This window comes from Lissotriton helveticus, chromosome 11 (genome assembly GCF_964261635.1).
Source record: "Lissotriton helveticus chromosome 11, aLisHel1.1, whole genome shotgun sequence".
In the NCBI taxonomy this organism is placed as follows: Eukaryota; Metazoa; Chordata; class Amphibia; order Caudata; family Salamandridae; genus Lissotriton; species Lissotriton helveticus.
In genome coordinates, this window is record NC_136072.1 from 241,886,503 (window position 1) to 242,030,681 (window position 144,179).

Sequence of the window (144,179 nt, forward strand, 5' to 3'; positions counted from 1 at the left end):
TTGTTCGTCACAAATGTTTCACATTACCAATATTTCCTATTTCTGCATATTTAGGAGAATGCGCCTGAACTTGAAAGGATGGCTTTAATGTGTCAAATTACTCTTACCAAGTGGATACCACAGTCAATATCTTCTAAGATTGTAAATCTGTTTACGGTGCCTTCTATTCCAGAGGAGATTGTGTTTTGGGCCATTCATCAAATGACAATTCAATACGGTAATTTGAAAAAATGCTATGTTGTTGTCAAACACTGTGCTCTGTGGCAGTCTACCGGATTCTACATTCATTTGAGGTCTGTCCGCAAATAGTTTTATCTGTCTATGGCTCATGTCATCACAACACTCAAATACACAGAGTGGGCTCTGAAGCATGCGGCAACATGTTATTTCAGTTCCCTTACTCCATTGTTCTTTCAGTTCCCTTACTCCATTGCTTGTTTAAAGTATTTCTACATTTTGTACAAAACCCATAACAGTATGGTGAATTTATGCATTTTACAGTGGTGATTGAGAATGGATCAATCACTAGTATTGCATATACAATGCAAATTGAAAGTGAGAAGAAGCCACAGGGTATATTTAAGTTATTTTCTACATATATTTCAAACTGATTGTGGCATTCAGAATAGAGTCCCATGCCCATGCCTTTGCCATTTCAGCCCGCATAGTTAAAATAATTAATTTTTTAAGGAAGTGACAATTAATTGGAAGGAAATACAACAGCACCACTATGTGTTGCAACCCCATGTCATAATGGTAATTCAAATAAGCTCTAAAACGATTACTTTCTGTACAGTGCTAATTAAAGAAACAAGCATCTCCGTGCTTATGCCATCAGAAGACTTCAAAATATGGAACTCTAGCAAGAGACCTTAGAAGTGAATAGTTGAATCTTAAATACAGGTCCACTGACAGCCACTTTTGAAAGATGCAAATGTATTGCTGCTATTTTGGTTATTATGTTCAAATGATACATATTGTTTTAGATTTGTTGAAATTTAGTATTTCACATTGTAGATTCACATTTTAGCACTACATACCAGCACCAGATGTCCCTTACAGGTTTTGTTTCATTATGTCTCTTGAGGAAAAACTGTTAAAAACTGAAACAGCTCTACACCAACCAACTGCTTAACTATTAAGCCTTTATTTGTACAAGGATTTAGAATTTCTGTAAATGCAACAACTCTGCTATAATGCCGAACTCCTTCATCACGTCATAAAAATGTGCGAGTGAATCCTAGGAAAAGACAATGTGAAACGTTCTTTAACGCTTATTGCATTACGTTTTATGTTCTGCTGGGTGGAAAATATACAAAGCCATGCATCAAGATTTTTTTACAATATGTTTCATGACCAACACCACCTTTGCAGCACACTCATCATCTTAAGTTGGTATTAGTCTTTAGTTTAATTAATATTGTTTATCCTATTTTCTCTTACAGGACCGGAAATGGAACCATATCTAGATCTGATTCTCAGAACGTTCTTTCCTGTAATGAAGACTGCTTCTACAATCAACCAGAAATATTGGTTTAGCCTTGGTGTGCACCTGCGCTGGTGGAGCGGTTGGGTTCGGTTTGATGGTTGGGAGAGTGTGGGGAGAGGACACTTTATTAAGTTCACTTTTGTAACATTTCCTGAGAGCACCCTTCATGCAAAGAGATGCAATTTATTATGTCTGATTGGTGCAAAGAATAACAGCCCCTATTCATCCCATTGTTTTCAACAACTGATTACTTATCTGCATTAAACTTTCATTTGTGGCACAAATCAGAACTCAACTGCATCATTGGTCTGCATAATGTGTAACTCCTCTACTTTCTAGTACATTTGCCAATTGAACTGGCATGCTGAGCTGCTGTGTCAAGTTTGCCATGTAATGACTGGAACACGTCTTTAGTCTGTATAGTGCACCTCCGGGAAACACCCTATTCTTTTCAGTAATAAAAAACTAAGGGCTTGATTTAGAGTTTGGTGGACAAGTTGTATCCTATTGTATGTGTAATAAGAGGGACGGGCTATCCCATCACGTTTGTGACGGGATACCCATCTGCCACAGCCTGAATCAGGCCTTATGTTGTGAACTTACCTCCCTAGGAAGTGGAGCATTAAAACCTGTAGATATTGTACATCATTTCCCAGAGGTAATTGTTCACTTCAATGGCACAGACATCTTGTTGCAACCTGTTAAGTAAAGATTTAGACTGGTGCAAATCATGGAGTAAATATATTTTTCCAATTTTTGCCTCTTGAAAAATAGAGAATGCAGGAAGCAAGATTTGCTCCCAACTAAACATTTTCAATATTAGGACAGAAAAAGGAGCAATGTGATTTCACACGTTTTGCTATGCTTAATATAGGAAATTGAATGAATCAGTTGTTATTTAGATGTGAGATTAAAACCAGTGTAGTGTCTTCCTGCCTGATTAGCAGAATAGTGCAAAATCATTACACCACTTTTTTACTCTGGTGATATCTGAATCAGCACTTCTTTGTTAACCACATAAAATGATTCACAAAATTACTGATAAGGAATGCTCGGATGCATCATTGTTAGAAATGGGATCCCTGGCTGGCCAGGGCTTGCGCCAAAGTCAGTCAGAGACCACCACTTCCACGTCAGGGCAAGGGAGTTACACGCCAAGATAACCCCTGCTCACCCCCTTGGTAACGTAGCATGAGCAGTAAGGCTAAACTTGGAGGCAATGTGAGTTAAATGTTTGCTCGGGCACCCAGCAACAACACCCAAGGCCCACCACAAAGGAAACTCCACACAAGGTTATGTATAAAAATAGCCTTTGTATTACACCAAAACACATTAGATAAAAACACACACTTTACAATGTGCCAACAGGCACGGGCAGAATTTACAGGGGATATGTACAAGACAGGGCCACATGGACCACTGTCAGGAATAGGCACTTTTTAGAACTAGCACTTAGAACATAGAATATAAAATCACTGTAGCACAAATCAGAAAATAGAGCAAACAACCAGTAATCACTGGTAACAGGTAAGTACCACCTACGCAACCCTAACCACCTTAGGAGAATGTCACTCAGGGAACCAGGACCTCTCTAGTAACACCTGTACTAAAAAGAACCACCTAAGTATCACAATACATGTAGGGGTATAGGAATCAAAGCATAACACATGATGCATAGACATACATTCAGCGGTGTAAGAACAAGGCACATGACGCATAAAAATACATTCAGAGGTGCAGGGAAGAAAAACACAATTGCGCAAAACTTACATAAGCCACCACCTGTGGCAGTCCCTAGGCCAACTGGTCTTGTTGGGGCTAGGGCGCCCTGTGTCCCAAAGTCAGGGTCCTAAACGGAGCAGCTGCCCACTAAGTGCTGGGTAGCTGTGAATTCTGATGGGGCCAACGCTGGAGCCTTGCAGGCTCTGGCCAACTGGTTGTCCCCTGGGAGCCTCGCTGGGCTCTAAAGCAACAGAATGGCACTCCAGAGCCTCTCAGGGCTCGTAAAACAACTATGCCCCTTTGAGCCTCTCTGGTGCTCTTCAAGGATCGTGCCCAGTGTGGGGGGCAGAGCGGTGGGGTCCCTCACAGGGGACCCCTGAACAACTGGAGAGCCTCTCTTGGCTCTAAGAACAAAGAAAATGCCCCCACGAGCCTCTCTGAGCTCGCAACTTCAAGGAATGCCTCCACGAGCCTCTTGTGGGCTCTAACACAACTGTGGGGCCCTGGAGCCTCGGGGCTCCGAATTACCAATGCCCCCGGAGAGCCTTCGCAGCTCTCAATCAACAAATGCCCAGGAGGAGCCTCCGCGGCTCTAAATTGCAAATGCCCTGCGCCTCTCCGGCTCTTAAACAAGGTGATGCCTCGTCATTGGAGTCCCACTGCGGGGACTCGGACAAGGGATGCCCCGGAGCTCTCCCCCTGCCCGTCCACACTCACCGGGCTCTCAGGCGGAGGCTCCAACGTCGTGCTGCAGCTCCTGTGTGTTGCTGCGATGGTGCGGCTGTGTACGCCTCCGGTGTACGTGACGTACTCCAAGGTACGCTGCAGGCTGGTGCGAGGTGTACTGCCACGGACCACAGCGATACATCTCGAAAAGGGGGGAAAACCAAGGCTGGTGCGATTTTGTACGCCTCAGGCGTACGTTTGTGGCGTACTGGGGCCGCACCCTGGTGCGCGCTTCTGGCGTGCGACGCCTTTGTCCGAGGCGTACCTCTGTCCCCGGGAGCGGATTGGAAGTAGCAAAGTGCGGTGTGGGCAGCCGCGAGCCAGCAATCCAGTCAGGGCAATGCCGGGTGGGCACCGGCTGAGACAGTGCGAACGCGCTCCCAAGCGCTATAAGGAAAATAAAAAAAACGCTCCCAAACGCTAAAGGCAATCAACAGCGCTCCCAGGCGCTTAGAGGAAAATAAATAAAGCGCTTCCAGCCACTTGGAGGTGAAAGTAAAGCGCTCCCAGCGCTAGGGCACAAATAAAGGTCCAGAAAAGTTATTTTAGGCAGGCAGGGGGGCCAGCTCACTGGGCCTCCAGGCAGGGAGGCAGTCCAAGTGGCGGTCCTCTTGGTGCCCAGCAGCGGCAGCAGCCCCCCTCAGATAGGATCCTGGAAGAGAACAACATTTCTGGGGACACAGCCCCTTTTTATACAGTTAAACCCTTTGTCTGTAGGTGCAGGGTGGGGGAGAAACCAGTCGCAGCTGGTTTTGGAGCACTCTTGATGTGCTCAGCCCCTCACTCTATTCACTGGCAGGGTTAGGGACAATAGACGCACCACAGGGGGCAGAGCCAGCATTGTGTGGGGAAAGCCTAGACCTATTCAGGACCCAGGTGCACCCCTCTCTCACATCAGCATGCTAATCTCTCCATTCACCACCGGGGCAGACCCATCCAGACTCTTGGAGCCAGGCTCACCAGCCTGCTCCAGCCAATCACGTGCCAGCACCCTCACTGCACCGCACACCCATGTCTAGAAGTGGCACTTCCACACTAGACACATACACGCCGCATACATCATTGCGCAGTACTCAATCACACGAGTCCGCACATACCAGACTCGAGCCTGCGCACCCCACGCATCAGGAACTACCAGGGACACATACATTCCCCATGCATTCCTATGGGAGGGCAGGCCTATCTCACCACATGCACTCAGAGTGCGCAGGCACTTTCCACTGGGACACAGTGAAAGTGCGCAGAAACCAAAAATCACCATCACCAGGTCACCATTAAAAGCAAAAGTTTAGCGGTGAACCTGCCAGAAGGGCCAGGTCAAACAATCATTTTTTATATTTTTACATACTTTTTTTTATTTTGCCAAGAGGTCAAATATCGTCATACAGTAATAACTTGTGCAAAATCTGATTTCTCCGCTCTTATTTCATAAACAACAAAACTGTACAAACTAAATTGCTTTGTTGCTAATTGAATGTAAAAAGTACTCTGGTGACACATATTCTGCCTTTCCTTCATTTTAGTTCAATACAATGAGTTGCAGTAATGTGGAATTATTACCATATATTGCCTAGAATGCTTCAAAAGTGCAATAGGATGCATGATCGAAATGGGTACCATTACAGTATATTGATTGATTGATAGCTTTATTTCGATATGCGTATATCATAAAAGCATTACACAAGAATATATAAAAACGACATATCATACTCATAGACTGTACAAACATCATAGTAAAAACAGAATAAATAGATAACTTAGTTAAGAAAAGCATTAAATCGATAGGGACAGTCTTTTGAGACGTATCAACCAGGCCCATTTTAAAAATTTAGACACAGCACAAACAATAGGGGGGGCAGTATTAGTCAATAAAATGCGTAGGGCCTCAGAATGCTTGCGAATACCCAACTCGTTGCAGAGGGGTTTAAGCCAAACAGATCTTGGGCGCGCATAATCTGGACAATCAAGGAGAAAGTGCGCATTACAGTATATATGAGAGTCAGAGAATACCTATGTGAATTGAGTCTAATACCTGCTAAAAATCATTTGCTATCAGCAGACGCATTGCACTGTTTTTGCTCAGTATGTCCTATGCACTACCAGACAAGGTGGTACATGTGTAGATTAATGCAACACTTAAGCCTTTAAACTTAACTGTAATTTTTTTATTTTTGTGCAGTCATTGAGATGTTATCAGGCCAGTTTGCTTCCAGTGTAGACACTCCTTTAGTCACACTTTTCTTTGAAGCCTACTCAACCTGTAAGGTATTTCTTCTTGAAACCATCCCCAGTCTCCAGGAGGTGAGTTGGTAAAGTGGGGAAAGAACAGAGTGCAGTGGTTAAGGTTTAGAGCTGTTACATTTTGTGAGATAACTGATGCATACACATTGACTGCCCCTTCCTCTGCCTTTGCATATATACTTCCTTTGATGAAATACAAAAAAATATGAAATTCATTCTCTTGACCCAGACTTGTGATCTCTATTTATGTAGCTGAATAAAATGTGTAAAAACCTTTATTGTACCCGACCAAGTATCAAATTCCTATCAGGTCAGATATATAAAACAAAATCAAAGCTAAACCATGCTATAATACTTAAGTATTAGAGAACAGTAAGTGTAATAAGTATTTTTGAAAATGAAAGTGACGGAATTAGATTCTAGGGCAATTTAATAAAATCGCAGCTGCAGTAGTGTATTTTCTATGTCTACCACAAACTGTCCATGAATAGAACGCAGGGGAAATATATTTTTTAAAAGAGCTGGGGAGAGCGAGAAAATAGAGAGAGTGGGTGGGGAACCCTCATCCAAATAAGACAAGAGCGAAACAAATTCATGGATAACATTTCTATTTTAGATAATCAGTTTTGTCTATTGGAATATTCTGCCAGTGAAACAAACCACTGCCTTTGCATGACATAATCACTTCCTAGTGAACAGATGTCAAGTGCAGCTGCCTCTCCAGGGAACCCTCTACTTCCATATGTGGCTCATCTTTTCTTAGTAGTTAATGTCTAGTGTGTGGAACTGAAAACCTGGTGTAATTTATCTTAACAGGTCTGGGGGCAGGTCATCACCACTCTGGGACATTTGGCCTCCGTTCTGCCAGAGGAGCAACTAGATAAGGAGCTTCCTTGGTTGGTCAATGAAGTTGAAAGGCTCCAGCCCCAGCTGCCTGCTGATATGGCATTTCGTTTGCTCACGGTGAGTGTGACCTTTATTTGCTGTCCATGCTTGCCACTTCAACCAATCCCAAATGATCCACTCATAATCAACACTGTATCCCATAATGAGATATTAGCTGCAATGAAACACTACATTATTGAGAAATGAGGGTTGAATACCGAACTACAGGATTCCATTGGTGAGTTAGTTACACCACAGGTGGAGTTGTGAGATGGTTCAGGCCTCCATCATGTGTACATTGGGCCAACATATTGGCATTCCGCTCCCGACAGTACCAATGTTGTGGGTATCAGAAATTTTGGGATGTAGGAAAAATTTATGATTCCAAGTTTGCCCCTTAGGTACCCCGGAGAAATAGAACCACCACACCAATTCGGACAGTAATTCCCCACTATTTGACACATTCACGCCTGGTAATTATTTCAGTTGTGAGCTGGTGTATTGTTTTGGGAGATGAAGGGATTACAGGGAATATAGTTTTCCAACATTAATTCCAAATACTGAACCAGCTCAATTGTGATTAGTAAACAATCCATGAAGGCAGCCAGAGAAGCAAAATGCACATTTGTATTTGTTACATATGAAATCGGGATTAACCCCTTTAAAGCGTTGTAAATAGACCTCCCCAGTGCTGCGCTGTCCATTGGAACTAGTGCTGAATGGACGTCCAACGGTCGTGCGCAGCACTGGGGAGGTAGTGGCCGTGACGACCGTTGGCCGACGGCAGCAATTAAGGGGTTAATAAAGGAGAGATGTGTACCAAAGCAATTATGCTAGAATGTAAATAAACATCAACAGTGCTGAAATTTGCTTCACCTGTTGTTGTGATACTGGGTAAGTAAAAGTTGGTTATGGAAGTGAAATTGAGCATACTGACGCTCCATCTTGATGCGTTAATCATAACAAAACAGCAGATCTTCAGTCACTAGAGCCCTGACAAAGGTCCCAAGCAGTAATTGGGCTTACTAAAGCCCTAGTGACCTCTTATAACAAACAGTGTGCCATTGCATTTTCTCTAGTCTGAGAGGCTGCTTACACCCTGTGAAATACAAGTAAATTTACAAATGACCTTCACTAAGGAGCCCCATGACTTTGCATTGCACTCCTGGTGACCGAACATACAGGTAAAACAGTGAAGTCTGAAGAGGAGCACTGGAAATGTATCATGTTGGTAATCAATAATGTGTTGGAATTATAGAATACTGCTTTTAGTTGCTATAAAAACAAATATTAGCAAAGGAAAGAGTCCGTAGTTAGAGACGTGCGAACTTTATTAGCTGAAAAAGCAAGAGTGACGTAGACCTTGGTGGACACACTATTAGAATCACTACGTCTCCAATCTGCCAATTTTTATTTCCACAGAACTATTGTTTTTGAGGTTTGATAATTGTAGATTAATGTTGAGGCTCTAAGTGGAACAGTTTCTGCTAGGTCTGAGCACTTACAGTTAAAAGGACAGGATGTTCAAATTTCCTTACAAGTCCTTCTTTTGACAGTCTCCACTTGTAATAAAAAATTGAATACCAGCTACAAACATAAAAACATGACAGAATTTTGTTGTATGGCATATTTACCATATACATAATTTGAGGTTGTTCCCCCAATGAGTCTTACAAGCCTTCATTGCAGGTGATCATTCTCCTCATTAGCATCTGTGTAGCTAAATGTGTTCCTAAAACTGCTTTTCGTCACCCATCTTCTGTGTTGCAGCTCCTGCCTCCACGTTGCCTTTGATTCTCATAAGCAAACACTATCCTTTTAGGATCCTCTGTACTCCCATGGTTCACGGTGTGCAGGGGTGCAAGAGGGAAATTGAGCAATCCTGGTCCACAACTGTTAATAGTGAAACAGATGTAGCGGCGCATACATGGATCCAGGTTTTAGAGGAGCACCCCAATTATGTCTGTATTTTACTATCTAACAGGAAAAAGGGGAAAATGTATTTCCAATAGTGTTCATCCACCTATGCTACATCTAAGTGTGCCCTTTGGCTTGAGGGTGTATTTAGCTGACTTTGGATGAGACTACATTAGTGGAGTGTGGATCACTTGGAGAAGCAGGCAGATAACTAGAGGACCTGTAGGATGAACAGGGAGAAACAGGAGGGTGAAAGGGAGGTCAAACAGAGGAGGAAGACAAGGGAACAAGACTCTCCAAAAAGTTCAGTACAACTGAATGGAGGAAGAGGAGGAGGAGGACCAAGATCACTAGCAGGATTAGGAACACACGGAACTGGATTTCCAAGATAATGAAGAGAAAGCAATAGCAGGAGGACCATGGGAAAAACCTGGAGGATCAGGCAGTCAAAAACCACAGTCGACCAGGATAACTGAGACCCCATGGACATAAGGCCCACATGCCCAAGACAAAGAGGAGGATCAGTAAAACCAGGAGAATAAGTAGAATGAAGTAGACCAGAAGGACCAGAACCAGGAGGCCAAAGAGGAGAAGTACAAGTAGCCACTTTATTAAGCGCCATAGAAGCCAGAAACTAGCTGACTCCAAACCCTTTCGGTGGTATAACAATGAATGTATGCAAGCAAGAATTGCCCTTGGCAATGCTATCAGGGTTGGGGAAATGGGTACTGTCCGTACTGCAAGATATGAATACAAAAAAGCTATCCATAAAGCCAAGTGCCTATGGGATGAGCTTAGATGGCAGGACCTAAAAGAAGCTAGTTTGCAGAATAATACCAAATTATTCTGGAATATCATTAAGTGAGGCAGAGGGGGTCAACCTGATCAGCCCCTAAGCCATGTCTCTCATGAAGGATGGGTTAATTACTTTAGGCCCCAATATGCGCGTAACCCTTTAGATGATCAAATGGAAGAAGTTAGTTATGTTTTTTATACTGATCAGGCTTTTAATGACAAAGAAGTTTTAGCAGCTCTTAGTGCAGTTGCTGGATGTAGAGCGCCAGGACCCGATGGTGACGCTGCGAATGTGTTCCTCTACGAAAAAATACGATGGGGTAGATACATCTTGTTGATGGCAAATGCAACTGCCCAGGGTGCCCGATCCCAGTTTCCTGGAAAGGGGCCGTGATAATTCCAGTATATAAAAAAGGAGATAAAACTCAACCGGGGAATTACAGACCGATCAGCTTGATAGATACGATTCATAAGGTAGTTGGGAGGTTGATCCTGAACAATATCTTAGACTGGATTGAAGAGAATAGTATATTGTCCCCTTTCCAAGAGGGTTTCCGTAAATACACCAGCACCATTGATCAAGTCATTCATTTTATTCTTTTATAGTGGAAGACTGTGACATTGGGCAAGGGCATCCTTTATGCTGCCTTTGTTGATCTACGTTCAGCTTTTGACCTTGTCCCCCGTTCCCGGTTATGAGTGACGTTGAGGGAATTAGGCCTTTCGGACGACATCCTAACCTTCGTAATGAGGCTACACGAGGGCAATCATGCTAGAATCCGCTGAGGAGGGCAGGGTAGAGTCACCACCCAGTTTCCGGTTGAACGAGGGGTACGGCAAGGCTGTGCCATGGCACCAATGTTATTCTCTTTGTATATTAATGGAATAGTGGACCGTTTGTTGCCAGTGAATATAGATGCCCCTTCTCTAGCAGGTGTAAAAATTCTGATTTTAATGTTTGCAGATGACACATTAATTATTTCCAGGACTCCTAATGGCCTCCAGCGAGCTCTATCAATTTTTGAAGATTTTTGTGCTGCTCGAGGCCTGGAAGTTAATGTGTCAAAAATGAAATTAATGGCTTTTAATCCGCATCGAAGTTTTAAGGGGAGGGTTTTTATGAATAAACAACCACTTGAACTGGTCAGGGCTTTTACCTATTTGGGTATACAGTTAGAGAAGAACCTTAAGTGGGACTGCCATATAGATTTAGCAGCCCTGAAACATCGACAAGTTACGGGAGCTTTAAGTCTGGAGTATAAAAGTTCTCTAACAAAACCAATTAGACCAGTCCTCCAAGTTTATGAATCTAAAGCTGTTAGCTCCGCGCTTTATGGCACCGAATTATGGGGGTTTGAGAAAGCAGCTCCTTTAACTCTTTCTGAAAATAAGTTCCTCCGTAGCATTACCAATCTCCCACAAAGCACCCCTCTTAAGCCACTTAGATATGATTTGGGTAGAAAAGCTATTATTGATGTCGCCAAGTTGCGCAGGTTGTGAACGACACCTGAACTCTCATAATATGCCTCAGGTTTTCTGGATATATTAAAATCTGATGCCTTCCACAAAATCGGTTGGTTAAGAGGTGTTAGAAATAGCTTGATTGGCCTGGGAATGAGAATGCTATGGGAGAACCCATTAGAGGCTTCTTTTCCCTCTTAAAACATCCTAAAAGAGAAGTATTGGGAGTGGGCTGCTTTTAATGCTTGGAGTAACTCTGACTCATCTTTTATGGTGGGAATCTTCTTAGAAACAAAACTCACACCCAGATTAGAATCCTATTGGGATAATATCACCAGGCCGAGAGATAGGAAGCTTTACTTCCAACTCAGGGCAGGCTCCTTACCTTTAAAGTCCCTTATGTCCAGGTGGACTCCCACAAGTGATAACATCTGTCCTACCTGTGGGAGTCATAGCGAAACAGTTGCCCACCTGCTTTTTGCCTGTCCCGCCTATGCACTCCCTAGGCGAGTTTGGCTGGCTCCAGTGTGCAAACTACTTTGCACATTTAGAAGCGCCGAATCGGAAAGGCTTATGCGCACCAGCACTTTACCATTTATCACAATAGCGGTAGCCAAATACCTAGGATGGGCGTGGGCTATAAGGCTGAAACCTAAATCTGGGTAATTCTTTGGTGAGCATTAATTTTAACTTCCCTAGCCTGGCCACTGAATGTGATTGAATATTTTAACTGGGTGTAACTTTTATCTCGTCCATTTGCTCTGAGATCTAAGTTTTATGAAACATTTTTAACTATCCTGCCAAGGCATTTTTAACTGTATCTAAATGTTGTTTGTTTTGTGCTTTTATGAGTATACTTCGAATAAAGCTACTTTGGAATGGAATGGAATGGAATGGAATGGAATGGAGAAGAAGGATGTGCAAGTGGAAAGGGAGGATCATCAGGAGGACCAGGACCACCAGAACAAGAAGGAAGAAGATGGGCAGGTCAACATGGAGAACCTACACCACTGTGAAGACCCTACACAGAATGAGGAGGAGGAAGATGGCCATGAGGATGAGTAGAAGGGGAGGTGAGGGTCCAGGACAGCCAAGAAGTTTAGAAACTCCAGGACCACCAGAAGGATTTGGAAAACTTGAACCAACAGGGGACCAATACCATGTCGAAGAACTAGGAAAACTAAGAGGATCAAGACCAGGAAGAATAGGAAAAGGATTTCTAAGAGGACTAGGAAAATAAGGAGGAAAACCAGGAGGAGGGAGACCAGTAAGAGGAAGAAGACTATGAAGAGAAAGCGGAGGCTAGGAGGTCCAGAACAGCAGCCACCACCATGACCACCATGAAAAACCTGAGGGTCAACACCAGGATTGCCTGTAGTAACAGCACCAGAGGACCTTGGAAGAGGACGACCAAGATAAGCTGGACCATGAACATAAGGACAATGAAGATCATGAGGACCAGCAGGACTGGGACCAGAAGAATGAAAAGATTGAAGAACACCAGGGCAAGAGCACCAGAAGAACAACTAGGAGGGACACAGCAATAAGCACCATGGTAAAGATAATCCTTTTAACAGAAGTAGGATCTCTGGAGGATAAGGGCTACTTATGGCCAATGACCAATACCTAGAAGACCAGGACCAAGAATATGTAGATGAAGACCAGGAGGATGATTTTGAGGAAAATATGAGTTGAAAGAAGGGAAAGAAGAATAAGAGGATGATCAAGAGGAAGAGACCTAGAAAAAGGAGAACATGAAAATCAATACGAAGATTAGGAGAACTATGAAAAGGAAGACCTGGTAAACCAGGAGCATGAAGATGAAAACCTATAGGTGGAAGACCAGGAAGAGGAGAATGACCAAGAGGAGTAGAGGGACCAGGGCAACCAGGAAGTCCAGGAGCACTAGGATTACCAGGTCCACCAAGAGGACACAACTATCAAGGGAATCACAACGGGACACGCATCAGGAGAACTAGGGACAGGAAAAGCAAAGGCAGAATGATGATTTGAAAAGGAAAGAGAGATCAACAAAACTGCTGGGTACCATTAAGACCAAGACCAGCAGGAAGACCAGGAGCAGGAAGACCAAGGCCATGAAGGAAGGGAGACTAAGATGGCCAAGAGGATCTAGACAGTGCCATAAGAAGAAGGAGTAGCAGACAACCAATAGAACTAGAACCACCAAGAGAACTAAGACAACCAAGGCAAGGGCCTTCATCAACAGTGGCTAAGAATACATGGCCTACGATGACAAGTGAGTCTAGGCTACATGGGTTAGGGCATGCCCCTGTTAAATGCTGAACAGGTTCTCTTCTGGTTCCTTGATGGACTAAAATCCAACATCTGACTCCAACAGATAACCTCTAGAGAAATCACTATGTGGATCTGAGAGATCTTAAGACACTGTGAGCCAAGAAAACAGAGCAACCAGGAAAGAAAAAAATAGACATAAGCACGGTCACCTGTCAAAATCTATTTGTGGTCATATGTATTTAGAATTAGTACACAAGAGAGCTCATTCACACACCAACTCACTCTTGCATTGAGACAGAATTTACACTTTGAAGTTTGTAATTCACCACTGACCATCATCATTTGCACAAACTGCCCTTTGGCCTCATCTCAATTTTCTTATCTCCTTGCAGACCCTTGAGTTATGCATCAAGGCAGCTGTTACTAAGAGTTGCAGAGCGCTGAATGGAACTGTGCCAACCGTGCTTGCTGTCCTGCATCACCTGGTAAGTATATACATGAGGACAAACAAAGTATTTCAGTGGGAGGCGACAGACATTTCCTGTGTAACATATTGTAACAAATAAAGTTTCTACCTTAATCCAATTTATAGTAGGAGTGTTTTTAAAGGGCAACCTTTGGGAACTCTCTTGCATAAAATATTAAATTATAATCCATAAAAATCCTACATGAACCAATTTGCTTCTAGGATGCAAAGAAAGAAGACAATGGATATAAATATGTCAGTGTTGAGAGTTCCTCTGCAAGAACCCCCCATAAGTCTGCCTCCCGGCAGCTCTGGCTCTGATAATAGGTAACAGAGGAACAGAGTGACAGGGAAAGGGAATGGACCCAGGGGGAACACCAAGGATGGAGACCTGAAAGAAAAAAGCTGTACCCAATAACAATGGTTTAAAACAGAGACATAATACTAACAAAGCTTATCTCGGAGGTTCAATTGTCCAGTTAGACTTTACTACATAACATATACTGGACTCTTCATGACATTCCCAACAACAGTACACCCAATCTTAAATCTATATATTTAATAATAATAAGGCTATATCATATACATTTGATTAATGCCATCAATCAAAGGAAATTCAGTATTTATCCCACTACGGTTCCTAAAGTCAATATGTGCAGAAACTATCCCACAATTTAGTTCAAATAATCCAAATACACAACATTTCTGGAATATCCTTACAATCCAAACTTGAAGCATTCAAGACCTCAGTCCACATATAAGAAGGCCCTCTGAAAACAGGTGCACAACTTGACAGCCATAAGCAAGAAATTCCAAATAGCAAGGCTGGCACGTGGAATCTGGATTGAATGGGAAACAAAAGACAAGCATCTCTGATGAGGACCAAAGTGCGAGAACTGAATGCCGGTAAAGAAAAAAAAATGAAGTGGTACAGCAGAAACAGCGAGTGGCGGTGAGAACAGAAAAAGGCCCTAATGAAGCCACCGACAGAAACACTCACTCCCCACTCTGCTGACTAGAGACCTGGGACGCAAAATGGGCAAAAAGTGAAGCAAAAAAGGCCTGCTCTGAAAAGCATGCAACCCACTATGCTGGCCAGACACTGTAGGACGCAAAAGGGGAACAGCTTTACCGTCCCCAGAGATAAACCAGATGAAGTGTAACAACAGCCTTCGTCTTGATTACGTTGAATAGCCGCCACTAGTGCCAGCTTTGTTAAAAGCATTAAGTACCACTACCTTCTGCAATCTCGCCAGACTTCTGAGTCTACAAACTATCCAAAAACCATAGGAAACTAAGGCATCCATCTTAGAGTGGTAACTGAGAATTTGCACTTCCACCAATATCGGGCACCCTGAATATGCTGTATTCCACACAATTAATTTTTCTGTAGCGTGGTATGGATCATGGCCCCACAAGTCCTGACAAACTCCTATGCTGTCATTCCCCCACTGGAAGTTATTTGCTGTCTGGATGTATGGGATTGGCTTTCAGATAGCCTAGCTTCCATTATTGTTTATTATGGTTTTGTTATTGGCAGATCTGCACACCCTCAAGTGGGGTTTCCGATGAAACAGAAGAGCCACTGAAGTTGTCCACGGCTATTATCCTGTCACTGGGTGAGTTGGTCATAAATGTATGTATGTATATATTTGTGATACTGCAAGTATATATTGGCCTTTACTAGGGATCAGGTCCTCTGTAACATTAATTTCTGTACACTGCCCTGCACGTAACTTGATCGTCTTAAAAGCTACTATTGCTTCAGTATTTATCTCCCCCCCCCCCAGTACATTGGTTGGCTTGCTACTGGAATATGGTGCCCAGTTTACTATATACAGCTATAGTAGTCATGTGAGTACCATGTGCTCGTAAGATCATCATTAAATGTTGCAGACCATTGATAACATACCTCCTGGACATGCGTTGAAGAATGGCCTTGATGAGCTGCTCCCCGGCGTTGAGTTCCTTCTTGCATAATTTTATGTTGTGTTATTTTTCAATTATGTCTATTTTTTCTTTTCACTTTACTCTTGCAGCCCATTCTCACTCTAGTGAGGTCCTTAAATATTTTGAAAGTAGCTTGATGCAGATAGGTGCAGAGTCCCGTGCCACAACATTACAGCTGCTCTGCAAGCTCCTTTCGGAAACTGGTAAGACTGTCAGTGGGTGGGTGGCAGTGTGTGATTTAGGCAGAGAAAATTGTTAAAGGGATATAATGCTTGTAATAGAATCCGGAGCCTTAAGTTGTATTCCCAACTTACTCCCTTACTTGTCCAACATGGTGCAGCTATAAGCAAAATACTTCAATTTTATATTCTTCAGCTACATTAACTGCCAACTTTTCCTGGTAGAGCACTGCAATTTACGAATAATGTCTTGCTTACATCAACTTCAATTATGTGAATCATGGTGAAGAAATAAAGGAGTGCCACTGTTTTCTTTTCGGTTAATTTTTCCAATTGGGGGCCATTAATGGGACAGGGACACTGTGAAAACCGATCCTGACATAGACACTGGACAGGAACAAAAAGGGAAATAAAATATGGAGCAGGCCGACACAGACACGCTCAGTGGTACATGATGACACAGACATGCACGGCGAAACAGGAAGGCATTGATAGCCCCATGGGGCTCACAGTCACAGGCTCACAAACCAAAACTGAAAGACAGGACCCTCAGGGTGGTAATCACAGTTGATAGTGGAAACTTCACTACTTATGTATTAATCTTGATCTTACTAGACAAAGTCAATATCTATGTGTTATGAACATTTGGTGTATGGCTTTATTTAATAGATTCAGAAGGTGCCTTTTATCTGGATGCTGTCCGTCACGTGCTTGAGGATGACAATCGCAAGGTACCATCAAGCTATTATACGTGTGTTAAAGCACTTTCATAATTAGCAACTCAATCTAATTAAAGTTATGCAGTTTTTGCATAGTGCAGTAGTCCTACTTACATGTACTCAGAGCTGTGGTTTGCACACCACAATCTGTTGACTTTCTCCAAGGCAAGTCTTCAGTAGAGGTGTTGGGTCATGCAACCTGCAGCCATTTCTGTCAGTTCAGTGTGTCTTGTGTTCCATTGTCTCCCTGTCCAAGTGGACATATCCCAGTTTTCCTGCCCTAGTCTGTGTCAATGCATTATTTTCAGACCCAATCCCAGAGGTTGCTGATCCCTAATTGTTTAATAAATGTGTGTTAAAAGAAAGTTTGTGTATGCTGTTAACATATTTGGTCTGTATTTCACATTGAGTTGATCTGTAATACCCCTCACTGAGGAGGAGAATGTTGATGATCAAATAAGGGGTTTTGAAGTTCAGAATATTAATATCTCCTCAAATCTTTAACAACCGTGGTGTAAGGTATTTCAAATGTCTCTACCAAGAATAATATTTGGGCTATGTCTCAGCGAAATCTCCCTAAACGTGGATCAATAATACAGGATAATATTCAATGTGCACATTTGAAAAGTCTGATTGTGATATAAAAGATGTATTTTATGTAGAAATTGGAATATATGTGACTTTCTTGATGCCATGTATGTCCACAATGTGTCTGACTTCATTGCCATGGAGAAAGCAAGTAACTCAGTATCAGAATCACCATGTTCAGCATGTTAGCAAGCACAGGACATAGGCACAAAGGAAAATCAACAAAGCTGTTTTCTTTTGATAACGAACAAAAGGCAGTATTGCCATAACGTTGTCTCTATTGGATTCTCTTTGAGAGGTGTATTGAGTTTGTCATTTTTAACCTCAGGGCACGATATAAACCAAGTTATCCTTAGATATTTTTCAGATTAAACCAGGAACATCAGAGACAGGACTCTGCTAGGAATGTTAGAATCACAGAAATCAAGCATGGATGTATTCTTTGGCAGTTGAAGCCATTGTGGCCAGATTGTGCAAATATACAGCGTACAGAACCATGTTAGGGATGTGAATTTTAACTCAATACTGGATACAGGAGACTGTGACTATTTACGGTCTTGAGCCAAAACGACTTCTTGAAAGTGATATGGATCAACCAAACAACAAGGTGTGGAACAATGAACTCTAAGTACTGCAACCCATTTGTTTTCTACTGTCCGTGTTGGGATGTCTGCTCAATCTTACAGGTGGAGTTAGACAGCAGCCATCATTCTTTCCACAGACGACTCTAGTTTTTTTTTAATTCCCTCAGCAGTGGAATCCACAGCCTATTGAATTCTCATTTGCATTTTTGTAATCAATATCAGGTCCTGAGAGCTTTTTTGATTGTTGTAACCTACCTAGGCATATTTTGCAATGTTTTTTTAAAATCTTTTATCAAATTTCAGGCACCTATACAAGGTGTAGCCCACCTGGAATATTTGAATATTCCCTCAATCACACTTCAGTCAGACACTCTGTAAAAACAGTTTAATTAAATTGACTCTAGTTTCATTCTCAGAGTGTCATAATAGCCCTTTTTGCAACATACTTTAAAAGGTTGTATCCATGTACTGGCTTTCCACACATAAAAATGTATATCTGTCTACTCTGTGGACAAAAGGAAGGAGAGATCGATGGTTTTCTCACACTCCCTTGCTACTTTCTCATGGAATGTGTGATTTTCTCCGATTCATACACCAAAAGGGTTTCTCACTAACCATGCTTACCTATATTCTTAATTACAGGTTATTCTTTCCACTTTAAGTTTAATGTCCAGTTTAACAGCCAAAGGTTTTTATGATGTGAACGGAAGAGCTGTGATGGATTATGTGCTTGAAAAAACCAGCCTCCTTATCAAAGGGCAGGTAAGTGGCAGATGTACATATTTGGGTAGGTGAATGTGTTAGGGAACAGCAACAGTAGTCAGTACACAAGAAATAAGTGGACCTTTTAGCCCCCTTGTGCCCCAATGTAGTTACTTTGCCATATAATATACATCGGCAGTGTCACATATTTGCCCCTGGTGGTGGAATATAGACCTCATGTCCCTCTCGTTAGTTCCCATAGTCTCACCTTGACATTCTATGTTCTTCATTTGAGCTTGATGTTCCCTACTTCCACTCCAGTGCGTCTTTCTCCCTCCGTCACTTTTATGGGTGTCCCTTATCCATTTTTCTGCTTACATTTGCACCTGAAATTCAGCAGCTGCCCACCAGTGCCGACACTGTACATGCCTTTTCTTCATGTCTTGTTATTCCAGGGTGCCCATGATGCGAACCAAACCACTCAAGTAAATTTACTTATAGCTTTCACTGCAAGATTCCTTCTTTCAGTACACCCAATCTATGGTTTTTCCATTATTGTGAAAAGTTTAACCTAATGTACCCTTACTACTTTACTTGTGGGGTCTGAGTTAGTGATGTCAAATGCAAGTGGAGTCGTTGTCCCGAAGTTCAACTATTGCAGCTGGTTTGATTCGTACTGTGGCACTTCTGGCAATTTTATAACTTTTATCCTGCTCTTATGTTGTGCAAAATCGGCCACTGTTGTGAACGAGTTTCAGAAAGTGGTCTGATAATATCCTTTAGTTATTCTCTTTCTCCTTCATTGCCCTCCTCTTCCACAGGCCTCATGTATGATTTTGTATTGGGCACTTCTTCTGTTTCTTCTCTTTTTTTGGACCATCTCAAGTCATTTGGGCACTTACACTTTGATCCTATCTCTAGTAGCTGGAGGAAACACCTGTCATCTGACTAGGGGCCAGGAATGGGTGTTGGATCAGTGCTCTTCACCGGTAATTGTGGGGCTGCGGGTGATATGTGGCAGCATGGGCAATGGCAGGTGGCATGGTGTCTGAAAACTGCAGTATTCTTGGCTTTGTCAGTGTCTCTGGGAGAGTAGGCCACAGTGGCTTATGGTCTCACCAATTCCTCCATAACAGCAGAGGTGCCATGACCTTCTTGATCACTGTGAACCAGGTAGGACTTCCTCAAGCTTGGCCAATGCATCCATGTTACAGAGTAGTTGTAAAAATGTAAATTGATACTTGTATAGCACACTACTCACCCGCAAGGGTCTCAAGGCGCTTGTACGAATACCGCTGTGGAACCCATCCTGGCTTTCCCTGTGAGGTGTCCACTCCTGGGCACCCCCAAGGTGGAGGCCAGGCATCCTTAGCGTTGTGGGGGCCGTTGTGGAGATTAAGCAAGCTATTGTCCAGAGTTGCAGAGTGGGACTCCATGATTGGAATAGACACAGAGGCGAGAATTATCAGGTCCGTGGAATTTTGAGCCCAAGACCCGCCAAGGCGGTTAATTGAACCCTGGTCCCAGGCTAGAACTCTGCATCAGGGTCTGCTGCTCTAACCATTGAGCCACACTTCTCCAAGATGCACAACTCAAGTCCATGCTCAGTAATATGTGTGGGGATTGGGCACAACTGATAACGTCTGGTATCCATCTCCTTGGGGCCTGACCATAATCCAGAGTGTCTGCAGTCCATGCTTAGTCTTACTCTTGGGTTCTCATTAAGCTCAACTAATAGATGAGCCAGACACTGTCCATAGTTTTTTTTTTTACCACAGGCCAGAGGCATCATGCCAGGAACAATTCAGATGCCTGTCCTTATGTTGCATCGCATTGTAACAATGGTGCTTGAATACCTAGATCCCATCTTAGTAACCTGATGCACATGTTGACTGGCATGAGTGCAAAGAAATAAGATGCTCAGACACTGTGAGAATGGGACTCACTCCATACACGTCTCAACAGCAGTGCTCCCAGCGAATGCACTGATAAGCTGTGTTTCTCACTGATAATACATTATCTAGTTGGCTCCTTTCTTTTACATACCCCGCTTTATCGTCGAAATGCCTAACAGGGCAAACTACCAAATCCTACACAAAGTAGCACAAACATACTTCAAATCAGTATTTCATATCAATACTGCCTCCCAAAAATGCAGTTCCCGGTTTTGTCTTATTGAGTGTAAGAAGTACCATAATGTAGCACATACTTCCCCATCAAGCAGCAAGGGGAGGGCTCATGGGGCATCACAATATTTGTAGTGAGCAAGAGAGACTACCTTGTGGTGCCAGAGGTGCAATGTCTCAGATGTAGTACCCAGTGCATCAGAACCTTACATATTATAAGTGAGTCCACCGGTATTTTGACTGTATATGAATGCTATACACTTCTGATAGATACATCTGCCGTGTGGATTCCTCACCTTGTGAATATCCCCTTGCGTCAGCAACATTCGGAAATTATTTTTGTAGCCTTGCGCCGACGTGGACTCGGACGTCATAGAGACACGACATCGCTCACGACTCCACTAACGTCACCGACGCCTACAATAGGCCCACGCAGGCGTGATGACATCAGTTCCCTTTTTTCCGCGTCGTCGACGCTAACGGTTTCGGGATACTCTGTAGCTTCTAGTAACTCTGTTACTGTATTTCTTCAATTCTCCTTTCTCTGACCTCTTTGTTCTGTTATTATGTCGACAAAGAAGACAGGTTTTAAACCTTGTAGAGAATGTGGAAAGATGATGTCCGTTACGGACCCACATCAAGACTGTATTTGGTGTCTGAGCTCCGACCACGACGTGGATGGGTGTTCGTCGTGTCAAAAGATGAATCCAAAGGCCCTGCGAGAAAGGGAGTCTAAGCTTCTTGTGGCTAAGCTGAAGGCGATAAGGTTTGAAGATCTTTGAAATCCCACTGAAGAAGTCGAAGTCGAGATCGAGATCGAGGTCTCGGGAGGCGTCGGCTTCCAAGTCTTCATCAGATCATGCTTCGAGGTCTCGTAAGAAGCATAAGAAGAGGAGACATGAATCTCGACGTCATTCGAGTGATAAGTCTGACTCGAGGTCGAAATCACCCAAGAAGATGAAATCGAAAGTAATTCCTCCACAAGTATCGGATCAAGAAGGTGAGGCCTCGCCTTCGGAGTCGCTAATTCATTCTCCGACTCCGGTTCCCGATCCGACTCCAGCTCCATCTCCGGCTCCATCTCCGACTCCAGAAGACGCCGGTGGAGTTCCTGTTGAGGAGGAGGCTTCGACTCCTGTTATTGAAACAGATTCGAATCTACCTCGAGATCGACCTGAGCATCCACCTTTTCCAGCTCCAGGTCAGGACCCTTCGGCGTTTCTCAACGCTATGTATGGTGTTTTCTCGAGGTCATGGTACCCCTCTGGAGCGCCTTTGGGTCCCATGGGTCCAATGGCATTCAATTTGGGTATACCTCATTCCTATGCCCCGGCACCTTTCATGCCGTATATGCCAGCCCCGACCCCGATGTGCAGTATCAGGCTCCCCCGAGGTCGACGCCGATGTCGACGCCGGCTCGACCGAAGTCGACGACTCCAGCACCTGCGTCGCCCGCTCCAAGCAAGTCTATGGTACATCCTTCTAAGCCTTCGGATTCGATTCCGACGTCGGCTCCGGCGCCGTCGGAGTCGACAGTGGATCCGGCTGCACTCCGCGTTAAGCAGAGGTCTAGGAGAGAGGCTCAACGTCTCCTGGAAGAACAGAGGTATTGTGAGTCTCATTCCGACATGGAAGAAGGTGAGCTGGATGAGAATTATTTCAAGGACCTAGCAGAGGCGAGTGGTCTTGAATTTTCTCCAGAGTGGGTTTTACCATCAGGCCCTGATGCACCCTCTAAGGATGTTCAGCCATATCATGTGGTTATGAAAAAGGCAGCGGGACTTTTGGGTTTAACTTTGCCTACTGTCGAATTTAAATCAAATTTACTAACTGAGGTTCTTCATTCTCCCAGCTCTGCTGCGGAGCCTTTACTCCCGTTTAATGATGCTTTGACTGAACCCATTATGGAGGTGTGGAAGAAACCTCTTTCTGCTCCTGCTGTTTCGAAAGGTGTGGCTAGGAGGTATAGAGTAGCTCCTGAAGATCCTGCCTTTTTATCATCTCATCCTTCTCCTGAGAGTTTGGTGATTCAAGCGGCATGTTCAAAGAAGTCGGTTGGTGCTTTTCCACAGGTACCTGGCGACAAAGAAGCTAGAAAGCAGGATCAAGTGGCCAAAAAGACTTTTTCTTCTGCGAGTATGGCATTAAAATCAACAAATGCCACTTGCCTTATGGGAAGGTATGTGCATGCACTTATGGACTCTATGTGTACTTTGATCCCTAAGGTTCCAGAAGACTACAGAAATGACTTTGAGGAAGTTTTATCTGACACTCAAGCGGCAGCTTGTCAAGTCATCCAGAGCGGCCTCGATACTGCGGATTCTGTGGCAAGGATCATGGGCACGGCAGTTGCCACAAGGCGTTCAGCTTGGTTAAAATCATATGATTTTTCTGCTGATGTACAGTCTGCTTTGTTAGATCTGCCTTTTGATGGTGAAGGACTCTTTGGCAAAAAGGCAGATACGGCCTTGGAAAGGTTCATGGATAGCAGGGCGACGGCTAGATCTTTTGGTCTTCAGGTCAGAGGTTCTACGGCCAGGAAATTCAGAGGTTTTGGTCGCTCTTCCTTTTGTACGTTTAGACAAGGTCAGCAGCAGCAACAACAGCAACAGCAGCAGCAAAATACCTTGTATAGGTCATACAGGGGAAAGCAAAGGGCATGTCCTAGAGGGCGTCAAGCCTCTTCCTCCTCCACCTCCTCCAAGCCCCCAGCCACAGAAAAGCAGCCCTAGATCCGCCATTCAGGATCATGTGGGTCCGGTGGGGGGTCGGCTTACCCACTTTCTACGGGATTGGGAATTGGTTACTAGGTGGAGAAGTGTGGCTCAGGGGTTAGAGGCAGCAGACCCGGAAGCTGAGATCGGTCCTGGACCAGGGTTCAATTCCTGCCTCGGCGGGTCTTGGGCTAAAAATTCCACGGACTCGATAATTCTCGCCCCGGTGCCTCCTCGACTCATGGGTTCACACTCTGCGACTCTGGGCAATAGCTTGCTTAATCTCCACAACGGCCCCTCGTGGCGGGATGCCTGACTTTCACCTTGTGGATACCCTGCTATCTCACAGGGGAATACCAGGAAGGGTTCCCTAAGCAAGCGCCGGGAAACCCACTGCGGGTAGCTGTGCGCTATATAAGCTCAACTACATTTACATTTACATTTTACATCAGATCTTTGGGTTCTCAATCTCGTAGAAAATGGGTATGCCCTTCCCTTTCGGGAATTCCCTCCCAATTACCCTCCTTGCCAGGGATATTGCTCAGAGGAACATCTGTTACTCCTTCAGGAGGAAGTTCAAACTCTATTAAGAAAGGGTGCGATAGAGGTGGTCCCAGAGCAGGAAAGGGGTCAGGGATGCTACTCCCGGTATTTTTTGATACCCAAGAAGGATGGCAGGCTTCGTCCAATCCTGGATCTCAGGATCTTGAATTTTTATCTGAAGCAGGAAAAATTCAAGATGCTCACCCTTGCTCAGGTTCTTCAGGCTCTGCTGGAAGAAGACTGGATGGTGTCGCTCGACTTGCAGGATGCGTATTTTCACATCCCAAACCTGAAGTCGCACAAGAAGTATCTCCGTTTTACGGTGGGATCGCAGCACTATCAGTTTGCGGTCCTTCCGTTTGGTCTTACTACTGCGCCTCGAGTCTTCACCAAGGTGATGGCAGTGGTGGCGACGCATCTCAGGAGATCAGGGATTCCTGTATTCCCTTATTTGGATGACTGGCTGATCAAAGCAGAGTCGTCAGAGAGAGTGCTCCATCATCTGCAGGAGGCAACCCAGTTGTTGTACAGGTTGGGTTTTTCGATAAACGTACCCAAGCCTCACCTGGTGCCCTCCAAGCGCAACCTGTTCATAGGTGCTGTACTGGACACTACTGTATGTCGTGCATTCCCTCCCCCTCAAAGGATTCGCGACATACAGGAAATGATTCCTTTATTTTACAATGGAGCGGTCGTTCCAGTCCTGAAGGTCCTTCGCCTGCTCAGTCTGATGGCTTCATGCATTCTGTTGGTCAACCATGCACGCTGGCGCATGAGGGCGCTCCAGTGGTGCCTCCACAGGCAGTGGTATCAGCACAACGGAGATCTCAGGGAGTCAGTGAGGATCTCCAGAGAAGCTGCGGCGGATCTGTCTTGGTGGAGCGTGGAAGGCAACCTGTCTCAGGGGAAGCCTTTTCAGTTGCCTCCTCCGGTGGCCACAGTGATAACGGATGCATCCACTCTAGGGTGGGGTGCTCATCTGGGGGATCTGGAGGTCAAGGGTCTTTGGTCTCCAGAGGAAAGGTTGCTTCACATCAACCTTTTAGAATTGCGGGCGATATGTTTGGCGCTCAAGGCCTTCCTCCCTTCCATTCGCGGTCGTTCGGTCCAGGTCCTTACGGACAACATGACCGCGATGTGGTACATCAACAAACAGGGTGGAGTGGGCTCACAGTGTCTCTGCAGAGAGGCTCTGCGTCTCTGGTCCTGTCTGATGGCAAATCATCTGGCCGGAGTTCTGAACGTTCGTGCAGACAGTCTCAGTCGGCAGTTCTCCGCCGACCACGAGTGGAGGCTTCACCCGGAGGTGGTTCGTCACGTCTTTCGGATGTGGGGGACTCCTCGGGAGGACCTGTTTGCCACTCGCGAGAATGCTTACTGCCTGTCGTTCTGCAGTCTCCAGTTTCCGATGCAGGGAGCCTTGGGGGACACGTTCCAGTTGAGTTGGGGAAATCAACTCCTTTACGCGTTTCCTCCCATACCTTTGATTCCTCGGGTTCTGAGGAAGATTCGCCAAGACCGGGCCCAAGTCATATTGGTCGCCCCGGACTGGCCAAGAAGGGTGTGGTATACAGACCTTCTCCACCTCTCCTCTCACCCGCCGCTCCGTCTCCCTCTTAGGGCAGACCTCTCTCAGATGGAGGGGCAGGTTCTACACCCCCACCTCCAGACATTACACCTTCATGCCTGGAGATTGAATGGGGCAACCTGAATTCCTTTTCCCTCCCGCCTGACGTTGTGGATGTCATCTTATCTGCCAGGCGTGACTCCACTAAGTCTATCTATTCTTATAGATGGTCGAAATGTGTCACGTGGTGTGGGGAAAAGTCTATTGACCCTTTGAGAGCCCATTTATCTGATGTTCTCCAGTTTGCCCTTTCTCTGGCGCAACAGGGACTTGCGGTTGCCACAGTGAAGGGTTACCTTTCAGCGCTGTCGGCATTTCTCTGCTTGCCTGACCAACCTTCTCTTTTTAAATCTCCTGTGGTTTTAAGATTTTTGAGGGGCCTCACAAATAAGTTCCCTCCTACTCCTTTTATTGTGCCTCAGTGGGACTTAAATCTTGGATTGACTTTTTTGATGGGTGCTCCCTTTGAGCCTCTTCACAAATGTCCTTTGAGGCTTTTGACTCTTAAAACAGTCTTCCTCGTTGCAATAACCTCGGCAAGGAGGGTAAGTGAGCTTCAAGCTCTTAGTTACAAGCCCCCTTTCTTGACCATTCATGCCTTCTAAGGAGGAAGAGAGACTGCACCGTTTGGACCCCAAGAGGGCGGTGTCTTTTTACTTGGACAGGTCTAAAGGCTTTCGTTTGGATGACCAGCTCTTCATTGGTTTTGCTGGCTGCAAGAAAGGAAGAGCGGTCCATAAAAGAACCTTGTCAAGATGGATCGTCCTCTGCATTAAGATCTGCTACTCTTTGGCCGGTAAGGTACCACCAGAGGGTATAAGGGCTCATTCTACAAGAGCTAAGTCTTCGTCTTCAGCATTGGCTAGAGGTGTTCCTGTAGAGGATATTTGTAGGGCAGCAACTTGGTCTTCCCTCCACACTTTCGCGAAGTATTACTGCTTGGATTCCGAGGTGAGGAGGGACGGCCACTTTGCGCGCTCTGTCCTCCAGGATTTCCTGGTTTAGAAGAGTGGACACCCTCCTCCGGGAGTGGGGACTGCTGTGGGACTCTATTCACAAGGTGAGGAATCCACACGGCAGATGTATCTATCAGAAGAACAAGTTACTTACCTTCGGTAACGCTTTTTCAGGTAGATACAATATCTGCCTGTGGATTCCTCACTGACCCACCCGCCTCCCCGTTGTCCACTCTTCTATGCCAGAGTTTCTATAATGTATTATTTTATTGTCAAGGGGTTGTTTATTTCAAATGTTTTATTGCATTTGCTTCACACTGTGTGTATTACCTTGATATTTATATGATATTAGTACTGCGTATACTGTGTATATGTCTACTGTCATTGGTCCGTCCGTGTGCCTCGAAGGCACGGAAAAAAGGGCGGAACTGATGTCATCATGCCAGCGTGGGCCTATTGTAGGCGTCGGTGACGTCAGCGGAGTCGCGAGCGATGTCGTGTCTCTATGACGTCCGAATCCACGTCGGCGCGAGGCTACAAAAAGAATTTCCGAATGTTGCTGACGCAAGGGGATATTCACAAGGTGAGGAATCCACAGGCAGATATTGTATCTACCAGAAAAAGCGTTACCGAAGATAAGTAACTTGTTCTTCTCCGCCAAATGACCATATACTTTTATTCTCTGTAGAGCGGAGCATGGGTGCATAACTTCATTTATACATTTTTATTTACATGTTTGCGGCTAGTGGTTTTAATTTCACATTTGAATTTAAGCCAAGACTCTGTGCTTACAACCTTGATTTGAAAATTGTGATGTTTTCACTCTCAAATCTCTTGAACCTCCATGAGGAGAGAAAGCACAGTGAAAATGTTGTGAAAATATATGTTACTTTACTTCTCTTGCTTTTCCACATTTTCACAGGGCGCTAGTCACATGGATCCTGAATCTGATGTTGAAGAAGAGACTATCCACATCCAAATCTCTCAGCTCCTCAATAAAATTGCATTACGCCATAAAAATACTGACGAGGTAAGTGAGAAGGATGTGAAATAAGGTGGGTCAATAAACTAGAAGTGTACAAAATATAAATTGCAGAATGTCCAAAGACTCCTCAATTCCCAGGTTATCTTCATTATCCTCTAACTCACATAATAGCATGTTCGCTGCATGTTTGTATATGGGAAATATGCACATAGTGATCTGAACCATGAATGCATGTTTAAAATGCATTTCTTTTCCACCCAAGTCGTTACCATGATTTGCCTTTGGGAAAGCACTGGACTTTGGAATAGTATTTACTATTCCAACTCCAGTCTGTGCAACTGTAGGGAAAGAGTTGGACTTAAAGTACAACATTAGTCCAACAACGCTTTCCTTCAGGGAAGTGGTTGTATTGGTTTTGCTTGATAAAGGAATGCATTGAAAAGACACATTAGGGGACCTACAGCAATTACGAGTCTTGCAGGGCAATGTGTTGGGATCTTAAATACCTTAAAAACATCTTGTCTTCCTGCCAGAACCTGCCAGAAAGACAGTGGTCCAGTCTTTAATCATGTTGAGACTGTATTACTGCATTGTTCTGTATCTCGGAGTATCACAGACATGATGAAGAAGACGACAGTGGGTGCAGAATATGGCAGCTTGGCTGCTATTTCATCTGCCGTCTCACCATCAGCCCCAGCTCTACCAATGCTGCTCTGGCTTCCCTTAAGGCATTGGGTATATTTCAAAGCCATGTGCTATTGTCACAATATTCTCAATCATAAAGGCCCTAAATATCTTCACCTCTGATCACACCTTATCTTCCTAAAAGAAATCTGAGTTCTGATAGATACATCTGCCGTGTGGATTCCTCACCTTGTGAATATCCCCTTGCGTCAGCAACATTCGGAAATTCTTTTTCGTAGCTTCCCGCCGACGTGGGCTCTGACGTCATAGAGACACGACCTCGCTCGCGGCTCCGCTGACGTCACCGACGCCTACAATAGGCCCACGCCGGCGTGATGACATCAGTTCCCTTTTTTCCGCGTCGTCGACGCTAATGGTTTCGGGATACTCTGTAGCTTAGTATATTGATACTTTATTTCTTTGATTCTCCATTCTCTGTCTTTTTGATCTGTTGTCATGTCGACAAAGAAGACAGGGTTTAAACCTTGTAGAGAATGTGGGAAGATGATGTCCGTTACGGACCCTCACCAAGACTGCATCTGGTGTTTAAGCTCGGATCACGACGTGGATGGATGTTCTTCATGCCAGAAGATGAATCCGAAAGCCCTTCGTGAGAGAGAATCGAAACTTCTTGTGGCCAAGCTTAAAGCAAGTAAAGCTAGAAGATCCTCGAAGCATTCGAAAAAGTCGAGGTCGAGATCCAGGTCGAGGTCTCGAGAGGCGTCGGCCTCGAAGTCTTCATCCGATCACGTTTCCGGTTCTCATAAGAAACATAAGAAAAGGAGACATGGATCCCGTCATCATTCTGGTGATAAATCTAGGTCGAAGTCTCCCAAGAGGATGAAGTCGAAAGTGGTTCCTCAACATGTGTCGGATCAAGAAGGTGAGGCTTCGCCTTCGGAGTCACTAGTCCATTCTCCGACTTCGGTTCCGGATCCGACTCCGGCTCCGTCTCCGGCTCCATCTCCGACTCCGGAGGACGCCGGTGGAGTTCCTATTGAGGAGGAGACTTCGAATCCTGTTGGTGAAACAGATTCAAACCTGCCTCGAGATCAGCCTGAGCATCCACCATTCCCGACTCCAGGTCAGGACCCCTCTGCGTTTTTAAACGCAATGTATGGTGTTTTTTCTAGATCATGGTACCCCTCTGGAGCACCTTCGGGTCCCATGGGTCCTATGGCTTTTAATTTGGGTGTTCCTCACTCATATGCTCCGGCACCCTTTATGCCATATATGCCAGCCCCGACTCCGCTGTGGCAGTACCAAGCTCCACCAAGGTCGACGCCGGTATCGACGCCGGCTCGGCCGAAGTCGACGACTCCGGTTCCGGCGTCACCGACTCCTGTTAATTCTATGGAGCAGCCTTCCAAGCCATCGGATTCGGTTCCGAAGTCGGCTCCGGCGTCGTCGAATTCGGCATTGGATTCGACTGCACTTCGAGTTAAACTGAGGTCTCGAAGAGAAGCTCAACGTCTTCTTGAGGAACAGAGGGTTGATGAATCTTCTTCTGAAGTGGAGGAAGGCGAACTGGATGGGAGTTGCTTTGATGATCTGGCAGAGGCTAGTGGTCTCGAATTTTCTCCAGAGTGGTCTTTACCTTCAGGACCGGATGCCCCTTCCAGGGATGTTCAACCTTATCATGTTGTCATGAAGAAGGCAGCAGGACTTTTGGGTTTGACATTGCCCACTGTTGAATTCAAGTCGAATTTATTGACTGAGGTCCTTCATTCACCAAACTCAGCAGTGGAGCCTTTGCTACCATTTAATGATGCTTTAAAGGACCCCATTATGGAGGTTTGGAAGAAACCGTTCTCTGCTCCTGCGGTTTCGAAAAGTGTAGCTAGGAGGTATAGAGTGGCTCCTGAGGATCCTGCTTTCTTGTCTTCGCATCCTTCCCCTGAGAGTTTGGTAATTCAGGCCGCTTGTTCTAAAAAGTCAATGGGAGCTTTTCCGCAGGTGCCTGGCGACAAAGAAGCCAAGAAACAGGATCAAGTTGCGAAAAAGACTTTTTCTTCGGCTAGTATGGCTTTGAAGTCTTCTAACGCCACCTGCCTTATGGGTAGATACATTCATGCTCTTATGGACTCTATGCGTTCATTGGTCCCTAAGGTTCCTGAGGATAGCAGGAAAGACTTTGAAGAAGCTTTGGCTGATTCTCAAGCGGCAGCTCGTCAGGTCATCCAAAGTGGACTTGATACTACGGATTCCATTGCGAGGATCATGGGCACGGCGGTTGCCACGAGACGTTCAGCCTGGTTGAAGCCGTCTGATTTTTCAACTGATGTGCAGTCTGCTTTATTGGATTTGCCTTTCGATGGTGAGGGGCTCTTTGGAAGGAAAGCAGACGCGGCCTTGGAGAGATTCAAGGACAGCAGAGCAACTGCTAGATCTCTGGGCCTTCAGGTCAGAGGCTCTACGACCAGGAAATTTAGAGGGTTTGGCCGCTCTTCCTTTCGGTCGTACAGACAAGGGCAGCAGCAGCAACAACAGCAGCAGCAGCAGAATACCTTGTATAGGTCATACAGGGGAAAACAGAGGGCGCGTCCTCGAGGGCGTCAAGCCTCTTCCTCCTCCGTCTCCTCCAACCCCCCAGCTTCGGAGAAGCAGCCCTAGATCCGCCATTCAGGATCATGTGGGTCCAGTGGGGGGTCAGTTTACCCATTTTCTACGGGATTGGGAATCGGTTACATCAGATCTTTGGGTTCTCAATCTCGTAGAAAATGGGTATGCCCTTCCCTTTCGGGAATTCCCTCCCAATTACCCTCCTTGCCAGGGGTATTGCTCAGAGGAACATCTGTTACTCCTCCAGGAGGAAGTCCAAACTTTGTTGAGAAAAGGTGCGATAGAGGTAGTTCCAGAGCAGGAAAGGGGTCAGGGATGCTACTCCCGGTATTTCCTGATTCCCTAGAAGGATGGCAGACTTCGTCCAATCCTGGACCTCAGGATCTTGAATTTTTATCTGAAGCAAGAGAAATTCAAGATGCTCACCCTTGCTCAGGTTCTTCAGGCTCTGCTGGAAGAAGACTGGATGGTGTCACTCGACTTGCAGGATGCGTATTTTCATATTCCAATCCTGAAGTCGCACAGGAGGTATCTCCGTTTTACGGTGGGATCGCAGCACTACCAGTTTGCGGTCCTTCCGTTTGGTCTTACTACTGCACCTCGAGTCTTCACCAAGGTGATGGCAGTGGTGGCGGCGCATCTCAGAAGATCGGGGATTCCTGTATTCCCGTATCTGGACGACTGGCTGATCAAAGCAGAGTCGTCAGAGAGAGTGCTCCAACATCTGCAGGAGACAACCCAGTTGTTGTACAGGTTGGGTTTTTCAATAAATGTACCCAAGTCTCACCTGGTGCCCTCCCAGCGCAACCTGTTCATAGGTGCTGTACTGGACACAACTGTATGTCGTGCATTCCCTCCCCCTCAAAGGATTCGTGACATACAGGAAATTATTCCTTTATTTTTCAATGGAGCGGTCGTTCCAGTCCTGAAGGTCCTTCACCTGCTCGGTCTGATGGCTTCATGCATTCTGTTGGTCAACCATGCACGCTGACACATGAGGGCACTCCAGTGGTGCCTCCGCAGGCAGTGGTATCAGCACAACGGAGATCTCAGGGAGTCTGTGAGGATCTCCAGAGAAACTGCAGCGGATCTGTCTTGGTGGGGCGTGGAAGGCAATCTGTCACAGGGAAAGCCTTTTCATCTGCCTCCATCGGTGACCACAGTGATAACGGATGCATCCACTCTAGGGTGGGGTGCTCATCTGGGGGATCTGGAGGTCAAGGGTCTTTGGTCTCCAGAGGAAAGGTTGCTTCACATCAACCTTTTAGAATTGCGGGCGATACGTTTGGCGCTCAAGGCCTTCCTCCCTTCCCTTCGCGGTCAGTCAGTCCAGGTCCTGACGGACAACACGACCTCGATGTGGTACATCAACAAGCAGGGAGGAGTGGGGTCACAGTGTCTCTGCAGAGAGGCTCTGCGTCTCTGGTCCTGGGTTCAGGACCATCAGATTTGTCTGTTGGCGAATCATCTGCCGGAGTGTTGAACGTTCGTGCAGACAGTCTCAGTCGGCAGTTCTCTGCCGACCACGAGTGGAGGCTTCACCCGGATGTGGTTCACGACATCTTTCAGATGTGGGGAACTCCTCGGGTGGACCTGTTCGCCACTTTCGAGAATGCGCACTGCCTGTCATTCTGCAGTCTCCAGTATCCGATGCAAGGAGCCTTGGGGGACGCGTTTCAGTTGAGTTGGAGAGGTCAACTCCTTTACGCGTTTCCCCCCATACCCTTGATTCCTCGGGTTCTGAGGAAGATTCGTCAAGACCGGGCCCAAGTCATATTGGTCGCTCCGGACTGGCCAAGAAGGGTGTGGTATACAGATCTTCTCCACCTCTCCTCTCACCCGCCGCTCCGTCTCCCTCTCAGGGCAGACCTCCTCTCTCAGATGGAGGGGCAGGTTCTACACTCCCACCTCCAGACATTGCACCTTCATGCCTGGAGATTGAACGGGGCAACCTGATTTCCTTTTCTCTCCCACCTGACGTTGTGGATGTCATCTTGTCAGCCAGGCGTGACTCCACTAAGTCCATCTATTCTTATAGATGGTCGAAATTTGTCTCGTGGTGCGGGGAGAAGTCTATAGACCCTTTGAGGGCCCATTTGTCTGATGTGCTCCAGTTTGCCCTTTCTCTGGCGCAACAGGGGCTTGCGGTTGCCACAGTGAAGGGTTACCTTTCAGCACTGTCGGCTTTTATCTGTTTGCCTGACCAGCCCTCTCTTTTTAAATCACCTGTAGTTTTAAGGTTTTTGAAGGGCCTCACAAATAAGTTCCCTCCTACTCCTTTTATTGTGCCTCAGTGGGACTTGAATCTTGTATTGACCTTTTTGATGGGTGCTCCTTTTGAGCCTCTCCACAAATGTCCTATGAGGCTTCTTACCCTTAAAACAGTCTTCCTCGTTGCAATAACCTCGGCAAGGAGGGTTAGTGAGCTTCAAGCTCTTAGTTTCAAGCCCCCTTTCTTGACCATTCATGCTGATCGAATGGTTCTCAGGACCGGGGCTGCTTTTCTGCCTAAGGTGGTAACTCCCTTCCATCTAGGACAGTCCATTACCCTACCTTCCTTTTATCCACCCCCTCACCCTTCTAAGGAGGAAGAGAGACTGCACCGTCTGGACCCTAAGAGGGCGGTGTCCTTTTACTTGGACAGATCCAAGGACTTTCGTTTGGAAGACCAGCTCTTCATTGGGTTTGCTGGCTGCAAGAAAGGAAGAGCGGTCCATAAAAGAACCTTGTCGAGATGGATCGTCCTCTGCATAAAGATCTGCTACTCTTTGGCCGGTAAGGAACCACCAGAGGGTATAAGGGCTCATTCTACAAGGGCTAAGTCTTCTACCTCAGCATTGGCTAGAGGTGTTCCTGTTGTGGATATTTGTAGAGCGGCAACTTGGTCTTCCCTCCACACTTTCGCGAAGCATTACTGCTTGGATTCCGAGGTGAGGAGGGACGGTCATTTTACACGCTCTGTCCTTCAGGATTTCCTGGTTTAGAAGAGTGGACACCCTCCTCCGGGAGTGGGGACTGCTGTGGGACTCTATTCACAAGGTGAGGAATCCACACGGCAGATGTATCTATCAGAAGAACAAGTTACTTACCTTCGGTAACGCTTTTTCTGGTAGATACAATATCTGCCTGTGGATTCCTCACTGACCCACCCGCCTCCCCGTTGTCCACTCTTCTATATCAGAGTTACTGTATTGTAATGTATATATATATTTTGTTGTCAGGGTAATGTTTCAATTGTTTTCTTGCATTTGCTTAACACTGTGTGTTTTGCCTTGACTATTGTGTACTGTGTATACTTTGTATATTTCTACTGTCATTGGTCCGTCCGTGTGCCTCGATGGCACGGAAAAAAGGGCGGAACTGATGTCATCACGCCGGCGTGGGCCTATTGTAGGCGTCGGTGACGTCAGCGGAGCCGCGAGCGAGGTCGTGTCTCTATGACGTCAGAGCCCACGTCGGCGCGAACCTACGAAAAAGAATTTCCGAATGTTGCTGACGCAAGGGGATATTCACAAGGTGAGGAATCCACAGGCAGATAGTGTATCTACCAGAAAAAGCATTACCGAAGGTAAGTAACTTGTTCATCAGCTGATGCCTCTCTTGCATCTATCCCCAGAATCAAAAGTGCTCACATTGGAGGCCATTCCTTCAACTACTTGGCAGGCAAGATGTGGAACTCCCTACCACTTTGGCTTGGGCAAGAAAAAGCTGAAATACGATATCGCAAGAATTTAAAAACATATTTTTTCACGCTAACTTAGATTAGGGGAATTCATATTCTTACTCTGTATAATAGGACTGATACCCCAGTGCTGGGACACGCAGCTGACGCAGCTATGTGCTTTATAAATCTCATTATTATTATTATTATTAGTGGTTTGGACCAAGTTGTTAAGGCACAGCGTGATTTGAGACGCGATGTAAAGTCTGTTTCCTCTGCTGCAGGGATAGAGGTCTGCTGTCCCATGCAGTCCTCATTCCCAGCATTTCCGGCATTCATAGAAGATTGTCGAATCCTACCTCATTTTTTTTTAATGAGGCAGGAGGTTTTCCAAATTATTCTAAATAGCCACTTTGAAACGAGTTTGAATGGCACATCAGTCACATTGCGAAACATAGCTACTCAATCTGCATCTCCTATTTGCTACTTGCCCGATGATACATCAAGCACCAATATTTCATATCAACAGGGTCATTCATTCCCAGCCATAGCTTTGCACACTCTGGCACATTTATAAAGATAGTTCTGTTTTGTGATTGTTATGAGGATAACAGCAGATAATGAGATAATTTACAAAGCAGCTCACATGCAGGGTTTTTGGAGAATAAATGTTGCACTCATTGTCTGCAAGTAATTGCTCGGATATAGAATCACGGATTGTAGCATTGAACAGGGTTGGTGCTACCTCAGTGTAATACCAGCAATCTGTCTTGGACCCCATCAGCAAGCAATGGTATCAGGAAGGGGATAATTCAAATGTAGCCCCATCTCCAGAAGACCCACCAGAAACCCTCACACCGGCTATGACTGTTTATCTGTGGGAATGCAGCCTTATTAAATGCTAATGATACTAATAACACATCCGCTGCTCTTTCTTGCAGGGATTTTGGAAAGAGATTTTGAGCTACATGCTGGAAGATGACTATACTTCATCTGTGCCAGCACTGTGCCAGATGCTACTTGTTGTAGATAAGAAAGCAAGCATCAACTTTCATGAATGTGGTGAGTCTTAAGCATCCTACTCATTGACACAGTTGGATCTACCATTGAAGGTGGTTAATGCTTCCTCCTCCACTCCCCAGATCCCCTCTTACTTTGTCATGATCAGGCATGAGTTGAAGAACCAGTCCATTAGCTCAGGATGTTATGGTTGAGTTACTATAGAATGTGGATGTCAATATTTCAAATAACATTTATTGCTCTCCTTTTAGAGATATATGTGTCTGTGCTGATGTTGCTGCTCGCTGTGAGCCAAGGAATTAACTAATTGCTGTGCCTCAAGCCATTTGGCTGTGCCACGCTGCGTTAATTCCGAAGCACCGGGATGCTTCATATCTACAATGATATAATGGATCCCTTTGCTCTCCCAGTGCTGGTGCATAATTAGCTGCCATGCACCTATGAAGGCACCCTTGTACCATGGTGCAAGAGTGGCTGCGTCACAGGAATTATTGTTTTTGTGCAGTAAGGCATATCTTTGTTTTTATGCAGTTAGGCATACCTTTGTGCACAAAAACAATCACAATAGGTAATTTCCTCTTCCTAAATGTGCTGCAGTATGCAGTATGCGTAGAAAGAGGTAAACAACGAGGAGAAATAAAAAATATTTGTTCTTGTTGCACCTCCCTATACCTCCCCCAGGGGAGGTGTAGCATTCTGACACATTTCCAGGTGTACAATTTCTTGTAAATCTGGAAATGCGGCAGAAGCCTTGGGTGTAGCGCAGGAAATCTCACAGCAAAACCCATGGCACAACTGTTCCACACAAAGTGTTGCGTGTAAAGGGGCCATATTTACAAGGGCATTAAAAGTCACGCAGGGTGGCTTTACCTGTCCTTGTAAATATGGAGCAGCAGGTTGCACTGCTGGTGTGTCTCAAAAAGTGATTCACAGGTGGCACAAGGGGCTTGTAAATAATCCCTATATACTTTTTGAAGTTTGCCAGACATAAAGTTACTTTCCTGTTTGTTTCAGCTCTTAGTCTGGTTAATGCTCCCACCCCCTAAATGCAATGTACTAACTGTCCCAGGTTTCCACACACCATGAGGCTACTCAGGGCTCTAATGCTCCTCTTCAAACCTTGGAGTATTCTTGCTCTCCATAATGTTACTTCTGTCCAGTATGTTGATCATGCCCTGCTGGGTATGGTACCTATTTATGTGTTGTTACTTTTGCCGACCACAACAGGGATGTATTTTATTTCTCCCTGGAGTTACGTTTAGTTATGATATTTGTCTCTGCAATGTTTCTGGTTCAACATTTTGGACTTCAGCTCCATACTAAAATGCTAGATATTGGCCCTCACTTGTAAGCAGGGATGCATGCTTAATGATGGTAAGTGAAAATAAATATTTTGACTGACTCCAAGGTTATGAAGGAGATTCGCATCTGGTGGTGAATACCTGTAATTGCTATAATTCCAGGGTTCCAATTAGCTCTCCCCGTTCAACTTTCCAGTGGATGTGTTGATATAGTGCAAGTGACCTGGACAGATGGTATAATAGTCTATTTATTTGTCACTCATGTTAGGAGTCCTGAGCAGAATCGAACAGGCAAAATATGTGCTCGTTCTTGCTTGCCCCAGGTCGTTAACCTTATTAAAAAATAGATATGCAAGAACATGTTCTGGAGTCCTCTTTTCTTCTGGGGTATCCGCTGTCAGAAAATGGCTCCCATTTTTCCATGGTCCTTCAGGATGTAAAACACGTCCACAGCTCATGACGCATCCTCTCTTATCCCACTGGAGTCTTCTATCCCTCAATGAAAGCTGTAACAGGAACCTGTGCATGGCAGCTTAGGTAGCTCCTCCTCCAGCTTTCATTCCTGACAGCAACCGCTAAGGGAGGGAGGAAGAGAATTGCAGCATAGACTGTCAAGGTACTGTACACCCCTGGGCGTTCCTTAGTGGTAGGGGTGCCTTTGCCAGTATTTGCAGGAATTTCAAAGCATCCTCATGACCGCTAGAGGCTCATTGAAATGCCACCCATCACCCATCATCTTCTTTACAGGTACTACTGGGTGTCTTAAGTGTGTGTGTCAGCCATATGTCTTCCTTTGGCAAGTATTGCTCAGTAATTTATGGATTGAGTATGACATGTCTTCGTTCTTTTGTACCTAAACAGCTAAAGAAATTTCAATACACAGACTCTTCATAAGATTGCTGGTGAGTATCACATTCCACCCCATCATATTCCACCAGATCCCTCTTCCCAAGTTGTTTGCTGCCATTTCTATGCAACCTGCTAATGGAGATCTTAAATTCATCTCAGCTTTTATCCTTTTGAATGTGATGGTTTTATTTCCAGTCAATTGGTTAACAGTACGACATGCTACTTACATTGTACAGAAACAGCCAAAATGTGGTTGGTACTAAGTACTGCGTAGAGAACAAGGTAGCATTTCCAGAAGTTTTAAAGGCTAGAGAATAGGAACTCATGAAAGAATCACTTTCTGAATTCTTTGTTGTGGGTTTTCAGGTAATTTCTTCATATCCTCGCTGGGATGTCGAAAGGGGAACTTCAGTCTTGGCTCTTCTCGAGCGCCTGATTCCTGCAAATTACCCATTTCTAGCAAAACTCCTCAGAATGAAGATCCCCCCGCTGATAACATATTTAGAAGGTGAGACCCCAAAGCATGAACCAGTAAGCACACAATTTAAACAAGTATTAATGGCATTTCAAACAACCATTGACCAATAACACATCCATTAAGTCTGGTGTTGGCTGCTAGCTTTTAGACCGTGTCCACTCATGTTTTTTTCACGGTTTTTATAAACTTGTATTGTGGGTGGTGATGCCAGGTACATACCAAGATAAAAAATACTGTTTTGGTCTCAAAAGGTCACATTCTTATTGTTGTCCCTGGAACTAAATGAAAATAATTTGTGTGTGGATGTGCCCCTTGTGAAAAAGCAGAACGCCATTGTTCACAGTGAAATTAGCCAACGGCAGAATTGGCCCATGATGTATGCTGTGGAGGACAGAAGAGAATGTGAATGATAGGACACATTAGACCAACAGATGAGGAGGTCTGGCTGAAGGCTTGTATAAGTAAGCAAAAAAAGAAATAGTCACAGTCTTTCTTTGTAGCTGGCCGATGCCACACTCCAAACCAAATGAGGCAATAACAGAAGTATCAGGTATCTTCTTGCAAGTTCTGGGTTACTTCCGCATATAACAGAAAGGCAGTTGACACATTGGTTTGCCGAAAAAAATCAGTTTAATACAAAACTTCGGCCATGAAGCGCTTCATCTATCAGACGCAGCCTTGATCACATAAGAATGCGGCATCTTGATTCAGTGTTTTAAAGTACATATGTGCCAAAAAATTCCATAAACATAGAAAAAAATATTTCTTCAGTATATCCAAGGTCAACATTATTTTAGAGCACTACATGTTTTGGCACCTTTTCTTTTATTTCAATTGTGACTTATTGTAACAACTCAGTAGCACCAACTCTTCTAATGACTAAACTTGAAACAAAGACCCCTGGTGGCCTCAATACAGAAGAGATTTTGCACACACATTTATAAACACCAAACGCTCTCTCTGCGTTTGTATTAGAAGTAGGTATTAGTCAGGGTACATGGTAGGTTAGATTAGTCTACTCGGGCATAACATTGTTTGTGTGATGACTAAGGATGAACAGGGTATTTCACAGCAATTAATATGAAAGAAAATGTTAGAACTCTGGTACAACCATATGTTGCAGTTAAAAGTAATGTTTTAAATGTTGCATAATTGAATCCTACTATGTGAGAAGTACACATGGAGCAACATTTAGAAAAGTTGGTGATATTATGTTGTTAATAAATTGATTGATACATATTTCTGAGAGGTTAGACACCCTTGTTTTCTGAAAAACAAGATTTATATTTCAGCCTGTGTAGCAGATGTCATGCGGAAGTGTTTTATTGTGTGAATTAGTCGGGTAGTTCCTACAAATCTATAAAGGATCTCCACGTTTTAGACAACATAAACTAAGGGATTGGTGTCCAGACTGATTCCAGACACCCCCAAAGGATATGTTAGTATGTAGACCAGCTAGCTCACAGTGCCACTATAAGCCCCACAAGCGGTACAAAAGGGGGTGGTGATGGACTGAGCATCTGAATCAATCAAACACTCACACCCAGTCAAAAGATCTGGGTTTAATCCATCACCGTTCTTTAGCCCACTCTGCCACCCCAGTTCAGACATGGCTATATGCAAATCAGTCTGACCCTGTGCCTCATGGGAACAGTCTAGCCCGAACTGCCAAGCCATGTCTTCCCTGGACCGGAAACAAGCTTCCGAGGACCGGTTTCTGGCATTCCAGCCGTCTTCAGCCCGGCTTGCTTGAATCCAGTGGCAAAGTGAGCAAGGGACTCACGTCTGAGCATACCCTGCCACACTTATGGCGGCCAAAAGCGGTACAAAAGGGGGTGGTGATGGACTATAAGCCCCACAACCTTACCAAGGAGAGAATAGTTTCTGGCAACTATCGAACATGAGAACCCTGACCTCTCAGGGATCATGGAAACAGTACAATACTTTTTGCTTGGTCACTTGTGCTCACTTTATCTCAGAGAGATACACAGACTAAATGGTGGGGGCGTTTTCAATAAGTATTTATTGAACCAGAGTCCTTCTAGCATAAAATACATGTGCTGCAATAACCACGAGACAGAAACAGATATAGACGATAACAAGCACCAATAGAGTAAATAAAAAGTAGAATTCTACCATGGTGCTAAAATAGTGAATATATGCAGACATATAAATACATGAAGTTAATAGTGCGTACTCCTACGATGCAAACCCTAACTAGATGTACCTAAGTGTACCTAGCATGTATGTTGGTGTATAGCCAAGAACCTCCTAGAAAAGAGCAAACCCCAATACCTGATGTGAGAAAGCAAAGTACCCCATCTTGGTCTCGAGTGGACAACCCACAAGTAATGTCAGACAACTGCTAACTGGAGTGTCTGCATGCAGGAACTTCAGCGTCTCGTGTCAGCATGTCAGCATAGAATCTTTTTCTCCTCCAGTTTGCCCAGCAAAGATGTGGTATTTATATACCTGAAAGGTGCCATCAGGGGTTCTACCTAGATGTGCCATGGTACTGTGGGCATGTCAGCCAAGGATGACGATAGTGGTGACACTTATACAGAGTTATTATGCACAAGATTGTAATCCTGCTGTGATACTAAGAATCCTCATGCATAATAAATTAGGCTAGTTTTCGAAGAAACCACACAACATTTATGCAGCACCTAACTAGGTAAAAGGTTAGGGCCAGAACTGTTATGTAGAGCAAGGTAGGACAAATGTAGGTAAAAGCTTGTGCGACTACCTAGGACTAAATTGGGGTACATTGGGTATTATAGCAAATTAAGAAGTGTTACAAAATATTTTGGTCTTTGATATATAATAAAGGAGTATTTTTCTATGTGTATGTAATTTTAGAGCACATATGCAATTTTTTACTCTGAACCACAACGGTGATCCCCTATGTGATCAAGGCTTCATCTGACAGCTGAAATGCTTATTGGCAGTAGCTCTGTAATAAACTGATTTTCTGCAAACAAGTGGTGTGGTGCCCTTTCTGTTATATAAGAAAGGAAACAAGAATATATAAACCTAAAATTACAACCAGATATAAGGGGCTAAGAGTGACATAAAGGGCACATGAACAACTAATGACCTTGAACTCAATTCCCAGGACAGGCTGAGCCAACAAACATATTTTGCACACTTTGAATTGTGTGAATCTACTTCTGCTAGTGCTTGGTATGTAAGCACATTGCCTTTGAAATGTTGCTTGCTATTCACTTTTACTTACATATATTTCTTTTTTACCAACTACTATTTCAGCTTCCACGGAAAGAACCTTTGACTTGGCAAAGTGGAAATGCACACTTGTTTCAGTAAGGATGAATTGCTAATTAATGTTACACATGACGCTTGTCTCTTTGTTTTCCATAGCCACTCATTCAGCGTAAATATATGCAGATATTAAATTCACCCCATCATAGTGCTGTTCTGCTATGAGGTTGCAATATTCTCACCATATCCCTATTATTTCTATGGATTATGATCGTTACTATGATGTTGATTATGATTGGGCACAGAGGGGGAGCAGCTGTACTCGGTACATAACATTTCCCTAATATGCAATATTTACCAGAAGCATTAAAAACCTTATTGGCCCAAGTTGACATTCATAAAACTGGAAATTGCATGCTTACGACACCTAGTCCTACATGTATCAGAGTTTATCTGCATGTTTTACCCAGGTAAATTACAGGCTTTACAGTGATCATTGCATTACTCATAAAGCTGACTGTTGTTGCACAGGGCTATAAATGTAGCCCCTTACTGGTAATTGTTTCCTCCGACTCTTTTTTATCCCCCAGGATAGTCACACTAGCACAATGTTCTTCTTTCCCTGGATTGTCACACTATCACTCTTCCCACTGTATTCCACATTATCAGTAAGTTCATATTCTGCAATCGGATTGGCACATGATCCATGCTCCCTATCTTCATTTGAATTGTCACTCTGTCACTGTATGTTTTGCCAGGCCATCACACTCCACTGAGCTTCTATTGTGCTCCTGAGATGCAATTTTATGTTCCTTGTGTTCAGTCTTCACCCTTGTTAACACGAAATTTACATTCTGCCCCCTTGCTGGATACCCAAAATGTTTTTCCATTCTGCTTCTAAGTATGTGATATTGTTGCATAGTCCCAATGAGTTTTTTGTCTGGATGGCTGCACTGTTGCTCTTTTCACAATAATTTGTGGGCAGCATGGTTTTGTTGCATGTGTTTCTGTGTAAATCACGGCCACTGTCAAGGCCTCCTGTTTCTTCTGAGCACTGATATCACACCACACTATTTAAGCATTGCTGTATGTGTTCTCTGGTTCTTCTGTCCAAATATAATTTCGTCATTACAGAGGTTGTTAGCTGAAGTTTGTTTACCCTTATCTTCTCAAAATCACTCCAGACGTCAGCCGTGGATACTGCATTTACGTTTCTATTACTGCATTAAAGTCTCTCACTGTGTTCCTTGCAGTTCCTGGGGACTATCCTAAAACAAGCCCCATACAGAGAATGGCATGTCTCTTTTATGGAAGAACTCACCGAACAGATTGACAGTTTTGCCCATCATGTGAATGAGGAGGTTAGTGCTCTCAAGGGTCAGTATTGAACCATTGGGGAAGTCAATTCAACACAAAGTCGGAGAAGGGTAGAACTGTGTATTCCATCAGTAAAGGTAACTTTTATAATATGGGTACACAGCATTGAGCTTAGCCTGTTGGGAAAATCAGGTATGGTTCTCCCACTCCCAGGAAGGACTGACCTACTAAGAAGCAGATGGAGATGAACTCCCTGAGGTAATCCTTTCCACTTGAATCAATAAAAGCCACAACATTTCTGATAGATACATCTGCCGTGTGGATTCCTCACCTTATGAATATCTCCTTGCGTCAGCAACATTCGGAAATTCTTTTTGTAGCTTCGCGCCGACGTGGACTCGGACGTCACAGAGGCACGGCATCGCTCGCGACTCCGCTGACGTCACCGACGCCTACAATAGGCCCACGCCGGCGTGATGACATCAGTTCCCTTTTTTCCGCGTCGTCGACGCTAACGGTTTTCTGGGATCGTCTGTAGCCTTTATTGTAACTTTGTTACTATCTAAAATTCTAGTATATTTGTCGTCTCGTTTTCATCATGACTTCGAAGAAGACTGGATTTAAAGCTTTCAGAGAATGTAACAGAATAATGTCCATTACGGATCCGCATGAATGCTGTTTGTGGTGTCTGAGTTCCGACCACGACGTCGAAGACTGCCAATCCTGCATGAAGATGACACCAAAGGCCCTCCGAGAGAGAGAAGCAAAACTTCTAGTTGCTAAGTTTAAAGGAGGAAAAGAAAAGAAAAAGTCAAGATCGCGAACTCGTCGTTCGAAGTCGAGATCTCGATCGAGGTCGAGATCGGATTCGTCCTCGGCCCATGCTTCAAGGTCTTCTAGAAAGAAGCATAAAAAGAGAACCCATGAATCCCGACATCGATCGAGGAAGGAGTCGGGTTCCAAGCCGAAGTCACAGGTGAAGCTGGTCGAGAAGGTAGTTTCTTCGGCTTCGGAGGAACACGATGTCGAGGTTGAGGAGTCGCATGCGAACTCACCGAGTTCACCGAAGCAGAAGGCTGTTCCATCTACGGACCCATCCCATCCTTCAGGTCAGGAGGATGAAGGTGAGGAGGAGGAGGTTGGTGAGGGTGGTGCTCAGATGCACGAAGGTCGTTCGACTCCGGTGCACCAGCCTGAGGAAGAGGTCGACGTCGTTTAGACTCCACGCCCTCAAGAGCAACGTGGGGGTTCATACCCTGCCTTTCCGGCTCCAGGTCAAGACCTGACGCATTTCCTGAATGCGATGTTCGGTATCTATTCAAGGGCTATGTATCCCTCTGGGGCTCCTACTGGTCCCATGGGTCCTATGGCATATGGTTTGGGTGTTCCTCATTCCTATGCACCTGCGCCCTTTATGCCTTTTATGCCGGCTTCGGCGCCGCATTGGCATTATCCGACTCCGGCGAGGCCTTCGACACCGAAGCCATCGACGCCGAGATCGATGACTCCGATTCCTTCGACTCCAATTCCATCAACTATGATGCCGAACCCTGAGCGACGTCGTGAGTCTCTTCCTCGTCCGACGTCGAGTCCGACGCCAGCTCCGGCTCCGTCGGAGTCGATTACGGATCCGACGGCTTCGAAATTGAAGATAAGATCTAGGCGTGAAGCCCAAAGATTGATGGATGAGGAGAGATATAGAGAAGAAGATCTAGAGGAAGGCGAGCTTCATGATTCTGAGGACCCTTTTGAGGACCTATCTATAGCTAGTGGCCTTGAACTGTCACCTGAATGGGACCTTGTTTCGATTTCTAATGAACCCTCAAAAGATGTGACACCTTATCATGTGGTGATAAAGAAAGCTGCAACTTTATTGAACATTACTCTACCATCTGCAGAGTTTAAATCTAATCTGCTCACAGAGGTCCTTCACTCTCCTTCTTCAGTGACTGAACCTTTATTGCCTTTTAATGATGCCTTAAAGGAACCAATTTTAGAAATTTGGAAAAATCCTGTATCAGCTCCTGCTGTATCTAGAGCTGTGGCTAGGAGATATAGGGCAGCTCCTGAGGACCCGGAATTTTTAACATCTCATCCTCTACCGGAGAGTTTGGTGGTGCAGGCTGCCTGTTCCAAGAGATCTACAGGTGCGTTTCCGCAGGTTCCAGCGGAAAAGGAGTCTAGAAAGCAGGATCAGGCTGCTAAGAAGGTCTTTTCCTCGGCCAGTATGGCTTTAAAATCCACAAATGCTACCTGCTTAATGGGACGTTATATCCATGCTCTTATGGACACTGTGAAACAATTGGTGCCCAAGATACCTGAAGAGAGTAGGAAAGACTTTCAGGAAGTTATTTCTGATACGCAAGCTGCAGCAAGACAGGTTATCCAAAGTGGTTTGGACACGACTGATTCTGTGGCGAGGATCATGGGTTCTTCTGTTGCGACAAGGAGAGCCGCATTGCTTAAATCTAGTGAGTTTTCCACTGATGTCCAAGCTGCACTGATGGATCTTCCTTTTGATGGGTCTGGATTGTTTGGGAAGAAGGCAGACACTGCATTGGAACGCTTTAAGGATAGCAGAGCAACAGCAAAGTCGTTGGGTCTTCAGACCAGGGGCACTTTTGCAAGACGCTCAAGAGGATTTGGCAGATCTTCTTTTCGAAACTATAAATCGACCCAACAGCAGCCACAGCAGCAGCAGAACACTTTGTACAGAGCTTATAGAGGCAAACAAAGGGCCCGAGCTCGGGGCCGTAATGTTTCCTCCTCTTCCTCCTCTTCCCCATCCCAGCCCCCAGCCACAGCAGCAAAGCAGCCCTAGATCCACCATTCTGGATCATGTGGGCCCAGTGGGGGGCCGGCTTACCCATTTTCTACAAGATTGGGAATTGATAACATCGGATCTTTGGGTTCTCAATCTTGTGGAGAATGGGTATGCACTTCCTTTCCAGGAGTTCCCTCCCAATTACCCTCCTTGCCAAGGTTATTGTTCGGAGGACCACCTGCTTCTCCTGCAGGAAGAAGTCCTGGCTTTATTCCGAAAAGGTGCGATAGAGGTGGTTCCAGAGCAGGAAAGGGGTCAGGGATGCTACTCCGGGTATTTCCTGATCCCCAAGAAGGATGGCAGGTTATGGCCAATCCTGGATCTCAGGATCTTGAATCTTTACCTGAACCAGGAAAAGTTCAAGATGCTCACTCTTGCACAGGTTCTTCAAGCGCTGCTGGAAGAAGATTGGATGGTGTCGATCGACTTGCAAGATGCGTATTTTCATATTCCCATCTTGAAGTCGCACAGAAAGTATCTCCGTTTTACGGTCGGGTCGCAACATTACCAGTTTGCGGTCCTTCCGTTTGGTCTTACTACTGCGCCTCGAGTCTTCACCAAGGTGATGGCGGTGGTGGCAGCACATCTCAGGAGGTCGGGGATACATGTATTCCCGTATATGGACGACTGGTTGATAAAAGCAGAGTCGCCGGAGAAAGTGCTCCATCATCTGCAAGAGACAACTCAGTTGTTACACAGGTTGGGTTTTTCGATAAATGTACTCAAGTCTCACCTGGTGCCCTCAGAGCGGTGCACAAGCGCACACTTTCCAGATTTGCTACTCTCTGGCGGGTAAGGACCCTCCTGAGGGTATTAGAGCACATTCAACTAGGGCAAAGTCTGCAACTTCTGCTTTGTCTAGAGGTGTTCCAGTTGAGGACATTTGCAGAGCGGCGACTTGGGCCTCCCTCCACACTTTTGCAAAGCATTACTGCTTGGATACCGAGGTGAGGAGGGAAGGTCATTTCGCGCGTTCTGTCCTCCAAGATTTCCTGGTATAGCGGAGTGGACACCCTCCTCCAGGAGTGGGGATTGCTGTGGGACTCTATTCACAAGGTGAGGAATCCACACGGCAGATGTATCTATCAGAAGAACAAGTTACTTACCTTCGGTAACGCTTTTTCTGGTAGATACTATATCTGCCTGTGGATTCCTCCCCGACCCACCCGCCTCCCCGTTGTCCACTCTTCTATACCAGTGTTTCTGTTATATATATTTATTTTGTTGTAAAATGTTTTATTGCATTTGCTTCACACTGTGTGTGTTACCTTGATATGGGTACTGCGTATACTGTGTATATGTCTACTGTCAGTGGTCCGTCCGTGTGCCTCGAAGACACGGAAAAAAGGGCGGAACTGATGTCATCACGCCGGCGTGGGCCTATTGTAGGCGTCGGTGACGTCAGCGGAGTCGCGAGCGATGCCGTGCCTCTGTGACGTCCGAGTCCACGTCGGCGCGAAGCTGCAAAAAGAATTTCCGAATGTTGCTGACGCAAGGGGATAATCACAAAGTGAGGAATCCACAGGCAGATATAGTATCTACCAGAAAAAGCGTTACCGAAGGTAAGTAACTTGTTCTTCAGGGCTATACTCATTTCCCTAATGGATCTCCTTTAGCCAATAGGTAGTCTTCATGTTAGAGCCAATCCCGATTCAGGGGATTTGAGGCCATATTCATGCAAAAAGCAGTGGAGGTATTGTTTCTATCAAAAAGCAAAGAAGAAAGGAAGGCGGGCAAAGAAGGGGGAATCTTAAGGATTATTTCTTGGTGCCCTCACACATCACTGAGGATGTAATGCTTCATAGTGGGCTTGCTTCTCATAGGTCCAGCGCTATAATACCCTACGGGCCCCAAGAAGGGTCACTTTAGGGGAGATCTTTTTATTTTTGCTATCTGATGAGAAGTGCTTGTGTAAGGGCATTTTGTATGTGAGGGGTGATGTAAATGTGTACAGTGAAGTAAAGGGAGACTAAAACTATCTAAGAGATACCAAACTGAACTGTAATGTGATGGTTCCCTTGGTAGGATTAAAAAAATATAATTTGGTTGGGGCTAATACAGGGGCGTGATGTACCCAAGTAGACTAAATCTGTGAGTGTGGTCAGGTTTCGATGGCCTAAAAAAGTTCCACAATTATTCGTCAGGACCAAAAATATGGGGGATAGTCCGACCCCACCCCTAAGACATGATATGCTGCTAAGGTATTTCTTTAGAAGAAAATACCTAGTTCAAAATGTTTAGAATTGATCATCTAACCTAGAGAATAAATGAAAAAATAAAGAAAACACTCAGTAAACAAATGTTTTGTATGTTTGGTTCAATGTGTCACCAGCATCGATTTTCCAACTCACTGTATCATAGTGTCTCTAAAGGTAGACATGCGCATGCTATTTTTGGCGCTGACCAGTCACCACAACGTGAAAGAAGTGAAAAACACACAAGTACATATAATATAACAGAATAAGCAAGTGAACATACATGGAACAGACAAAATAAACCAATCTGTGTTCGTGTTACTCAGCGTTTCATAAGTGATTGGTTGTCCTCCATTGTGAGTGACGGGTCTTACCCTTTGGATCAATTAATTATGCCCTATAGGTCAAAAGCAGAGGGTAGTGCTCAGCTGCTGACAGTGGAAAGAGCTATGATAGTCAATAAAAAGAAACAGTAAATCAAGGGGACCCAAATGACTTAGTGTTAAAAGAAAAAGAAAAAGTTTTCAAGAGAAGCAACCATACTCACATGGTTTCTGCACAGAGAGCACAAGAGACCTACCCTCCTCTGCTCACCTGGCCCGAGACTGAGCAGAGGAGAAGACCTGTCATTGAAGGTACGGGCAATTGGAGCGATTGTCCTCAGGTGTGGTGTGGGCAGCAGCTGGAAGGAGTGATGACCTAGTGGACAATGAGGAGAGGAAAGGAGGGGAGGGGCGAGCTTGAGCCAAAAGGAGTGAGCTTCTCACGTGCTGATGTAACAGAGGTATCATGCCTCAGTGGCGCCTGTCTCAGAGTGTGCAGTGGTTAAAGGCTGGGCATCCCAAAGTCATCCGTGGTTTTTGTAAGGTGGCCTCTAAGTAGTAAACTAAGACAGTTGAATGTTTTGTTAATCAAGGGTAATGGTAAGAGAAAAGTATAGTAAACCTAAGTACTCTTGCATATACAGTGATGGAGAGCAAATCAGGTGCACATAACTCCTAGCGATCCCTCATGGTGGAATCTAGGCATATTGGCATCTGTGTTCATGTTGGAAATCTAGGCCACCTCATGTAATAAGTAACACGAGGGGGCCAAGTGGTCTATTCCCAATGGATTAGGATGCTTGGTGAGCACTATTGGGAAATGTCAAATGAGGAGAAGAGGAAAGAGAAGAGGTAGGCTGGAGCCAATAGGAGTAAGCCCCTCATGTGCTTGTGTAGCATCCCTCCGTGGTGAACATCTTGGAGTGTGTAGCGGTCAAATGCAGGCTGACCAAAGTTGTCAATGGTATCAGTAAGGCGGCTTCTGATGGATACATCTGCCAGTGGATTCCTTACCTTGTGAATATCCCCCTGCGTCAGCAACGTTCGGAAAATTCTTTGTAGCTCGCCGGCGTGGACGACGTCACCGGAACGCACGACATCGCGCGCGGCTCCGCTGACGTCACCGACTCCATAATAGGCCTACGCTGGCGTGATGACATCAGTTCCCTTTTTTCCACGTCGTCGACGCTAACGGTTTCGGGGAACCTCTGTAGCTGTTAGTAACTTTGCTACTGTTTTTCTCTGTTTGGTGTCTTCTTGCTTCTTTGTTTCTCACTGAAGATCTCGTCTAAGAAGACCGGGTTCAAGCCATGTGGGGAGTGCGGCAAGATGATGTCAATTACGGACCCGCGCGAGGATTGTATTTGGTGCCTGAGTTCGGACCACGATGTCAAAGGCTGGTCTTCGTGTAAGAAGATGAACCCGAAGGCTCTTCGAGAGAGGGAAGCAAAAATTCTGGTGGCGAAGTTGAAAGGTAGAAAGGAGAAGAAGACTTTGAGATCGCGTTCGAGTAGGGCGAGGTTGAAGTCGAGGTCGAGGTCCCGCACGGTGTCGCCTTCGAGGTCGTCATCTGGTCATGCTTCGAGGTCAAAGAAGAAGAAGCATAAGAAGCGATGGCATGGATCTCGACATCACTCCGGTAAGGACTCGGAGTCGAGACCGAAGTCGCCTAAGAGGAGGCATAGAAAAGATGAGGTGTCTCCTTCACCTGGTGTTCCAGAAGGTGAGGCTTCGCCCTTGGAGTCACCAGTGCGTTCTCCGGCTCTGGTATCGGATCCCTCTCCGGCGCCGTCCCCGGCTCGAGAGGAAGAAGAGGCTCCATTACCTGAGGGCTCGATGACTCCAGTCCATCCGCCTGTGGAAGAGGAGGCGAATCTGGAACCTCCGAGAGAGCATCCTGAGGGTCCTTACCCACCCTTCCCAGCTCCAGGTCAAGACCCTACTTCATTTTTAAACGCAATGTATGGAGTCTACTCGAGAGCTTTGTACCCCTCTGGTGCACCTTCGGAACCCATGGGTCCATTGGCATATAATTTAGTAGTTCCCCACTCCTATGCTCCAGCTCCTTTTATGCCATTTATGCCGGCGCCAGCTCCGCCTTGGCATTTCTTGGCGCCTCCGAGGTCGTCGACGCCGATTCTATCGTCGCCGGCTCCGACTCTGGGCTTCCGGATCCGATCTCGACGCCGGCACCGGCTCCGTCGGAGTCGGTCACGGATCCGACGACGCGACTCTTGAAGGAGAGATCGTGGCGAGAAGCTCAGCGCCCTATAGAGGAGCAAAGATTTAGAGAGGCTGAGGCTGAGGTGGAAGAAGGTGAGCTTCAGGAGGACTATTTTGGTGATTTGAAGGATGCTAGTGGTTTACAGCTTTCCCCTGAATGGGAGCTGTCCTCTGTATCTGATGCCCCTTCAAAGGACGTTGCACCATACCATGTGGTCATCAAAAAAGCTGCGGATCTTTTAAATTTGACTTTGCCTACAGCTGAATACAAGTCTAATCTTTTGACTGAGGTCCTCCATTCCCCATCTTCAGTTGTGAAACCATTGCTTCCTTTTAATGAGGCTTTGACTGAGCCTATATTGGAGGTTTGGAACAGCTCCTGCAGAGGCTAAGGGTGTTGCAAGGAGGTATAGGGTAGCACCTGGTGATCCTGAGTTTCTATCCTCGCATCCTTTGCCTGAAAGTCTGGTTATACAGGCAACCTGTTCGAAGAAGACTGTTGGTGCTTTCCCTCAAGTGCCTGGGGATAAGGAGTCCAAGAAACAGGATCAGACTGCGAAGAAGATTTTCTCTTCGGCAAGTATGGCTCTAAAATCGACCAATGCCACATGTCTCTTGGGGAGATATATACATGCCCTGATGGACTCTGTACGGCAGTTGGCTCCTAAAATTCCTGAGGACAGCAGGAAGGATTTTAATGATGTGTTGGCCGATACACAGGCGGCTGCACGTCAAGTGATTCAAAGTGGTCTTGACACTGCTAATTCAGTTGCTCGCATTATGGGAACTTCTGTTGCCTCTAGAAGGGCTGCCTGGCTGAAGTCATCTGACTTTTCTGCGGACGTTCAGGCAGCCTTGTTGGATTTGCCATTTGATGGTGCTGGACTATTTGGCAAAAAATCTGATGCAGCTTTGTAAAGATTTAAGGACAGTAGGGCTACTGCCAGATCTTTGGGGCTGCAGTCCAGAGGCTCTGCGACTAAGAGGTATAGAGGTTTTGGACGTTCGTCCTTTCGTCCCTACCATCAAACTCAACAGCAGCAGCCACAGCAAAATCCACTATATAAAGCCTACAGGGGCAAACAAAGAGCTCGTCCTCGAGGACGTCAAGCCTCCTCCGCCTCTTCCCAACCCCCTTCACCATCAGCAAAGCAGCCCTAGATCCGCCATTCCGGATCATGCGGGTCCTGTAGGGGATCGGCTTACCCATTTTCAACTTGATAGGGAATCGGTTATATGTGATCTTTGGGTTCTCAATCTTGTAGAGAATGGGTATGCTCTTCCCTTTCGGGAATTTCCTCCAGATTACCCTCCTTGCCAAGGATTTTGCTCAGAGGACCACCTACTTCTCCTGCAGGAGGAAGTCTTGTCACTGTTACGAAAAGGTGCGATAGAGGTGGTTCCGGAGCAGGAAAGGGGTCAGGGATGCTACTCCCGGTATTTCCTGATTCCCAAGAAGGGTGGCAGACTTCGTCCAATCTTGGATCTTAGGATCTTGAACCTTTACCTGAAACAGGAGAAGTTCAAGATGCTCACCCTTGCTCAGGTTCTTCAGGCACTGCTGGAAGAGGACTGAATGGTGTCGATCGACTTGCAGGATGCTTATTTCCATATTCCTATCCTGAAGTCGCACAGAAAGTATCTCCGTTTCACGGTGGGATCGCAACATTACCAGTTTGTGGTCCTTCCGTTTGGTCTTACTACTGCATCTCGAGTTTTCACCAAGTTGATGGCTGTGGTGGCAGCACATCTCAGAGGTCGGGGATACCTGTATTCCCGTATCTGGACGATTGGTTGATCAAAGCAGAATCTCCAGAGACAGTGCTCCATCATCTGCAAGTCACAACTCAGTTGTTGCACAGGTTGGGTTTTTCAATAAATGTACCCAAATCTGACCTGGTGCCCTCCCAGCGCAACCTGTTCATAGGTGCGGTACTGGACACAACTGTATGTCGAGCATTCCCTCCACCTCAAAGGATTCTCGACATACAGGGAATGATTCCTTTTTTTTTACAATGGAGCAGTCGTTCCAGTCCTGAAGGTCCTTCGCCTGCTCGGTCTGATGGCTTCCTGCATTCTGTTGGTCAACCATGCACGTTGGCACATGAGGGCACTCCAGTGGTGTCTCCGCAGGCAGTGATATCAACACAACGGAGATCTCAGGGAGTCTGTGAGGATCTCCAGAGTAGCTGCAGCGGATGTATCTTGGTGGAGCGTGGAAGGCAATCTGTCTCAAGGAAAGCCTTTCCATCTACCTCCATCGGTTGCCACGGTGATAACGGATGCATCCACTCTAGGGTGGGGTGCTCATCTGGGGGATCTGGAGATCAAGGGCCTTTGGTCTCCAGAGGAAAGGTTGCTTCACATTAACCTTCTAGAGTTGCGGGCGATACGTCTAGCACTCAAGGCCTTTCTCCCTTCCCTTCGCGGGTTTTCGGTTCAAGTCCTGACGGACAACACCACCGCGATGTGGTATGTCAACAAACAGGGAGGAGTGGGGTCGCAGTGTCTCTGCAGAGAGGCTCTGCATCTCTGGTCCTGGGTTCAGGACCATCAGATTTGTCTGATGGCAAATCATCTGGCCGGAGTTCTGAACGTGCGTGCAGACAGTCTCAGTCAGCAGTTCTCGTCCGACCATGAGAGGAGGCTTCATCCAGAGGTAGTTTGTCACGTCTTTCGGATGTGAGGAACTCCTCAGGTGGACCTGTTCGCCACTCACGAGAATGCTCACTGCCCGTCATTCTGCAGTCTCCAGTATCTGATGCAGGGAGCTTTGGGGGACGCGTTTCAGTTGAGTTGGGGCTCACAACTCCTTTACGCGTTCCCTCCCATACTCTTGATTCCTCGGGTTCTGAGAAAGATTCGCCAAGACCGGGCCCAAGTCATATTGATCGCCCCGGATTGGCCAAGAAGGGTGTGGTACACATATCTTCTCCACCTCTCCTCGTGCTCTCCGCTCCGTCTCCCTCTCAGTGCAGATCTCCACTCTCAGATGGAGGGGCAGGTTCTACACCCCCACCTCCAGACCATACACCTTCATGCCTGGAGATTGAACGGGGCAACCTGAATTCCTTTTCTCTCCCACATGATGTGGTGGATGTCATTCTATCAGCCAGACGTGACTCCACCAAGTCTATCTATTCTTATAGGTGGTCTCGGTTTGTTTCCTGGTGTGGGGAGAAATCCATCGATCCTTTGAGGGCTGATTTATCAGATATACTTCAATTTGCTCTTTCTTTAGCGCAGCAAGGGTTTGCTGTTGCTACAGTCAAAGGTTATCTTTCGGCTTTGTCGACATTTCTCTGCCTGCCGGATCAGCCGTCCTTATTTAAGTCTCCTGTTGTTTTAAGATTTCTAAAGGGCCTTACGAATAAATTTCCTCCTACTCCCTTTATTGTACCTCAATGGGACTTGAATCTGATGCTTACTTTTCTGATGAGTTCTCCTTTCGAACCTTTGCACAAGTGTCCCTTGAGACTTTTGTCTTTTAAGACGGTCTTCCTGGTTGCTATTACCTCGGCAAGGAGGGTAAGTCAGCTTCAAGCTCTTAGTTTGAAGCCCCCATTCTTGACCATTCATGCTGAACGAATGGTTCTTAGGACCAGGGCTGCTTTTCTGCCTAAGGTGGTAACTTCCTTCCATCTAGGACAGTCTATTACCCTTCCTACCTTCTATCCTCCCCCTCACCCTTCCAAGGAAGAGGAACAGCTTCACCGTCTGGACCTTAAGAGGGCGGTGAGCTTTTATCTTGATAAGACAAAGGACTGTCGAGTGGATGACCAGTTGCTTGTTGGATTTGCTGGCTGTAGAAAAGGAAGAGCTGTGCACAAGCGCACACTTTCGAGATGGATTATTCTATGCCTCAAGATCTGCTACGCCCTGGCTGGTAAGGAACCTCCAGAGGGTATAAGAGCTCACTCTACTACAGTAAAGTCTTCAACATCTGCTTTGTCTAAGGGTGTTCCTGTAGAGGACATTTGTAGAGAGGCAACTTGGGCCTCCCTCCACACTTTCGCGAAGCATTACTGCTTGGATACCGAAGTGAGGAGGGACGGCCACTTTGCGTGTTCTGTCCTTCAGGACTTTCTGGTATAGAGGAGTGGACACCCTCCTCCGGGAGTCGGGACTGCTGTGGGAATCTATTCACAAGGTGAGGAATCCACTGGCAGATGTAGCCATCAGAAGAACAAGTTACTTACCTTTGGTAACGCTTTTTCTGGTGGATACAGTATCTGCCTGTGGATTCCTCACATGCCCACCCGCCTCCCCGTTGTCCACTCTTATATACCTGAATTTCTGGTAATGGTTTTTTAATGTATACATGTTATCCTCAAAGGAAGTGTGTTCTTTACATGATTTACCCTGTTATATTCACACTATGTGTGTTAATTTGACTAGTTTGTACTGTGTATACTGTGTATATATCTATTGTTGTTGGTCCGTCCGTGTGCCTGGAAGGCACGGAAAAAAGGGCGGAACTGATGTCATCACGCTGGCGTAGGCCTATTATGGAGTCGGTAACGTCAGCGGAGCCACACGCGATGTCGTGCGTTTCTGTGACGTCGTCCACGCAGGCGAGCTACAAAGAATTTTCTGAACGTTGCTGACGCAGGGGGATATTCACAAGGTAAGGAATCCACAGGCAGATACTGTATCCACCAGAAAAAGCGTTACCGAAGGTAAGTAACTTGTTCATCTCAAACAGTAGACTAAGACAGTTAAATGGTTTCTTATTGGAGGGTACCACCTCATTGGTATCAACAGAATCATTTGTGTTACTGAAGAAGAGACCAATGTCAAGTTGCAAAATGGTTATCATAAGCACTGCTTAGTGTGGTGTCTGGGACTCCATAGCCGGGCATTCCATATGTGACATGGTGTTGATAGAGATCGTGGGTCACCCGACCAATAATTTCACCATATATTTTTCGGGCCCATAAGATTCAATTCATCATATACATTAATCGGATGACCTCACAATTCTACCATCAGTATCCCTGATTCCTTCCTTCTGGTTCCAATGTACCCGACTTACCATCCACCGTTACGGGTACCTATGATCACGATAGATCAGGGAGCTAGCTGTGAAAGAAAAAGGCAGGCAAATTGCAAAATACCAAATTCATATACTTTACTTTGTATTCATTGAAATGAACACGGACAACTGGGAAGTTTTAAAAGTTTATCTTAGATTTCAGACTCTGCAATCATACAGTTTATAGCAATAAGGCAATCTATAATCAGAATAACGAAGAGTACATAACCATAAAGGAAGAGTATACAGGCAACCATTTAAAATCTATAATGAGGAAACAAGAAATAACCGAAACATGAAATTCAAAGGGTGTATACTAAATGGTAGGAATTATTATGCACGTATCAGATTTTACCATTGGGACATATTTCATGAGTGAGACTCTAGGGTAACCTATATATCTATAGGAAGGGTAGAAAAGTGGAACACGTTATAGTTCTAACGTAATAACTTCAGTTCAGTATTTAGGAAAAATTGTACTACACATTTCATTCATAAACAGTATGGAAAGATTTGTACTCTAAAAGGTAAGGGAACATAGGAACATGCTATGGAAGATATATACTTTGATTCGTCATATAGTAGATTGCGAAAAGCATGGAAAATTTACGTATGCAAAGGTATGTCTTTATTGAAGCAAAGACAGAAAAATAGAAAGGTGCAGTTTCAGAGTTCTTAGCAATATATTTACCTAGAATGGTGTGAAAACCAACCCTGGCCACGGGTCAGTCAAGGACAGGAAAACCCTCAAGGAAGGATACCCCTCAATGGGACAGCAGGTGCAGAATGGACACCCCAGGACAGGACAGGATACCCCAATTAGGATCAGGAAAGGACCACCAGGACACGACCAGCACCCGCAGTTCGAAAGCAACGCCTGCACTCCACCCTCTCTGCAGATATCAGTCAGAACCCCGATTGGGTTAGCGAACCTCCCAGCAAAGTGCTCCGCCAGCACTTAAGGTTTAGTAAAACCTTTGAGTCTATGGTCAAATTTGGACAGAGTGCTCCGCAGCACCACTGTATCAAGTCACCTATTGAGAGCGATGGGTCAGTGACAGGTCAGCTATTCGGACAAGTCGGACAAATTCTATAGCTAAACCTAGGCTAGTTATACTGTTTTCGGGTCAGTGTACCACCCCCAAATGTTGCAAAGTGGCAGAATCCCCAATTTCGATTGGTCCCAAAGTAGGCTAGGTTAACACACCAATCAGAACAGACTATTGTTAGGCTCAATTTACATTTTTGGGTACCGCCTAGCAAGATTGGGGTTCCCATGAGAAGTCGCACTGAATACAATAGGAAGAAATACATTGTTAATAATGTAACAGATTTTCAGCTTCTCTGGCTGGGTGAAGGTGCATCTTCCCAGGCACGTCTTGGCAGCGACTTTCTCTTGGCGCTGTGTCAATGCCACCTCGCTACTTCTGGTCCTGCGCAGTACTGCACTCCAAAATGGACTCCCAAGCACTCAATCACCCCTCCATACCGAGGATACATGGAAAGTAAGCGAAAACAAATTAAAACATAGAAATAAATGAATAAACTACATAACATGATTGTGTACTTATGATTTATCACTATAAAAATATACTATGCGATTATATTTTAGTGCAATACACAATAAAACGAGAGCATCTGCACAAGCTTCACCACGTTAATACGATGATCAGACATCCTAACTGTATTACGCATGCGCACCCTTTCCCTCCAAGACTCCAACTACGTCATGTCACGTGAGTATGACTAGCGCATGCGCAGAAGCAAATTTCAAAGCAGCGGCCATTTTAATAACAAGAGTTATTCGTTTTAGTAAAACACATAGGCAAACGTCTCTAAGATGCACGCATACCCCAAAATAAATGAAATTAGTAGAACGAACAATTTTGGGTTACCTGGTTTTAACGGATTCGAGGTTCATGAATCGAGCAAGTCGCGTAATATGCAAATTCTTGCTCTATCAATCCCCTCTTTGATGATATTTACTATCATCATAAAACTAATGGAACCAGATGCCAACTTTTCAGACTTTGTGCATTTCCATCTCTTCCAACATTCTATTCAATTTCTCTTTCATATCCTTTTCAGGGTGAAAAATGTTCACCTTTTTGTAAATCTTATTATTTAAATCTTCTAATTCAAGCTCATCCACACTCCGTTTCACACCTCTTTTATTCATAGAGTATTTCTTCGTGTGTTTGCGACATTTGCAACAGACAAATATGAGGAGTATGATGAAGCCTATCACTCCAATTGGCATCAGTACCTTAAACAATAAACTTTTACCTAAATTAGCAAACCAATGACCTACATTTGAGAGACCATCAACTAGTCTCTTCCAGGCACTATCAACCTCGAGTGGTTTGAGTTCCTTTTCCAAATTAGTAATGTTTTTCACATATCTTTTGAGCTGTACACTTTTGTCCGGTATGTAAGTGCAACAATGTTGCGCCTTCAGCATCCGGCAGACTCCGCCCTCTTTTGCTAATAAGGTATCAAGCGCAAGTCTGTTCTGCAAAACCATTGATCTGATCGCAACCATTTCGGTATTGACCAATATAAATCCATGAGCTGTGTCAGTAGACAGCACATCCACTATTGTGGATAATTTGCAAATTCTGTGTGTGTTCAGAACCACTCCCACTCCAGGTATCAGTGCGCTAAAAATACTACCCATTATTTCACCTACGCTTTCTCTTTTACTACGCACTAAGCCATTAGTGTTTTCATTGCTTCCAGCAATTTCATTCACATGGTATATTTTCGGGAAGACAATGCCAAAGTAGCAGCTTCCATACCAGTGATCCGGCAATTTGAAATAAGCCTTGTTCCCACATATATAATAAATTCCAGGAAACACAGGTTCTGACCCATTTTTGAAACCCCAACGTCCAATTACCTTATAATTGTGTTCACATTGACTGGAACCAATGAAAATGTTATTATAATAACTAGTCTTTTCGCGGTGAAGACAGAGTTTCCCTTTCCTTTCGAAATCCAGCAACAAGGCAGGACCAGCCCCACCACTTGAGGTGCTCTCCATGTTCTCAGCGCATTTAGGAGTTTTCTGTCTCTTGTCATTAGCCTTTCTTTGGAAATTCTCCCTTCTTTTCTCTGCCATGTTTAGAAATATTTTCTCTTGCTCATGTAATGAACAGGTCAAGTTGTCTCTGTGTGCTTCATTTAAATCTATGGTACCTATAGTCAGAAAGTATTCACCCATATAACGTGTAACGTCACTTTTAGTGTGTACAGGATTCAGATTTCCACGTATAGGGAGTTCAGAAAATATTACGTCTGCGTTAGAGTAGTAGTACTGTAACGGTCCTCTTTTGTAAAATAAGCTTGCTAAAATACTACAGGAAATTCCATAAGTCAAAGGTAGGTGATGATAAGTCACGCCTTCAGCTACAGAAGTAGGTAGCTTCATGCAGACATAGCAGTCTTCTATTGCCATAGTTTCTACGTAATGCACTAACAAATTTGCGAAACATTTAAATTAGTCTGGTTCTTAACTCCGTGGTAATGTAGTCCTTCCTCATCTGATGCTTCTAAGTCTCGTTTTGTCTGTCTAAGTGCTTTTTCACGTCTTTCTACACTTCGTGTTGTCAGTTCTTCAGTGTCAGTAGTCTCAGTCTGTGTAGAGTTAATGTCAGTATTCTTGCTCACCATAAAAGGAATGAAAACGGTTAGTCCTATCCATATTATTACCACTATAGCTATACTACATATACATACTTTGCAGCATGTTTTGCAACAACTGCGTTTAGGCCTTCCATTCACGTTTGAATCAGACATTTTCGTTCAGAAGAAGTTTCTCAACCCCTCTTTGTTACTTTACACAGGTAGCTTACTCTGCGTAATTTCAGGTGAGTTCGTCTTCTTCGGCAGATAGATCAGCAATCTGTTCCTCGTCACTTTCGTCAGTTATATCAAGATCCTCAAACTCTTCCAAAATTAGGTATGTCCATTCAGGATTTTGGTATTTTTCGTTCAGCCTTTTTATTCGATCACTCCTTCTTTTGGAGCCTTCTCCAGCTTGCCCTGAAATTCGTGGACTTTTCCTTTTTTCTGCAAGTTTTTCGTCCACTGTTTTTATTCTCAGTCTCAACTTCTTAATAAATCCTGGTTCAATATTTTTCTTTTTCTTTAGTCTTTTAGCTGGCACTGCTATTTGGCTTTCTTCTAATATTCTTTTGTTTTCGTTTACTTGTGGTACTTCTGCTTCTGTCTCTTCCCTTCCTGTCTGACTAGTCCCAGGTCTTGTATCTATTTCTTCTGCCTGGTTACTAAGCTGGCCTGGTTCAGGAGAATTTTGGGTTTGGTTATCAAATGTCTCTGTTTCTGTGTCCTGAACACGTTCTTCTAGTACTATCTGATCCTGTTCTTTTTTTTTTTGTTTAAAAGGAAGTTTATTTCAAAAAAAGATTGCAACCAGAAAACGTACATTATTATCAAAATACAAAATAAACAGCAATCCAATATATAATAATAAAGCACAAGATATAGAAGGGGAAAAGGAAGGGAAAAGAAAGAAAAATAGAGGGATGAAAGACAAAAAGAAGAAAAAGGTAAAGAAAGAAAAGGGATGGGGCAGGAAAACAATAACAGTTCATTATGCAAGATGCCTAAAATATATCTAAAGAGATAAACGTTGCTAAATAAAATTCTTTAACTGTAAACAATGAGAAAATGCTTATATAATACAATTAAATATTAGTATAGAAACACAACTACATCATGGTGGTTTAGGGACTTCCTCACAGCAGGATTATGTAAGGAACGGGAAGAAGCAGAAACATCAAGAAAATTAGTAATTGGTATCCATAAGAGGTCACGTTTAATAGCAAGAGATAAGGGGGAGACATAAGCTCTATCCAATCTGTGGTTGTAGCAAACACCATACCACCACGCTTGAAAAGAGACGTTTGATGTATCCTTCCAGGATTTAGTGATCTGTTGAAAAGCCACTGCCAAGAGCAGGTCAATAATAGAAGTATTAATGGGCAAAGAGGACCAAACTTCAGACAAGCTACCTAGGAAAATGTGAGTGATGGAAAAGGGAAAATGTGTAGAAAAAATTGAATTAATCTGTTGCCATACTTTAGACCAAAAGAGATGAATAAGTGGGCAAGTGAAAAGCATATGTTTGAGATCAGCACAAGGAGAGGAGCAGGACCAACACGTGGAGGGGAGAGAGGAGTCCATAGCGTGTAATCGGGCAGGAGTGATCAGGAGTCTGTTATAAATAAAAAATAAGGTCTGAGTAGTATTAGCTGCTCTAGAAGATTTTCTTATTTTATTCCAAATGTCATGCCATAACGAAATAGAAAAAGTATCAGCCAAATCAGATTCCCAATCAAGTTCCGTCTTGGATTTATCTCTATCAAGAGGAAAATCATGGATTTTTTTATAAATTTGCGAAGCCGAAGGAGAAGACAAAAGGAAAGGAAGAGTAAGAGAAGAGGATACAGGAGGAGAAGAAGAAGTAGGAAAAGAGTTATAAGACGTTTGGAGAGCCACGCGCTAAAAATGATACTTATGAAGAAAGGAAGAAGGAAGAGCAAAAAGAGATTGAAGGGATGAGAAAGAAAGGCAAAGGCCATCATGAAAGAATTGATGAACCCAAAAAAGACCACGAGAATACCAATCTTTCCAGAAGAACGTTCTGTTATGAATTTTAACAGAAGGGTTATACCATATGGGCGAAGATAAACATTTAGCGCGATCGTCAAGACCAGTGAGGAAAAAGGGTAAGAAGAGTTTCCTAGCAAGTTTAAGAATAGGAAGAGACATCTTAGATGGAACGCGAGAAAGAGAAATAAATTCTTTGAAGGTAAAAGGATGGAAGAAGGAGGATTCAAGTGTGACCCATATCGGAGGTGAGGAAAAACCTGATACCGCGTCTAATAAAAAAGGAGTTGAATGAGAAAGAAAAAATGAAGAGTGGTAGGACGCGAAATCCGGAAAGTTAACTCCACCTAGAAACTTGGGACGTTTAAGTTTGGTAAAAGATATCCTAGCTTTTTTATGTTGCCATAGAAATTTTGAAAGGACAGAGTAAATGTTTTTGAAACAGGACTTAGGAAGGTTAACCGGAAGGTTAGAAAGAAAAAATAAAATTACCGGAACCAACATCATTTTAATAGAGTCTAATCTGCCCCACCAGGATAAAAATAAGGGATGCCATCTAGTCGTGGAGGCTGTTAGATTATCAATTAAGTTTTTAATGTTTAAAGCCACTGTATCTTTAATAGATGGGGTAAATTCAAGACCTAAATATTTGATTTTATTGGGACTCCAATGGAAGGACGAAAGTAAAAAATCAGCATGGAAACAATATTTATTAAGAGGGAGAATTTCACATTTGTCAACATTAAGTTTATAACCAGAGACTGATACATAAGAAGAGACTTCGGATAAAAAAGCCGGAATAGATGTGTGAGGATGAGATATAAACAAAAGAATATCGTCTGCATAAGCAGATAGTTTTAATTGAGTGTCTCCATATGGAAATCCAGAAATATCGCTATTTAATCTAATTTTTGACAAAAACGGTTCCAAAGCAAGGATAAAAAGTAAAGGAGAAAGAGGGCAACCTTGACGAACACCACGGAAAAGGGGGAAAGAAGGAGATACAAGACCGTTAGCAAAAATAAAAGACCTAGGAAAGGAATATAATAGGGAGATGTAAGATATGAATTTAGGGCCAAACCCAAACCAAGAGAGAGTAGAAAGCATAAAGGACCAATTGACTCTATCGAAAGCTTTCTCTGCATCCAATGCAATTGCAGCTATAATAATAATAATCCACATTTGTATAGCGCACAATCACCCGTTAGGGTCTCTAGGCGCTGGGGGCCGTCGGGAAGATTAAGCAAGCTATTGCCCAGAGTCGCATGGTGCTGGGCTAACCTGCCGCCGGAGCCGGGGATCGAACCGTGATCCCCAGATTCCAGCGTCAGTCGCCCTGGCCGCGGCGCCACACCTCTCCCCCAGCTAAGGAGTGTTTGAAAGTGGGGGACCTACTAAGAACGTTAAAGAAAAGACGGGTATTATCCGAGAGAACGCGTCCCTTGATGAAACCACATTGTTCTGAACCGATCAGGAGTGGAAGAATTTTATCTAAACGAAGAGCTAAAATCTTAGCAAATATTTTGTAATCTAAATTAATTAATGAAATAGGCCTATAATTTTTACAGAGAGTACGATCCTTGTTATCCTTAGGAAGGAGACAAATAAGAGCTTCTTGGAAAGTACCTTCAGATTTCTGAGAGGATATAAAAAAGCTGAATAAATGGTGTAGTTTGGGAACAAGAAAAGAGGAAAAATGAGAATAAAATTCTATAGAGAACCCATCGGGACCTGGTGCTTTACCTTTTTTGAGGACATGAATGGCATCCAAAATATCTTTGGGAAGGATATCCTTATCTAAAGAGGAAAAATCAACATCGGTCAGTTGAGGACGAGGAATAGAGGATAAGTAGTGATCAATATCGGAGGGTACAGGAGGAGATTCTGGAGTATAAAGATTTTGGTAAAAAGCAGAGAATTCATTTAAAATGTCCTCATCCTTATGAACTACAGTATTAGAGGAAGAAACAATCGAATCGATCTTCGTTCGCTCTTTTTTGATTTTAAGGTAGTTGGCAAGAATATTGCCAGCCTTGTTTTGGGCAGAGTAAAATTTTGCGCTAGACTTAAGTAAAAACAGGTTGGCTGAGTTGGTAGTTAATTTATTAAAGGAAAGTTTAGCTTTAATGAGTTGGGTAAGGACTGATTGAGATTTGGTGGAATGATAAGAAAGTTCCAAGTGTTTAATCTGAGAGGTTAAAGAAGATAAAGATTGGTGTGCAAGGCGACGTTTCTTGGCAACATAAGAAATAATAAAATCCCTAGAAGCAGCTTTAAAGGTGTCCCAAATTAATTGAGGAGAAGAGTGTGGTGTTTCATTCTCTGCAAAAAAGCGTGGTGCAAAATCAAGGAAAGCAGAAGTAAAGGATGTATCTAAAAGAAGGGCATTATTAAAACGCCATCTTCGAGTTCCTTTAACTGGAGGGAGTAAATCAAGACCTAATGAGACAGGGGCATGGTCGGAAATTAGGATAGACCCAATGTCAGAGTGAGTGATATGTTGAGTGAGATTCTTAGAAATAAAGAGATAATCAATACGTGATTGGGAGGAGTGGACAGGTGAGAAATATGTATACTCTAGTAAGGTGGGATTGGACAGTCTCCAGGAATCAACAAGGGACCTTTGGGAAATAGTGGACGTGAATTGAGTATGAACCTGAGAAGGGGAGAAACGAGACGCGGACTTCCTATCAAGAAATGGGTCTACAACCATATTACAATCTCCTCCAAGAATAAAGTAGTCATCATTATAATTCATAGAGGATTGAAGGATGGAGGGCCAAAATAATTTATCAGGAACAGTGGGGGCATATAAGTTGAAAACGGTTAAAGGAATTTTATTGACCAATAACGAAACCACCACCCATCTACCCTCCGTATCAGTATCTTGAGAAAGAAGTTGAATCTTTAGACGCTTATGACATAAAATTGCGACCCCGTTACGCTTCCCCGAACCTGGGGAGGCATAAACATGACCTACCCAGTTCCGGCGTAATTTAGAAATTTCAACATCTTTACTATGAATCTCCTGCAATAAAGCTATATCAGCCTTCAAATGTGCTAAATGCGAAAGAACCCGTTGTCTCTTAATTGGGGACCCCAAACCTTTGACATTCCATGAGATTACATTAATAGACATTGAAACTTATCAGCAAAATTGAATAACATAATATTTAGCAACATGAGCATGAGTAACCAGCATAACTTACAACTTAACCGCAAGGCAGCAAAATGAGCAAAAAACAAAGGAGTATAGATCAGAAAAGTGAAGGACAATGAAGGAAGAAAATGAGTACAGAAAAGAAGAGGGTGGAAATAGAAGAAAAAGGAAAAGAGTAAAAAAGATAAAAGAAAAAGAGAAGAAAGAGAAAAAAGAGAAAAGAGAGTGAAAGGGGAAAAAAGCGAGTAAAGGAAAAGGAAGGGTATAGAAGAAAAATAAGAGAAAAACGTTGTATGAAAAACATACCACTGGGAAATAGAAAAAATAGGGATGGTGAAGCCACATGAGGGAGATGGAGCGAAGAACGTGAAAACTCCACGACGAGACGACAGAGAAGGAGACAACCTCAGGAACAACGCCATAGGTGAAAAAACAATTTGGGACCATATACGAAACCACCTAGAAGGGGAGAGAAAAAGGAGGGAAAAAACTTGAGGAACAAGGGAAAACATACAACAAAACTTACAAAAGAAACACAAGCAGAGCTACAACCTCCAAAAAGGTGAAGAATTACGTCAGACAATTAATATCAACAAAAATGAAAGACAAAAATCAGCAAAATAAGGAGACATTACAAGAAACAAAAGGGGAGCGAAGAAGATAAAAAATGTTGGAGAAAAATCATGTTAAAAAGGTATCAGACTTCATGGTTGAGGAATGTCCATGGAATCCACTCTGCAGCTATTCAGGAACCGTTGCAGAAGAGCAGGGTCTTCGTAAGTGGTAGTTTTATTGTTATAGGTCACTTTGAAAAGGCAAGGATGGAATAAACCGTATCTCGCATTCAAACTGCGCAACGCCGGCCTCATATCCAGGAATTTCTTACGCCGATCCGCTGTAGCCTTAGCGTAATCTTGAGCAAAAAATAGAGTAGAGCCATTCCAGATGATTTTCCCTCGTTGTTTAGCAGCTTGCAACACACGGAGTAGATCAGTATATTCAAGAAAGTACAAAATAACTCCCCTAGCTTTAGGAGAGGAGGCTGAAGACGATGTACTTGGACCAAGACGATGTGCTCGCTGAATATTCAGAACGGGAGAATCAGGTAGGCCAAGAAGTGTTGGCAAAAAGGTTTGAAAAAAGGAAATCGGTGTGGGGCCCTCCAAACCCTCTACTAGGCCATAAATGCGTAGGTTGTTACGCCTATTACGGTTTTCTAACTGTTCAACCTGTTGTTTAAGTAATGTAATCTCTTTAGACATGGGTGAAATCTGGTCCGTAAGGCCTTGAATAAGCTCAACACGATTTTCCAACACTCCAACTTTCTGTTCAGTGACGGACCAGTTGGACTCTAGGTTAAGCAAACGCAGATTAGTTTCCTCCATGTGAGGCTTGAGGGCACGCAGTTCTTCAAGAATGAGGTCTGAGGAAGCCAAAGAGGATGATACAGGAGGTGGAGAAGGAGGATTCACCTTGACTCGTTTGCCTGGTAGAGAGGAGGAATTAGGTACAGTAAGGGGCGCTTTAGTGTTTTGCTTAGTGGTCAAGCGGGACACCGAAGACGCAGACCCCTTAGAAGTAACAGAGTCCGTGAGGGAATCCTCTGGAGAGTCTTGTAAGGCATTAAAAGGATTAAAATCCTCCAAAGTTGTTTCCTTTAGCCGAGAAGACCCATTGCGATTAGTGCATGCCGTAGCCATTATCAAGGTGAGAGGAAAACCACTGCGTAAGCGATAGAAATCTGTGCGCCAAAGAAAACCAACTGGTGAAGATAAAAAGAAAATCTGCAAAGTCTGTCTCAGAAAACACCCATGAAAGCCAGCAATACTCAAAAATGGCAAAGGCGAGGTAAAGAGAAGAAAAAACCAACCTTATGGCCGAAAAGTAGAGGGTCCGCTGAGGAGTTGTGAGGAAAAAGCATCAAAAGCGGGAAAAACGCGGACGCGCCGAAAAACAAAATGGCGGCCGCAACGCTGCTGAGGAGAGCGGCAGCGAAAAACATCAAAATGAAGGGGAACTGCTTACAGAAAGCGGTCGTCGTGGCAGCAGGACAGGCAGCATCCTGTCCGACTTCGGAAAAGACCAAATTCCGGGTCCGAAGGTAGAAATGAAGTCCTGGAAGCAGCTCGGACTTCTACGTCCCGGCGGAGCTCCCGTGAGTCGCGGCCATCTCGAAAGGCTCCTAAGCCACGCCCCCATCTGATCCTGTTCAAGCACTTCGATCCCTTGATTTTCTTCTGCTTGAACTTTTGGGCTAGCTCTAGTCTGTCCCTTTTCAATTTCAGGAGTTTGTGGAGGTGTATCGATCACCTGCTCTGTCCCTGTCTGACCTTCCTCTTCGTCCTCAGATTTGACGTGAATCTCAATAATCTGGGGGTCTTCGCCTGTACCTAACTCGTCCTCTCTATTCCACTCTCTATCTTCGTAGGTTCTGATTGGGTCTTCAGTAAGGTCTATTATTGGTATCAAATCATCTTGACTGGTGCTCGGTTGTTCGTCTTCAGCTACTTCAGGACCAACGTCTGCAGACCCCTTTTCTTTGTCTGGAATCACCTTCTTGGTATGGCTGGCATGGATCCACTTAGGAACGCCTGCACATATCACCGCTGTCGTGGTCACCAGAATGATTTGGCGTTTTTCTCCCCACCTCGGTGCAAGGCAACTCGAACGAGTATGTTTCTTGATTCTGACCCAGTCACCAGGGACCAATTTGTGAACTGGAGTCATTGGATTGGCGACGGCGTCTTCCCCAATCTGGCGAGAGATAGAACGCACTTGGTCACCTAGTTGTTTGCAGTACTCAAGTACCAAATCATCAGAAATGCTTAACAGTTTGTATCCTGGTACCCATGCTTGTCTCATCACTCATCCCATCAGGATCTCATGGGGGCTCAGGCCTGTTTTTCGGTCTGGAATACTTCTGAGTCCCATCAGAACAAGAGGTAAGGCATTTACCCAGTTCATGCCAGTAGAGTCACTCATTTTTGCTAATCTCGTTTTAATCGTGCCATTTATTTGTTCCACTACTCCAGAAGCCTCTGGACGATATGCACAGTGCAGCTTTTGTGTGATCCCGAATGCTTTACAGAGCTGATCGATTACTTCATTCTGAAAATGTTTTCCTCTATCTGATTCAATAGTGACTGGAACCCCGAACCTAGGTATCAATTCTTTCAGCAACAGTTTGGCTACAGTCATGGCATCACTCTGTTTGGCAGGGTAGGCTTCCACCCATTTGGAAAACAGACAGACAATGACAAGGACATATCTTTTTCCCTCACAACGAGGCATGGTGATGAAATCAATCTGTACTCTCACAAAGGGACCCCCTGATTTTCCAATTTTCCCCAGTTCAACTACTGTTCTTTTGCCAGCGTTGAACTGCGGACATGTCAAGCACCTCTGGCAGAGTGACTCTGCCACCTTCCTGAACTTCGGGTTATACCATGTCTGTTGGAAAACCAGAACCATGGCGTCCCTACCAACGTGTGAATTCCCATGTATCAATCTCGCCATAGAGGAGAGCAGGTGTCTAGGTAACACAGGCATACCATCTGGGCCCACAACGACACCATCCTCTCTCCTTGGTCGACAACCAAGTTCCTTTCACTTTTCTTTCTCTTCCCAGGGCACAGCATGCTGCCATTCTCTCACTTCATCCCAGGTAGGCACTTCTTCAAACACCATAAGTTGGCAGCTGTTTCCAGTCCCTCCCAGTTTAATATTTATTGACATGCGGTCTTTAGCACATTGTTTGGCCACTTCATCAGCGAAATGATTTCCCAAAGATACAGCGTCAAGGCCCTTCTTATGGGCAACACATTTGACCACTGCTAATTCTTTTGGTAATTGGATTGCCTCTAATAAATCTTGTACAACCCTTCCATTCCGAATAGGGGTACCTGATGAAGTCAGGAATTCTCTTTGTAGCCATAATTGGCCAAAGTCATGCACAACCCCATAACAGTACTGACTGTCAGTATACACTGTTATTCTTTTGTCCTTCCCCAATTTGCAGGCTCTTATTAGAGCTACCAATTCGGCTACTTGTGCAGACTTTATTCCAAATAAACATGATGCTTCTTTAATGCCGTCCAAAGCGACCACAGCATAAGCGGCACTTAGGCCCACTAGTTCGTGTCTCATGCATGAGCCATCTACAAACCACTCCTCATCATGTACAGGCAAAGGTGTTTCTTTAATGTCTGGGCGGGGTTTTGTACTGCACTCTGTCAGGTCAATGCAGTCATGCTCGTTCTCTCCCTCATCTTCTACAATCATGGAATCAGGGAGCAAGGTGGCTGGGTTCAAGATATTACACCGAGTAATGACTACATTTGCAGCACCCACGAGAATCCTCTCGTATCTAGTCAGCGGACTAGGGGTGAGATACTGTGTCTTAGTTCGGGTCAGTAAAATTACAACTGCATGTGGAACATATACAGTTACAGGATGTCCCATCACAATGGATTCACTCTGTTCTAGACTTGTGCAAGTTGCAGCTACTGCTTTCAGACATCCAGGTAATCCAGCAGCCACTGGATCCAAAGTGGCAGAGAAATATGCCACGGGGCGCTTAGTTAGGCCATGCTCTTGAGTTAGAACTGACAATGCACAATTATCTCGAGTGTCACAGAACAGGGCAAACTCTTTGGAATAGTCAGGCATCCCTAAAGCAGGGGCCGTACACAGGCAATCTCGCAATTTAGTAAATGCTGTTAAGCTTTCATCATCCCATTCCACTGGGTCTTTTGCTCCTTTCTTTGTCATATTTATCAAAGGCTTTGCCAGGACTGCAAATCCCACAATCCATTGTCTGCAGTATCCTACCACCCCAAGGAACATTCTGATCTCTTTCTGAGTACGGGGTAATTGCATCTTTTGAATAATTCTGACTCTCTCGGAGGTGACTTTTCTGATGCCTTTTTCTATCTGGTGCCCCACATATTTCACTGACTTTGTACAGAACTGTAATTTTTCAGGGGCCACTTTATGTCCCTTTTCGCCTAGGTGATTCAGCAAGGCAATGGTGTCAATCACACAATCTTTGTGACTTTTAGACGCCACAAAGAGGTCGTATATGTATTGCACTAATACAGACTTTCCAGGTAAAACTAATGTTTCAAGGTACTTTTTCAAGATCTGATTAAAGATAGAGGGGCTTTCTGTGTACCCTTGAGGGACACGATTCCAAACATACACGTGACTGTTGAAAGCAAATGAGAAAATAAACTTGCTGTCTGGATGCAATGGGATCGAAAAGAATGCGTGACATAGGTCTATCACAGTGAACCATTCAGCATCCCAGGGAATCTGATACAGGATCACTGCTGGGTTTGGGACAATGGGACAACAAGGAACCACAATTTTGTTTACCTTTCTCAGGTCCTGCACTACTCTGTACTTACCACTAGGTTTCTTGATTCCAATAATGGGAGAGTTACATGGGCTACTCATTACTTCCTGTATGATGTTGGCTTCCAGCAACTTCTGTATTTCAATAGCAACCCCTGCGCTCACCTCTGCACTCATTTTGTATGGTTTAGTATTAGGGTAAACTGCATTTTCTTTCATGGTTATTTGTATGGGGTCTACATGTGCCATTAATCCTACATCCTTTCCAGTAAAGTCCCATACCTCTGGTTTCACTGTCTGTTGGAGTTCTTCAGGTAAATCTTGTATAGTCATTCGTTTAATCTCTGAGTCAGGTCTGATTAACATTAACTTGTAGATGCCATCTTCGTCTGGGGTCTGAATTTCAACGCCTTTTGGTGTGCAAAAGATGGTACAGCCAGCCTAAACATCAGCACGTCACCCCCCTCCTCCGTAGTTTGCATTGGCTTCCTGTCTCCAAACGCTGCACCTTCAAGCTGGCATGTTCAGCCTTCAAGGCCCTTTCGGACACAGCCCCCGCGTTCATTTCCTCCGTCTTGACTCGTCATATTCCCTCTAGAGCTCTCCGCTCAGCATCTCTCAACCTCCTTGTGGCCCCCAGATTCAAACGGAAAAAGCATGGTGGTTTGAGCTTCTCGGTTCTGGCCCCTTCTACTTGGAACTCTCTGCCACCCTCACTTCGCCTATGCCCCCACTATGACACTTTCCGCAGACTACTGAAAACTCTGCTCTTCCAATCTGCGTACCAATAATTCCTTCGCCCGGGTCACCGCTATTGTCATTGAGCGCCATGAAACCGCTGGTGAAAGTGCGCTATATAAATAATTTTAACGTAAAACGTAACGTAACGTAACAAATCACGTCCCAGTAAGTTTACAGGACTGGTATCACAAACGACAAATCTGTGCATTTCTTTAAAATTCCCTATTGTGATCTCCATGGGCTCGGTAACGGGAGTACTAATTAGTTGATTAGATACACCCACTACTTGGATTGCTTCTCCCGAGAGGGGTAGGTTTGGAACGTACGCTGTTCTCACAGTAGAACGGGTAGCACCAGTGTCCAATAGGAAGGTGACATCATTTCCATCAACCTTTCCTTCAATGTATGGCCCTGACTGGTCTACCGGCAAGGAGGCGCCAAGTACACACTCCTTGTCCTCCCCTCTCAGGCCCCGTCAGTACTGGTCATCACAGAAAAAAGTGTCATTTAACAAACACTGCGAAGTTGCTGCATTTCTGTTCTCATTGCCTCCCCAGATTTCTATGTCGTCACCCTGCGGTGATTTCCCTTTAATATTTGGTTTTGGCGCTCGGGGCACTTGGATTGTTTTTACCTGCTGCTGGTTCTTTCTTGCCTTTTCATTCTGCGTCTGTGAAATCAAACCAGGGGATTGGGTATTATCATGTTGCAAATATGGACACTCGTCTCGCCAATGTCCAATTTCCCCGCACTGATGGCAGGGGAATTTCTTTTTAGCTTCTTCTCTGCTCATTTTTACTTTGGGCTTTCCCCCACCCCCAGGGCCTTGATTTTGGGTGTTCTTACTGATTTTACTTAATTGCTTTTCCTGCTGTTCTACGAGCTTTACTTGTGCCCACATCACCTTCTCCTTCAACGCCTTTCGCTTTTCTGCCATCTCATCCTCACAGTACTTTGCGTACCGGAGGACCTCATCCATTTTCTTTGACTGCCAACAAATTTTATTATCTTTGATCCACTGGCAAATTTCGGGTCTTAAACCGTTTACAAACCTGTAAATGAAGTGGGTCATGTCCTTCATCTCGATGTTATCTATACCACTGTATGTCTTAAATACCTGTAGTAATCTTTCATAAAAAGAATGTACAGTCTCATCCCTTTCCTGCGTGGTTCTATCTATCTTGGTCCAATCTGTTTCTTTTGCAGGCACTTTTAGTTTCAGATGTTGGATTACTTGTTCATATTTTTTCATTACTTCAATAGAAGGTTCCCCTGTTTTGGAGTCCCTCGGGTATTCCTCACTAGGCCAAGCTATGGCAATTTTACACTCGATCCATAAATCCACAGGGACCACAATGTCAAAGAACCCATCCAGGTCCTTCCACAGGCATTTCTGTACCTTTAAAAATCTTTCCACTTGCCTGTACCAATCCACAGGCTTCTCTCGTAATTTTGGGAAATCATTGATAAAGGACACAATATCCTGTCTGGACCAAGGAACATGCACATATTTTCCACCTGGCACTTCTCGCATAGGACACAACTGCTCTGGTTTGTCAGTTTCCCTTAAAACAAATTCAGGAGTTACTTGTTTGGATCTAGCCTCATCTTTCTTCCTGGCCCATCTGGCTTTCCACCTTTCCACATCTCCCCATTTCTGCAACACGGTCAATAATTCTTTGACCTGTGCCTTTTTCCCAGACACATTTAGGTTATCTAAATCTTTGTCCGAGAAATCTGCTCTATACGGTTTCTGCAAGGGTTTCGATTTTGAGATGTCTATTCCCATACTAGCAGCAGTGTCTGTTAATTTTTCATGAAATACTCGGACATTTCGGGTGAGACTTTTACAAATAAACAGCAGCTCTTCTTCAGAGTAAGTATTTAGTCTGTCTAATCCTACATTTCCGGCCAATAGTTCTTCTATTTCTATCCTTAGTTTGCAGAGATCTAAAGGTTTCGACTGAGGAACTTGTTTTTCGAATTCTCGACTCCATATCTCAATTTCTTAAGGAGTCACTACTGTGACACTCTTAGTACCTGAAGCTGATTCCATTTGAATCTCTCTCGTATTAAAAGGATTATGTCTTTTCTGCATCCTCTTTCCGGTGTCCCTAATGGGCAAATCCATTAATGAAACTTCAGACTCACATTCACTTGTTAGATCATCTACAATTAAGGGCTCTGGTCTCGGCTGGGCTATACCCGGGGTAATAACTGGAGTTTTTGGACTCCCATGTCGGTCCCCATACAATGGAACCACAGGTCCAATAGTAACCGGGATGGTTAAGGACTCAGGACTTGTATTTAGCTGGGATATTTTCTGAATTATTTCAGCTCTCTGTTTAGCTAGAGCATCTCGTGCCCTGTCCTCCAATATCCTTTCGACTGAATTGTCATGTAATATCTGTGGGGTTAAAGTTGGAGCATAACTCGGGGCAGTGGGATGTGTCTCTCTCGGTCCCTCACCATAATTAGGTTTTGGAAATAAACTTCCCGTGCTTAAGGATCTTGGTTCTTCTTCATAAAGAGGATTTAAAATCGGCATTCCTGAACTTAATGGTCTTTCCTCACCTTCATAGGGAAGTCTAGCGCAAGAACCCCTTTCTCGCGAGTATCTTGCCTCCGCACTAGTGGGTCTTTTTGGATAAATATCTCTGGGATCTATGGGTCCTAGGCTTTCAGTATAGGGAGGTATATGACAACCCCCTCCTACACTTACAGATCTGGCCTCTTCCTGAGGCGGAGGTCTTCGAGAATTATCCCCTTCACTAGAAGGTCGGTGTCCTTCATTATAAGGAGGCGGACTTCTCATACACATGTCATCTAACAATTCATCATCCGACTCTCCAATGGGCACCCAATGTTTACATTTTTCTGTTCCCCCGGGAGGACCACCCGCTGGCATCATTGGAAACAGTCCCTCAACAATCATATTCTGTCTCCACTGTTTCATCTTTTTGTCTCGGATTTCTTGTTTCAATTTTGGATAAAATTTTGTTAATCCTTTATCCATTCGGGGCTTATCCCTTTCGAAAGCCTCGATTTCCCATTCCTCTAGTGCTTCATACTGCGTTAGTCTAGGTCTGGGATGTAAGTCATTCATTCGGGTTCTCAAATTAAATAGAATCCTGCCGTTAAATGTACCTTCTAACGGAAAAGCCAATACTCCGTCATCTTTCGTGTATTCCGCCCAGTTTTCCAACCATACACACGAGTGGTACCCTTTATCAAACATCATAAAAGATGCGGGAGTATTTGGTGGCGGAATGACAACACCTTCTCGAGTCCTAATTGGTTTGTCCTTTTTGAAATAATTTTTCACCTTATTTACAAGGGATATTTTTCTCTTATTTCCGTACATAATGTCGGTGTTATGTCCTTTCCACTGATCGTTCTCAAACCCTAAATGCCTTGGATCTGGTCTAGTATGCGGTCTGTACGTATGCCACATATAATTTCCTTCGAGCAACTCTTTGTTTACAAAATCACTTCCAATCTAAACGTTTCTCTTATAGTCCGTGCGACCAATGAAATGCACAAATTCAAATATTCTCGACCAATGGATGCGCGGCCTTTTCGCGAGACAGTTCTCACGCTTCGGCACTCACCCCTCCTTTACAATTTCAGCTCCGCTACACACCCGCTGCGTCTACCAATCCCAGCGCGGCACGGAGTGACGTCAGAGCAGCTTCGCAACTGACCCCCTCCTTCACAAGGTAACGGCAACTAAATTTCTCTCTAAAAGTGCTTGTGCTTTGTTATTTAACAACGAATACACATTCGCCACTGTACTCAAGTGTCTAGACAGAATAGTTTTTGTTTCACTGCAAGTAAACTACTTCCATTTACTTTTCACACGCTACGGATAGATCTCTTCCGCCTATCCTTCACTCTAGCATTAGGGAACCTGTTACTTCCTCAGACTCATCCGCTTTCTGGGATATTTGCTAAGTCTAAAGTTTCACCCGCGAACCCCTTTGCTATCACACAAGCTCCGACGAACCTGCTACTCCTTCCAATGTGACCCTAAATAGGTTGTATCACGCTAGAAGTTTTGCCAGTGATCTCGTTGCTTAACAGTTATTCAAACATGCATTCGAAAAAAAAACCCTAGTTAGTGCTTCCAGTTCTACCTAACCTGCACCAACTTTCCTTAGAGTCAGTGACCTCACAACGAGTGGATTCTATTCACCACTCGCTATTCAATTCCCCGGGGATTCCCAACAAAACATTTAACAGTAACTTACAATTGTGTTAATACATATATCAGTACAATAATAAAAAAACAGTTTAAAACATTTCATAATTTTTCAAAGCAAAAACATTTCATGCGAGTGATCAGTTCACCTGAATGGCTTCACTTTTCATAGCAGCAAAAACACGAAAAAAAAAAAACTTTTTAGCAGCCTCCAACTTATCTAGCTTAACTAGTCCTACCTAACTTTAACTAGTCCCTAACCATTTCTTCTGCTACCAGAAAAAAACTGATAGAGATCGTGGGTCACCCGACCAATAATTTCACCATATATTTTTCGGCCCATAAGATTCAATTCATCATATACATTAATCGGATGACCTCACAATTCTACCATCAGTATCCCTGATTCCTTCCTACTGGTTCCAATGTACCCGACTTACCATCCACCGTTACGGGTACCTATGATCACGATAGATCAGGGAGCTAGCTGTGAAAGAAAAAGGCAGGCAAATTGCAAAATACCAAATTCATATACTTTACTTTGTATTCATTGAAATGACCACGGACAACTGGGAAGTTTTAAAAGTTTATATTAGATTTCAGACTCTGCAATCATACAGTTTATAGCAATAAGGCAATCTATAATCAGAATAACGAAGAGTACATAACCATAAAGGAAGAGTATACAGGCAACCATTTAAAATCTATAATGAGGAAACAAGAAATAACCGAAACATGAAATTCAAAGGGTGTATACTAAATGGTAGGAATTATTATGCACGTATCAGATTTTACCATTGGGACATATTTCATGAGTGAGACTCTAGGGTAACCTATATATCTATAGGAAGGGTAGAAAAGTGGAACACGTTATAGTTCTAACGTAATAACTTCAGTTCAGTATTTAGGAAAAATTGTACTACACATTTAATTCATAAACAGTATGGAAAGATTTGTACTCTAAAAGGTAAGGGAACATAGGAACATGCTATGGAAGATATATACTTTGATTCGTCATATAGTAGATTGCGAAAAGCATGGAAAATTTACGTATGCAAAGGTATGTCTTTATTGAAGCAAAGACAGAAAAATAGAAAGGTGCAGTTTCAGAGTTCTTAGCAATATATTTACCTAGAATGGTGTGAAAACCAACCCTGGCCACGGGTCAGTCAAGGACAGGAAAACCCTCAAGGAAGGATACCCCTCAATGGGACAGCAGGTGCAGAATGGACACCCCAGGACAGGACAGGATACCCCAATTAGGATCAGGACAGGACCACCAGGACACGACCAGCACCCGCAGTTCGGAAGCAACGCCTGCGCTCCACCCTCTCTGCAGATATCAGTCAGAACCCCGATTGGGTTAGCGAACCTCCCAGCAAAGTGCTCCGCCAGCACTTAAGGTTTAGTAAAACCTTTGAGTCTATGGTCAAATTCGGACAGAGTGCTCCGCAGCACCACTGTATCAAGTCACCTATTGAGAGCGATGGGTCAGTGACAGGTCAGCTATTCGGACAAGTCGGACAAATTCTATAGCAAACCTAGGCTAGTTATACTGTTTTCGGGTCAGTGTACCACCCACAAATGTTGCAAAGTGTCAGAATCCCCAATTTCGATTGGTCCCAAAGTAGGCTAGGTTAACACACCAATCAGAACAGACTATTGTAAGGCTCAATTTACATTTTTGGGTACCGCCTAGCAAGATTGGGGTTCCCATGAGAAGTCGCACTGAATACAATAGGAAGAAATACATTGTTAATAATGTAACAGATTTTCAGCTTCTCTGGCTGGGTGAAGGTGCATCTTCCCAGGCACGTCTTGGCAGCGACTTTCTCTTGGCGCTGTGTCAATGCCACCTCGCTACTTCTGGTCCTGCGCAGTACTGCACTCCAAAATGGACTCCCAAGCACCCCATCACCCCTCCATACAGAGGATACATGGAAAGTAAGCGAAAACAAATTAAAACATAGAAATAAATGAATAAACTACATAACATGATTGTGTACTTATGATTTATCACTATAAAAATATACTATGCGATTATATTTTAGTGCAATACACAATAACACGAGAGCATCTGCACAAGCTTCACCACGTTAATACGATGATCAGCCATCCTAACTGTATTACGCATGCGCACCCTTTCCCTCCAAGACTCCAACTACGTCATGTCACGTGAGTATGACTAACGCATGCGCAGAAGCAAATTTCAAAGCAGCGGCCATTTTAATAACGAGAGTTATTCGTTTTAGTAAAACACATAGGCAAGCGTCTCTAAGATGCACGCATACCCCAAAATAAATGAAATTAGTAGAACAAACAATTTTGGGTTACCTGGTTATAACGGATTCGAGGTTCATGAATCGAGCAAGTCGCGTAATATGCAAATTCTTGCTCTATCAGTGTCAATGGTGATATGGTATATCAGGTCCCATGTATGAAGAAAATGTCAATCCAGCCATAGCAAGAGAGTATCTGATTTCACAGGGGACTGAATTACACCTTCCACTAGAGGATTTCATCTTTCAAACCTTTGTTGTTGGTGGAGAGGCATAAAATCCACCCTTGCTCCATTCTGAAAAGGTTTAAAGGGCTCCATGAATTAATAGCTTCCAAAATTATATGCCGGAGGTCATCTGGAGAGTAGTTGGAGTTGGAAAAGTGATGGCACATTTTTGTAGTGCTGTGTCTGCAGCATATGTTGCTCCAGTGCTCCATTATTCTTGGTTCAATAGCGCTCGTGGTCATTCCCGCGTAATGAAGGCCACAAAGGCAGGTGATCAGGTAAACACAGTTTTTTGTACTGTAGTTACTGTGACTTTTCTGTTTCCAGGCGATTTGGGGACCCAACCTGACCTTTTAGGAATGTTTAGTCAGTGGGCATACCCCGTAGGACCCACAGGGATAGTGCCCAGTGACAGGTGGTAAGGCCCACAAGGTGTTCTGCATGTGGGACTGTTGAATATGAGGTCTGGTGTTTACCAGGAGGTCCTTCAGTTTCTGGGTACACTTTAAAGCGAATCATGGCTCAGGAATCTCAAGGGGCCCAGTGCGTCATCACTCCTTACCACGGTCGCATGCACCCCACCCAAGGACAATCACTACAATTACCTGCACCTTAAAAGATGGGTCTTCTCCCCTGCTCAGTCTCAATCCAGATGAAAAGAGGATGGTAGGTCTCCTGCGCTCTCTGCACAGAAACCACATGAGTATGATTGCATCTCTTGAAAACTCTCTGTTTTTCTTTTTTTTCTCACCCCAAGGCAATTTGGGTCCCCTTGACTTGCTGTTTCTTTATGTTGACTATCATTGTTCTTTCCACAGTTAGCAGCTGAGTGCTACACTCTGCTTTTGACCTATGGGTCACTGATCCAAAGGGTAAGACCCTTCACTCACTCCTGAGGACAACTTGTGATACACTGTGTAACATCAACACAGATTGGTTTCATGTTGTCTGTTACCTGTATGTCCACTTGCCTGTTCTGTTATATTGCATGTACTAGTGTGTTTTTTACTTCCTTCACATTGTGGCGACTGATCAGCCATAACAATAGCATGCACATACAGTGTCCCGGAAAAGCGATCCTGGAGACACATTGGCCCATACATGCAAAACATTTGTTTACTGTGTACTTTCTTCATTTTCTCATTTTTTTTCTAAGTTGGCCGATCAATTTTAAACCTTTTGAACAAAGGTATTTTCTTTTAGGGGATTACCTACACTTTATATCACATCTTAGATGTGGGGTAGGGTTAGCTCTCCCTTTTTAGGTCCTGAAGAAGTGGTACAGATACTTTTTGGGCCAACAGGCAAGAAACACGTTGACCTGACCACATTCACAGATTTAGGCTACTTGGATACATTACCTCCCTGTAGTCGCCCGTACCAAATTATGTTTTTTTTAAACCTGCCAAGGAAACCATCAGTTTAAAGTCCAGTTGAATACCTCTTTTTAGTCTCTCTTCATTTCACTATACAATTCACTCAACCTCACACATTCAAAACGCCCTCACACTGGCACTTTCATCAGGTGGCAAAAATAAAAATATCTCTGCTAAAGCAACCCTTCCTGGGGCCCATAGGGCATTGCATTGCTAGCCCTATGAAGAACACCCTTGATGATGAGACATTACATGCTCATGGATTTGTGAAGGCACCAAGAAAAAATCCTTAGGATTCCCCTTTCTTTGTCCGCTTTTCTTTCTACTTTGCTTTCTGAAAGGAGCAGTATTTCCACTGGTTTCTACATTAGCACTTTCAGAGCCTAGGTACTGAACCTTCATTGGCTCACATTACCCCTCACTTCCTTGTTTTGAGTCATATTCAGGGCCATATACAAATCTCTACAATGTCCAGAAAATATAACTATACTATACATAAGATAACAAATATTTCACTCAACTTATTAAGTGCTATTTGAAAGTGGGAGACAAATATGTGTGGAGAGTGAATCAAAGATGAATACTCCAATATAAGTAAGACTTTCATAGAGTGAGCAGGAGATGCTGTTTATTCTTAACTCAGACTGTCTTTAATTCACTCCCATATTAGGGTTTTATTTTCCAGTGCCTTGGTAAGTGCATGGCCAGCTGTGATGATACTGCACTGATCTTACCCTTCCTTCGAAGCATGTTCGAATCTACTAGGTTCATCGCTACGCCTCACCATGCAGTAAGTATCAAGTGCATTTCTTACAATTATCATAGATTTATTTCCCTAGGGTATTTCACCCTGTACGACCACAACAAAAACAAGTTGAGAAGGTAGTCATATGGGGCTGTTGAGCATCTGAATGTACATTGTGTAGGTTTGTAACTTCATTCATAGAGCTTGGTGGTAAATTATTGATGACCGGTGAAACATTCCTCACTCAGTACTTCCACTCACCCAAAAGTGTGATTTTGTACTCCGTGCATAGCCAAATTATTTTAGAGGGAAACCCCTCTACAGAGTAGATGAGGACTAAGTTAGCAGAAACTAAGTTTAGAGCTCCTTTTTACATGTGACTAATAATGCATTTCATCAGGGATAGTTAGGAGCCTCTTTAGGTGATCTCTCTTGATAGAAGCCAGTGTTTGAACAAGATAAATCAAGTTTATTCAATGTAGCAGATAAAGCGGTGAAAGACATAAAGCTATGTGAAGGCTTTGAAATGACTCTCTCAGAAAGGCCTTCAAAATAGACAACTGTAGACATGAGGAAGAAAGGATAAGCACCCCTTCAAAAGAAATCACACTCCTTTGTTGTAAAGAAGGCTTGTGTATTGAACTGTCCTTGCAGTTCCTTTATGTGAAATACCAGAGAGAACAAAGTGACAGAAAACAAATAGTGAGGAAACTCTCATCTTATTGTCCAAAGATGCTTTTTAAGTAGCATGGTAAAGGCCCTCCAGCATAGCTGAGTAAAGGTATCCTTAAATCATGCTTTCAGGCCACTGAATATATTTGCTTTACTAGTTGACAATCATTCACCAATACCAGCTGTAAACACTGAATGTGAAATCAAGAACCAGCTTTATCCTTTCTTTCTAATATGAAATCTCTTGTACTAAATGTCTGTGGTTAATGTCTATTGTCTCCCTGAGGCTGTGAGTTGTCTTTCCCTATTTGCAGGGCATAGTAATTGGTTTCCAAACATGTGCCAAGGTTCATCCTTTTGCATGCCGGCAGGTACTTGAAGCGTACAAGGGTTGTCTTTCTGATATTGAGCTGGTAAGAACCATGCATTTCTTTCTGTCTCATATTTCAAACTTTCCTCAGCAGCGGCGGTTCACATTTATTAAATGTATTTTACAATTAGATAAAAGTTTACGAGAAAGAAAAGCTAAAATATGTCTAAAGACGTAGGCAGTCTACAATTCCAAAAACAAAAATGTATCAAATAAATGGCCAGTGCAGCTTCCATTCCTAATGTGTATATAACATTTGTTGAAGAAATGTAGAAATTTGTTTTAGTAAATTTATTTTGAAGGGGCTTATGATACCAAATGCAACAATCTCTTAAATTTACCATAAAAACAAGTCATTCAACCTTTACTTTCTCCTTTGATTTACTCATGACTTCAGAAGTAATAGAGCACCAACGGAAATGCCACCCTCCAAGACAACTTACATTTAGGAATGTGGGTGTTCAATACAAGACCGGGTCTAAGACCAGGCCCTGGACTCAAGGGGGTAGTGGTACTCGATATCAAACAACAGGCCTGGGTAAAGGCTGGGCTCTGTATCTACAGAATACAGTTACATTGAGGAAAGGTATGCGGTTGAGTCCATATTCTATAGCACACAGCTTATTGTGTTCTAAACTCCTACTGAAACGGTGACTGGCCCGGGCCAGAAGGCAACCGGCACCAGCACTGGTGTGTTGTGTTACAGGGCTACCTCTCCTGTCTGAGGATGGGCCTTCATGAGGCCAACGTGAACAACCCACCCTGACACATGGGTAAGGCAGTGTGATTGCGTTGTAGGGGCAGAGAACCACACATATCCCCTATGCTTAGGACAAGGCCAGGGAGGATCATTGTATTTGGGGGCTGGGTGACACTGAGGCCAGGGTTGATTTAGGCAGCCGGGTAAGGCAATATTCACTGGATCATTGGTTTTGCAGGGCATTTTCTTCGTGGCCTTCCTGCCGCCTTTGAGGTTGTGTGTGTGTGTGTGTGTGTGAATAAGAGTTAGGGTAAGGGTGATGGTACACATTAAAGTTAGGTGTGGAGTTAATGTAAGCATAAAGGATAGAGATTGACTTCAGGTTGCATATATTGTGCCAGTTACGGAACAGTTCTTGTTTAATGTTAGTCTTAGGGATAACTGTATGGCTAGAGATGAAGTATGGGCATGATACAGGGTTAGGGTAAAGAATATTGTTAAGCATACTTTGCTGGAATGAACTAGGTTCAGGTCTATGAAAAGTAGTGGGTATATTATCCTCCTAGTGTTCGGGGGTTTGGGTTTCGGTTATAGTACATATTAGTAATGGGCAAGTGATAGTGATAGCATTATGGTTAGGCATAGGATTTTGGATTTGTGTACCTTACAACAAGAATAAAATCCTATAAAATAATTTTCAGATACTTATACAGCATTAACATTTGAAATATCAGTTTCTCACTTTTCTTTTTGTATTTTTTTCCTCAATATTTAATTTCTAAATTTTAACCTAAATACCACTGGCAGGGGACAAGTGTCTTTTGAGCAGACAGGTGCATGAGGTAGTGCTGCCTAAAAGTTCTTTGACACCATAATTCAACTTTGAGTGAATAATTTATGTTGCCTGCGCCACCACAATTGTCTAGCACAGAAAAAGAATTGTGTTTAAACTTTATCATAACCAACAGCCATTGCACATCCCTCACTTATTTCACAGTACATTGCGTACCAGGGCAAGTGGAAGCTGCAATCCAATAAAAGCGCCAATAGCTATGACAAAAAATGTGTTTGTTAAGGCATGAAACCTATGAGCTGCACCCTTTAAATGAAATAAAAATAAGCTGTATAAGTTTATAAATGATATTAAGTGTGATGGATCGATATCTGAAATGTAGGTTTTCGTTTGAAGTTTAGCAGTGCCCAGAAGCTGCATGAAGTGGTCACTAAATGGATGAAATTACTTTTTTTGACAGGTTAAAGCTCCGCTTTCTGGCAAAGCTCTTAACTTACAAAAGTGGTTACTTCATAGGTCTTTGCTCTAGACAGCGCGTGTGTGCTGCTCTAACCAGCCTGCCCATCGGCTTCCCTTTAGCTGCCCCAATCGTCACTCCATTCGTCCATGGCATGAATACATCATGCCCCTTCCTGTATTGAACCCCCCCTGAAAGCACCAGCCAATTACGTATGTGTTAACACAGTGGCCATTTTAGGTACTCAATTTGGGAATACTTTTTCCATTGGTTAGAACTACTGTGCACAGTGGTTACAGGCGCACTCTCTCGTTGATCTTGGAAATGCTTTTTTTGTTAATTGTTATCTTGTGCTTTTATCGCAACACATTATTGGCTCAGGTTTGTTTTCCGTTTGTGGCGTTTCCATTGTTCAGCAGGTGCCCCTTTATGGCCGCTGCTTCATTGATCTAAGGGGTATCGCAAAGATATTTGAATTTTAACAGCACAATGCCTGTCATGTAAAAAGCTGTTTTTCTGTAGTGAAAGCATAATTCTGACAATGCCCAATGCTGTGTTGGCTAAAATACCGCTTCTAAATTGTGAAAATCAAATAAGAGAGCTCAGTCAGATCACATTGGAATCAAGCCTGCCTATAGAACCTGGCAGTAAGATCATAGATGGGACCAAGCAAGATGTGAAAACATGGGGTACACGCTGCATAGGGCTGCAGTCTTCTCTGCAGGTTTCGTTCCCACCCAGCAGAAACATTCAGTTTACTCGTATACTTTCTTTCTGCTCTCCTCCTTCTGACTCTACGCACATGTTCATGTTCAACAGCCTGAACACCGTAATAATAATAATAATGATGTATGTTTTCATTTATAGCTCATGTAACTGCATTTTTGTAGTTTCATAGCATTGCCGCACGTCTTACAGATAATGTTTTTAACAACCCAGGCACAAATAGATATCACATAGGCCGAGGGCTTTAAGTGGGCTGGGTCTTGCTGGTGCACCAGCAGTTCTAAAAAGCAAGTGCTGGGACGGGTCCTTAACGGGGTCTCCATTTTTGCCCGCACCCTCCAGGCAGAAACCTCCGTTTTGCCTGATTCCTCTTTTTTGCTGGAATGTCTGCTCTGATCCCGCTGCTTAAGGGAAGTTCCTTGCTACAGGGAAGCATGGGTCTTTTACCATTGCAACATACTCTGCAGAACAGCAATAAAATGCAGAGTACATTATTACAGTGTTCACTACAAATGACATTAACTGTCATTGTCCTCTACTAGGGAAGGTTTCTGCCCTTCATGTGCTTGTATACTTCTGCTCTTAAGGCAACGATTATGCTTGCATGCTGTTGTTGCACAAAAGGACATATGACTAGCCAGGCCACACCAAGGTCACGTTATGCTTTTTTCTTTCTTTTTTTTCTGGCAGTTTATATAGTGTAAACTTGGCCCTAGGGCACTAAAGGGCTTTACATGTAAACCATATATTTTTACATGACAACTGTTCTGCAGGAAGAAATGCTTTGAGTGTGTAATCGAGGTATTGAAGCATATATTTTGTTAAACACCAAGTTCGTTAAAAATAAGTTGTGCAGGAAAAAAAGTTTTGAGAGAAAGGCAAGGGCTTTACTTGGATATCCTGCGTTAAACTCAGGAAAAACAGAAGATGGCATATTTAAACTAACCTTTTCAAATCCTCCCTTTGATAACCAGCCCCATTGAGAGAGAAAAGACTTAAAAGGAAACAAATTATTTGAAAAGGGCATGGAAATGTTCACCCTCAGATATAGCCAATGGAAATACACACCATTGACAAAGCTGACAACCTGGGCTTGTTGTATCAGCCATGTAACTTGCTGTATTATATATCTGGGTGCAATGACAGCAGCTCCAAAATACTAGTGGGGAGGCACACTATACAGGAGCACATATTTTTAGCTTACATGTTTTAAGCCACATCCGTAATCTTCTTGCCACGCCCCTTTGAGGGACCCATCAGTTTTTTCATACCATTTGAAGCCCTGCATAGGCCTTTCATCGTAGGCCAGGGTTTATTTAATGAAGCATGCTACAAACAGTAACTTGCTACAATTAATTTTTTTTCTTTCTGAGCATGATGAGCTGCCAACTGTGGTAGATTTCTATGTTTATGGTAATTCAGCATTAGTGGTATCATGTTGGAAATTTGTATAACACGCCCTGGCAGCCGGTGCTGCCGCAAATTGCTGGAATCTTTTTTTCAATTCTTTTGAGGCTAGTCTTGTTCATTATTCTATGATTCTAACTCCTGTGGCCTTGCACCCCTCACACTGCAGTGGAATTGAAAGTGTGAGCATTTAATTGTCCCTTTCCACCGCCCACCTGGGCTCTGCAGGTAGGGCCTTTTCCCACAAAGTGTGGCCCGCACTGAAGTGGCCATCCACTCCGTGCACTGCCTGGTCAATAAAACATGAACATTGCCTATTTTTCTCAGAAAGTAAATGTAGGTCAAACGGTTAGTATGTGTATGGAAATGAGTGGCAAACTGTAAGGTACTACACAATAAACATTTTGGTAACTGTCAAAGTCATTTTACACTCATTATCTGATCCAATGAAACCTTTTACATATGTTTCTGTTATTATATTGATTATACCGTAATTGCATGTACATGTGATTTTTCTAGGATTACCTTTGTGGGCATTCTTCCAAGGGCAGGATGACATATTGAACATTTAGTGACACCCATATTTTCTGCATCTACAAATCTGTCAACTGCCCCCACACCGTGGTCAAAACACGCACAGCCATTTTGTTTGTCGGGAATGCTGCTACCACCAATTCATAAACTACAATGTCTGCTTGCTCATTCAATCTTGCTCTCTGTCTTAGGGATAACTGTATGGCTAGAGATGAAGTATGGGCATGATACAGGGTTAGGGTAAAGAATATTGTTAAGCATACTTTGCTGGAATGAACTAGGTTCAGGTCTATGAAAAGTAGTGGGTATATTATCCTCCTAGTGTTCGGGGGTTTGGGTTTCGGTTATAGTACATATTAGTAATGGGCAAGTGATAGTGATAGCATTATGGTTAGGCATAGGATTTTGGATTTGTGTACCTTACAACAAGAATAAAATCCTATAAAATAATTTTCAGATACTTATACAGCATTAACATTTGAAATATCAGTTTCTCACTTTTCTTTTTGTATTTTTTTCCTCAATATTTAATTTCTAAATTTTAACCTAAATACCACTGGCAGGGGACAAGTGTCTTTTGAGCAGACAGGTGCATGAGGTAGTGCTGCCTAAAAGTTCTTTGACACCATAATTCAACTTTGAGTGAATAATTTATGTTGCCTGCGCCACCACAATTGTCTAGCACAGAAAAAGAATTGTGTTTAAACTTTATCATAACCAACAGCCATTGCACATCCCTCACTTATTTCACAGTACATTGCGTACCAGGGCAAGTGGAAGCTGCAATCCAATAAAAGCGCCAATAGCTATGACAAAAAATGTGTTTGTTAAGGCATGAAACCTATGAGCTGCACCCTTTAAATGAAATAAAAATAAGCTGTATAAGTTTATAAATGATATTAAGTGTGATGGATCGATATCTGAAATGTAGGTTTTCGTTTGAAGTTTAGCAGTGCCCAGAAGCTGCATGAAGTGGTCACTAAATGGATGAAATTACTTTTTTTGACAGGTTAAAGCTCCGCTTTCTGGCAAAGCTCTTAACTTACAAAAGTGGTTACTTCATAGGTCTTTGCTCTAGACAGCGCGTGTGTGCTGCTCTAACCAGCCTGCCCATCGGCTTCCCTTTAGCTGCCCCAATCGTCACTCCATTCGTCCATGGCATGAATACATCATGCCCCTTCCTGTATTGAACCCCCCCTGAAAGCACCAGCCAATTACTTATGTGTTAACACAGTGGCCATTTTAGGTACTCAATTTGGGAATACTTTTTCCATTGGTTAGAACTACTGTGCACAGTGGTTACAGGCGCACTCTCTCGTTGATCTTGGAAATGCTTGTTTTGTTAATTGTTATCTTGTGCTTTTATCGCAACACATTATTGGCTCAGGTTTGTTTTCCGTTTGTGGCGTTTCCATTGTTCAGCAGGTGCCCCTTTATGGCCGCTGCTTCATTGATCTAAGGGGTATCGCAAAGATATTTGAATTTTAACAGCACAATGCCTGTCATGTAAAAAGCTGTTTTTCTGTAGTGAAAGCATAATTCTGACAATGCCCAATGCTGTGTTGGCTAAAACACCGCTTCTAAATTGTGAAAATCAAATAAGAGCGCTCAGTCAGATCACATTGGAATCAAGCCTGCCTATAGAACCTGGCAGTAAGATCATAGATGGGACCAAGCAAGATGTGAAAACATGGGGTACACGCTGCATAGGGCTGCAGTCTTCTCTGCAGGTTTCGTTCCCACCCAGCAGAAACATTCAGTTTACTCGTATACTTTCTTTCTGCTCTCCTCCTTCTGACTCTACGCACATGTTCATGTTCAACAGCCTGAACACCGTAATAATAATAATAATGATGTATGTTTTCATTTATAGCTCATGTAACTGCATTTTTGTAGTTTCATAGCATTGCCGCACGTCTTACAGATAATGTTTTTAACAACCCAGGCACAAATAGATATCACATAGGCCGAGGGCTTTAAGTGGGCTGGGTCTTGCTGGTGCACCAGCAGTTCTAAAAAGCAAGTGCTGGGACGGGTCCTTAACGGGGTCTCCATTTTTGCCCGCACCCTCCAGGCAGAAACCTCCGTTTTGCCTGATTCCTCTTTTTTGCTGGAATGTCTGCTCTGATCCCGCTGCTTAAGGGAAGTTCCTTGCTACAGGGAAGCATGGGTCTTTTACCATTGCAACATACTCTGCAGAACAGCAATAAAATGCAGAGTACATTATTACAGTGTTCACTACAAATGACATTAACTGTCATTGTCCTCTACTAGGGAAGGTTTCTGCCCTTCATGTGCTTGTATACTTCTGCTCTTAAGGCAACGATTATGCTTGCATGCTGTTGTTGCACAAAAGGACATATGACTAGCCAGGCCACACCAAGGTCACATTATGCTTTTTTCTTTCTTTTTTTTCTGGCAGTTTATATAGTGTAAACTTGGCCCTAGGGCACTAAAGGGCTTTACATGTAAACCATATATTTTTACATGACAACTGTTCTGCAGGAAGAAATGCTTTGAGTGTGTAATCGAGGTATTGAAGCATATATTTTGTTAAACACCAAGTTCGTTAAAAATAAGTTGTGCAGGAAAAAAAGTTTTGAGAGAAAGGCAAGGGCTTTACTTGGATATCCTGCGTTAAACTCAGGAAAAACAGAAGATGGCATATTTAAACTAACCTTTTCAAATCCTCCCTTTGATAACCAGCCCCATTGAGAGGGAAAAGACTTAAAAGGAAACAAATTATTTGAAAAGGGCATGGAAATGTTCACCCTCAGATATAGCCAATGGAAATACACACCATTGACAAAGCTGACAACCTGGGCTTGTTGTATCAGCCATGTAACTTGCTGTATTATATATCTGGGTGCAATGACAGCAGCTCCAAAATACTAGTGGGGAGGCACACTTTACAGGAGCACATATTTTTAGCTTACATGTTTTAAGCCACATCCGTAATCTTCTTGCCACGCCCCTTTGAGGGACCCATCAGTTTTTTCATACCATTTGAAGCCCTGCATAGGCCTTTCATCGTAGGCCAGGGTTTATTTAATGAAGCATGCTACAAACAGTAACTTGCTACAATTCATTTTTTTTCTTTCTGAGCATGATGAGCTGCCAACTGTGGTAGATTTCTATGTTTATGGTAATTCAGCATTAGTGGTATCATGTTGGAAATTTGTATAACACGCCCTGGCAGCCGGTGCTGCCGCAAATTGCTGGAATCTTTTTTTCAATTCTTTTGAGGCTAGTCTTGTTCATTATTCTATGATTCTAACTCCTGTGGCCTTGCACCCCTCACACTGCAGTGGAATTGAAAGTGTGAGCATTTAATTGTCCCTTTCCACCGCCCACCTGGGCTCTGCAGGTAGGGCCTTTTCCCACAAAGTGTGGCCCGCACTGAAGTGGTCATCCACTCCGTGCACTGCCTGGTCAATAAAACATGAACATTGCCTATTTTTCTCAGAAAGTAAATGTAGGTCAAACGGTTAGTATGTGTATGGAAATGAGTGGCAAACTGTAAGGTACTACACAATAAACATTTTGGTAACTGTCAAAGTCATTTTACACTCATTATCTGATCCAATGAAACCTTTTACATATGTTTCTGTTATTATATTGATTATACCGTAATTGCATGTACATGTGATTTTTCTAGGATTACCTTTGTGGGCATTCTTTCAAGGGCAGGATGACATATTGAACATTTAGTGACACCCATATTTTCTGCATCTACAAATCTGTCAACTGCCCCCACACCGTGGTCAAAACACGCACAGCCATTTTGTTTGTCGGGAATGCTGCTACCACCAATTCATAAACTACAATGTCTGCTTGCTCATTCAATCTTGCTCTCTGTCTCACTCTGAGAACACGGAAGAGAGCACATATGCACTTGTACAGGCAAAGCATTGCAGCACTATTTGGTATCTCTCTGATGGTAAACCACGCAGCTGGATAAAGTCATGTTTTTTAGGCCTCACCTCTAGACGGAGCATATGGGCTGTCTCAAACCGAGACATGCTGAATCTACTGGATGGGCTTTAGCCTGCCCATGGGCTTCCCATTTGCTGCCACCATCATCACTCTTCAGTTATATCCACATATTCCAGAGCACACCATGCCACATATTTCCTCTACACAGCTTCACACCATGCCATACAATTCCACCACAAACAATTCCAATCTAACACATCACTCACTCCCTTGCACTATCATCAACCCTGTCATCACTTCCCTACACACCCACTGCCTCTCTCATCTCTCCCTCAGACTCCCAGTACCCCCTCTCATCTTACAATACCGCTGATCTCTCCCATCCCTCCCTCACGCTCCCTGTCTTCTCTCTATACTGCCTGCTCACATCAGCTACCTTCCTGTACCTCCTCACGCTCTTCACTGGTCCACCTCTCGCCTTCCCCCCTATTATTGGTGCCCCTTCCACTTGTACCTCTATCTCTCTCTCTCTCTTACTCTCTCTCACTGCTCTCTCTCGCTCTCTCATGTACTCTTCCCACCTCTCTCATACGGTTCACTTGAGTTCTCAAGCACAGTTTCCATACCATGCCTTTTCACAAATTTCTGTCCCTCAAACCCACACTCTCCTCTTATTCTTTAAGTGTTTTACTTTCCTGCATACATATGTGCCCCCACTTTATGCATCTATGGCCTCCTCTTCCCTTCTTTCTCACATACACTTTCTGCTCCTCTATCTCAAATTTCTGTCCCTCAAACCCACACTCTCCTCGTATTCTTCAGGTGTTTTCCGCATACACATGTGCTCCCTTTTATGCATCTGTGGCCTGCTCTCCCCTTCTTTCTCACATACTCTTTCTGCTCTTCTATCTCAAATTCAATCTCCATTTCCTGCACAAACTACCTATCCCTCTCTATCATCCATTTCTATCTATTTTGTGCAGCTCTTACCCCTATCTATTCACAATGCACCGCAATTCCACTACACAAACACACCACACACTTCCACCCCACACAATTTCAAAACTAACAACTTGAATACAACCGACATAATTCCACTGGACACCACATACATCCACTACACTCCAAACCAAAAAATATAAGTAAAAGACATTGTCATTTACGTCTATAGCTCTAACCCGTGCAAATTCGAGACCTATTGTACAATCATGCAAGCTAATATATGTGAAGGTCTCTGCTCATTAGCTGGGGGTATGACAATGGTGATTAAGATGATCAGTGGCTAACAAAAGCAAGACAATGAAAGGCTCAGATTTGATGAATAGTTGAGAGAAATGCAACAGCACCAAAAAAGAGGGATAAAAAGTGTCTTAGAATATGTCAGTCACAACAGCAGTCCCAGCTCTAGCTAGTTACTCTAACACTTTACACTGGTATTGCATGTATGTATGCATAGATATTTCTATAATCTGAACTTCAGAAATATTGGAGTGTTGATAGATGGGCCGCCCATCAAATAATGAACTCCATTTGGGCAGCGCAGTGGAAGCATGTACTCCACTGACCTGGTAGCCATACAGCTCACCGTATTGAGGGATTTCTGACAGCCTGAAAATCCCATGATAGGTTGTAGGACTTCAGTCAATAATATTAAAAAGTTGGGGAAAAGTCCAGCTGGCACAACTGCAGGGTCAGCTTTGACAGCGAAGTGAACAGATTGGTTGAGTTTCATTGCTGCAATTTCACCCGGGTTCAAGAGCAGTTATTGCGCAAGAGGAAATTCTTTTTGAGTTTTCCTGTAGCTGTATAGTAATTTCTTTATTTTTTGAAAATTCTTTTTATTCAGTTTTCAACACATTTAAGATCACACTACTGTATCACTGCATAGCACTCCATCCCATGCCCCCCTTGCACAACATCCCATTTAGATCTGGAATACCATGAAGTAGACGTCAGTTAAGTCAATGGAATGGCTGGAAAGGCTAAAATGGCTGGAATAGTGGGCAGAAGAAACTCCCCATACAGCCAAAACCCTGGTGCTTACCCGGTAAAGGGAGTCTGCTTAAGTTTCGTGGCTGGGTCCCCCCGGTCCCCAAAGATCCAGTCATTAAACGCCAGCAGCTGAGCTGAGCTGCCCAGTATTATAGTCTGATGTCTACTGCCCCTAGTCCGCCATCACAAAGGATTGAATGCACTCCTTATGAGAGATTCATGGCACCGGTCCTCCTTACTTGTAGCTATTGATGTTGAACTGTAGGGTTGTAAACCAATGGGTAAGGATTTTCTGGAGGTAGTGTGGCAAAACATACAACAGCTGTGGCAATGCCACCATTTTGAAGAGGGCTATACAACCTCATCATGGAAGGAAGCAACAGTGGTCTCAATCTTTAAAGAAAGGTGCAAAACGTGACCTGGCATGCCAAAGGCCCATTTAGTTGATAGATGCCACAGATAAGGTTTTGGGCAGAGTCCTCCTTGCATGCTTGAAAGTTTGAGCATCAGAAAATGGGATTCTGTCCAATACTCAATATGGTTTTAGGAGAGGGCGGGGTACAACTGAACAATATCTTAATTTATCTTTAATCATTAATAAGCACAGAAGGTCCTTGAAGAGTTCTATCCATCTGGCCTTCATGGACCTATCTGGTGCTTTTGACACTGTCAACCGAGATAAATTATGGGCTATGTTGGAAGGTATGGGTGTGGAAAAAGCGTTAGTAACCCTACTCCCCAGTCGTCACTCCGGTACCACAGTCATAGTAAGATATGAGGAGACTAGGACACGCCCCCTCCGGGTGGCCACGCCCACTTTTACTCAAAATCCTTTAAAAGCGCGCTCTGACCACTAGAGCTGCACTTTGCCCTAATCTCCTGAGGCGGAAAGCCGGGAGCGACGCTTGCTACTAAAAATTGTATTTTATTCTAAAATCTGTGTGAATTCTTGTATTTTAACGCACTCTGCCCCCCTCCCCCTGCACTTACCTGTGTCACTGGAAACAGCGGATCTGAACGCTGTCTGGCACAGGACTCACTCGCTCGCCGCCATCGCCGGCCACGAGGAGACTAGGACACGCCCCCTCCGGGTACCCGCGCCCACTTTTACTCAAAATCCTTTAAAAGCGCGCTCTGACCACTAGAGCTGCACTTTGCCCTAATCTCCTGAGGCGGAAAGCCGGGAGCGACGCTTGCTACTAAAAATTGTATTTTATTCTAAAATCTGTGTGAATTCTTGTATTTTAACGCACTCTGCCCCCCTCCCCCTGCACTTACCTGTGTCACTGGAAACAGCGGATCTGAACGCTGTCTGGCACAGGACTCACTCGCTCGCCGCCATCGCCGGCCACGAGGAGACTAGGACACGCCCCCTCCGGGTGGCCACGCCCACCTCAACCACTCTCCCTTTTGTGCGCATAAATAATGTGTCAGGTCAGGGAGCGCAGCGGACGGGCGCAGCGGGCGCGCCGTCAGCGCGCCAAAGGCGCGCCAAAGGCAAGCCCGTCTGGGCCCGTCCGGGCCCAGACGGACCTAGGCCTAGGGACTCTGCCAAACTGCACTCATGACCGTGTGGTGTACTCTGGAGAGGCGCTCCGCGCACTCCAACCTCAGAAAGACCTTGCTTGCTACCACACGCACATTGAGGGCACACCCTTCTCCAACTGTGCGCACTGCAATCCGACCCCCCGGAGCTCAACTAAATCCGAACTAAAACTTGGACTCCTTAATTGCCGCTCCCTTCCCAAACATGCCCTTGAAACCAACCTGCTAATACAAGATCTGGATCTTGACCTACTTTTTTTAACTGAGACATGGCTATCAGATAGCTCCGATTCAGACATCGTATCGGCCCTCCCCACTGGGTACCTCTGCCAAGCCTTACATAGACCAAAAGGGAGGGGAGGGGGGGTTGCCATAATCTTCAGGGACAAATATACCTGTAGAACTTCCAACGCCTATATTGAGGACTGCGAGAGTTGTCAGTTCTCCCTCCAAACCTCCCCAGCTCACTCTATGTCAGGGCTCTTAATTTATCGCCCCCCAGGTCCCCCCGGCAATTTCATCAACGCCGTCGTTGAGTCAGTGTCACAACTAGCATCTGCAACCTCCAACTTTCTCATGTTAGGTGACCTAAACCTCCATTTCATGGACCCTTCGGACCGGACAGCCTCCGACCTTCGGCTAGACCTGATGTCACTCGATATCCGATTGGTTAACAACGAGCCTACCCATGAGAAGGGACACCTACTGGATACCCTCTTTACAAACGTAGCAACTATCACCACTAAACCACCCATGCCCCTCCCATGGACGGACCATTTTCTGGTCCCTATCGCCTGGGAAATTCCCACCATGAACCTCCCTACCACTAAAATTCAGGTAACCGACCGACGGTGGCATAAACTTACACCGGGGGAATGGGCCACCGTCCTTGCAGAATCCACCCCCGAGCTCTCGACCGACCCTATTACAGCCGATAAGCAGCTGGAGGAGTGGATTACCGGCTCCCTAGACACACTTCTCCCTAAAACAGTGACCTTTAAACATCCCAAACGAATACCAGCGGCTCCATGGTACACCCCAGAACTTAAAGCTCTGTGCCAAGAGTGTAAGAGAACAGAACGCTCTTGGAGGAGAAATAAATCGAAGAGCGACAAAGATAGCTACTCGACCTCCCTTCTAACCTACAAAACCGCTATACGAAAAACCAAAAGCGCGTTTTTTAAGGAAAGAATAGAGAAAGCGGGATGCTCTAGTAAGGAATCTTATGTCATCCTTAAAGAGCTTTTAAAAACCCCAGAACAGGGACCAAGACAACCCACAGATCCCAAAGCTGATCAGGAAAAATGCCAACAATTGGCTAACTTCTTTCATAAAAAGGTCCAAACAATTCTTGACTCAATCCCCCTTACGAAGTCATGTGATGAAAACGATCCCCCATACCTCTCAACACCTACTTGTCTCTCCTCTTGGGGGCAAGTCACAACGGAGGAGGTAGGAAACACGTTGAATTCCATAAAGAGTGGATCTCCCAGGGACCCCGCCCCTTTCCGGATTCTTAAGGAAGTAGCTCCCACGATCACCCCCCCCTGACACACCTGATCAATGCCTCACTCCAACAGGGAGTTGTACCCCCGAGCTGGAAGAAGGCCGTCGTAAAAGCCTTACTCAAGAAACCCTCCCTCGACCCCGAAAACTTGGCCAACTACAGGCCTATTTCCCTACTCCCGGGAGTAAGTAAGATCGCTGAAAAGTTGGTCAACAGGAAACTCTCCCAGTTTTTGGAGAGTAACAACAAATTAAAGAGCTCACAGACGGGCTTTCGTCCAGGTCAGGGCACTGACATCGCCCTCCTGGCCGCGGTTGAGGAAGCCAGAACATTGCTTGACGACGGAGGATCAGTGGCAGTGATCCTCCTCGACCTCAGCGCGGCATTCGATACCGTCAACCACCAACTCCTCATCAAAAGACTCAAGAGAGTAGGGGTGGAAGGCTCTGCCCTTTCTTGGATCTCATCCTTCCTAGATCAACGGACCTATCAGATCTGGGAAAAGAACGCCCGCTCCTCCGAAATTCCCCTCCAATGTGGCATGCCTCAGGGCTCCTCCCTGAGCCCCACTCTATTTAATATCTATATGTCCACATTGGAGGAGGTTATCACCCCTTTCGGAGTGAGCGTCGTCAGCTACGCCGACGACACACAACTAGTGGTGTCTCTATCCCATCCCAGACAACAATCAGCAGACTTATTTAACTGCCTTTCACAGGTCCATCTCTGGATGAACAACTCAGCCCTAAAATTAAATGGGACAAAAACCGAAGTTTTACTCCTCGGTCCAAAAGGGCTCACACTCTCCCCGAACATCTGGCCAGCCTGTATGGGCCCCCCCCCTGACCCGAAAGTAGAGGTAAAAAGCCTAGGGGTATGGCTCGACTCGGACCTCTCATTCACTGTGCAGGCAAACAAAGTAGCCGGGACTTGCTTTGGGCTCCTGAAATCACTAAGGAAAGTCCTGCCCCTTTTGCCCTTTAACTCCCAAAAATTGCTTATTCAAGGCTTGATAATCTCAAGGCTTGACTATAGTAATGTGATCTACCTAGGTGCCCCTGAGGCGACCCTCACCAAGCTTCAAAGAATCCAGAATACTGCGGCCCGGATTATCACAAATACCCCTGCCAGAACCTCCGCCAAACCTGCCCTCAAACTCCTCCACTGGCTTCCCATAAGGGAGCGGGTCAAATTCAAGGCCTTGTGTCTAGCCCACAAACTACTTCAAAAGCAAGGTCCCCCCGCTCTCAGTAAACTTATCACACCCTATAGACCCACGAGATCTCTCCGGTCGGACACAGAAAACCTCATCACCACCCCCAGATTTAAGAAAACCCGCTCAGGCGGAAGACGCTTTTCAGTCCAAACCGCACGTCTTTGGAACTCGCTCCCCCGCGACCTGAGACTAGAAACACGGTATCTTCACTTCAGGAAGCGGCTTAAAACTCATCTTTTTCCCCAATGATTCACGCCCACTCTAAACATTGACCCCCTGCCCCCCCCTTTCCTTTTTTAACCGTCCTGAACTGGCCCAAACCAAAGAGATAGGGTGCCTAGCGCTGGGATACCTTATGGTGACTATGCACTCTACAAAAATAAATAATAATAATAATAATAATAATATGGCAGTAAAGGTGAAAAAACACATACTTAGATGCCTGTCAGGTTTTAGCACATTACACAGAAAAGGTCAGTAACTTCTCATACTTGGGCAATCTTTTTAGCAAACTGTTGAGATGGGAACCTCTTTTAACCATAAGAGCACAGCAGACAAGTAGGGTGATGGATGCACTATTCCGTTTTGCTCCTAAATTGGGGACAACTTTTTGTCTTTATTGCATTGTCCCTAGGGAGCTGGGGGTCTTGTCCTTTTTCCTGTTTGAAAATTAATAAAATATTTAAACCATACATTGGGGCACAAGCCTGTGAAGGAACTAATTACCCTTTATAGCCAAATGTCTCTCTATTGCCAGGTATGGTGCTGGGGTTGGGGCTACGCTTAAAACCAACAGTTTGTAGGAATCGAAAATAAATTCATGAAAAGATTACTGATGCTCACAAAAAGTGTTCCTACCTCTTTTGCCATACAGAACTTAACTAGAATTTATGGAAGACCTTATAGGCAGTGCCCCTTTTCTTCTATAGGCCAAGATAGGGACCTCTGACGATTTAATATTTTCATGTGATGTTATTAAAGATTCCCAAAAATCAGACAATGTTTTAAAGGTTCCATGGTTTTAATATTTAGAGAGCATTTACCATGAGATTGGTCTGGAATACATTTTTGAAAACCCTGAAGGAATTCCCCTAAATGTCAAAGGAGTTTTCAAGGAGGCATACTGTTCCAGGGGCAATAGGCTTATTAGTTACCAACATGACAATATTGGAGTCCCCTGTTTGCTTCCTGCCCCTGCACAATGTTATCTATTTATTTCTACTAAGTTCCAGTTCTGATTTTATCTAACCAGGTTCTATTTATGCACTGTGAACTTTGTTGCCGGCATTTCTCGCCAAGGAGGGTGGTCAAACAAGGTTATGCTCTGCCCATGTGATAATGTCTCAGTTTAAAGAACTATGGGCTTTGTATTATTTTGCACATTGTATAAATCAGAGAGAACTAGATTTCTGCTCCCATTACTAAGAAATACTCACTCTTGCTCGTATTGATGGTTTTAACTTCTTATCGTCTTTGGCTACGGCTGAAATCTGTATTGCAGTAGCTAATTACATAAGAGACTCCATTGCGATCAGATAGCCTTAGGGGTAAAATCTGTACAGAGATTTTACCTTTTTATGATGAATTGTGTATGTATTGTATTTTAATCATATTAATTTGTAAATCTTTTCATGGTTCTCTGAGCTGAAATAAAGTTATTCTTGACTTGACTGGCTCTATACTCCATCATGATCGGGGGGAGATCTATCTCACCATATTTCCCTTAATTGTGCGTGTCAACGGGGTCATATTCCTGTCCCAGCTTTCCTATGGGTCTCATGTGCTAGAAATTAGGTTTCTGGTTGGCAAAAGAATGCAGCCTGTCCAAGCAGAAGCGGTAATCCTAGTCAGGGTAAGCTAGATCCACACTAAAAGATAACCTGTGTTCACCCTCTGGTAGCTTGGCACAGAGCAGTGAGGCTTATATAAAGAGGCAAAGTGTAAAGTGTTTGTGCAACACACAGAAACAGAAAGAATACCCCACAAAAAGACTCCATACAGGTTTAGAAATACTAACACTATTATAAACATAACAAGACCAAAATGACAAAAATCCAATGTATAGAAGTTGAGATATTAAATGTTAAAGGAATACATGCAGTGAAGAGCTTAGAAGCAAGTAGCATTAAAAAAGTTACTTTACATCGTGCTGGACCGGGTCAAAGTCAACGTTCAGACTGACCGCGTGGAAGGGCAGGCCATCTACAGGACCCATGCAGGACCAAGTGATCAAAGTACCTTTCCTGGTCACAAACAGTGAGATGGGTCGATCTGTTCCACGTAGTGATGGCAATGTGTCAGTTCGGAAGATGGGTGCCTGAGTCGAGATGTGTTGAGTGATGTGCCTCACCAGATTCTGCCATACAGTTGAGGGGATGCCTCGATCTCACCAAGCTGCAGTGGCGGAGATGCGCTGTCCGATGCATTAATCTCTAGAGGCAAAGTGCTGGTTCAAATGTGATGTGGCAATTAAACTCCAGCAACAGTGTTGATCGCCGGTTCTATTACACACAGAGAGGAGATGCGCCAAATTCCATGTTGCAAGTATCTGGGCCACTTCCAGTAAGCTTCAAACAACGAAAGAGTGTAAATCAATAAATGTATAGAAGCACACAAGGAGAGAAGATGCATATGCAAGTCTTATTAGATTTGTATAGGAAGCCCTCACTCACCACCCTGGTTGGTGACATGCTTCATCATCGGGCCCACCGGGAGAAGCCGAATGCCTCCCCGGTGTGCTACAATGCCATGATTACTGCGGAGCTGGTTAGTTGTGAAGATTATGTAAATGTGAAAAGGGTTTAAAAATGTCCAGATTGTGTCTCACATAAAAACTTAATTCTGTGGCCAATCTGACATATTAAAAGCAATGTGTTTAGGAAACTACCAAGTTAATTGTTTGGCTATTTCCACTTAAAGTGGGGTCAACATGTTTCTGCCCTTGATGTGTGATTTACTGGGCATTCGTCAGGACCATGGGGAGTGTACCTCAGCGGTATGGGCACGCTAAGGCCCACCCTGACCAGAGGACATGAAAGTTAAAAATCAGTGTAAAAAAAGGTGCAAAATGAACAAACCAACAAGTTGTGGGAAAATTACCTCATAATCAGAGGAACCTGTATAGTTTGAAAAATAAAAGATCCACACCCCATAGGTCTCGGGTGGGGGGTGTAGGTGAAAATGGCACACCGCCCGCAACACCTGGCACCCGTTCGATACCTGCATGTAGCCTCTAACCGGACCACTTCCAATAAGTTCAGGCACAGGAGCAGGGGTAAGGACTTTGATATCCCTGAGTCTCAAGCAACAGGAGGCAAGCCACAAGCACCTGGAGATCACTTGGCGGTAAGGCAGAGTCAAGCTCTCCTTCAGCAGAGTCCGAGAGCAGCAGACAGCAGGGTAATGCAAGATAGAAGCAGGCCTTTCAAGCTTGCAGTCTAAAAATGAGTCATTTGAGCACCACAACAGTCCTTCTGATAGATTCAGTTCAAGATCTAGAAGTGTCTGATTTTCGGGGTGGGGGTCAAAGACCCAGTACCTCTACCCAAAAGTCCCTTTGATGTGAGGGTGTGACTTCAAAGCAGCCCTCTGAAGTGCATAGGTTCTCCTTTCAACTCAGTCCTGTCCATCAGGGATATTCTGTCCTTTTTGTGAGGCAGGACACTGACTATTCAAGTGACATGTTAGACCCTCCCTTCCACCCCGCCCAAGCAAGGCCATCAGAATGCAGATATATTTAGATGGGTACTCAGATCCATCTATCCTTTATATGTTGTGGCGGTCTTGCGGGAATGCACAAAGTGTAGCTGTCACCCTCCCCAGACGTACATTAGAGACGGGCTGTCCCGCACAAAAAGCAGTACGTGCAATGTCTACTTTCTAATAGTGCTGTATATATATAGAGCCTAAAAAGAGCCCGTTTGACTAGGGCCTGTGCAATGAGTCTTGCATGAGACGTAGTATTGTGACCGAACTCAACCCTAAAGTACCCAACTTTTCCCCCAACAACCCTCTAATCAACACTAGGAACAACATACAATACAACATAGTACTCTATCAAAATAAAGTAATCACCATAGTCTTGTGTAGCAGGGAGTGATTTGCCCCAAGAAAGCCCCTCTTTACAGATGCAATGTGTCTCTTCTTTGTCAGCGAATGAGAATAAACTTGTAGCTCTTCATGGAAGAAATGAAGGAAAGGGACCAAACTCCTCCTCTATACCACTGAATAACATCTCATCATCCACTGGTAGCGTCCCCTCCCCCATGATCACAAGAGCTCTCTGAGGAGGATGCCCTATGTCTGTCCTCCAGTTGTGACCACAGTTGGCCTCCTATCAGTCTGCTGAGTTTCCTCCTAGAGTGGGATGGTTGACCCCCTTCGGCCTCCCAAATTGTCATTGGCTCCTTAGTTGATATGGGCAGTATTTCCTCTCCGCCGCTCAGTCCCAGAGCTCTTCCGGACTCTTAAACGAAATGGTTCTCCACTGATACATTAATTTCAGTTTGGCAGGGTACATCAGCATATATTGAATGTCCTTAGCCCTGACTTTTCACTTAACCTCTAAGAAAGATGTAAGAAGGAGCTGCACTTTACCTGCGTAATCGGGGGAGAGCGTAACCATAGAGTCGGTGCAATGGACGTTGTTGTGCCTGCCGCAGGATATAGTCTGTCCATAAGGTACAGTATACGGATGGTAATGCCTCTAGGCGGTCTCCCTGGCTGTGGCCTTATGGCCAGTGCCCTGTGTGCCCTTTCCAGAATGAAGTAGGAGGATAGCTCACAATCCATGATGCAGGTTCTGAAGTATTCTGTGGGGAATTTCTCTCATGTTGCCCACCCCCTCTTTTCTACTCTGGGCCACCAAATTAGCTGGGCTGTCACAAGCCCATGGGGGTGATTAAAATGAAAGGTGGTCCCTACCACTCCCCTCCCATGTGGCTGTATCCTCTCCCTTGCGAGTCAAGAGTCAATGCAGAGGTAGAGGTAAGTCGCTGCAGTGAGATTGCAACTCCAGGTTGAGTCTGTTGGCGGCATGTCCATCTTCCGGCAGGTCGTTGTTTGCCTAATAAGTTTCTCTCATTCCCGACTCCCTACTTGGGCTTAGGTTGGCCAAAGAGGACAAGTGTAGCGGGCACCACATGGATGTTTGTATCCAAGAAAAGGTTGCCCCATAGTTGGCTCAACCAGGCTGCAGTTTCAGTCCTAGCCATGTGTGGTGACCAGTCCATCTCCTCCACTCTAAGGTGCCCGTTACATTGTTACGGGCCACCACCTGGAAGTGAAAGCAGCAATGTGCCACACCTCAGCCACGCGCCTGTCTTCTCTCCCTCTCACGCTCCAGGAGTCGATGCAGAGAGCGTTTGCCACTGTGGGTTCACAGCTCCAGTGGTGTTTCCTCTGGCAGGCCCATCTACAGGTAGGCCGTATGCACACCCAGGCCGTCGATCGCAGAAATTGGCCCTCTCATCCAGGGCTCCCTGGATAGGTTTGGGTGGGACAAAGGGGGTGATTATAGGGCCACTGCACTGGTGCCTGCAACTGAAAATAGGTCACCTAAGGTTCGGATTCAGCAAGGTTCTAGAAGCTGGCATGTAGCTTGCTCAAAATGCGGCTACCATCTTAGGCTGCTTAGCCATGCCCCCCAGTAATTTCTTTCTTGGTTTCTTTACAATGTAGTGGAGGTGAGTGATCTGTCAATGGTAGGCAAGCCCTTTGGGAGCCAGGATGGTATTTATCAGATAAGGTAGAAACTGGATTGTTTAGAAAGAGCCATACAAGATTTCTTAGGTAAAGAGCAGAGTGAGCACTTATGGTAGCAGCACACGTATACACTGCCAAATCACTATTGTTCACTGTTACTGCATCTTTGATCCATTACTCACAAAAGCAATATTTCACTCACACATATGTTCTGCTTTTATGTGATGAGTACAAGGTGCTAAGGATGTGAAATGCCAAAATAGGAGTGAACATAGTATGCTGTTTCTTGTACATATGTTTTTTATTTGCTTGAGGTGTGCAGCCTTTCATGACTTTCATCTTCAAGACTCATGACAGTCTACATTTGTTTACAACGGTCTTGGTAATGCTGATCTTTTTTATTATATTTTCAGGATCCAGACAATCTGCTTGAAGAAGTACCACCACCAGAATACAGGGATGACTTCCACATCCCCAACTTTTCACCTGAGAAACATGTGAGTTTTCTTTAAAATACAATCCCATCATGTTCATGTGCCTTCTCTCTCAAATTATGTTTCTTCCATACCATCTTCACAAACAAAGTACATCCACATGATATCACACGAATAACTTCCCATGGAAACTATATTCCATTCTCAGAAACACAAGGAATTCTTTACGTTATTAACAAGGAGTGAATGGTGTAGCAACTCAATCCGTCTCTCATCCACTGGTACCCTTAGAGAGCTAGAGCTGATTTCTTAACTTCAAAGCTGGTTTTAGTGCACAGTGTAAATGTACAGAGGTGGAATTTATCTCCTGAAGGAAAAAGAGATTATTTAAAACAATTACCCTTCTGACTACTAGTCTAACCTCTTCTGCGAAACAAAATACACTGGGGTTGATCCAATTTGTGGGCGAGCAAGGATCTATGGGCTAAAAATTCCCTTTCACAATAGGAGCAAATTTAGCTTTTTCTATCCTCACTTCTAGACTAGACAAAGAATTTGGCTGGCCTTGGCTTTAATCAATGGAGAAAAAAGCTCCTATTCCTTGGGGTCAACCATTTACTGGCAATGCCCACAATTTGCGTTTTTTGCGAAAAATAAGTCAACTGTTATACATGTTGTCATGTCTAAATAGCCTTCTTGTTTCCATTCTCTCAATCTACCAGCTTGAGGACATGATCAAAATGATGAAAAGCACTCTCAGGTTGTGCGAGTTCATACTTTCTAAGTAGGGTGAGGTAAGATTTTGATGCTTTTTTCCTGTCAATGTGAGTGAAAGTGTGAGTACTATCAGACTAAAAGGATCACACAACAAACCATCACTTATCGATGGGGGTCACTGGAATGTAATGTAAATGTAGGGTGGATTTGTAGAGAGCTGCTTGTCACCCGTGAGGGTCTCCAGGCACTTCTTCCATACAATAATGGTTTTTCTATACTTGCCAAACAATCCACCCTATGCTACATAGTTTACAATTTTTTTTACAAATAAATGTTTTGCTAGTTTAGAAGAATCAAAAATTATACATGGTGTTGCTCTGTGGCAAAGGTTAACTACTCACCTGAATTTATCACCCATGTGTTATACTGGTACTAGAGAGGCAAAACATTTTGTGAGAACAGCATTAATATTTGATAAAACAGCAAAATAGTATTGTCACAGAATGTACTACATTATGCTGCATAATTTGCACTGTGTTCCATAATTTGGCCTTCCTATGTGTCTCATGAATAACAATATTGTGGGACACTAATTCATTGATAAAAAAAATCAAGAGACAAAATATCAAAAGGTAAGTATGTAAAGATTTTCTGTACCTAATTCAACATATGTGTACTAAAATACATATACATATATCTTTATTTATTTGGAGTTAAGAATGGCAAATGTATATGTCCCTTTGTGCATTTACCCTTTAATATTTTGTCCCTCGATATTTTGTCCACAGTATTACTGTGCCACGATATTCTTGTACTAGACGTTCAAGAGTACAATCGGCCCTTCTTAGTCTCATAATTCCAGAACCACTTATAATATATGGCCTTTGGTTACTGTTTTAAATTACGTTACAGTTATGAGGGTTGAAAAGGAACGAAATACATAGGTTTTCAAGAGCCTAGGGAAATATGTAACCAACAATGGAACTAGCGAGACTGAGCGATCACATCCCATTGGTGCTGGAGGAGAGATTTCAGGGTAGGGTTGTCCAAAGCACTCATCATCATAAAAGAAACACCTCTATTTTGGGGAAGATTGGGTGTAAAACCTTTTAGAAGAGAACTACTTTACCAATTCAAAGATTCATCATGTGAGAATAGAGCCATCAAGAGCTTGGCTGTAATTCCGCTATGGATGCTTTGTGATTGCACAGAAGAGCAAAATAATTCCGCAAATGTGGTACAGATGCAAAGGGGGGGGGGCCCATGAGTAAGCATCGTTATCTGCCCCCTTGAGTCCGCCCAACACTGTCATGGAAACATGGACCGTGTGACCTCTAGTTGGCAGTCACGACCGCCCAATTATGATGCAACCACACATGGTGCGGTCACATACTTACATTTCCCTATGGGAGCATGTGTTGTGGCTATAAATCAGCTGTAGCACAAGCTCCCATAGAGAAATGGGAGGCTGTGTTCCTCCCTGCACCACGTGGCAGGCACCTCAAGGTGCCTGCCACACAGTGCTGGGATCAACGTGCCCCATTGGACCCCAACCGGAGGCCGCAACAGAAGGGGCCCTGCTAGAGGCCCCCAAACACGCTTTCCAACAGGCTTTCCATGTCGGATGTCGGCATGGAATGTCTGCCCCGGAAACCGTGCATCATAATTAAGTCTCACGATTTTATGGTATTTATTATTTGAACATTTCCGTCTGTATTTGTCCATATTTATTTTTTGGCCAGCTTATTGGTATTTATCCATATTTAATTTGTGTTGTTTAAATAGATGAGGTGATAACTCGTGTATTTCTGGATTTATTTAACAGATAAATGTGGACTCATACTTAAATGCCTGTCAGGTTTTAGCACATTACACAGTAAAAAATATAAACATAATAAACCCACATTAAAGAAATAGTGTAATAACACATATACATGTTGAGATATGCAGTAATTTAAGGACATATCATTGAGTTTTGTAGCTCCCCTTGCTGTCATTATGTACAGCTACTGGCCTGAAAGTGATTAATCTCAGCATGATGAATCACTCAAAAGAAGCTAAATTATCTGTATTTTTCCACTTTCAAAAATAAATACAGACAGGGGAGACAGTGTTTTCTGTCTGTGTTTATCTGTGAAAATCAGACAAAGCGGAAATCAGGGAACCCTAATCATAATATGACGGTATAAAAATGCGTCCATATGAATTACGGGCCAGACTCCGACAGGCCGACGGCTCCTTGAGCCTGTTGGAAGCCAGCTGGAATGACTGGCCAGTTTCATTTACGACAACCAAAATTGTAGTTAGGGTGTCAATAGTGAAACCAACCATCTCGGTCGGAAAGCTTCCATTTCGACCGAGATCGTAATCGACCCCTAGGACTGACATTTATCTGGCCTGTTTCACATTGTTAAAAATAATCTGTATGATTCCAAAACAACAGGGTGTGACACTGGAGAAGACAAGAGGCACCTGCTGGAGTACAATATTGTATGGCAGCACATTTTTATAAACTGCCTTACCTCTTGTCGTGTTTGAAGAGTCACAATCTCTTCAGTGCTGACTCCCCAGTCACCTTGGTTAACGTTATTCAAATTCTTTGCAAGCCAAAGTTGAACACAGAGCAAAATATATTTTATGAGCTCCTGGTGCCTCCATTGCTTTCTGGACTGTGAGGATGGGCAATTGCCTACTTGACCTATCTGACCTTGTACTTTTCAACTTTCAGGTTTCAGCCTACTTACCATTTCTTTGGCCTTTGATTCGACCACAGCGACTGATACCACTGACAAAATGTATTGAGGATCCCTAACCATCTCCCTTTCTCATAAACATTCATTGCTGAAACACAATATCCCACCAGAGGACATCCAGAGAACCATTAGAAATCATTGAACAGTAAAGCTACACCAGCCATAGAGAAACATGAAGATTTGACTTTTGTGATTTGGCGAAGGACGCCAACCGCATCTCAGGAGTATGGCTGAGGATCACTTCGAATGATAACAAAGTACTACTTCCCCTGGTCTGGTGCTCCTACATCAAATCATTCACCAATATCATCCATGACATGTTAGTTCATAATAACTTGAGCAATATTAAGCAGTTGTTCAATAGTCACTGTACAGCTATGGTGAATTTTAAATTGCTTACTATTTGTAATGTAAATCTTACTGTTTAACATGTTTGTATTGAAAATGCTCTTGTGCAAACTCTCAGAATGTGAACATTGTACATTATTTTATGTAATTTAATTTAATGTAAGGGCCCTTGGCAGTAAATAGAAATGTTTTAAAAATTAAATCACTCTTGTCTTTAATGATGACTCTCATATATTCTTGGCTACATGACTGGCATAATCCTTCAAGACAGAGTTTCAAAACTAAGTATTTGTGGGGCATGTTGCATCACAATGCGTCACTCTTGAAAAATCACTCTCAGCAATGTTTTTCTATGCAGAATTTAGGATTTGGATGGAACATGCTTCTTCAATCACATTCAAAAGTTTGAAACACAGAGACCCACTGGTCTTTGTCTATTAGTTCGCTTGGCTCAGATCTGTGCAAGGGAAGCAATATGAAAAAAAAACAATTCTGTTCATTAGACTAATTTGTAGGCCTGGGCGGTAAACTCTGCTACTCTTGAGGAGTTTGTGGACTTTTTCTAACTCTGCATTCCGCATGGACCGCAGAGCTTCTAAAAACTCAGCATATTGGTGTGCAGCAGATTCTTTCCTCTCTCATGGCTCACCAATATTGAGTTAGCAAGAGCGAGCTAGGAAAATCCAATGCTAGACTATCTCCCGGCGAGATTTCTCATTGCGAGGGGTCGCGGTAGGTCATTACTGCTCATGTTGAGAAACCTGCCACTTGTATTGAGGAAGCTGCCACTCGAGTAGAACATCTCAAGTGGCAGAAGGAAGCTGCACCCTTTTGAGCTAAAAATCAGCAGTGCAACTTACCTCACTCCATCGCTTGCGGAACTCTGTGGAGAGTTTTTTGGCCACTCCGCAAACTCTGGCCAGGCCTACTACTTTGTCCCTTGTTTACGAAAACTCTTATGCCAGCCATTAAGAATCTAGGAAACTGCATTTACACAAACCACTATAAAAATAAATTCCATGTTGATCACATTTAGGAATCTTCTTTGGCTATTTTCAACGATCATCGTAATTTGGGGTGTTCAATGGACAAACAGAATCTTACTGTTTAAACATACATCTTTCTTAAAGAAATACATAAAGGACAAAATTAAAAAAAGTGAATCTGTGCACAAGCCCCTAACTTGCATGAGAACTTTACCCCAAATAATTTTTTCTACTCCTGACTCATTCTAAGAAGGAAGATATATACTTCAGGGTCACATGACTTCTATGTCACAGGTCAGAGACGAGATAATTAGAAAACAAACCCCTGCCACTGTGTGTCTCAAAATGTCCTTTGTGAGAGATAATTTGCTTGTTGTTTAGCAAAAGTGGGAGGGATGGGATCAGATAAGCAGGATGAGGTGTGGTGCTTTTTATGGAAGGCTTAATACTGCAATCTCTGGAGGGATTTCTTTCCTCATGATGCCCCTTATTACTTCGTCTTTACTTGATACATGAAAACTCATGTCATATGGTATAGTGCCTCACTAAAGGCCTTTACTAACTGACTCTTGGGGTACAAGTCTTGAAGGCCTAAGGAGATTTGATTGTGTGAAAATTGTCATAACAATATGATAGTGCTACTTTTATTCACTTAATCTCCCTGTGCCTTAAAAAATTAATGTGTCCCTCTGTAATGCAACTGGTGTTCATGTGAGGAGTTCTGATACCTTTGGGTCAAGTGTGCCCTATATAAAACTGAAAAGAAAGTGCTTCACCCAACAACAGGTTGCCAGGCTCACTCACCAAACAATGGGTTTTCATGCCGTTCAAATAGGAAACAGCCATAACCAGGCGAAAGTACAATATAACCCTTTCTCTCCTAAGGAGAGGGAGAAAGGCTTTCTAGAGAACTGGGACCAGTACTTGTCCAAAGGACATCCCATCTGATGAGGTAGAGGCCATTCTTGGGTCGTAAAAAGGAGTGCAGGTGGTTTTACATAGCTTTGCTGATCTGACAACAATGGTAGGCTTGAATTCACTAACAAAATATATTTCGTATTTTTATTCTTTTATCCCAAATTTATTGTGACATTGTTAGTACTGATCTTGTTGAGATGACTGTTGTAATACTTAGATAATACTAGAGGATAGGATTTAATAAAAACCCATTATATTAATTATCTATTGCCTGTATAATGAATTGAGTAGACACAATTGGGGTAGGTACATCATGGTTCCTCCAACTACTCTGTTAGGTGTGCTCACAAATGGGCTTTCTTCTAATGTGTATGGTCCTCGGGGACGGGTATGAGATGACTGTGTGCTTTCCCTTACCTGCAGTAAAGCACACATATTCCTACAGCTCTGGAAACTAGCAAAACCTAGCCAGGTGTGCCTTTAGAAAGGAGTGATATGAACCAGTGGTACCCTATATTGGCCAGTTAACTGGTTGCTCCAAATTTCAAATTTGAGTGACATACTAATGTGTTTGGAAGACCCGTGTGTACTTATAAATCTTCCATAGAATCAAGTCCCCTTATCCCTTAGGGCTTTTTAAGTGTAACAGATACAAAAGAAACCTGAGATAAGAACCAGTACCTGAATGTTACTAAATTGTGGCTGATGAAGTAAATATTCCACAGAAATGCATCCTGTGGTTACTATCTACTTGAATAACAAACAAGAATCTAGGAGGTCTATAAGCCAAGTATACTGGCCAAACGGGCATGTATTACACTATGTCAGTGGGTGCTACAGTCACCGTGAAACAAATTCTAAGGGGCGAAGAAAAAGAGCGAGAAACACGTATGCAGGAAACACGAACTGTAATATCTAGAACTCACTCAAAAACTGGTCAACAAAATCCAGAACATCTTATTTATGGATAACCATCAAACAAACCAAGTGATCAGTCCTATCATTTGGTCGTCCACGCTGTGACCTGGCAGGTCCTTTGATCATCTAGACCCCATGCCACACAGTAAGTTTGAGGTTCCGTGACAATTTTAAGTGATGTTTTCGACTCGCACGAATATGGTCGAGTCTGGTATCTAAGAACCGCAAATGACGAGTTTAGTAAGTGTGCGCAGTTTCGCTGTGCTAACTTAAACCGTTCGTTTGATATGTGGGTTTTTCATCTGTACCCACGGGTTCCATCTTAGATACGGCATCCATTTTGTCTCTTGCCCTCAAGTAGCCAGCGAACGGACACTGTCCGCTTTGTCACCCTGGGACTCTCAGGATATTTGTGGAAGACACATGTACTTTGTAAATATCTTTTACGATGAGGGGGATGATACTGTAAGGCAGATGGCCCCGCTCGAGGCTCATCTTGCCGTCCGGTTTATTGTCTCAGCCGTGCATCTCATTAGGCACGTCCCTTTGATGCCTGTATCTCGTGTTTCCCGATACCTCCCCTTTTACACTCTTTTCAATCCCCCACTGTCTCCATCTTCCTCTGCACCTGTCCTTGTCCCTATTTCGATCTGTTTTACTGCCGATTAGAATTCACTAATGTTGGGAAGATGGGTTTTTACAGTTGGGAACCGCCAAATGTTTCCGCACTTATGTTCCGGACCTTATGTGAACCAAAGTGACCAAAGCGACCCCTCTGGGGGATAATTATGGGAACCAGGTTGTAAACTTTTGTGTACCATGTTGTCCTATGAGTTAATTTTGTATAAAAGGAGCGATCCACAGAACCAATTTGAAGCAGTCTCCCCAAGTTGCACGTGTTGTACTTGTCGTGACTTCTGTGTTCCCTGCAGTAATAAACCTTGAATCTTTGACGCCGAAGGAAGTGTCCCGTGTCTCTGTAGTTTGTGCGCCGAAACAGGTATCCCATGAAGGTTATAGGTGTTGTTCCCTGGCACCGCTGGTACTGTAAAAAGTCCAGTCCTTCAGTTGGCGCCCAACGTGGGGCGACTTCAGCGGTACCGGTCCAAAGCCTGATGATCGTGAGGAACTTCGTGTGAAATCTCCGAGGGAAGGTGCACCCCGCTTCATCGATCCTGTTATCGAAATAAGTGGCCCGAAGTTTTTCCCTGCGAAGATTCCCGCCTCCTGACGGCTGCGACGGACCGATGCCCTGACTGTCGACCTGTCTTCGACGCCCGGCGTAGACCTTATGTACAAGCGAGACGATAGACGGGCCTTCCTGGTGACGCCATTGAAGTTCTGAGTTAAGTATTTGTGGGTCGCTCCCAGTCCTTAGTAGTGGTTCTAGCTTTTGAAAGCTTTGTTGTTAGCCTTTAAGGCTTTGTGGTAATAGCTCACTGAGCTTTGTAATAGCCTTCTCAGGCTTTGTGGTTAGCTCTCCGAGCTTTGTGATAGCCTTAAGGCTTTGTTGTATTGCATGGTTCCATTGCATTTGTGGTTCTTAGTATTGGTTCTTAGTATTATTTGACAGTTGCAATTGCCAAAAACCGAGGGTTTTTGACTTACACGAAGTTTCATTGCTTCGGTAATCCTTGAAGTTTGATACTAGGTTAGTGTGCACGATGCCTAGCCATAGTAATTTGTTTCGTATTTTCAAATGTTGCGCAATGGATTCCCGGTTGGAGGACTCGTGTCCGATACCTCCAGTTGGAACTCCGATACATGATCTATATAGTCGACATGGGGTGGGTCCTATAATCTATAATGATTACTGGGTCCGCTATACAAAGAAAGACGGTGACCTTAGATGGCCACCACACGGAACTTTTGAACTTTCGATTTTAGATAATCTTGAGGCTAAATTATTTTTAAAGAAAGCTAGGCCAGCTATGTTTGATTCCTTTCGGATATGGCGTAAAGAGGCCAAGCAGAAAGAAATCAAACAACTTAAAAAGGATAAAAAGCAAGAGTTTGTTCCGATAATGCAAGCTATAAAAGAACATAGACAAGACAAAGAAGAAAAAGATATGGAAATCGCTACTAGATTGCATCACATGAAAATAGATAAATGTTACCCAGTTTTACCGAATAATCTAGAAAAGAAAGAAGAAGATTTGAAGGAGGATTCCTTGTTATCATACTTGATGAAATCACCACCTCCTTATGTACAGGGTGCTACTGCTCCTGTAGCTCCTCCTATAGCTCCTCCTGTTGTTCCTCTTGTTGCTCCAGCGGCTGCGGGCCAGCCCGCTGTTAACCCTACGTTTGTTCCACCACCTGTTCTTGTTTCTACTGCTCCTGTACCTGTACCTTCGCAGACTGTTGTTTCTGCTACTCCGACTATCTTGTCCGTTCCTACTATGCCTTCCTTCACCTCCAGTGTTGTTGCCCCTGTTTTTCTTTCCCCTTCTGTTCGTAAGCGTGTTCCTAACTCTGTTGCTACCCTTTATTCACCTCTTTCTGGTCCGTTATTTTCGTCTGATTCATCTGAAACTCCTCAGAGACGGAGTCAGATCCCTAGTGGTAGGGAGAAAGAGACGTTAGTAACAATGGCACATAGGTGGATAAGACATCCTGCTAATTACACTCCACGTGTAGTCTTTGATACGTTTTCTCAGTTTAATGAGCCTACGCAGAGATTCGTATTTGAGGAGATGTGTAACTTTTTGAGGGAAGAATGGTACAATAATGATGTAGATGATGTACCGTCCGACATAATTGAACTTCAAAGTCACTTTTCAAACGGTATGATTATAGGAGACGATGTACGACGTGCAGTGGAACGCTTATTAGCATTCAGATCCACAGCACATTCTCGGGTGACATTAGATGATACCACTGAGAACTGGAAAGCGGTTCCTGGTCAGTATCCCATGAGAGAAGTTCCGCCACTGTGGGTGCCTGGTGATCCTAATGCGAACCCTGTGGTGCTACCGCATTTTCGAAGGGTGTGGATACATCTTCCATGGAAACGATCGGAAGTTTTGCAAGTGAAGCAATCCTTACCCGATCCGCGTAAAAATCCGGCTGGTTATTATAAGGAGTTATCACAACTAATAGAAGCTTCTATTATGAATATTGCCGACATCGACATGTTTGGCAATGTTGTACCGCAACCAGTTTGGGCTAAAATTCGTCAAGCCGATCACGCAGTTGAATTAGGGGGTGATTGGGTTGCACTGCTAGCAGCTGATGCATTACAAGTCGGTGGGGCCAAGCCTGAACAGCTGATTTTGGACTTGCCGCAGAAAATCATTACGCTCATGAAAACTCTCATGCCAGCGATGAAGGTGAACTGGGATAAGTTATCAGCTTGTAAGCAAAAGAAAGACGAGAGTGTCTCAGATTTCTTTACAAGGTTTGAGGAAGCGTTTGTCGACCACAGCGGCCAGGAAATGGGCGCTGAGGGAGGCCAGCGGTTATTCGTTGACAAATTCGTGTCAAATTTGCTGCCTGAACTAAGCAACAAATTGAAGAATTCAGAGAGTGCGTGGGCAGTTTCAACCCCTGCGCAAATACTAGCAACGGCTCAGTATTATGAGAATAGGGAAAAGGAAGAAAGTGATCGTGTAGAAAAGAAAACAAAAGAACTCAAAACAAAGGTTTTGTTGCAGCAAGCATACCCTCCACGATCAAACCAAAATGATTCGCAACAGCCGTATCGACCACGAGCACAGCCCGATAGGACACAGCCGCGCTCTGACAACTTTGATTCCAGATCTTCACTTGGGTATAATCAGTGCGCATATTGTAGGAAAGAGGGACACCTAAAATATGATTGTCTTGCTTTACGGGACCGTCTGAATGGTGTGTCGACACGAGGAAATCGTGGCGGTGGTCCCCAACCGGCACCACGTGGTAGAGGTCGTGGTTCATCCCACAATCAGAGTGATCGTTATCAAAATCAATCAGACGCAAATAATTGTTTTGACCAGCGAAATGCGGGGTCAGTTCGATCTGCACAGTATAATGTGGATGACTATTACGTAGGGCACGAGACTGTTGTAAATGACCATTACTAGGACAGCCAACGACAAAGAGAGGGAGTAGTGTCAGTTCCGGTCGATCAGAGTGGGCCTTACGTTGCAGTGGCTACATCAGGTGTAGTTGAGCCTTTTCTGTTAGACACTGGTGCGACGAAAAGTTCCATCATGCATTCAAAACTCCCTGGCGCACCTTTGTCTGGCTTAACAAATGTTTCCGTCGGATTCTCTGGCGCCCCTGTTAGTAACCCAGTCTCTAACCCTTTGCCTCTTATGATTGGACCTCGTGAGCTAACCGCTCCACTGATTCTCTCTACAGGTTGTGGTGAAAATCTTTTGGGCCTGGATTTGTTGAAACGATTATATGCAACATTGTATTGTTCCCCCGAAGGAGTGGAACTTACATTGGGACGGAGAGTGATCTCTCCGATGTATTTATCGGTTGATAAATTCCCACCGGAATTGAGTTCCCTCCCTGCGTCTTTATGGGCCACAGGTCCCAATGACGTGGGCCTGTTAGACATTCCACCCTATGTGATTCAATTGAAACAAAATGCGCGATTACCGCGTTTACCTCAATATCGTATTTCTCTTGAGGGCGAACGAGCGCTGTTAGCAATCGTTCATGATCTCATTGGAAAAGGTGTTGTTGAAGAAACTCGTGGAAACGTGTGTAATAGCCCTGTATTGCCAATTCTGAAACGAACTGACCCAACTAAACCTCCTGTGTATCGCTTTGTTATAGATTTGAGAGAGGTAAACAAAATAGTGGTTCCACAATTTCCCGTGGTCCCTGACATTACGGCTTTACTAACAATGATTCCGGCATCTGCCTCCTGGTTCACAGTGATCGATTTAAAAAATGCTTTCTTTAGCATCCCGATTGCAGAGGAAAGCAGAGACCTATTCGGATTTTCATTAGGAGGTCGCAGTTTTAGGCTAAAACGCGCTCCACAGGGCTACTGTGAGAGTCCGTCAATCTACAGCCAAGCACTTAAAGGTCAGCTTGATGCCTTTGTATTACCTAAAGGTGCAGCTTTGATTCAATACGTTGATGATCTTTTAGTGGCAGCTGATACAGAAGCTATTTGCAAAACGGCTACAGTATTATTGTTGTACTATCTACATGACTTACACCACAAGGTATCGCCTTCAAAGCTACAGTATTGTTGTCAAGAAGTTACCTATCTAGGTCACTTATTGTCAAAAGAAGGGAGAAGGTTGACCCCAGAGAGAATTGCAGCGATTTCCCGAATGACTGTGCCAAAAACCCAAAGAGATGTTCGTGCCTTTTTAGGTATAACGTCCTATTGCAGACAATGGATTCCAAATTTTTCATTGTTGGCGAAACCATTGATAGCCCTTACGTGCAAGGATGTTTCATCCCCATTGCCTTGGACTGAAGAGTGTCAGAAAAGTTTTTCTGAATTATGTGATGCGTTGTGTTCGGCTCCTGTGTTGGGCACTCCTGACTACAGTAAGCCGTTTTCACTATACGTTCACGAGAGGGACGGTTGCGCGTTGAGTGTTTTGACACAACCTTTTGGTGGTAAGCAACGCCCATGTGCCTATTTTTCTTCGACTTTAGACCCAGTAGCAAGAGCCTTGCCAAGTTGCTTAAGGGCAACAGCGGCAGCTGCGGCGTCCATTCGACAGTCCGCAGGTCTAGTCATGGATAATATGCTCACGGTAATGGTTCCGCATGCAGTCGACACTCTATTGAACCGAACGAAAACTCAACATCTGACGAGCGCAAGATTGTCTGGATATGAGTTGACGTTGCTGGCCAGTCATATACGGATAAAACGGTGTAATGTGTTGAATCCAGCAACATTGCTGCCGATCGACACAGAATCAAGTGATGAAGCAGTACATGACTGCTATCTCAAAACTGAAGAGGAAACTAAGGGTCGCATTGACCTAAAAGATACTCCATTGACAGATCCCGATGGTACTTTGTATGTGGATGGTTCTTGTTTCAAGTTACCGAATGGTGATGTGACAACTGCATATGCTGTAGTTACATTGAGAACGATTGTGGAAAGCGCAAGGTTAAGTCAGAATTCGGCTCAGGCTGCTGAGTTAATTGCTTTGACGAGAGCGTGTGTGTTGTCTAAAGATAAACGGGTGAATGTGTTTACAGATAGCCAGTATGCGTTTGGTGTGGCACATAGTTTTGGACGACTGTGGAGAGAGAGAGGATTCCTTACGTCACATGGTACGAAGATTCAACATGGCCAGCTTGTAAATGATCTTTTGGATGCACTTACGTTGCCTAAGCAAGTGGCAATTGTTAAATGTAGTGCGCATCGTAAGGTGACGGATGATGTTGGTCGTGGTAATGCGTTTGCGGATGAGACTGCTAAGGAGACTGCCCGGAACCTTAGCACTCGAATGTATGTGACGAGTTCGGTTAGGTGGCCTGCAGAATCAAGTATGTGTGAGAACACTATCGAGAGTGTGAAAGCAATTCAGAATGAGGCCACCGAGACTGAAAAGGCGAAGTGGAAAGAAAGTACGGGAAAGTTGGATGCGAATGGTTGTTGGACTGACTTATCGGAACGGAAAAGATGGATGTTGCCTGATGCGTATGTGCTGGCTATTGTGACTATGACACATGGGTTAGCACATATTAGCGCGAAAGGTATCTGTAAATTGCTGTTTCCTGTGTGGAAGAATGATGGTATTACGAAATGTGCTGAACGCTTGGTTAAGAATTGTATGGTGTGTTTGATGCACAATCCTGGTAAGGGCACTCCCACTCCACCTGGCCATTTTGCCCCTCCTGCGTACCCTTTCGAAGTTATCCAGTTGGACTTTATCCACATGGAGAGATGTAATAATTTGAAGTATGTGCTGGTTGTGGTGTGTGCATTTTCTAGGTGGATTGAGGCCTACCCCCTTAAGGATAATACGGCTTTTTCCACGGCAAAAATTTTACTCAAAGAGTATTTTTCCCGCTACGGAATGCCTCGGGTTGTGTGGTCAGACAACGGAAGTGAGTTTGTTGGGAGCGTGATGAAGAGTGTGTGTCGCGGGTTAGGGATTGTACAGAAATTTCATAGTGCCAATCATCCTCAGTCAGCCGGTTTGGTTGAAGGGTACAATGGCACCCTTAAACTAAAACTAGCAAAGATTCAGGCTACGACAGGTCTTTCGTGGCCTGACGCTTTACCCTTAGCATTACTGTCAACAAGGGCAACTGTACACTCCCGAGTAGGGCTCAGTCCCTATGAAATAGTGTTCGGTCGCCCTGCCAATGTTTGGGGGGTCCCTAGACCGGGTGCCTTTTGTGATCTTGAGTATCCAATGTTGATCGATTATCTTTATGACTTGACTGCTAAACTGAGGTTAATTCACCAACAGGTTCACGAAGCATTGCCAACGCAGACGGAGGGTCCAGGCCACCAGCTCCAGCCCGGAGATTGGGTGGTAACGCGGAATTTTTCGCGCAAGAACAATTTGGATCCCAGGTTCACTGGACCCTATCAGGTCCTCCTTGCCACGAGAACTGCAGTTCGTCTCGAGGGGCGGAAAAATTGGGTGCATGCCACCCATACCAAGAAAGTCCCCATTCCGTTGCCAGCAGACTCGTGGGTAAGGAAAGGCATTGCATCAACTGAAACCGAAGGATTGCCGGCGTTTGTACCTTTCAGCGACGCACAACCTGTCGGAGAATCCTCAGTGCAGCAAAAAGGCATTATTGAACACTTGACATCAGAAGACTCAAGACCAGAACATTTAGCTGATCAACAGGGCGTTGTCCCTTCAACGGATCTTTTGTTTAACGAACAGACACGTCCTGGGAAAACCCGATATTTTTTGAGATCCAGCACTAAAGACTAATAAAAAACCTGTTCTGTCCGTTTTCCATGATCAGTTTGAACACTCATACTATTGTAATTATTTTGTATATATTCATTGAGCTTCGTTCCTTACACTTTTTGTTTCCACAGCTGAGAGACATTTTTTTATATATATATATTTGTGAAATAAAGGCCGTAGGGCCGCGCGTGTACTTCCTCCTGGTTAGTAGGTCTTGACGCTAGGTTAAAGACCGTCGATTTCTGGGAACTCCTAGGAATTGACTATTGCTACACAGAACGAAGTGCGTCAAGAAACGTTGCGGACGGTCATAGGGAATGGCATTTTCAAAGCTGATGGACTTGGAAAGAGCTCAAGCACAAAGATTCAAGCTGCAGCAACTCAGTCGTACCAAATGTTTTGTGTTCCAAATATTCGTACTGTTTGTGACTGTTTCTGCGTTATTGGCGGGTGGAGTATATTACACGATGTCTTACTTCTTGCCCTCTATCATACCTACTCCTACCCCTGACTTTAAACTCACCTCCACTGTTTCTCCTCATTCTTTTCACATTTTACCTGAACACGAGCAGGCTAGACGTGCAGAATTCCGCAACAATTCCTTTATTCAGCTCCTTCATCAGCATCAGTTAGTGGTTAACACTACTAATTGTTGGGTGTGTGGGTTGATGCCACATACTACGAATAAGGGAATTCCATATCTGGTGTTACCGTATAGCTCCCAAGGGTCTGCTCGAGCATTTCAAACAATGTTTCGAAGCGCACTGGGTTTCCACCCCATTCGAGAACCACGTTCCCCCTACCCTGGTCCTACCTCGTACCAAAAATCTTTGTCTATAGCAATAGAGGATTTAGATAGCGATATCTATGATCCCTCGCTTATCCCTGAAGAAGAGGTACAAGCCTATAGGGTCCTAAGTAGAGGCGAATATAGTGTGTTCACTGGTGAAAAACAGCTTAAAAGCTCGCCTCCGATATGGGTCGTACCCCACATTGGTAATTTTTGTTTAATAGGTCGCGGCCGTAGATTGAAAGCCCGACTTGGAGAGAGTGCTTGCACTGAAAATTATATTTTGCCAATGGTCTCGTCCCCTGTATTTTTGGCTGCCAAGGGTACATACTTTATTTGTCATGATCGTGCGTATGCATGGTTGCCCTCTGACTTCATGGGCTCATGTTTTATCGCAAACTTGTTGCCTCCGACGTTTACTGTAGATGCAGATTATCACAAAACTAGAGTTGTGAGAGGCGTAATTAGCGAAGAGGATACTGCCGGTCAAGAGGCAGGAGACTTTTTCAAGGGTTTCCTCCCATTTTGGGGACCTATGGTTAATAGTAGGAACCTAAGACAGTTGACTCGAGTGGTAGAATCGACAGCTAATATTACTGCCAGTGCCCTTGGTAATATCACCACAGAACTTCAGGCGGATAGACTTATGACGTTACAAAACCGTATGGTTTTAGATGTGATCTTAGCAGATCGAGGTGGGGTATGTAAGGTGATCCATTCGAGCTGCTGTATTTTCATTCCTGATAACGCTCCGACTGTCTATCAAGCCATCTCGAAGTTGCATAAGATCTCCGAATCAATACACGTGGATGTAGGGGATTGGACGCTACTTGGATGGTTTTGGGGCCTGATGTCGACTTGGGGTTGGAAAATTCTGACGATCATTGGAGTCGTTGTAGCGTTCCTGTTCACGTGTTGCCTTTGCGTGCAGTGCGGTCCTGCCTTATGTGGCCTCTGTGCTACAACGTGTATAAGACAGCCACCTGTTACCAAAGGGTCTCAATTGGACAGAGCTATGCTACAGCAACATCTCGAGGGTCTGATGAATATCGAATATGATTCCGACTAGTGCTTGCCTACTTGAGGGCAAAAGGAGCGTCTGAGGTTCCGTGACAATTTTAAGTGATGTTTTCGACTCGCACGAATATGGTCGAGTCTGGTATCTAAGAACCGCAAATGACGAGTTTAGTAAGTGTGCGCAGTTTCGCTGTGCTAACTTAAACCGTTCGTTTGATATGTGGGTTTTTCATCTGTACCCACGGGTTCCATCTTAGATACGGCATCCATTTTGTCTCTTGCCCTCAAGTAGCCAGCGAACGGACACTGTCCGCTTTGTCACCCTGGGACTCTCAGGATATTTGTGGAAGACACATGTACTATGTAAATATCTTTTACGATGAGGGGGATGATACTGTAAGGCAGATGGCCCCGCTCGAGGCTCATCTTGCCGTCCGGTTTATTGTCTCAGCCGTGCATCTCATTAGGCACGTCCCTTTGATGCCTGTATCTCGTGTTTCCCGATACCTCCCCTTTTACACTCTTTTCAATCCCCCACTGTCTCCATCTTCCTCTGCACCTGTCCTTGTCCCTATTTCGATCTGTTTTACTGCCGATTAGAATTCACTAATGTTGGGAAGATGGGTTTTTACAGTTGGGAACCGCCAAATGTTTCCGCACTTATGTTCCGGACCTTATGTGAACCAAAGTGACCAAAGCGACCCCTCTGGGGGATAATTATGGGAACCAGGTTGTAAACTTTTGTGTACCATGTTGTCCTATGAGTTAATTTTGTATAAAAGGAGCGATCCACAGAACCAATTTGAAGCAGTCTCCCCAAGTTGCACGTGTTGTACTTGTCGTGACTTCTGTGTTCCCTGCAGTAATAAACCTTGAATCTTTGACGCCGAAGGAAGTGTCCCGTGTCTCTGTAGTTTGTGCGCCGAAACAGGTATCCCATGAAGGTTATAGGTGTTGTTCCCTGGCACCGCTGGTACTGTAAAAAGTCCAGTCCTTCAAGTTGTTGGTACTGGATCAGGTCCACAGTCAGCTATGAACCACCAATTGTTGGCCAGTTTATGATGGTTGAAGAAAAGTGGTGAAAACACAGTGCAACATACCAAAAAATGTGGTGAATATAAATTAGGGTGATATGTCTAAACAGACTCTTTAATGGGAACAAGGCACACCCCCTAATTAAAAAACAGGAACAGCGCAAACGACAGTATGGAACAAATGACTGTCGCAATTAGGGCCAACATGTTTCTGCCTACCGGGCAAAAAGTCCCTTGGCTTTCATCAGGGCCACTGCTCTTAAATAGTTGCTACTGTTATGAATGTGTGAAACCAATAATAAGCCCACCTAATAAGTGAAAAGGGTATATATAATAGTTGTAGGAACGATACAACCTGTACCTACAGTTATGTACTCATCCTCCTTGTCAATGGATACTCAACGTGATCTAAGAAAAACATATATATATTACTCATATTAGTGCCAAAATCTTACATGATTAACAAACACAGGTGCTCTCATCGTCTCTTATATATGTTAAAATAGTTATAATTTTTGCTCACCCAGAATGACAAGGGACTGGACCTCACCTCACCTGGACCGTGCTCAGGTATACGAGGCCCCGCACTGTGGATCAAATAAATACGAACAGGGGAAGGCATCAAAACTCCACTCTATGTAGAATCTAACGGTGCCTATCTACATTCCCTGCTGGATTCATCATATTTGTCCACAACTAAACTCAATGACAGAGCAAACCCCAATATCTGGTTAGTACCCCATAGACTAGCATTACAAAAATGTCTGTCTTTCATCTCGACAGTACATACTACATCTTAAATCAACATAGTTGTCTCGCTCAAAGGTAGTGAAAACTACTGTTATATTCACTCCTTTGATCTAAAAATGGTTCTTCAGTCCAAATCATCCTATTATAATCATCAAAGTTAATTAGCCACTCATGTAACAGCTATAATAACTAGCCATCTAGCCTGCTCACTCACCTCTCCGTCTGTGCCACCAAACTGTCCTGAGGCTTGGGGGAGGCACCGATCCGGAGGAGGTGTACGTATAAATGCTGTTGCATCAAAGGGGACTACTTTTCCTTTGTGTTGCTCTGTCCCATAAAGGCTCGTTTTATTCAGCCTCTTTTTTCAGTGGTGCAGTACCCCCCAACACACAAACTAGGGTATCATTGTTAGTTAGATAATCTCATTTGGATGCCACAGCGCCCTGGCACCTTTCGATACTCAAAAACGGACGCACAGAACCTTCCGCGGAACTACAGAATGACATCATCGCGGCCATGTCTGTAGTTCCGGAGGCGCGCGTGCTCTGAAGAGTGCCGATATTCATAAAGTCGGGAGGAGCAGTTTATATTGACGTGTTCGATTGTTCTTCATTAGAACACATGTTTTGTGTTTCTACTCATACCATGCGGCTCGAAGTAAAAGGAAATACAAATTTTGAAACAGGAACTCAAACTACAAAATGACCACAGATCGGCCATCTTAGTAGTTCCAGTAATATGCGGTAATACTTAATAGATGTTATCTCTAATGGAAATATATTACCAGAACCCCTAGTGTGTTAAACCCTAGCCCAATCATAACTGGCCCTACTCCAAGAGTGTACCCAACTGTCTAGCAACCTCATTACAGTCATAGTTTCGGGCACTCGGGTAGAATCTCAATATGTTTGTGGGTGTTAAGAAAGAGAGACCGGGGCAGGGTGTGTACCTGAATGGAAGCAGCTTGGACATCTCAGGTAAATGTCTACATTATTATCACTCACCATGAGATGTCTTGAGGTTTGTAAACTCAGTATATGGTAGACTCAGGTCTGTTCAAGTACTGTCTACAGTAATGTAAAGGGGAATTATAGAGCATTCCATGGTATCAGATCGTTGAGTCCAGTTGTATCAGAAGAAAGCCTAAAAATCCATTTTTGCTCTCTCAGGAAGAGGTATTTAGAGACATAGTTCACATGGGAAGGTATGAAGGGCTTCTCCAAGACCGTCCATACAAAATCTGATTCCCCATGTTGTTTCTCTAGGAAATGTCTGGTTAATCGCGTCATAGATTTCTTACAGCGAAACGAGCTCTTATGCTCTAGCATGCGCATTCGCACCTTACGGGTAGTCATTCCTACATACTGAGATAAACACGGGCAGGTCAACAAGTAAATAAGGTTGTCACTATTACAGTTAGTAAAGTGAGTTTGTGACCAAGGCCTGTCCGTGCCTATATCTATCTCAGTAGAGTGTTTCGTTTGTGGGCAGACTGAACAGTTACCACAAGGATGGTGCCCAACTGCAGGTGGTAAATCCCACAGGGTGCCCAGAATTCTCCTCGGTGTCTCTTTGGGGCGCGTGTGTACTAAACGATCCCTAATGCTATTTGATCTTTTGAAAGCGAATACTGGCAGTGCAATCTTATCATTGCCATGGTTAAGGATACGCCAGTGCTTCCTGGTGATTTTCTGCAGACTATTGCTTCTTGTGTTGAAGGTACTCACAAAAGTTAGTTTTTCGGTGGGAATTTTAGGAACTGGTGGTTCTAGGAGCGTCTCCCAATTGTTGTTGTACGCTCGCTTAAGAGACCGCTTGATAAGTGGTCGCGGGTAATGTCGCTCCACTAATTGTGAAGACAAATTCCTGGCATGAGTCTTGAAGTCCTCCACCCTAGAACAGTTCCTCCGGACACGGAGGAACTGGCCGTATGGTAAATTGTCCCTAAGGGATTTGGGGTGGTGACTATCGTACAGGAGTAACGAGTTTCTTGCCATCTGCTTCCTATATAGCTCGCTCTGCAGGCCTGTTGGTGTCGCATAGATGGAGAGATCCAGAAAGGACAGTCTCTCTTTGTGCGCCTCAAAAGTGAATCTGAGTAATTGATTCCTACCATTCAACCAGAGATGGAATTCACTCACGGATTCAAGACTCCCTCTCCACACTACCAACACATCATCGATATAGCGTTTCCACCATTTTATCGATGATCGAAATGGGTTGGTAGGTGCGAGTACGTGCTGTTGCTCGAAATGGTGCACGTACAAATTAGCTAGGCTCGGCGCGAAAACGCTGCCCATGCTCGTTCCAGAGGTCTGTAGATATATAGTGTCCTCGAAATGAAAGTAATTATCTTTCATGGCCAGTGTAGCCAGAGCCATAATGAAGGCTATCGGTGTAATGGTTTCGCAGATATTATCCCCCAGGATGGATGTAACAACTTCAAGAGTTTCATCCTGGGGGATGGAGGTATATAAAGACTCAACATCGAAAGAGACCAATAGGTCTCTTTCAGGGTCAAAATCGATTTCCGGAAGTACCCTCAACACATCCTTTGTGTCCTGGAGGTAGTTAGGCATCTTCTGCACGATGGGCCTTAGGAAAAGATCCACAAAGGTTGAGAGAGGTTCCAGGCCTGAACCTAACGGGAAACTCTGTTATCAAAAAAGACCCCTCGTTAGGAGTGATCCATCCTTCCGCTAGTGCTTCTTCTACCAAGCATTTAATCCGTTTCATTAAACCCTCAGTAGGATCTTCCTGTAGGGGCAAATATGCATGCCTATCACCCAATTGTCTTAAACATTCCGATCGATAATCAGCAGTGTTTAAACTGACTATCGACCCGCATTTGTCGGCAGGCTTTATTGTTATTAGCTGGTCAGCCGACAAACTTTTCAAAGCCTTCTGCTCTTGTCCTGACAAATTCTTAAAGGACCTATCTTGTGTCTTCCATAGTTTTGAGACTTCATCGCCTACCGCTTTCTCAAAAGCTAGAACCTGTGGGGGAACTGTATGTGCAGGTGGTTGGAATTTAGATTTTACCTTCAGCCCCGTGTTCACTTCATGTGCACCCTCTAGGTCATCAGATTTATTCTTGAAAAAATAGTGGAGTTTCAGTTTCCTATAGAATTGGCTCAATTCACATTGAAGCATGAAAGTGTCTCCGTTGTTAGTCATTACAAAGCCCAGGCCCTTATTGAGTACTTGTTCCTCCAATGGGGTCAAAACCTTTGTAGAAAGATTCACTACGAGGGTAGATTTGCCGATGTCCCCGCTTTCTGGATATTTTTGGCTGTCTGACTCCGGGTCCCCGAATGGGGGCCTGTTTGGTCTTCCCACTGGACCCTTGGTTGTTGTGAAGTCCGGCGCCTGCCCCTGGTCCTGCGTGTGCCAAACCCTAAAAAAGGCTGTGTGCTTGAATGCATTAGGAAACCCTTGGAAATGTCCCGGTGGTGGTGGGTACACCTGTTGTTGTGGTGGTGGATATCCCCAGGGTGTGGGTGGCCACCATTGTTGAAAGTGGCTGGGTGGTTGGTTCCCATATGAAAATCCTCTATTGCCTCGCCCGTGCCCCCTCTGTTGGAATTGCGGTGGATTAGTGTTGTCCGAGTCGCTACCATCTGAACTGGAGCCTGAATAATTTGACCCGAACCGTTTGCCATTATTCCTAAACACAGGGGGGGTATAACTGTCACTTGTGTAGGGATACACCCGCTCATGCTTGAACTTAGAAAGGTCCTTTTTAAACTTGTCAAGCTGTAGAATTATATCCTTGAATTCTGTCATGTTTTTATTAGATTGGTCCTGTTGTCTCTTGAATAACGTAGGTGTGATTGTAGCTCTAATTGAAGCTTCTAGGACCTGGATCTCTACTAGGATGGTGTCAGCTATTCTCTTCGCTGTGCTGATAATAAGGATTAGCCAGTCTCTCGTACACCTCCAGGCTATCAAAGACCAATCCTTGAGAAAGGCTTTGTCCTGCAAGAACAGGCGTTGTACGTTAGCAACAATCAAGCCTGCAGGTGCACAGCTGGCCCTCAAGTATTCAGCCATGGCTATCCCGTGTACTAAAGTATGGGAGTGTGACTTCTTCAGAACTAAGACCGTAGTCCAGTCTTCACCTGGAACACTAGTAGTCGCTGGTACTGATTCAAGCATGCTAAGCATGCTGTCCAGTATGGACTGGTACATGGAATCATCATAGGCTAAGCCACTTATTTCTGCCATGATGTAGATCAGGAGTTCAAACTGAATAGTATGCGCTGAAAGATATACGAGTACAACCAATATCAAAGGGGACTGCTCAAATCCACTGAATCTGTCTCAATCACAAGTTCGGAAGCACCGTAACTATGAGGACTAATCAAAAAAGTATAGATTTAAAATCCTTCAATGCTCCAAGAATGCCCGTCTGGGCTTTGTCCAACAGCTCCGTGTATCACATTTCAATTTGAGTAACCAGATTTAAAGTCCACCCAATGTATTTTGGGCTACAGGCCCTTCGTCAGGGGTAGCTGGAAATTTAGAACAACCCATCAGGAACCATGTATAAATTGTTAGACTCTTCAAATTAATGTAAAATGTTATGCATATTGTACTCAAACATATATTTTATCAAAATATGTGTGCCTATTATCAATTACTTAAAATTGAAAATTAGTGAAAAATTACCCATGCTGTTCATATATGCATATGTGCCTTTACACCGCAAAATGAATAAAGCACCAAAAAGTGAATGAAACAAAAAGTGAATAAACCCTGTGTTAAAATCAAACACTATTTATAAAAAACCTAACCCAAACACCCAGCTCAAGAATTCTATGAACGTTGTTTTTAGTCATCTCTGACTCAGCCTTACAACCTTCAGTGGAGCTGCTTGTTAAATAGTACATGCCTGTAACGCATTGAAAGAATAACCTTTGGGCCACAAGCGCAGAACGGACCACAGTCAACTCTCAAGCTGTGTGAAAAAGGCTGCTTTATTGAAAACAGGTGCATCCTACAAAAAACATAACCTTGGCCTTTGCCTCCCAAAACTAAACCTCTCTATACATGCTTCATCTACGTATCCCCCCTCGACCACCCCTAAGGTTTCCACTCCCTTCTCCTGTCTTTGCAACTATTTAGCAACCCCAACTCAGTCAATAACGGTTGTCCCTTTAAACCCTGTAACCTCTTCTCTACCTGTCAAAAGATCCACCTAACTAAGTATCTCCTATCCTACTCTTATTACCTGCTCCTGGAGTAACTTGTTCCCAACTATAAAGTGAACTGTAAAATTGAACAGAACTAGCTTCCAGACGCCATGAACCTGCTTCAAGTGACAACCAATTACAATGCATTTTCACTCCCCCGATGTACCTGTACTCAACAAATTCGGCCATTTTACCTTCTAAAGGGTCGGTAGGAGGGGATCGGAAACTGTCCCTAACTGCCGGCTGCCATGTCACCTTACAAAATGGTAACACAGCCTCTAACATTTCCAGCTAAAACACCCAAGCACATAGCCCAAGTGCAGCCCATAGAGAGACCAATTTGTCGCAGGCTGCACCAATGGCCCAAAAACCCTTGGGGTGCGAACCTCCCCAAAGCCCCATTGGGCCACATGCCCAGAATGGACCACAATCAAATCTCAAGATGTGTGAAAAAGGACACTTTATTGAAAACAGGTGCATCTTACAAAAAACATAACCTTGTCCTATGCCCCACAATACTAAACCCCGCTATAAATCTTTCATCTACATATCCTCCACCCCCACCCCTAAAGTTTCCCTGCCCTTCTCCTTTCTTTGCAACTATTTAACAACCCCAACTCAGTCAATAACTGGTGACCCTTTAAATCCTGTAACATCTTCTCTACCTGTCTAAATATCTACCTAACTAAGTATCTCCTGTCCTACCCTTCTTAACTGCTCCTGGAGTAACCTGTTCGCAAACATAAAGTGAACAGGAAAACTGTACAGAACCAGCTACCAGACGCCACTCAGAAACAGTCCCTATAACTTTCCTGCCAACCCCCCCGCCCACCATCACCTAGGCTATTCTTGGGTATCTTTGTATGTATAGTGCTTTGTCTAAAACTTCCTTTATTTGTATATCAGGTAAATCTCCGTCCCGTAGTGAGACAAATGAACGCCATCAACCCTGAAAAAGTACACTGCAGCATATCTTAGTTCTGGTTGTTCCACGCTACTGAAACCTGACTCACCACAAAAGACCCTCATGTCCCTGTTTATCTTCCTCCTGGCTTTATCAATGGCGGCACCCTCCATTGTCTTCCAGGGATGAATTCAGTCCAAACGACAAAGCATCCCGACCACTGCTGCCTAATCTCCCTGAAGTCCCTTTTCATTTGCTTTAGTAGGGCCAAACCCTTGCAAACCACTAAATCATTCTCCCCGAAATTAATTATTAGAACATTCGGACATCAATTTATTCAAACTGGGATTGAGCTTGTGCCAGCGCAAACCCCCTTTCCCATGCCAACTTATTTTAAACAAGGCAGGTTCCAATCCTAAATTAACACCTTTCCCTTTTTGAAGCTAGTGTCTCTCTGCCAACTTGACGAATGAATGCCCGACTATGCAAATGGATAGCACCTCCGACTCTGGCCCTGCTACTGCACCTGAAAAGACACATGTCCATGTTTGTAATACGTACCCCCCATCGAACGGGACATATCAAAGCCTCTTCATTGGCCCCTAGTAATACTGTCTTCTACACACCCCTTTGGTCCATCTTCGAGTGCGTGAGGAGGATCATGACCGCTTCACTCCGTGTACTTCCCTCAATGAAGGCCTGCAATCCATTTCCTCCCCAACAACTCTGATACTCTGAATGCTCTGAAATACAGCCATTACATTAAGGCAGCAAATAAATCTGCTTCCTGTAAGCTAATGCATATCCTGGGTAGCTCCTCTATCATCCTGCCTAATAATGCTTTTGACACCGGCATCCTGGCCCGCTTTCCTTTCCCTGCTTGCCTGGCCCCACCTTCCAGCATACACTTTCCTAATTCACCTGCCAAAGGGGCATATCCCCACCACAACTTGTCCATGAGTGCTATCCCCGCTAGCTTGGCAGCAACAGTGAACTTCACCAAACCCCTATCAGAGACATAATCAAATGTATAACATCCTCCTCTCCGGCCCAAGTCCCTGTCCTCCTCCTTGCCCCTCCTGCTATAAAGGCCTGCCAGATCCTGGCCATATGCCTGTCTCGTAGAAACTCCTAATGACCCTACCACCAGTTGCAGTATCCTTTGTCTCCTACGGACCACATCCCCTCAGGCACCAGCGTCTTCTGAAACTCCCTCTCCGTGGCCAGTCCATGGAACCTCCCCCACTGCGAACGAGACAAAGCATCTGCAATGTCATTGTCCACTCCCGGGATGTGCTTCGGCCGCAACTGTATATCACACTTCAGACAACTTAGAATGAATACTCTCATCAACTTCAGGACCTGCTCATCTCTTGCTGACTGCTTGTTGACCACCTGCACCACTGCCGTGTTAACCACCCTGAAAATGACCTTTCTATGCGCTAGGCTGTGCATCCACACTGTGACCGCTATGACTAAAGGAAACATCTCCAAGAAAGCAATACTTCTGCCCCCATTATTCCATTGTTGCGGGCGTACCTCTGGGCACCACCTGCCCTGCCAGTACATCCCAAACCGGCATGCTCTTACAGCGTCGGAAAATATATGCACGTCCCATTCGCACTCCTCTGGAGCGGACATGGGAATCCCACTGAATTCTTCTAAGAACTTGCCTCACATGTGTAAATCCTCCTTCATCCCTGCGGACAGTCACATGTGATGGTGTTGCAACATGAGTCCCGCTAATGACCTGCTCAATCTCCTGCAAAATGCCCTTCCTGACCTAACTACCCTGCATGCAACGTTCAGATGCCCTAGCAGCACCTGTACCATCCTCACCATCCCTTTTGTCTTGGCCAACATGTCATCAATAAACAATCTCACATGCATTTTCTTATCCGCCGGCAACCTCGCTTCCATGGCCACCGAATCCAACTCAATACCTATAAATGACAACACCGTGCTTGGACCCTGCGTCTGCTCTGGTGCCAGGAGCACACCTAGTGCCCCATTGAGCTCTTGGAAATATGCCAACTGTTGCCGACAGTCCAACGAACCAGGCCATCTCACCAGGAAGAAGTCATCAAGGTAGTGTGTCACCGTCTCTTTGCCCGTTTTCCAAGGGAAGACCCATTGCAAGAAGGAACTAAACTTCTCGAACAAGGCACATGATATTGAACAGCACATGAGAAACTCCTTATCCACCAAGATGTTCCCATCCACTTGGATGCCCAGCAGCTGAAAATCCTCTGGGTATACTGACATCAGATGGAAGGCAGCCTTAATGTCACCTTTTGGCTTCTAGGCACTCCTGCCAACGTGCTCCATTAGGTCCCTCGATTTGTCCCCTGATGAATAGGAAACTAATGTCAGGTCCTCGATATGAAATCATTCACTAACCCTCCCTGTGGCCATAACAATTTCTGAATCAACCAATACTAGCCTGGTTCTTTCTTTGGCGCCACTACCACCGGAGAAATAATCAAATCCGTTATCGGGCTAACAGCGAATGAGCCCTCCATGCGCCCTGCTTCAACTTCCTTTTTTAATTTTCCCCAAACCACTGATGTATGAGCCACTACTGACTTCAGATTCTCTGCCTATCTTGCTGTCCGAGGGGCCTCATACCCCAATTTAAAACCTTCCCTGAAAACCTTACTCAGTAACTAGGCATCCTGCTCCCGTGAGTAGAATGTCAGCCAGGCATCCACGCAGTCATTCTTAATGGATGTATGAGCATTTGCCCATGTAACCCTGCGCCCCTCTTCCTCCCCTGCCTCTCAGCCCCCTGTTGTCCCTGCTGTCTACTATAAGCATTCTGTTGTTGGAAACCTTGCCCCCCTTGCTGCCCCCTTCCTGCATATCCTGCCCAGAAGCATTGCACCAATGGGTGCCTTCCTGCGCATTTTGAGCATTCATGACAAAATCTATAATATACCCGCGTACAGGCTCCTTTATTGTAATCCCAACATACCCCCCGACCCCCCCACCTCCTTCAGTGTGTATCCTACCCCTTCCCTGGTGGGGCGATTTTGAAAAGGGCAGTAAACTAAATGTAGCCCACTGGCCGTATACGTTGTCTTCCCAAAGTTGACTGCCCCCATCATCTGGTGATACAATACCTTCCCAATTTGCCTCGGGATCCCAAACTAGTCTGGCTCGGAACTCTTTGTAGTAGTGCGACCATGCATTAACTGTGCCCTCCTAACCACGTCCATGTATTTAAACAAGGACACACACCTGTCTGGGTATTTCTCGCAATATACACTAGCGAAAATCAGAAAATCTGCTGTCCAGTTTTCTATGGTTCTCTTTCAATCTCTCTTTGGGCTGCAATTCCCTATGCAGGAGCTTCAACATATCCACATATTCTCCCTTCCAAATATTTTCTTTTGTGGCTAACATGATGTATGCTCCCAAACGCAATCAGACCTCTTTGCTCTCTTTGGCCCCCATCGCTTGGCTTTTTCCTCCATCTGTTTTGCCATCTACTGTGTCATCCATCTTTGTCACTGCTGTCTGAGCGTTCCCGCCTACCTTCCTTGTCTTTCCACTAGACCCTGTCTCCCCATCTGTCTTCCGCCCTTCTGTACCTACTCCTGTGTCCTGCACACATTGTCCTTTGCGCAGATTGATCTCCCCGTCCTCCCCTCATGCATCAGTTCCCGTGGACACCTTCCATCTTGGACTAACTACCCAGCCTTTTCCCCACTTTCTTAACAGGCTTCAAGGTTGTCATCCTCACTGGATCCCGCTGCCTAACCATTCCTGCTGAGGGTTGAGTTGCATGAGGCTTGGCCAGGACAACCGCTTCCTGCTCTGTGTCCTGCAACACACTAGGCACAAAATGACTTGTCCCCTCCTTTCTTCATCTATCTCCCCCTCCTCTATGCTATCTTCTTCAGAATCCAATGGTATTTCTTCCCATAGCCCCCATCTTGCTCTATTTGCTCCCCCAAATGTGCCTCTGCACAGTCGCATACGCTGAATAAATTCCTCCAAATTGTGTTCCACATGTGGCAGGAGCTTTCGCTGCCGTTCTGCCTCCTCTTGCTGTCCCTGCATTGACCATGTCACCGCGGAGCTAGAGGCCGCATCGGCCCAACCGGGCTGTCACCCCAACGTGACCATATCAAACCTCCACTTATCACTGAGTCTGTAGTCCCTGGCCGTGGTCCGGCTGGCCTTCCAAGACCCTGCCATCGCTTCCACTTGGTACTGCGGAGCAGCATCTGGCTCACCCGAGGTGTGTGCCTCTCTCACCCATTGATCCTACAATGAAATGGCAAGGTCCGGTGGGCTGGGTTTAGTACCCCTATACGTCCCTATCTCCCATTGGGCCGGGCACAACTGCTAATACCCCCTGGACCTGTACTGCTCTTCAGGTAACTGTCAGTGCCCTCTCACACCCCTGCCCCCCCCCAAACCGTCTGCCTAAGACCTCCTCTACTCGTTCCCGCAGAGTACCCCCTCGTGTTTGCCTGGGGCCCCTACTTTTGACCCATACGCTCATATAACCTTACCAGAAACTCTTGATTTCACTCTGCCTCACTACCATAAAACTAAACGGTAGATCTCAACGTTTGGAAACTGTGATCGAAAACTGTCCCTAACTGCTGGCTGCAGTGTCAGCTTACAAAATGGTAACACAGCCCCTAATATGTCTGACCTAAAACCCAAGCCCGAAGCCCAAATGCAGCCCAAACAGAGCACATTTGGGCCCGGGCTGCACCCATGGCAAAAAAAATAACAAGGGTGTGAGCCTCCCTACTGGACAGACACCCCCCCAAAGCCCCATTGTGAACACCGCATGTGCAACCTTTTCAAACTTGCCGTGCAACTATCCTAACGTGTGAGAACCATGTGACTTAAGTAATCATTCTTAAACTAACTTAGAAATAATAGATCTGCTTATGAAAACAAAATGAAAATAAATCATGCTGTTTACACCAACAAAGAAGTAATGCAAATCAAGCAATAAACCAAAACAAATTTGTGATAAACACATCAAGGAATAAACCGAAACAATTTTGTGAAAAACACATTTTTGTTTTTCAATAAAACACAATGTTTGTTATCTTAATATGGCTGCTTGGTTATCTCAAATAGCCTCTGAGAGGGTGCTTTTTCCTTTAAAACATATGGGGTGCAAACATTGTTCATAGGTGAAAGGTGAGAGGTGGATCCTCTGGGTTCTTTTTGGGAAGAAGGAGATGAACCATCTGAGCGCGTCCCCTTAGATGCCGGTATGTTAGATCCTTTCGATCAGAGTGTGGTGGGATATGGTGTAGAAGGCTGCTGAGAGGTCGAGGAGGATCAAAGCAGCTGTTTCTCCATAGTTGAGGAGGGTTTGTATGTCATCAGTGCTTGCAATTGTGCTGTGATTGCTGCAGAAGCCAGATTGGGAGGAGTTGAGTAGCAGGTGTGTCAAGAGTTGATTGTGGATAATCCTTTCCAGTACCTTCACTGGGAATGGGATGGGAGAGATTGTCCAGAGGTTTCTGAGTTTGCTGGGGTCAGCGGAGGGTTTTTTGAGTAGTGGTCTGACATCTGCATGTTTCCAGGTGTCGGGAAATGTTGCAGAAGTGATAGAGGTATTGAGTAAGATGGTGAGTTCCTGGTTAAACCTTTGGTTTATGAGGTTGAAGGTTTGGTGCAGGCATGGATCTGTAGGAGCTCCTGAGTGGATGGATTTCATGGTGGAGGTGGTGTCATGGGTTGAGAGGATATTCCAGATGGTCAGTGTGTGGTTTGTGTCAGTTACGGTGGTGTTGTATCTGTCAAGGAAGTCCATAGGTGTGGTTGGGGTTTTAAGTTCCTGTATAAGGTTGCGATCTTGTCAATGAAGAAGTGGTCGAGGTTGTTGCACAGCTCCTGTGATGGTGTGATGTTGTTTTTGCTGGCAGACAGTTAAGAGAATTCCTTAATAATGTTGAAAGATTCCTTGGTGTTGTTGATGCTGGTTTCCATGTGTGCGGCAAGAGCTGTCTCCTTTGTTGCCCCCAGCAGGTGGTGGTAGAGGTTGAGGGAGGGCTTGAAGGCTGCCCGGTCCGAGGTGTCCTTGAACCATCTTCTTTCCAACTGTTTGCGGTCTCATTTCACTGTCCTGACTTCTTGGATGTACCATCTGGCCTTTTTGGAGGATTTTCTCTGGATGTTGCTCTTGAGGGGGATGATTCTGTCTGTGGAATTTGTGATCCATGCATTAAAGTTTTTCACTCACTGTGCGAGGTTGGTGTCGGTAGTAAGCTTGGAGGTGTTGAGGGCATTTGCACAGCGGGTCTCAGAGATTTTGTTCTACCTCCAGTGGGTGGTGTTGGTCATCTTGGGCGTGATGGTGCGGGGGCTGGAGATGCTGAAGTGGATGATGGAGTGAGCGGTCCATGTGAATTCTATGACATGGCTGTATTTGATACGGTTGCTGAAGGTGAAAATTGGGTCCAGTGTGTGTAGGGTGGTGGACAATCTGGGTCAATCTGAGGCTGCTCATATTTCGGGGGGTGGTGTTTTTGTCATTGGAGTCATGGAAATTTAGGTCGCCGAAGAAGAGGGGTTCTTATACAGGGCATGTAACCCAAGCTATATGCGTTAAGGAATACAGAAAGCATAATCAAACCCATCGAAAGGCGTCGACGCATTATTGTACATAATCCAAGGAAAAATCTGGACCTGCAGATACGAAAATGAGTGTATGCAGGCCAGGTTTCTAAACTGTCCCATAGGATATGTTCCTTTGAAAGACAAAGTTTACTGAGATTAGGATTAAGATATACACCCGCGACTTGTTTTACACAAGAGGTGGTACGTGTTGGCGAGTGTCATTGGGGTGTGCTCTTATTAACGACAAGTAACACTCCACAATTCGATTACGCTGTATTCCCTTGATGTGTATGCCACTAGAGGCAGTACTTTTTGGCGAGCCTTTACGAAATTCTGCCATGTAAAGATACCTTTGGAGAGACTCTGTAGAGCCTGGCGGGTCATTATCGACTGGCTTATTACTGCTGTTTTTATGGATTCTCATTTCCATAGTGTAAAGAGCACTTTTTTATTCCCTTCGCCAGAGCGGTGCTCCAAGTACCTGAGCTGAAGCCAGGTGAGGTGGGGCTATTCCTTCCTGCCACAAAGGTGAGTGAGCAGGATAATGAGACGGCAAAATTACATTGTCTGTTGCGGCTGGCAGTGTATCAGCTAACAAATGAATTTGAACTAATCACATGATTCATGCACATGGTAACGATGGACTAATTGTGCCTTGTCTGTCTTTCTTTTTTATGTATCTGGTCTTCCAATTTGGACTCTTGCACTAAAAGTCAGGAAGATGGTAACAGATCACGTTAAAGGTGATATTATTTCTTTTTATCATTAGCAGTAGCATTAATGGTCCTGAAGAAGCAGCAGGAGACCACCTGGCTCCGTTTGTCTGCAGAAACATGTCGACCTAAGATACTTTTTAGTAGTTATTTGTTACACTACTACTAGCACTGTTTTTATTGACTTGGGATCGAAGGGGTACAGAATAAATGGTTTTTTTCCCCTGTCACTACCCAATCTTTCCTCATGGTTCACTGATTCACTTTCACTCTTTTCTTTGGCACTGCTACTCAGTCATCTACAGATACTTTTACCTTCCCTTTTCATCCACTAATGATATGTTTGGTATAGATTAGGCTTACAACACCTGCCAATCTATTGTGGGTACTTGACCTTCTAAGCGTGAGGGTCCCCAGATGATGAAGGGCGGTCTCGTTAGTTGACTGATGGGAACTCGTACATTTGGATGAAGTTCCACAGGCAAGATTTCACTTTCTGCCTTTGTCTATATCAAGGTTCACATACAGATACATATGCCTTTATCACCCCTTCCCTACTTCGCCACTTAGGTGTGGTTGGGCTCTCTGGTATTTCTATCTCAGATCGCGCCCGTCTATTGCTTACGTGAGTTGACATCGCGTCCCACCCAGAAGACACACCGAGCTGGCACCTGCCCCCACATCTTCTGTGCGCTCCTATGAATGTAGAAGAGATATAGAAAGGAATCACAGAATACTTTACACTCAACGCAATCCCCAAAACCTTCCTCTACACACTCTGGGATGGGTTCAAAGCTACTATTAGGGACACAATCATGTCCATAGCCATTGCACAGGGTACGGGTCGCGGCTGATAAGAGTCAAACCTATCGGCAGAGATTAAGCAACTGGAACACTTATATAAAACTGCCCCTCCCGCTGGACCATCTGGCAGCTGGCTATCCTACGTAACCAGCTACCCACTCCCCTGATCGGCAAGGCGGAGCGAGCATGCCTAGCCCTCAAACAGCAATAATACAAGGGGGGAGACAAGGTGGGCAGACTCTTGGCCCGCAGACTGTGTCATATATAGGCCAAAACACACATTGCAAAGATTCAAGTAGGTGACACAGGGTGGGCTATAGCTGAGAGGAATACACTGGAAGCCTTCCAGGTTTATTACCAACAGTTTCATGGCCAGGACGACCCCTCCGCGGAGCAGCTTCATTCATACCTAGCTGACTGTGAGTGGGACCGCTTGCACCCGCAATACACTGCCCTTTTAGATGAACCGATCTCTTCCGACGAATGACGTGCTGTGGTCTGGGCCCTTCCCCATAGCAAAACATTTGTTCCTATTTTATCGCCTCTTTCTACCCCCCTTCCAGGACCACTTGCTGAGATTCTTCTACTCCTTCACAGAGGTCATGGGCCTCACTTCCACAACGGTAGCCACGGAGATATCGCTCATACTTAAAGCAGGGAACGACCCGACGTTATGCACCTCTTATCATCCCATAGCACTACTCAATACTGATGCTAAACTTTTCACCAAAATATTGGTTACACGACTGGAACTATACCTACCGGCCTAATATACCCAGATCAAGTGGGCTTCAATCGCCATTGACAGGGGCAGTGCTCACCGCAAAGCACACCTGGTAGAAAAATCGCATTGATATGACATCCCGGCGTGCCTTCTCACGTTTGATGTGGAGAAGGCCTTCAACGGGGTGAAAGAGTCTTATTGATACGCAGTGCTTAATAATATAGGGCTGGGAAATAATGGCCTCATACGTGGCACCAGTAGCTAGTGTCCGTGTTAATGGGCGAACTACGGGACCTATATCCCTTCGGCGAGGTAAGCAGCAGGGGTGCCAACTATCACCTTTACTGTTCGCCCTGGCGGTTGAACCCCTTGCTACCAAAATTCATGATGCAGACACAGTGGAATGCATATCTTTTGGCGGCAAAACACATAAAATAAGCTTGTTCGCGGATGATGTCCAGCTTACACTGACGGAACCTGAGACACCTCTGCCATGGGTTGTGGAGTGCCTGCATGCATAGGGGGCTGTGTCTGGTTTTAAGATCAATATGGCCAAGTCGTCCGTGTTTAATCTTACTATCCCGGCCTAGATGTGCTAACTGCATCATGGCTCACTTTCAGAGGTGGAAGACCCTTCATATCTCCTGGCTAGGGCATATCAATGCCATAAAAATGAATGTACTGCCAAGGGACCAATACCTATTTCAAACATTGCCGACGTCAATCCCGCAGGATGATATACTGCACCTGCAAAGGGACGCCCACACTTTTATATGGAGTGGGAAACAACCCCGAATAGCTCACTCCTTGCTGATGCTGCCACAAGACAGGGGTAGCTTAGCTTGCCCCAACCTTCAGCAATATCATTGGGCGTCCCACCTGCGATATATCTCGGAAGGGGTGGTACAGCACAGCGAGCACTGGTTCCATACAGACCACACAGTCGCATTCAGGGCTCTGTGGGACCTTGCTTGGTTGCCCAAACATGCCCAGTCATGCAGTGCGTATGCTGCCACGCCGCCCAAGACAGTACTAGAGATCTGGGACCAAGTGGCTCTAAAGTAAGGACTAACTACCTTTCCATCCCCTAATCCCCGCAATCCAGCCTTCTCTCTGGGACTATCACCCCTTTCCTTCTACAGCTGGAGTGAAGGGGATTGTCGTACACTTCAGGAACTCTTTATTGGGGACACCATGAAGTCGTTTGACAAATGAAGAGCAGAATTCAAACTCCCTCCCCCCGAAAATCTGAAAATAAACAAAACTGAAAAAGAACTGCTATTTTAATCAAAAACAAAACTGAAAAAGAACTGCTATTTTAATCAAAACGTGCTTTTTAAGAAGAAAAGCCGGATGGAATGCCTTGAAGCAAATTAGCTTAACATGCATTGGCACATTGCAACAAGGTACCAAAGAGGGTAGGAACAGAGACAATGCAAATAAGAAGGGGTAGGGAGAAAGAAGACTATGGAAAAAGTGAAACATTGTACCAGAGGGTATATGGAATTGGGAGAAATGAAACAGAAGAATGAAAGAGTTAAATAAATTAAAAAGAGTGGGTGTTTTCAAATATAATTTTTTTAACATACTGAAACTAGGCTGCAAAGGTTTAACAAAATAAATTACCATAGAAGAAAGAAGATAATGAAATCTTTGTAGTGGTCCTCACATATTTGTATTTTAGACTTGTAGAGCGCCTTATCACCCGGGGTCTCTAAGCGCTTGACAGGCGAGTGAATACTGGCAGTAGGAGAACGGACTAGATGTTACCCCATGCCTCTTGGAAAAGCACAGTTTTTAGCTTTTTCCTAAAAGGCAGGAGTCTGGTTTCTTTGCGCAGATTTTCAGGCAGTTGGTTCCAGGCTTTAGGCATTGTGTGGGAAAATGTCCGACCACCAATAGTGGATCGTTTGATCCTAGGACAGATCAATAGAGCGGCGTTGGCTGAGCGTAAGTTCCTGTTGGGGGCATATGGGACAAGGCGTTTTTTGATGTACTTCGGGGCTTGCCCATATAAGGCTTTCTGCGTAATGCATAGGCCTTTGAAGTTGGCTCGCTGGTTTACTGGCAACCAGTGTAGCTCCCGAAGAAGAGGGGTGGCTGGTGTCCTTCTTGGTTTATTGTAAATAAGTCTGGCCGCGTCATTCATGACGATCTGAAGTCTCTTGGTAAGTTTTTTCGGGATGCCGAAATACATGGCATTGCCATAATCCAATCGGGCCAGAACTAAGGCTGACACTGCTCTTCTGAGGGTGCCTGCCTTTAAGATGGGAGCTAGCTTGCGCAGTTGTCTCAGGAGGCCTACACAGGTGCCCACCACCGCCGAGACCTGGGCTGACATAGTGAGATTTGTGTCGATGATTATGCCCAGGCTTTTTACTGCTGTTGCCGGTATTGGGGGTTTACCTAATTCTGAGGGCCAAAGGAGGTCGCACCAGGGGCTGGATGAAGTTGTGATAGGAAGAACCTCCGTCTTATCCGGGTTGATTTTTAAAAAGTTTGCCGTCATCCAATTGACGGTAAATTTTAGAATATTCTTCAGTTTTTGATCAGCCATAGGGGAATTGCCTATCTGAATGATGATCTGGGTGTCGTCAGCATAATTATATATATTACAGTCCATCAGATTCAGCGACATATCACACCCAACAGTTCCAAAGTTGAACAATCTGATGCAAAACTAGTTTTTTCAGTTCATCAGTGCGCTTTCGAATTAGTTGAACACATTCTCCATTCCTCTAGGAAATGCTGGAAAGTTGAGTTTTACGCTTGCAGGAATATACGGATCTCCTGTTTGTAGCTTGACCAGAAACATCTTCAAGGGACCCAGAAACTCAATGCACATTACATTTCTGCATAGCACTTACTTCTCCTCTCCCTCCCCGCTAGCTTCACAAACTGGGTTACAAAACGTTTAGCACCTCTTGCTCTCATTACCCAGCTGACTTTGTACATGTAGTCTGGATTTGAAAAGTTCTGAGGATGTCTTAGATCAAACTGCTGAAACTACAAATTGACGGAGATTGTTATTCCTTGAGCTTCCTGGTGTGCTGAGTCCACAGAGGAAATGTAACATGGAACTTAAAACTATATCTTTGGTTACTGGATAATATTTGTCAAGAACTGGATAGAAAATGCTACTAAACAACACAAAGAAAATTGACAAGCATGACCATGTTAAACTGCATCACTTGAATATTCCATAAAGTTGTTTTTAGTTCAAATTTCAATTCCTGTGCAGTACAATAATTATGAAGCGGCTCGCAGTTCGCCAACAACTGAGCCTTTCCCTCCAGCCATTTACCCACATTTCAGTGTGAACAAAGTGTTCTTCTGCCTGATGAGATCACACGTCTTGCATTTAGAATACCCTGCTCATCAAGCAAGATATTCCTGATTACCAGAGACGAACTGCACCCAGAATAAAAAAATTATGTATGCAATAACACAAGATCTATACTTTACATTTTCTTCTCTAACATGTATAGCCATGAATTCAACCACAAACACATGGGAAGGCTTTATTTAATAAACTGTGTCGTGCCCACTTCAGATTGCTTCATCTTGTCACTTGGGAGTCACAGTACAATATACTCAATAAGTCCCTTACCACCGCCCCCAAATGCGGACTTCAAGCATGCATCCAATAACGACATTAAAAACCGCAAGCACCTGAAGTGCTCAAGGGATGAAAAAAATCTAAGTTAAAATTCGATTTACCTTCTTTTCTAACACCCCACGGCCTGCCCAACATAAACTCCATTTTTTAAGGATGAACAGCCCAGTTGTTGATGGCTAAATCTCTGAAGCGGACACTCGTACCATCTGGATGAGCAAAATAGCATAACATGAACCAAATATTGACTGTACCGTTCTTGGTAGGCAGAAATAAATGCCCATTCACCATAAAAATAATGAATCCTTCAAGTTTTTTTTTTTTTTTTTTAAGAATAAATAAATTCACTTTATATATTAAAACAAAAACATGGAATGCACAAAGTATGGCCTACATAAGACAGTTTTAATTTCAAAGTATCTACACTGCATACAGAATACGATATATCCACATAAAACATGAATTTACATTTCATTGAATAAGTAGCTCCACTACTGCATGTCAACCTTTATTGCATTATACAAATGGTGCTTTTCAAGGCACTGTGGCAATGAATAAAAAACTTGGAATGACCTGTGAAGACACTTGGAATGACTTGTATGAAAGAGGCAATGGAACGAGTCACGAGATCGTGGACAGAGTCAGTCTGGGACAAGCTGTAATGCAGGATTACGTGTATAAACCAGGTTGGATACCAAACATCTTGAATAACAGTTCGTTACTTTTCACAGGAGAAAGGAAACATCTTTACAATCTGCTGCTTCACATGCCCATCCGGATACTTTGAATGATCTGGAAAATTGCTGTAAGGGAAAAAACAGACAAGCATTAGCCCACAAAGTAACATATTTTATGAATATCTGTGCCATTCCGGTTTCGACCAAAGCTCTTCTAAAAAAGAATAAAGTTTAAATAAAGTTAGATAAACACAATCCTTACACTTTAATTATAAGCCAATAATAAACAAGTTCAACGACGAAAACATACATAAATTCAAAAAATATTTTAGGACCACATATTTCTTGTGGTTAAATACATTTGTGATACAGCTGACCCCATGCACCACGGGAAACGCCACTACAACGCGGCCGTTTCCACGAAAACCTTTACCACGCATGCATTACAACGCATGCGTGGTAACAACGAGAGGCTTTACCACGCATACCTTTATTACGAAATACGTAGTAAAGATGTGTGGTAAAAAAAAAAAAAGGGGGTTTGGGGGGTCTCCCCTTAAAACTAAAAAAGCGTGGGATTAAAAAGGGGGTTTCCCCCCAAAAACTAAAAAAGCGTGGGATTAAAAAGGGGGTTTGGGGGGGTCTCCCCCCAAAAACTAAAAAAGCGTGGGATTAAAAAAGGGGGTGGGGGGTCTCCCTCCCCCAAAAAAACCCAAACTAACCTGCAGTGCCGAAGATCAAGCAATCAGCGTCATTAGAGAGGAAACGGAAATAAACTTCCGCTTCCTCTTTACGACGTACGACCAACGTAATCAACAAAGATGGAGGGAGACAGTTAAAAAGGTAAGGGAAAATGTAATTAAAAAAAAAATTTAAGGGTTAAGAGCAGGGGTAATTAAAAGGAGTGGAGGCTGGGGGGCGTGTAAGGGGAGAGGTATAACCTTTAACAAGAATATGCCCTCACCATGCATAAATTAACAACAAAAAACGTTGTTAATCTATGCGTGGTAAAGGAATATTAGTGGTAAAGGTTATACGTAGAAAACAAATTCCGTTGTAACACATGCTTGGTAAAGGCATGCGTTGCAACGGAATTCGTTGTAACAACATACAACCATGCACCACTAGCGTTACAACATGCTACATAAGTACTTGTACTTTTCTGTGGCAAACGCAATTGTCTTTTAGCAAAAAGACTCGAATAAGAAACTCCAAACTTTTGATAACATACTTGTTTGTGATGAAATCTTCAGATGTACACCACCCGCATACTTTTCCGATCATATGTATTTTTGTTCCATGACCTTGAGAATCTCTAAACCCACTGAAGATAATCCATCTTTCAATTGACAGGGCCTTGTACTGCTGAAAGGGGGCTTCGTTAAACGTGTAAAACCAACCATACAGGAAAAACACTGCCCTTTCTACACAATCTGTTAGTGTGGTGGCAGAGGATTACCCGCTTTTTTTTTTACACTGGCGAGCCAAATTAACAAAATGGGTAAGTTAGTTAACAAGTACAGTAAATTACTTCTTCCTACAAGTTGGTGAACCTTGGGAAATCTACGTTGTTTCACATTTTCTATTAATCCCTCCCCATCTCAAAGTACTAGTCCAATTACCATACTCTGTGTACAGGCTAGGTCTATACATTTTCACTCCGACAAAATCTATGTTGTCTCAAATTTATGATTAACCCGTCCACCACATTTCTATGTAATCCAAATACTGATAATCTCTGTTGTAATGTAAAACTCCATGATACTGGCTGGTCCATGTGCGCTATATAAATCAGCCCCAAAAAAAACCTATCCAGTCCTGGTGGTCCAGAGTGTACACCAAGAGGGACCACTGACTGCCACCAGGGAACCAAGAAAAAAAAAACACACAATAGCCCATAAAACTTAAAATGTGTGGAGACTACTGTTCCTCTGCTGAGGGCTGTCATCTGCTGTGACTCAACACTGCAAGGCTCAGCCCCATTCTAACTCTGGCACCAATAACGATTTAGAACCAGTGGTGGAATACTTAAACAAGCATTTTAACAGTCAAATTTGGGGGTTTGTTTGCTAGGTACACCGGCTGGGGTGAGAATGTCAGGGGATTCAAGCACCCCAGTAAAACGTGAGGTGCTAAACTGTTCCTCCTCAACCAAGCAGAGGCCATCTGCCCTGCTCTGCAATTGCGTACCAAATGGAAGAACGGACTTGGGCCCATTTTTGCATTCCAATGAAAATAGACTACTTTATGTAATTCTGATCAGGGCTAAGATTTTTACCTGCAGAAAGGATTAACATGTGCCTGGGGAAACTACAATTAATAGACCGGGCGAATTTCTTTTTTATAACCAATGTTTATTTGAGTGCAAAATGGTGCATACATTTTTTTTTCCAAACCCCAATGACCGCCAATACCTTTGCTCCCACTTTGACAGCCTGCAGAGGAATACATGCAGGGTGATCTCTGTAAAGGCCCGCAGTCCAAAGTGGTCCACCTATTACCCAATATTTAATCATGTTTACGAAGGCAGCCTCATGCCGTGTAGATGGTTTCCTCTTGCGCGCCACACCAGCCTATACCTTTTCTCAATTCAGCCATTGTCAGTCAGCCTCCAACGATGGGCAATGTCTCTTTTCGCCACTGTAGTAGCCATCCCAATTAAGTGTCGTCCCCACCCTCCCCCCGCGTATTACCAAAATCATCTAGAACTCCCAGTAGGGCCTCTTTGGGTAACAGTGTGAGTGTATATCCCAGGACCAGAAAGAGGGAGGCCATGACTCACTTCCAGTAGTGAATTATCAGGAGACATAGCCTTGTCATGTGGAAGTAGTCTGAGCCACAGCAGCATGAGCAGGTGGGGGACTGTACCTTTCCTGCTCACCATAGTTTTACCGGAATGATATAGGTACAGTGAAAGCAGTTGAGCTAAATCAGTATGGTGGCTATCTTGCGGGGGCAATACAGGCTATCTGCCAGTCAGTGTCATTCAGGAGACCGATCCAGGATTCTCATTTCTTCCTCAAAGGAGTGAAGACATCAGGGCGGTTGTTAACATGACACGGTAAATGCGCGATACTCCACCCTTCTCTAGTTTCCCCTATGTAGCTGGGTCTCCAGTGGGTTGTGTTCAGGTCTGTTGGGTACACAGCTAGAATGTTTCTAACTTGCACATATCTGAGAAATTGAGTCTTGGAGAGGGTGCATGGTGTCTGATGGTCCTACAAAGACCTGATATGGTTTCCTTTCCAGGTGTTGCCTAGTGTCACTATGCCCATGTTGTCCCATGCTTGAAAGCCCTGTAGACTGGAAGGAATGCCTAAGGTGACAATAGTGCCACAGTGGGGTCTGTTGGGTAAGTGCATCATGCCACCTTCTGGCCTTCAGTGCCACCCGCCAAGTCAGGACAAGCACACGGGTCACTTCAGGAAGGTGTGTAGGGATGAGAACTCTGTAAAGTATTCCCTTTACTCTACTCAAGTTTACTAGAGCCAATTCAGCCAGAAAAGCGGGGTTGTTCCACTTACCAGTCATTGATTACCAGCAGTTGTGTGACTTGATAGTACCCCTGGAGATCCGCCATCTCTACCCCGCCATCATACATTGTTTGTCTACATTTATTCCACACGAGAAGTGGACGCCTAACTCATAAGAAGTTGCGCAGCAGAGAGGTGAAGTCTCTAAACCACAGGTCGTGGATCAGCATACAGGCGAAATTTTAATTACACCGGTGTGGCTCAGTGAATTTAGTATGACGCTTAAATCCCAAAACTACACCATATCATATAATTGTGCTACCCTTCGAAGCAAAATAGCAGCTCTGGAATAACAAGATAAACCAGAATGCAAGAAACAATTGTGGGTGACAATTGGGCTTTTCAAACTTTTTTTTTTTTAGCACAAAATGAGTCCTCGCATCAAAAGAAAAATGACACTGGGGTGCATTCCAAGCTAAAATATAGAGTAAAGTGACAGGTTTTTATTATTTAAGCATACATTTTGCGTACGTCCTTTGCATGTAATGTCAGCACACCGTCTATATTCTGCACAGATGTAACCAAACGTAACCCGCTAAATGTAAAGTATTCAAAAACAAAGTGGCAACCGTCCTCACCCGAGACAAAGTCTTCTTTCTTATTTAGAAAGTTTATAATCACTTTAGTGTGCTAGTGTGCTACCTTGCTGTCTATGCAGATGGTTCCAACCAAAATTTATACACCAAAGATGGCTTGTTCAGCAGAATAAGAGACACAGCAATTCAGATGAAATATAGCAGGTTATCCCGGTAGAATGTATAAACACTGGAAAATTCAGACTAGGATGGATTAAGGAAATTATACTAACCCAAATATAGTAGTCAAACCAAAAAAGTAATAAGTGTTTTATTTAAAGTCAAGTGGACCACAACAAAAAATGGTACAAGATTTACATACGGAATGTGTAAAGGTGCATTTGTTTCTAAAACAAATCAATGAAAAAAGCAACCACATAGCAGCATCATTGCCATTAGGTGACAAGAGATATCACTCACTAGAAATCCTTGAACTGGGTATATATAGAAGGCTCGCACCAGCAAAAAAAAAAATATAGAAAGAAAATACGTTACTTACCTGTAACTGTAGTTCTCAAGTTTTGGAATCTTTTATAGATTTACATGCTTGAATCATTCCCCGTCGTCGAGATGGGAGTCCCCGGTACTTTAGAAAAGTAATGTTACAGTAGACATAGAAATAGAGCTTAGTCCTTTTGATTTTGTAACATATCCTAGTCATTATTTTAAAAGGACCAAACCTAAGTGTCAACGAATCAGGTCACACCACCCTGTAAAACCTGCCTAAGAGAATCTCCAGGCCCTCAGATTTTGCAAGCGCTGGTGCGCATATGTAGCACTGTACTGAGAGGAATAAAGGTGAGCTTCTCAGGAGAGTTGGGTGGATTGCATTCGAAATTTATGAGAGATTCGAATACTGGAGAACTACAGTTACAAGGAAGTAACTTCTTTATTACTAAAGTATTGGAGCATTCATAGATTCACATGCTTTAAAACAGTGTAGAGAGCAGTAATCACTTTTTGTATAAATACAACACATGATCGAATGCAAAATATAATACATGCACACATAAGCAGTAAGCAAAATCTGTGTAATTGAGCAGAGGGTGAAAAAAAAAAGAATTTAAGAAGATGCTTTAGGACTGCTTGTCCCACTGCAGCAACTCTGTGGGTTTCCTTTACAGTAAAGTCACGTGAAGGTGTGTACTCTCTTCTAGGTTGCTGCTCTGCAGATATTTGGTAACGACAACCCCACAAACAGTGTCATGGAAATGGATATGGCACTTGTGGAATGAGAACACACCTTTAAGTTCGAAGGTCGACCTGCTTCTGGTGACAGAATAGAATGGCGCTAGAGATCCATCTAGAGATGCTCTGTTTTGTTAGATGGAAGTCTTTTCTTGGTGCGCTGAAAGATACGAAGACTTGGTTGGATTTGAGAATACTTTTAGTTCCATTCAAATAAAACTTTTTATATCCAGAGAGTGTAGTGCTCCTTCACCAGATGTCTGAGGGTTTGGAAAAAACAATTTAAGAATCACACGCTCATTGAGATGGAAGTCCAATGGGGCTTTCGGAATTAATTTAGGGTTTCTGGTAAGAATAACTATATCGTTTCTGAACTGGAGGAATGGTTCCTGGATGGTGAAAGCCTGAATCTCGCTAACTTTTCTTTCCGATGTGAGGGCAAGGAGCAGAGCTACCTTCCTGGAGAGAAATGTTATATGCGCTTTTTGGATAAGCTCGAAGGGATATTTCATTAATTGTGAAAGTACTGGTTTAGCT

The 144,179-nt window shown here is 44.2% G+C and overlaps 2 protein-coding genes across 2 annotated transcripts in view; one reads left to right on the forward strand and one right to left on the reverse strand.

The window, feature by feature from the left end:
* Positions 1-27,571: 27,571 nt before the first annotated feature.
* On the forward strand, positions 27,572-104,940 carry LOC144791673 (maestro heat-like repeat-containing protein family member 2A). Its single transcript, XM_078666414.1, has 11 exons — positions 27,572-27,676; positions 35,480-35,600; positions 37,721-37,761; positions 38,075-38,216; positions 41,454-41,506; positions 42,659-42,766; positions 78,966-79,085; positions 80,027-80,125; positions 101,012-101,095; positions 101,755-101,826; positions 104,478-104,940. The coding sequence occupies exons 1-10, from the start codon at positions 27,581-27,583 to the stop codon at positions 101,818-101,820; spliced, it is 930 nt and encodes a 309-aa protein (XP_078522540.1). The 5' UTR covers positions 27,572-27,580; the 3' UTR covers positions 101,821-101,826; positions 104,478-104,940.
* Positions 104,941-138,053: 33,113 nt separating this feature from the next.
* Positions 138,054-144,179, reverse strand: part of SERP1 (stress associated endoplasmic reticulum protein 1) — a 22,461-nt gene continuing 16,335 nt past the window's right edge. Inside the window, exon 3 of the mRNA XM_078668055.1 lies at positions 138,054-138,472. Coding sequence (XP_078524181.1) covers positions 138,432-138,472 — 41 coding nt within the window. The 3' untranslated portion in view covers positions 138,054-138,431. The remainder of the gene's footprint in view (positions 138,473-144,179) is intronic.

What these genes read in the sequence shown, in the direction of transcription:
- LOC144791673 (XM_078666414.1), top strand. Translation starts at nt 27,581, where the DNA reads ATGGATCCTGAATCTGATGTTGAAGAAGAGACTATCCACATCCAAATC. An exon ending in GACTCTTCATAAGATTGCTG is followed by an intron (nt 37,762 to 38,074) that starts GTGAGTATCACA and finishes GTGGGTTTTCAG; the next exon opens with GTAATTTCTTCATATCCTCG. An exon ending in ACTTTTCACCTGAGAAACAT is followed by an intron (nt 101,096 to 101,754) that starts GTGAGTTTTCTT and finishes TCAATCTACCAG; the next exon opens with CTTGAGGACATGATCAAAAT.